At 41.6% G+C, this 111,373-nt stretch overlaps 2 protein-coding genes across 3 annotated transcripts; both read left to right on the top strand.

Annotated features, from left to right (window-relative positions):
• Window positions 1-30,218: 30,218 nt before the first annotated feature.
• Window positions 30,219-67,483, top strand: slc4a1b (solute carrier family 4 member 1b (Diego blood group)). Its single transcript, XM_029712893.1, has 18 exons — window positions 30,219-30,293; window positions 39,477-39,523; window positions 41,418-41,601; window positions 46,880-47,015; window positions 49,902-49,971; window positions 50,132-50,174; window positions 50,552-50,736; window positions 51,282-51,492; window positions 54,944-55,147; window positions 55,425-55,573; window positions 56,312-56,506; window positions 56,886-57,134; window positions 57,475-57,564; window positions 58,345-58,511; window positions 58,951-59,192; window positions 64,850-65,019; window positions 65,402-65,575; window positions 66,011-67,483. The coding sequence occupies exons 3-18, from the start codon at window positions 41,442-41,444 to the stop codon at window positions 66,089-66,091; spliced, it is 2,526 nt and encodes an 841-aa protein (XP_029568753.1). The 5' UTR covers window positions 30,219-30,293; window positions 39,477-39,523; window positions 41,418-41,441; the 3' UTR covers window positions 66,092-67,483.
• Window positions 67,484-73,837: 6,354 nt separating this feature from the next.
• Window positions 73,838-106,466, top strand: LOC115161994 (nucleolar transcription factor 1). 2 transcript variants are annotated; one of them, XM_029712877.1, is made up of 21 exons: window positions 73,854-74,365; window positions 74,820-74,992; window positions 75,442-75,525; window positions 78,670-78,825; window positions 78,976-79,040; window positions 79,132-79,255; window positions 79,604-79,723; window positions 83,670-83,794; window positions 84,043-84,238; window positions 84,481-84,528; window positions 85,393-85,452; window positions 93,718-93,842; window positions 94,092-94,287; window positions 94,530-94,577; window positions 95,373-95,432; window positions 102,325-102,449; window positions 102,717-102,912; window positions 103,155-103,202; window positions 104,019-104,078; window positions 105,612-105,662; window positions 105,759-106,466. In XM_029712877.1, the coding sequence occupies exons 1-21, from the start codon at window positions 74,317-74,319 to the stop codon at window positions 105,843-105,845; spliced, it is 2,196 nt and encodes a 731-aa protein (XP_029568737.1). In that variant the 5' UTR covers window positions 73,854-74,316; the 3' UTR covers window positions 105,846-106,466. The 2 variants fall into 2 exon arrangements, 1 of the variants encoding a protein (XP_029568737.1); XR_003869469.1 differs by lacking the exons at window positions 102,325-102,449; window positions 102,717-102,912; window positions 103,155-103,202; window positions 104,019-104,078; window positions 105,612-105,662 and adding exons at window positions 96,962-97,009; window positions 98,509-98,690 and having other exon boundaries at window positions 73,838-74,365; window positions 105,942-105,986.
• The last annotated feature ends 4,907 nt before the right edge of the window (window positions 106,467-111,373 follow it).

Raw genomic sequence — 111,373 nt, 5'->3', positions numbered from 1 at the left:
TGCAGCTTCACAGAAAACCCTTGAAGGACAAGATAGTGTTTTGATGCTGAAGAAAGAGGTTCAGGTTTCTTCCATGGGCCAATGGATGCCCAAACAGTCTCAGTATCGATCCTGAAGCCTTTCAGGCAGCGTATCATCAACATCCTATGTCCAGCAGTATGTTAGATATCCTCCATAACCCACTGATTAATAAGGTAAAGGAGAATGGGTGCGTCCGAAACAACACCCTATTCTCTATGTAGTGCACAACTTTTGACCAGTTCGCATGTGGCTTTGGTCAAAAGTAGTGCACAGCATTCGGAATAGGGTGCCATTTCAGACACATCCAATGATTGATTTGGAGTTTAGCCGGAAAGATAGTGTTTCACATTCATTTATCTTTTTTAGCAGGGTGCAAAGACCCTAGGAATAATAGGCTACATGCAGCCTTCACCAAATCTTTCAATTGAAATTTGAATACATCCAAAATGATTTTAGATGGTGGACCACAAAGCTTGGCAAGGGAGTCGGTGCAGCTATGAAGTCTATAGGCTAGTGATGGGTGCCTATTAGTGCCAAATTACGGATGCTTTATTGATGAAAATAATTACACACCTATTGACGATTGTCAGTACAGTACATCACTAATGCTCATGTGTTGATGATGCGTATAACTCAGGGGAGAATGACTGCCCTCTCTGATTGAAGCCAACAAGTTCAAGGCCGACCGTGGTTCTGCAGGCATTGTTTGCAGAAAACAAGATACATTTACATTTACATTTAAGTCATTTAGCAGACGCTCTTATCCAGAGCGACCCCATTATAGTGAAGGGGAAAATGTAAATCTTCATGGTCAATCTTTGTGTAAATAAAATAGAAATTCAAAGACAATCATGGTACCAATAATTGCTTTTATTACACAAGATGTATGTACTTGAACCGATTTTAAAATCGCACACAGATGCCCACACAGATGCCCAATCGCACACAGATCACTCATTATTTATGAAAATTGATTTGATTTTAAAAAGTGAGAAATCATTTTTTATATTTGGATTATTAACGGTCTTACTTGGATCAACGTTTTAATCCACTATGGATCAACGTTTTAATCCATTAAGTCAAATGTTCACTTAGTCTCCCATTGACATCAATGCATGACTAAATGAAAATGCAACTTTGTAAGAGCTTGCCCCTTTCTAAAAAGTAGCATGAATGCTTTAAAGACAACCTGAAACACGTACTATGCAACATGGGGACTGACTGACATATACAGGCCACAGGATGCAGCAGACTTCAGAGTTACAGACAAACTCCTTGGATAATTTATAAGGATAAGGATAATTTAGTAGCAAGTATTTTAGCTACTTTTCAGATGCATTTTATACCTCAATTTCACTATTTTGCCCTTGTCCTTGTCCCTGATTTTAAGCTTCTACTATGTTTTTCTATGAGAAAACATTAATAATTACACATTATATAATGTTATGTACTACAGAAAGAGTCAATTAAATAAAATCTATATCAACATTTATTGTGAGTATGCCCTGTATATTGTTTTTTACACAAAATATACCTGTCCTTTGGGAGTGGTGTCATTTCCACCACTGAGGACAAATTCCTCATTAATAAAGTTTTTTGAAGAGAATGTTCATTTAGTTACCATGGAAAACTATTGTGACACTGAAGCACATGGCTGCAGTGGACAGTTGTTCCAGATGTGTGTCACGGGTGTGCATACTGGCAGCGAAGTCAGGTGCAGGAGAGCTGAGAGTTGTGAACAGGCGCACACTTTATTTAGGCAGGAGCAAACAGCAGACGGACGCAACTATGTCAAAACCTCCAGCAAAATGGCAAAAGTGCAAAGTGCGAAAACAGTCACAAAAGCTATAGTTTACCAAATAAACATACTTCGTGAAATAAACACGGATCATGGCAAACCAGCCTGGCGCGTCACATAAAACAATTCCACACAAAGACATGGAGGGGGAACAGAGGAATATATAGCAGTGTAATTAGGGAATGTAAACCAGGTGTGCAGGAAACAAGACAAAACAAATGGAACAATGAAAAATGGAGCGGCGATGGCTAGAAGGCCGGTGACGCCGAACGCCGCCCGAACAAGGAGAGGAGCCGACTTCGGCGGAAGTCGTGACAATGTGATGTCGAGAAGTTGAAGAAAAATCGAGGTAAATATTGCTTGTGTGGAGAATATTTTAATTGTCAGTCATTTCCACACAGGCTATAATTTCTTTAATTTGTGGTAGAACTTTTGAAATGTTTTTATATTTTATGTATTTAGTGTAAACAATATGCTAGCTGTAATACTAACCAAAGCATGCTAAGCAGTCTGTCAATTTTCTCCAGAAACTGTAGAAGTGTCATTTCCATCACAGTCATTTCCATCACAAACTTAAGTGTGGTGGAAATGACAGAAAGTGGTGGAAATGACAAAAATACATTATCTTACTCGTCTTTACTTAACTTTTTTTTTTTAACTTTAGCTTATTTAATCATGTTTTAAAATAATTTAATCTAGAAAATGCTCCAAGGCGTGCACAAGTTGAAAAGTAGTATTTGTCTTTATTCTTAGAATATGCCACATAAAACAGCACAGAGGTCACAGACATATAGAAACCAAATGCAAAATGATCCTATACGATACCAGGAGCATCTGCAAAAAGACAGGGAGAGATACTGGAAGAAAAAAGAGAAAGGAGAAGTGAAATCTATCTGAGCTTACAAAGCGAGAACAAAGAAACAAGAGAAGGCAATGGAAATGTAACCAACGGAATAGAAGACAGACTTGAAAGAGAACAGTTGCAATGGAGACCTAGCTATCAGGCAACACACCACCTCAGTCACCAGATAACTTGCAGCCAGAACATGAGGCTAACATACCTGCCCCTAACTTACCTGCCCCTGATGCACACCCTTATACCTTTCCTCATCGTCTGCAACAGGAATGAGAAGTCGAATACTTGCTGTAAGTAAAAAGGTTGGAAGAGGTCGCTCAAAAGCATACAGAGATCTTAGTATGACAAATGTCAAACTTGATAATGCTTTACGGAAAGCTGAGAAATACAAAAAAGGTATGATCGATTAATGAACAAAATGGAGAGACAGGATTCCCCAAAGACAAAGACAAAACAGCAAATGAAGGGAACTCCGAAGAACTTGACAAGGATTTTATTGTTTCAGAATGCCATCATTGCAGAGTTAAAACAAAAGTATAAAAAAATGTGTAGTGCCAAGGACCAACAAGTGGCTTCAAAAAATGCTCAGAGGCAACATCCTGAGAAAGTATGGCCTGGTCAAAGCCACAAAAAAATAATTGGGATTTTCAGCAAAAGCAATGAGGGCAAATGAAAACAGGCCATCAAGTATTCAATACTCAAGGAAAAACCAGTGTAACAGAATTAGCACTGCCACAGAAGAGAAAATCACTAGATTCTATGAACATGATGTCAACAGTAGAGCAACAACAGGGAAAAAGGACACACTAATGAGGAACAAGAAAAAGCAGAAGCGCTTCTTGAATGGCACAATTCAGAACCTTTATCAGAAGTTTAAGAGGGAATATTCAGAAATTCAAATTTCCTACTGTGAATTCTGCAAAAGACGTCCTTTTTGGGTTGTCAAGCCAGCAGTCCAAGATAGGGACACATGTCTCGGCAAAACCCACGCCAACCTCCAGTTCATGGCGGACAAACTACAGCATCACAAAGTGATCAGCTGCAGCAACATTGAGAAACTCATTGAGTCTTTGTGCTGTGAGAACCTGAAGAAAGAGTGCATGTACACAGAGTGCTCCCTTTGTCAAGCAAAGTAGCTTAAAACATCTGACTTTGATGCTGGTGTGCAGACATGGTGGTTTGAGTGGAAAAACAAAGCTGAAGAGAGAGAGAAGAAAAACAAAGAGGGAAACATGGAGATGTTCACTGTACATTTGACAGTAAAAGAAAAGGTATGTGGCACACTGCAGTTTCTATTGGAGGACTTCTCCAAAAGGATTGAAAGATAAGTTGGGGAAACACTTGTACAACATTCGACACCAGTACTCCAAACGGAGAGAATTAAAAGAGAATCTGGGGAAAGAGGAGACCATTGTGCATATTGACTTTGCAGAGAACTACCTGTGTAAATGGCCAATGAGAGATGACATCATATGGTACCGACCACAGCATGTGCTTGGACTTGTCCCTGAGCCCCATCCAGTGACCAAAAGGCACATGGAGCTTAATGCCTTGGTCTGGGACGAACTTAGCTCTCTTTCTAAGCCTTAGATACACTTGGAAACTCACTATACAAAGCAGGGAATAAAATCATACATTAAATAAAACATGCGTAGCTCTCAATTAACTCTTCCCCTCTATATATGTGCTAGAATTTCTATTTGTAGCATCGAAGTGTAGTCAAGGACAAGGCATTGTTCTCATGTTGAAAATGTGCTAGTTCCTCCTTTGTCTTATATTAATGAAATGTTTAATGATTGTTGTTCAAAATGTTTGCAATAAAATATTGTTTCCATACATTTTGTTTTACATAGATGTCATTTCCACCACACATTGTCCTTTCCATCACGACCCATATTGTTTTAGTTAAATTAGTATATTATGTATACTTTACATACATTTATTTGTTTTAAATATGGAAATATTACGGTTGTTATCATTAACTCACAAAAAGGTTTGGTGGAAATATCTTATTGTTCATGATAAATAAATGTTTTCAGCTGTCACCAAGGCAAGTTTATACATTCAGGTGTCGTGTTGAATTATTCATATTAGGAAAACCTTCAAAATCACTTAAAATAATATTCAATACAAGTTCATGTACAAATGTATAAGAAATTCGTTATAAATCAATTGTATGATATTTCATTTCCAACTAAAATTGATTTTTAATGACGTGATGGAAATTACATTTGTCAATGGCTGTCTGGGAAAAATAACAAAAAGATATACATTCCTGAATAGTACGATCGCAGCCATTATCAGATATAGTTTCTAGACAAATCAAAGACAAGTACAATACTGGTAAAATGGTGTTTGAATCAGTTTTAATTTCTGAAAGTTTGCATGGCCAAAGTGCCCGAATTTGCAGAATCACCCAGCTAATCGTAGCCTGCAGTACCCCTGCCGGCCTTCAACTTGAAATACTCAATGAGAGGGGGCAGCACTGAGCTAGCCTGCAACATCACCTCCTGGAGTAGCGCAAACTGTTCATGTTACTTCTACATTAATTTCCTACATGAGACATCATCAAATCAAATCAAATGTATTTATATAGCCCTTCTTACATCAGCTGATATCTCAAAGTGCTGTACAGAAACCCAGCCTAAAACCCCAAACAGCAAGCAATGCAGGTGTAGAAGCACGGTGGCTAGGAAAAACTCCCTAGAAAGGCCAAAACCTAGGAAGAAACCTAGAGAGGAACCAGGCTATGAGGGGTGGCCAGTCCTCTTCTGGCTGTGCCGGGTGGAGATTATAACAGAACATGGCCAAGATGTTCAAATGTTCATAAATGACCAGCATGGTCAAATAATAATAATCATAGTAGTTGTCGAGGGTGCAACAAGTCAACAACTCAAGAGTAAATGTCAGTTGGCTTTTTCATAGCCGATCTTTGAGAGTATCTCTACCTCTCCTGCTGTCTCTAGAGAGTTGAAAACAGCAGGTCTGGGACAGGTAGCACGTCCGGTGAACAGGTCAGGGTTCCATAGCCGCAGGCAGAACAGTTGAAACTGGAGCAGCAGCACGGCCAGGTGGACTGGGGACAGCAAGGAGTCATCATGCCAGGTAGTCCTGAGGCATGGTCCTAGGGCTCAGGTCCTCCGAGAGAGACAAAGAAAGAAAGAGAGAAAGAGAGAATTAGAGAGAGCATATTTATATTCACACAGGACACCGGATAAGACAAGAGAAATACTCCAGATGTAACAGACTGACCCTAGCCCCCCGACACATAAACTACTGCAGCATAAATACTGGAGGCTGAGACAGGAGGGGTCAGGAGACACTGTGGCCCCATCCGATGATACCCCCGGACAGGGCCAAACAGGCAGGATATAACCCCACCCACTTTGCCAAAGCACAGCCCCCACACCACTAGAGGGATATCTCCAACCACCAACTTACCATCCTGAGACAAGGCCGAGTATAGCCCACAAAGATCTCCGCCATGGCACAACCCAAGGGGAGGGGGGGGGGGGGGGGGGCAACCCAGACAAGAAGACCACGTCAGTGACTCAACCCACTCAAGTGACGCACCCCTCCTAGGGACGGCATGGAAGAACACCAGTAAGCCAGTGACTCAGCCCCTGTAATAGGGTTAGAGGCAGAGAATCCCAGTGGAGAGAGGGGAACCGTCCAGGCAGAGACAGCAAGGGCGGTTCGTTGCTCCAGAGCCTTTCCGTTCACCTTCACACTCCTGGGCCAGACTACACTTAATCATAGGACCTACTGAAGAGATGAGTCTTCAGTAAAGACTTAAAGGTTGAGACTGAGTCTGCATCTCTCACATGGGTAGAGGCAGACCATTCCATAAAAATGGAGCTCTATAGGAGAAAGCCCTGCCTCCAGCTGTTTGCTTAGAAATTCTAGGGACAATTAGGAGGCCTGCGTCTTGTGACCGTAGCGTACGTGTAGGTCTAAACTCTCAGTTAGAAACACTTTTGTAACACTTTTGTAATCACTGGCTTGGATGGTACTCAAATCAAACAGGTCTCTGTTTATAAATACTTAGGGGTATGGTTAGATGATAGGCTTTCTTTTAAAAAACATGTTACTGAATTGGGAAAAAAGCTCAAATTCAAGATAGGGTTCCTTTACAGAAACAGGGCTTGTCTGTCCTCCGTAAATAGAAAACAAATTGTGCAGGCTACTTTTATGTCCGTTTTAGATTATGGTGATATTATCTATATGCATGCATCGGCAAACACATTAAAACCACTGGATGCTATTTACCATTGTGCACTCAGGTTTATCACGGGTGATAGTTACAAAACTCATCACTGTATCCTTTATCAACATGTGGGTTGGGCCTCTCTATCTGTGAGGCGAGAGCAACATGCTCTCTTGTTTATTTATAAAGCACTTCTTTTAAATCTACCTCCATATATATCATCATTAATTTCCACTAGATATATTAATTTTAAAACCAGATCACAGATGTGGATTACATTAGAGACTCCTGCGGTCTCCACAGAGTTGGGTAGGACTGCCTTTAGCTCTTTTGCACCTTATTTATGGAACAAACTGCAGATCCAACTTCAGTTAGACACTCTGGTGGCCCTTGCCCATTTCCAAAATGTTATGGAGGATCAATATGATGTTGTCTGTGATTGTTTCTGTTGAATTGTGTCTTTGTTTTGTATGTTTGAAATGTTCTTGTCTGTATGCCTAAAACTGTACATGTCAACATGTTTACACAGGGCACAGCCGTAAAAGAGATCCAGGTCTCAGTCTGTTTTCCCTGTTAAAATAAAGATTTTTTAAAAAATTAAAAAATGTACGGCAGGACCAAATCGGAGAGATAGGTAGGAGCAAGCCCATGTAATGCTTTGTAGGTTAGCAGTAAAACCTTGAAATCAGCCCTTGCCTTAACAGGAAGCCAGTGTAGGGAGGCTAGCACTGGAGTAATATGATCAAATTTTTTGGTTCTAGTCAGGATTCTAGCAGCCGTATTTAGCACGAACTGAAGTTTATTTAGTGCTTTATCCGGGTAGCCGGAAAGTAGAGAATTGCAGTAGTCCAGCCTAGAAGTAACAAAAGCATGGATTAATTTTTCGCATCATTTCTGGACAGAAAGTTTCTGATTTTTGCAATGTTACGTAGATGGAAAAAAGCTGTCCTTGAAACAGTCTTGATATGTTCTTCCGGCTTCCGGATATGTTTGAAACCGGCTTCCTCGGCTTCAAATGCACTGTTGAGTCTTCACAAGCACTTCGCTGCACCACAAGCATTTCGCTACACCCGCAATAATATCTGCTAAACGTGTATGTGACCAATAACATTTGATTTGATTTGACATATTCAATGAATGGTGTCACTTGATCGATGGCTTTGTCCATTCATATATAGTCGTCCATGACCTATCTTCCTTATATTTTAGACTCTGCTTCCAGCGTATGGAGAGAATACTCAGGAAGAAACGGCAGTTGGATGGATAGCATGATGAACAGACATGTTCAATACTGCACAGATGTGGGGGTCCCTGGGATGGGAAGGGATTTGTGCCATCTCAAATCAGATCAAAGTTTATTGGTGGCGTTGTCACGTCCTGACCAGTAAAAGGGTTATTTGTTATTATAGTTTGGTCAGGACGTGGCAGGGGGTATTTGTTTTATATGGTTTTGAGTGTGTGTTTATGTAGAGGGGCGTTTGATTTATGTATTCCGGGGTTTTTGGTTTAGTTCTATGTTGTATAGTTCTATGTCTGTTCTAGGGTATTTAGAGGCAGCTGGTTATCGTTGCCTCTGATTGTCACGTCCTGGCCAGTATAAGGGTTAATTAGTATTGTAGTTTGGTCAGGACGTGGCAGAGGGTATTTGTTTTATGTGGTTCAGGGTGGTGTGTTTGTTTAAAGGGTGTTTGATTTAGTATTTCCGGGGTTTTGGTTTATGGTCTAGGTTTATGTATGTCTATGTGGAATCTAGTGAGTGTATGTCTATGGGTGATTAATTGGGGTTGGGACTCTCAATTGAAGGCAGGTGTTTTCTCTTTGCCTTTGATTGAGAGCCCCATATATTGGGGTGTGTTTGTGATTCGTGGGTGATTGTTCTGTGTTGAGCCTTAGGCTTTGCCAGACTGTTTTTTGATCGTTCGTGTTTTGTTATTTTTTACGTTCAGTTTTGAAAGCAAATAAACATCAAGATGAGCCTGCACATAACTGCTGCGTTTTGGTCCTCCTTAACCGACGACAACCGTGACAGAATCACCCACCTACAAAGGACCAAGCAGCGGAAGAAGGCTGGCGAGGACTGGGAGACCGAGAGGCACCCCCAAGATTTTTTTAGGGGGGGGCACAAGGGCTGTGTGACGGGGCAGGAGCTGCCCGCTAGTCAACAGTCGCCAGAGCTGCCCGCCAGTCAACAGTCGCCGGAGCTGCCCGCCGGTCAACAGTCGTCGGAGCTGCCCGCCGGTCAACAGTCGTCGGAGCTGCCCGCCGGTCAACAGTCGTCGGAGCTGCCCGCCGGTCAACAGTCGTCGGAGCTGCCCGCCGGTCAACAGTCGTCGGAGCTGCCCGCCGGTCAACAGTCGTCGGAGCTGCCCGCCGGTCAACAGTCGCCGGAGCGGCCAGACTGTCCCGAGCGGCCAGACTGTCCCGAGCTGCCAGACTGTCCCGAGCTGCCAGACTGTCCCGAGCTGCCAGACTGTCCCGAGCTGCCAGACTGTCCCGAGCTGTCCCGAGCTGTCCCGAGCTGTCCCGAGCTGCCCCGAGCTGCCCCGAGCTGCCAGACTGGCCAGACTGCCCCGAGCTGCCAGACTGGCCAGACTGCCGCGAACTGCCAGACTGGCCAGACTGCCCCGAACTGCCAGAACCGGAGCCACCTCCTGATATAGGTGGGTTGGGGAGGGGGTTGTAGCACAGTGCCGTCGTTGACGGCAGCCACCCTCCCTTCCCTCCCATTAGTAGAGGGGAATTTTTGTTTTGTTGTTTGGGGTTGTTTTGGTTTTGTTTTTTGTTTTAAAGGTGCTTCCGGGGTTAGCACCTTTAAGAGGGGGGTACTGTCACGTCCTGGCCAGTATAAGGGTTAATTAGTATTGTAGTTTGGTCAGGACGTGGCAGAGGGTATTTGTTTTATGCAGTTCAGGGTGGTGTTTGTTTAAAGGGTGTTTGATTTAGTATTTCCGGGGTTTTGGTTTATGGTCTAGGTTTATGTATGTCTGTGGAATCTAGTGAGTGTATGTCTATGGGTGATTAATTGGGGTTGGGACTCTCAATTGAAGGCAGGTGTTTTCTCTTTGCCTTTGATTGAGAGTCCCATATATTGGGGTGTGTTTGTTTGTGATTCGTGGGTGATTGTTCTGTGTTGAGCCTTAGGCTTTGCCAGACTGTTTTTTGATCGTTCGTGTTTTGTTATTTTTTTACGTTCAGTTTTGAAAGCAAATAAACATCAAGATGAGCCTGCACATACCTGCTGCGTTTTGGTCCTCCTTAACCGACGACAACCGTGACACTGATTGAAGGTCCTATATTTAGGAGTATGTTTGTTATGGGTATTGTGGGAAGTTGTTCTTTGCACTGCTGTATTTAGCCTGCAAGACTGTTAGTTCGTTTCTTGTTTTGTTAAGTGTTCGCAAATAAAGTTAAGATGAGCACTCGACCCGCTGCGCCGTGGTCCATTTACTACGACGGACGTGACAGGCGTACACAGTTTAGCAGATGTTATAGCAGGTGCAGCAAAATGCCTATGTTACTAGCTCCTAACAATGCAGTAAAATGTGGAACACAAATAATAAAAAAAAAATCTTGAAATGTTAGATCTAATCCAACTAACCCAAATAGCACTGTAACAGTAATCCAAATGCAATCTATACATATATACACCAGATGAATTTACACAAAATATACTTACAATAATATGTATATAGGTAGATGTATTAGAGTGAGCTATCTCAAAAATCCAGTATATAAATGTGGTGTGTATAGACAGTGTAACTGTCTAACTGTAAATGCAATGTACAGCAGTAGAAATAATTGTGGTACAAAACCCCATGGCAAAATGTCTAGAATTGCAGAAATGTAGCTTCCGGACCAGAGTTATCTGGCCACTGACCTCCTGAATGCCTGTTCCCTCCCCAATAAACAGATGTGCGGTGATTCTTTTGTCACAAAATGGCTGCCCTGTTTCACCCAGGTGGGAGCTACACGTTGGTGAAAATTGTTAGGTACCTCGAATCATTCAAAAGTATTACAAGAACAACCGCTAGCCACAGAAAGCCATAGTCACCAAACCCACAGTGTCCGTACTACATTTTATCAACCAGACCTGTCTGAGATACATACAGTATAATCTTATTTAGAGTGTATATACTTGTTACGTTTTCTCCCGTATTGCAAAATAAGATAGGAATCTAAAGAGACTTTAGCTGAAATGTTGGCTGTATATACTGTGAGATATAAATTTTAAGCAAATAATCAAATCAAATTAAACTGTCACATGCGCCAAATACAACAAGTGTAGACCTTAACGTGAAATGCTTACTTACAAGCCCTTAACCAACAGTGCAGTTCAAGAAGAGTTAAGAAAATATTTACCAAATAAAAAATTTAAATAATTTTATTTTTTTATTATTAAAAATAACACAACATAACAATAACGAGGCTATATACAGAGGGTACCGGTACCAAGTCAGTGTGCGGGAGTACAGGTTAGTTGAGGTCATTTGTACATGTAGGTAGGGGTGAAGTGACTATGCATAGATAATTAACAGCGAGTAGCAGCAGTGTACAAAACAAATGGAGGGGGGTCAATGTAATAGTCTGGTGGCCGTTTTAAAAATTGTATTTAACCTTCATTTAACTAGGCAAGCCAGTTAAGAACAAATTCTTATTTACAATGACAACTTACCGGGGAACCGTGGGTTAACTGCCTTGTTCTTGGGCAGAACCGCAGAGTTTTACCTTGTCAGCTCAGGGATTTGATCAAGCAATCTTTCGGTTACTTGCCCAACACGCTAACCACTAGGCTACCTGCATTTGCCATTTTCCATTTGATTAATTGTTCAGCAGTCTTATGGCTTGGGAGTAGAATCTGTTAAGGAGCCTTTTGGTCCTAGACTTGGCTCTCCGGTACTGCTTGCCGTGCGGTAGCAGAGAAAACAGTCTATGACTTGGGTGACTGGAGACCCTGACAATTTTATGGGCTTTCCTCTGACACGTCTATTATATAGATCCTGGATGGCAGGAAGTTTGGCCCCAGTGAGGTATTGGGCCATACGCACTACCCTCTGTAGCGCCTTACGGTCAGATGCCGAGCAGTTGCCATACCAGGTGGTGATGCAAACAGTCAGGATGCTCTCAATGGTGCAGCTGTAGAAGTCATAAAACAAAGAGCACCATACGCCAGTGGATCCTACTCCTGTGCAATGATGTAACATAAAATACTTCCTGTTCAATTCAACAGCCAACTGAACAGTAGCCTGGGTACCAGTCTGTTTAGCTATCATTCCACTCCTTTTCACTCCTTGTCATGCAAAACATGTTTGCCATGACACGGACTACAAGGAATGGAATGTTATGTCCGGGCCACTACTGCTGTGCTAGTAAGCACTTACAAAGACATGGGGGATGAAAACAAATGCAACATTCTTGACCCATGTTCTACACTGTCAGTGCACTGAAGGTCATTAGCATGTGTTGGGTGTGTGCCTATATGAATTGTGTGTGTTTGTGTGTGAGTGAGTGAATGTGCGCGCATGTGTGGCTGTGTGCTTGTGTTTGTGTGTGTCATACATGTTTGAGCGTGCATGCACGTGTGTGTTGTACATGGTTACGAATGCGGTCATGAGCATATGTGTGTGTGTGTGTGTGTGTGTACTCTTGTGCACTCATATACTTGTGTGCCCAGTGTGTGTGACTCTGCATGTGTATAAAGGGCTGCATTGACTCTCCCAGTCCGAGCCAGCCTTCTTCAGTGCCTGAGGGGTCATTGTTGGGCAACGTGTTAAACTGCACTGTGTCTGATGATGATATCTGATCAATGCCTGTGGCTGTTCCCCCAAAATGCTACTCATTGACAAAGCTACAAGTCAGGAGCCCCACTAGCCTCTGATTATGCAGATTTCTCATCCCAAATGGCACCCTATCCCCTATATCGTGCACTACCTTCAAATGAATGCACTACGTAGGGAGTAGGGTGTCATTTGGGACATAACCAGAGACTGCAGAGATACCACAGGCCCAAAACAACACATTCCCTATTGTTTTCAACTGGGGAGACAGAAAGAGGTCTCCTCTTGTCTAGTAAGTATACTTGGTCTATCTTCCTGCCCTGTCATCTCGCCCCCTACGACTATGACATAGTCACTATGGAAATAAAGTGAAGTGGGACACTGAGACAGTTATGAGGTTCAGACGAGATCAGCGCCTAAGAGGGTGTTTCATGAGTGGTCAAATTGAAAGGGCAAATTCATTCACCTCTTCAACATTTGGGGACTTTTGTGGGAAGATACTGGCTGAAAATGCTTTACTGCACTCACTACCCTGCTGTACCCCACTGAACTTTACAAGATTAATATGTTCCATTTGCCATTCCAATGTGTTCACAACATCATTTCAATTTACACTCTTAGAAAATACATTTCAAAACAGCTTTGTGTTTGCAGAAGTACAAAAAATGTGTTTAAATTACATGAAGACAATATGTATTGTATTAGTACATTATTAATACGATATGCATTTTCAATACGTGTGATGTGTACTGTACATTTCCATTTCAGCTTGTAACGCCAGGGTAGTGGATTCGATTCCTTAAACCACCCATATGTAAAATGTCTCCACGCATGACTAAGTTGCTTTGGATAAAAACGGCTGCTATATGTCATATACAGTGCATTCGGATTGAATACATTTTCTTTCCTCATCAATATACACACAATACCCAATAATGACAAAGCAAAAACATATTTTTTGTACATTTTTGTAAATGTATTAATTAAAAACATAAATACATAAGTATTCAGACCCTTTGCTATGAGACTCGAAATTGAGCTCAGGTGCATCCTGTTTCCATTGATTATTTGTTTCTACAAATTGATTGGAGTCCACCTGTGGTAAATTCAATTTATTGGACATGATTTGGAAAGGCACACAACTGTCTATACAAAGTCCCACAGTTGGCTTTGCATGTCAGAGCAAAAACCAAGCAATGAGGTCGACAAGCAATGAGGTCGAAGGAATTGTCCGGAGAGCTCCGAGACAGGATTGTGTCGAGGCACCGGTCTGGGAAGAGTACAAAAAAATGTATGCAGCATTGAAGGTCCCCAAGAACACAGTGGCCTCCATCATTCTAAAATGAAAGAAGTTTGGAACCACCAAGACTCTTCCTAGAGCTGGCCGCCCGGCCAAACTGAGCAATCAGGGGAGAAGGACCTTGGTAAGGGAGGTGACCTAGATACCAATAGTCACTCTGACAGAGCTCTAGAGTTCCTCTGTGGAGATGGGAGAACCTTCCAGAAGGACAACCATCTCTGCAGTACTGCACCTGTAACGATTGGCGTCGGGTGATGAGGAAGCGGACCAAAACCCAGCTGGGAGCGAACACATGTTTATTCTTACACTGAATTAAACACGTACACAAAACCAAGAAAATGCCTGATCATTAACTGCTCAAACAAAAGAGACAACAACCCACAAACATCGTGGGGGGAAAGGAACTTAAATGTGATTCCCAATTAGACATAACTAGCGACAGCTGTCTGATTGGAAATCACCCCCGAGCCCAACATAGAAATAAACCACAAAGAAAGGCTATAACAAAACATAGAAAATAAACCATAGAAATACCACACCCTGACCAAAATAGCAGAGTTCCCCTGGTCAGGGCGTGACAGCACCAATCAGGCCTTTATGGTAGAGTGGCCAGACGGAAGCCACTCCTCAGTAAAAAGGCACATGACAGCCCACTTGGTGTTTGCCAAAAGGCACCTAAAGGACTATCAGACCATGATAAACAAGATTCTCTGGTCTGATGAAACCAAGATTGAACTCTTTCACCTGAATGCCAAGCGTCACATCTGGAGGAAACCTGGCACCATCCCTATGGTGAAGCATGCTGGTGGCAGCATCATGTATTTCAGATGCAGAGACTGGGAGATTAGTCAGAATCGAGGGAAAGATGAACAGAGCAAAGTACAGAGAGATCCTTGATGAAAACCTGCTCCTGTGCGCTCAGGACCTCAGCCTGGGGCGAAGGTTTGCCTTCCAACAGGACAACAACCCTATGCACACAGCCAAGACAACACAGGGGTGGCTTTGGGACAAGTCTCAGAATGTCCTTCAGTGGCCCAGCCAGAGCCCAGACTTGAACCCTATCAAACATCTCCAGGGAGACCTGAAAATAGCTGTGCAGCAACTCTCCCCATCCAACCTGACAGAGCAAGAGAGGTTCTGCAGAGAAGACTGGGAGAAACTACCCAAATACAGGTGTGCCAAGCTGGTCTCCTTCCTAGGCTACCAAATCAGACCGCAGGGAGTGAGGACGGACGTCTAGAAGGTAGATGTGGTCAGGTCATGGCCAGTCCCAACCACCATAACGGGGTTACAATGGTTTTTGGGGTTTGCCAACTTCTACCGCCGTTTCATCAGGAACTTCAGCTCCGTCGCCGCTCCTCTCACCTCTCTCCTCAAGGGTGGTCCCCATAGGTTGGTGTGGAGCCCAGCATCCGACGAGGCATTCCGTCTACTCAAGGGACGTTTCACCTCCGCCCCATTGCTCAAACACCTACATCCCACGATAGCCTTTGTGGTAGAGGTGGACGCTTCAGGTGTGGACATGGGTTCAGTTCTGTCTCAATGACAAGGTAATCCACAGAAATTGTATACGTGTGCATATTACTCTAAGAAACTGACCCTGCAGAGAGGAATTGCGACGTTGGTGATTGAGAGCTCCTGGCGGTGAAGTTGGCATTAGAGGAGTGGAGACACCGGCTGGTGGGCGCCAAGGATGGAAGGTGAACCTTCACCCCAGTCTGACGTCCTTAGCCCTCTGGAGCAGATTTTCATCAAGAATCTCTCTTTGCTCCATTCATCTTTCCCTCGATCCTGACTAGTCTCCCAGTCCCTGCCGCTGAAAAACATCCCCACAGCATGATGCTGCCACCAACATTCTTCACCGTAGGGAGGGTGCCAGGTTTCCTCCAGACGTGACGCTTGGCGTTCAGGCCAAAGAGTTTCATCTTGTTTCTCATGATCTGAGAGTCTTTAGTTGACTTTTGGCAAACTCCAAGCAGGCTGTCCATCTGGCCATTCTACCATAAATGCCTGATTGGTGGAGTGCTGCAGAGATGGTTGTCCTTCTGAAAGGTTCTCCCATCTCCTCAGAGGACCTCTAGAGCTCTGTCAGAGTGACCATCGTGTTCTTGGTGTAACGTGTGAGGCGGGAAGCAAGTTCAGGGAGTGTATAATTTAATGAACAAAACAGCGTAACAATGGTGACAGGTGTGCGCCATAACGAGCAGCCTGGTCACCACGAGGCCGGAGAGGGAGCACATGTGACACTTGGTAACCTCCCTGACCAAGGCCCTTCTCCCCCGATTGCTCAGTTTGGTTGAATTTACCACAGGTGGACTCCAATCAAGTTGTAGAAACATCTCAAGGATGATCAATGGAAACAGGATGCACCTGACCTCAATTTCATGTCTCATAACAAAGGGTCTGAATACTTATGTAAATAATGTATTTCTGTTATTTATTTTATTTTTTATAAATGTGCAAAAATTTTGAAAAACCTGTTTTCGCTTTGTCATTATGGGGTATTGTGTGTAGATTGCTGAGGATTTAAAAAAAAATCAATTTTAGAATGAGGCTGTAACGTAACGAAATGTGTAAAAAGTCAAGGGGTCTGAATACTTTCCGAATGCATGTATACAGGTAGTTGCAAAAATAAAGGAAACACGAGTAAATGAGGGATACGAAGTATATTGAAAGCAGGAGCTTCAACACAGGTGTGGAATTAACTTCCCATCATGCTTAGGGTCATGTAAAAAATGCTAGGCAGGCCCAGTTGCCCATTATTTTGGCTATCGTGGCTAGAAGAAGAGATCTGAGTGACTTTGAAAGAGGGGTGATTGTTGGGCGCGTTTGAAAGGAGCTTCAGTGACAAAGACTGCTCAACTTGCTTATGTTTCACAATATGCCATGGCCATCTCAGTCACTAAATCTCAACCCAATTGAACACATATGTGAGATTCTGGAGCGGTGCAAGAGACAGCGTTTTCCACCACCATCAACAAAACACCAAATGATGGAATTTCTTGTGAAAGAATGGTGTCGCATCCCTCCAACAGCATTGAAGCTGTTCTGGCGGTCAGCGCCCTATTATTAAAACACTATGTTGGTGTTTCCTTTATTTTGGCAGTTACCTGTATGTATACACACTGTTGTAGATTACATATAAAGAAAGTACAGTATATATTATACTCAGTAATATTTCACTGTCTTTTTAGCCTTACTCTTTGACCATGAGGTGATTGTTATACAGTAAACACATGCACCAAAGACTAACTTCCCCTCCCCTCCCTTTTATTCCTCACCATTTTGACACAATACTTACAAGAAGCACCTTTCCGCTTCAAGGCAGTGTTTCAACCCTCAGAATCAATACATGGAACAATAGATTGAAGCTTGGCTGCAGCTATAAAAAATGTATTAGCATTGATTACAGCTTCCTCTTCCTGTTCTGTTCCCTTGTTCATCTTGTACCTTGAGCTCCCCCAACACCCATTATTGTTCTCTCATTTTTCATCCCTTCTTCTCTTTTCATCCATCCTTCTTTCATTAGGCAAGATTCATTTGTTTTTTTTCCTTTTCCAAAGTCCTATTCCAGTGATTGAATTTGTGTACTCATCCCACTGGGCACACACTGGTTGAATCAACGTTGTTTCAACATCATTCCAACTAAATTACATTGAACCAACGTGGAATAGATGTTGAATTGACGTCTGTGCCCAGTGGGATGCATATGTTGTTGTATGTATGACATGGCTAGGGACAATTTCAAGAGACACTGTGTGCGTAAAGAAGAGTGTAGAAAGAGAGTTGGAGTGGGGAGATGGATAAAGTGATAGATAGAGGGACAAAACGATGAGACAAATGTCAAGTGATGATGTGATGCTCATGCCATCACCATGTTGACCCATCAGCCAGTGGCCTTTGGTATGGCCCACAATGCGTCATTGATTCCATCCTCTTACTGAGGTTGGGGTTCAAGGTTCAAAGTTCAAAGTTAATCAGGGTTGCATCAGCGCATTGTGATCCAGGAGGATATCAGAGTTCACTATGACCTAGTGACCGAACCGCAATCTTTCTGTGTTCCAGGAAATGGGGTGGTTGGAGAGAGAGAGAGAGAGAGAGAGAGAGAGAGAGAGAGAGAGAGAGAGGGAGAGAGAGAGAGATGTTGAACACCACATTCCCCTGTGTCAGATGAGTACATGCCGAAATCGTACAGACTCACGAATGTGTTATTATTCCAAAAATATTATAAAGTAGTGGCACTTCACTTCATATCATATCTGCAAAGCCTAATAATATTTAGGACAAAAGCTGCAACACTGAGCATTTATTTATAACAGTTTTCCATCCATTTTCACTGGCTTGAATGTCTTTTGTCATCATTGTCAAGTTAACTGTGTCTGTTTTGTTTCAACAATCCAAAAAACGACCCCGAACAGCTAAATTGGGGCCCAGATCAAATTATTTTAACATGAATCCTTCTTGCCTTCCTTCCTTCAAGTAACTCTGCTGTGTTTTCATTGCTGAAAGGTACACGATGGAAATATTGCTCTATATAATTATAAATCAGTTGGAATGTTTGGAAATCCATCTTCTAAACTCGTAGCAACAAACTGGGTGTATTCACTTGCTTGAATTCTAGCTACGTCGGAGTGGTTGACGTACCTACGCAAACTAGCGGAGTCAACCATAAACGAAGGTACAGCTAATATGCTCGTGAACAAATTATAGTGTTCAATAATCATATAAATAGATTGCTTTTTTATAAATAACCTTTTGTTGTTGTATTTAACTGCTGAAAATACTGTCGTCAAAGTAATTTCCTTACTAGATGAAGTCAGAGTTCAGCATGTAAAGAAGTAATTATGAGTTGGTGGGCCGTTCAGATGGATTTTTCCCACTTGGAAGCTCGTATTTCCAAGTTTCCAGCATGTCATGAACACACCACTCTTAACTGTTGTTTGTGTGTATCCATCCAGTTGCTAGTGACAATGTCATGTATTGGTATTTGCAATACGGTACTGCCCTCTGCTGTTTTGTCCCCTCTTTTTTTATGGATGAAATCCACCACCCGCTAGTAATCATGTATGTTTAAAGGGAAAGGGGGATACCTAGTCAGTTGTACAACTCACTTCCTTCAACTGAAATGAATCTTCCGCATTTAACCCAACCCCTCTGAATCAGAGAGGTGCGGGGGGGGGGCCTTAAACAACATCCACGTCTTCTGTGCCGGGGGGAAAAGTTTACCTCCTATAGTCATGAAATGAATCAGCAAATCAGAACTAGCATATCAAACTCAGTCAGTCAATATTTGACATTTCTATATAGATTATATAAAGATTGTTGTTCTGTAGTTCTAGAAATGATAAATTGCATACACGTCGCTGGGGTCTTTTTGATAGGGTCTTTTTGATTACAGTAGACCTATGTTGTAATTATATCTAAACAATACATTTCTTTGTTGCATTAATGATTGTGAAAGATGTCTTCAATGATCACACATGGGATAGAAATGATGGAAATGTTATGTTCAGTACATTTTAATGGGTAGTGCAAAGGTATTTCCTAATAAGATAACAGTGTAATGTACTGTAATGTACAGTACTGTAGCATATTACATTCAAACGGCAATTTTGGAACATATACTGTATCTTGCATTTTTTGCTATTGTAATTGTATAATGGAAACAAGCATGGTCTCCACATGGTCCTCTTGGAGTTGGGTGTGTAGACCCCTGGTGTTGTGACACACACACACACACACCCTATCCTTACACCGTCTTTCTGGGCCAGATAGTGTCCTTTGGAGTAAGCATGGTACTGAGAGCCAACTAACATTTTTCATCACCAGTGATAACAGTCTTTTTTCCCACTAGTGCGCTCATCAAACCCCACTTTCCTCTCTAAAGCAGAGCAACGTCTCCGTCATGTTTTTGAACCTAAAGTCTCATTGCATCACAAGTTGCAGGGGGCAAATGACGCTCCAGTGAACATTATCAGCAGCTTTCAATCGTCACTGTTTTCATGAATGTTTATTATCAAATTCTCTTTTCTGTGGCTGTATCATCAAATGTCCATTCATCTTTGCTGGAAATAAATGGAACGCAACAAATCAATGAAGACTTCTACAAGGGTTCCACAATATCAAAATCTAATTTCAAATAGTAGTATTTGGTTGGCCTGCCACCCACACTTGGACTATCACAGCAATTATTTCATTTTTGAATGATTTTATTCTAATTTTCTGTTATTTACATACCATGCACCTTGTAATAATGACTTTTCTATTATGTGATAAAAGCAGTAGTAAAATTAGTCTTGTACTGTTTATTGGAAATGGACAATAAATCGTCTCTGCCCTGGCACTTGGCCAATTAGCTCATGTTAGCATGTATAGGTGAGATGTCTCTGCGACTCTGCTCCCAAAATAACTTTACTAGGCCTTCATATCAGTATGATGCACACAGTTATACTGATATCATGCCAATAAGCTTTTTTCTGACTGAAATCTCAGGCAGGCCTGCTTTCATGTTGACTTTCAAAGCTGGACTAGTAACTATTGTAGCCATAGTTATAAAACAAGTAGTTATAAACACACATGTAAATTTGCCCCAATTTACAGTAACCAGTACTATTTACAAAAACTTCAGTTTTCAGGATTGAGTTGGGTCGGTCCAATGATGATGATATGTTATGAAATGAATATGTTATGAGATGGTAAAAGGAAGTTATTCAGTCGCTGTAAGAACAATTTCTCAATCATATTTTCATGTCAGCTTCTTCTCCACAAGCCATACCTTCTTTTCACTTTACTCCACATTTGACATGAGTTCACTTTTTCTTGTCATAAAGACACCCCTCACCAGGGGCATCATTTATCGAAGGTGTGTGCTCACAAAAAAAGTCTAAACAGTGTGTTTACCAGTTGTCCCACAAAGGTTGGTCAATTTCCATTTTGAATTTGACGGGAATGTGTGCTAATCTGCACGCAAATATCAGACCATGCATACGCACAACTTCTAGTGGGTGATCAACTGTATTGCAAGCAAATATTGTTATTTTGGGGGAAAAGGAAGTGTTTGATGCACAGGAATTATAATAATGGTATGCTATTAACAACATTAAAATGTAGGCCTAATGATAAAACAGACGCATTTGCCTTTGGTGAAGAGATCGCATATATGCATATACTGTATATAGCAGCATGTTGTCTAATTCATATAGGCCTATTTATTTTACTTTTATTATATAGGCCTAAATAATAATCATATTGGAGGGCATGGCTCTCCTTTTCTGACATGACTGCTTTATTCCCACTACACAATAAAAATGAGGCTACCATTTATCCATTGCTCATTAAATAGCAGCCTGGTCTCAGAGCATGTCGTATTATTCTGTAAGTAAATTCGAGACACTTCAGTATGATATGTTACATTTGGTATGGTTACAGAAGACAGATGGTTACTTATGGGGTGGCCGGGGTGGATCGGCGGGCACATAATGCAAATGTCTAGCAACCCAAATGTTGTGAGTTCAAATCTCATCACAGACAACTTTAGCCAATTAGTAACTTTTCAACTACTTACTACTTAGCATGTTAGCTAACCCTTCCATTAACCCGAACCCTTTTAGCCAACCCTAACCTTAAAACCCTTTAACCTAACTCCTAAACTTAACCACAACCTTAACCCTAACCCCTAGCCTAGCTAGCGTTAGCGAGCTAGCTACCATTAGCCACCTAGCTAGAATTCCTAACATATAGTACAATTTTAAAATTCCTAACATATTGTACGTTTTGCAAATTCGGAACATATAATCCGAATTGTAATTTGCAACATCATACGAAATGGGTGATGGACATCCACAAATGAATACATACCATACAAAACGTAACATATTATATGAAACATAACATTTCATACTAAATGGAGAGGCTTGGATTTATGTACATGATAATACGAAAGGCTCTGAGACAAGGTTACAAATAGCCAACCATGCTGAAAATTAAATAGACATAGCCTATTTCAAATATTTGACAGTATGGGTAGGCTACAATATTGCTGTGCGGTAGGAGCTCAACATCATAGCCTATTTAAATCTCAGAGCCTAAACCAAGGCAGGAGATAGAAACACAATCGTGTATTGATAAACAAAATATTGAACAGCAATTCATATTTTGAATAGAAGTGTGGGCTGTAGTCATTTAGCCTACGTTTAAGTTGTTCGGATATTCAGCGCTTCATTTGTAAATTGGAAGGTGCCGGAACAAAAACTGAGCCGAGATGGGGCTGACCTGGGGGGGTTCTGTGGTACCGGAACGCATGAAGTGGAAAAAAATCTCCTTTACAACAAAGCATTGCATGCATATCATCGCTTTTGCGTGCTGGCATTGAGCAGTAGAGTTTAAGCGCTTGCAGAAGATGCACACATGCAATTCTACATCATTCTACATCAAAACGACCTTGTCTTGAATCCATCAATAGCCTAGGCATAGGTGTGTGGAGACACACATGTTGTACAATATGAGAAAGAAATTATAGTCCTAAAAAAGCTTTCCAGTTTCACTGACTCACCCAAGGATGCGCAGCTCACTCACCCGCGAATGGTCGATGCGCTCGTACCAAAAGGCAAACTTTCTTGTGTAACTTTGTAACGCATTGTTTTACTTTGTAAAACCATGCTTTTCGCTCAGTAGGCCTATTTGAAAGTTGAACACATATTTTGATAATATATTACAGACAGATTAGTCTTCTCTTTTCAGCAGAATCCATTTGCTTTCAAACCTGTGTTTTCCAGCGATGTTTGGCTATTTGAAATATTGCAAAGGCCTGTTTTGGCTGCAAACTGTTCACTCAGATTTGCCGCGCGTTCCAGACTGTAGGCATGCCTTGTGATTGGGCTACACACAATCTGCAGCTAGGCTGTTTAAAAATAAAATAAACTATTGACCCTCTGTGTCTAAATTATAGGCATACTCATGGTGTAGTATTCTAAATTATTGAATTTCTTTCTCAACAGACAGCAGTAATTCTACAACTTTGGCAAATGTAAACATTTTTCAGGGGTGATGCGGCAACTCCAGCACCCTTTCCGCGGCTACAAAGGGTTCCAAAAGGGTTCTGCGGCTGTCCCCATAGGAGAACCCTTTTAGGTTCCAGGTAGAACCCTCTTTGGTTCCAGGTAGAACTCTTTTTGGTTCCATTTAGAACCCTCTGTGGAAAGGGTTCTACCTGGAACCAAAAGGGGATCTTTTATGGGGACAGCCGAAGAAGCCTGGTTGGTTCTCGATAGCACCCTTTTTTCAAAGAGTGTATGATTCTAAAATAAATAAATTATGAAGTGCAACGCTGGAGAGATACAAATCGCAGGAGCATGTCTATTAGAGCAGAGAGAGGGAGAGAAAGAGATCATAGAAAGTGAATCTCATTCTAGTTCTGTGAGAGATACAGGCGCGCTTCTCTCTCTAACCACAGAAATGGCCAAGCATTGGTATATACAGGCTACAATGTTGCGCAAACCAAAAACACTCGCCGGTGTTGTGCAGAAAATCTCACCGCTCATAGAATTATCGCCCCTTCGCGTTCTTCATTGCTGCGACTTGCTCGCTAGTTGAGATTTCTGCTCTTCAGTCCGTTGTCAGTTTAGCCTACATTTCACTGATCTTAGTAGCAGAAAGCATTTTTGTCTGCAGTTTTCGGTTTGCTATTTGTTTCAAGTGTTTGTGGCTGTTCTAGATGGTATTGCGCCCGCGCCTGCGTCCGCCCCCGCCTGCACCTGGGGGCGCCCGGTGTCGCCCCCGGCAAGATACCGCCCTGAGCCGCTGCCCATGTCGCCCGTACTTAAACCCGCTACTGATTTTGTATTAGCCAAAATTCGTCATGTCTCCCATGTCTTATTCAGCTAGTAGTTGTTCTGAAATGCTTGCCAACATTTTACTCCCTCTATGTTTAATATAACACACATACATGTATTATTAATTTCGGTTGCCTATCCTGATGTGAAGTTTGTTCTATAGAAAGTATTTGACTCTGATGTGTGCCACCGAAAGCATTTGACTCTAGCCACAAAATGAAGAAAATTAGGGGGGGGGGGGGGAATTCTGGCAGGGGAGAGATTTTTGGCCCAACACGAATCAATTCTCAGAATATCAGGCACGTTTTCACATTACGTTTTTTAGGGGGCAGGATAATTACAGAAAAGGCAACTTGAATGAACTCTTATTGATCGTATTACACTTTTTACATTGCAAACAGTGACAATTATTTTTCATGCCAAGAGAGGTACTGATCCTGGCAAATAGGTTCCGGGAATAAAACATTCCAAAATCGAGAGGTGGCTCCAACTAAGCACTGCGGATATATTCATATAGACAATCAATCTTACAGAATGCGCAGCCAGTGTTTGGCACTTGCTATAGGTGGCATGCATTTTCAGTTTGAAAAGTCACTGCAAAAGATTAATACATTCTGCCCACACCTCTACAGAAATTAGCTCAAATTTGCTTTTGCGATTTATTTTAGGAAACTGACATTGCCCAGTTCCAACATTTCCACACCATACAGCAAATTAGGGCATTTTTGTTAGCATAAAAATTGATTGGAGGGTGTTTTCCAGGCGGGGTTGTAGCGCTCGTTCACGACTCTTGGTTCCCTCATTTTTCGATATTTTTTACAAAATTCTGTGCTATGTGGAGATTCTAGGATGTGCGTGTGCAACAAATGATTGGGATTTATCAAACAGTTGCACACAACATATCGACGTTTTCTTTGATAAATCAGAGCCATTCTATATTTGTTTGCTCACGAACAAGAGTCATAACCCTGCCTGAAAAACACCCTCCATTCAACTCTAGTGGTAACGAAAACGCCCTCATTTTCTGTATGATTTGGAGATGTTGGAACTGAGGCATGACAGTTTCTAAAATAAACTACATCTGTAGACATGTGGGCAGAATGTGTTAATCTTTTGTAGTGACTTTATTTCACGCATTAAACGCATTCGCATATAGCGAATGCCAAACACCGGTAGCGCATTCAGAAAGACTGTCTATGGAACCATTTTAAAAGTAAAAGCTTAAGCCCACACTTCTATGCAACTTCTAATTTAAAGTGACCAGATTTCTGAAATGAAAACCGGGGAAATTTCCAGTTTGGCGGTCAATATACCATTAAAATATCCAATGTTATTATCTATGAAATAAAAAAAGGGGAACAATTCCGGTTTCATGTATTGAATCTAACAGGTACACTGTGATAGAAAGAGAAAACAACTATATTACAGAAACCCCACGGACAAGACAGAACTGTCTGATCTGAACAGCCATTCTGTGGTCCTGGTAGAATAAGAGCAGAAGAGAACATGAGCAAAATTGACAAAAAAGAGACAATAGTATATGTGAAATACTTAACAACATAATAAAGAAATTAGATGATGGGATTGGTAACTACTTAATACCATTATACCAACCAAATCTGTATATTTCTAAGAAGATATCTGAGTTACCGGTATTTTCTTCTGGTTTGCTCTGTCTTTGGCCAGCTTCTCCATGAACACCTGGCAGGGGAGGATGAAGTTTGTCTTCACAATAAGCATGGCCTTGATGGTCAGAACAGTGAACCTATTTCTTGCTGCTGTCCATAGATCATTCATTTGGGAGAACACTCTCTCGACTGGTGCATTACTTCCAGCTAAGCACATGACAACAGACGCTAATCTAGCCAGGTTAGTGTGTGGGATGTCGTTCTCTTTGAAGTGGTTAACCACCATGCTCCATATCTGACTAAGCGTTGTCTCAGATGTTTTCCATTCTTCAAGCGATCCCCCCTTTAGGAACTCTTGCAGGCCAGTAACCTCGTCAAACAATGCATCCTCATTGATGGTCACATTGGGGCATTTTTCCTGCAGTGTGGCTGCTGCCTTCTAGATCTCTTCACGCTGAGGTTGCCTTTTTAAAAGGAGACAATGTAAATCTTTTAGATTATTTGTGTGCTTTTGTAACAGTACAGCTTCCGTCCCTCTCCTCAACCTAGGCTTGAACCAGGGACCCTGTGCGCACATCAACAACTGACACCCACGAAGCATCGTTACCCATCGCGCCACAAAAGCAGCGGCCCTTGCAGAGCAAGGGGAACAACTACTTAAGGTCGCAGAGCGAGTGACGTCACCCGATTGAAACGCTATTAGCGCTCACCACCGCTAACTAACTAGCCATTTCACATCGGTTACACTTTCCCCATGCTTGCAGGTAGTTCACAGCCGTAGTGAAGAAGGATTGGGATGTTTTGAGAAATCTCTATTTAGACATTGCTCCATTTTCCTCTAGCTCTCTCAGAAGTCCTCTGACCAAAACTGGAATGAAGTTGTCATCACGTCTTGCAGTCAATGTTGCCTCAACGTTTCTTAGAATTGCAGCTGACTTCACAGCACAGCGATCCTGGTCTTCAAGCATCTTGATTGTGTCACTGAATACTGTCAGGTTTCCATGTACAAAGGCCAGCCAAAGTTCAGTCAGTGGATCTTCGAACATTGTTCGCAGAACAACAGGGCATCTGTCTTCAGAAAGAAAGAAGGATTTGAAATGGCACATACATTTTCAGCACTCTTTCTAGAGCAGGGAGCATGGACAGCCAGCGAACATTGCGGTGTCCTAAAATGTTATGGGACTCCTGGCCAACAAACTCACAAAAGCTCTTCAGTCTTTCTAATCTGACAGTGAAAATATGAAAATATCTTTGTGAGCAGGTACTCAACATCAAGGGGAATCATATCCAAAGCTGTTCTGGCCGTGTTATGAATGATGTGGGCAGGACAACCTAAGACAATCACCTCCCGCTGCAGAGCCTTTTTAACTTTGGTATGGACATTGACCCTCCCCAGCCTATTCACTTCTCCAAAGTTGGTATATGTGTTGTCAGCAGAGAATGCCACGACTTTGTTTTGCAGGTTACATTTTTTTGGATGTCCACCAGGACCTCAGCTGCAATTCCCTCTGCTCTTTCTCCTTTCAATTAATCAAAATCAAGCAGTTTTGTTTCCACAGATGTGCTGCCATCATATATATTACTCACTATGGCGTCACATTTTGTCAGAGCCATTCATAAACTAACTTTATGACAAAATAATATGCACAAATGTTTGTCTCTACATTATTAACTAAAATATTCCTCTCAATTATAAATGTTTTGCTTGACTCGTTATGACGTTATACCTACTTACATTTGCTTCCACCATAATGTTTTGTCAGCCATCTTTGCTGGAGAAAGTCACTAGGGACGGGAGGCTCGCGTCAAATTTGTCATTGGAACCACTCAATATGATTGGTCATATAAAAACATTGGGAGCCAAATGCATAATGAGTGCTCTAACTCCCCCTTGTGGTGGTCTGGAGCAATGAAGCCGTGACGCTGGGTACCTCTAAGTCCCGCGGTGTAAGCTCGTAACTATTAAATGAGGAACCACTGCATCTGTATCCATTCATCATCATCAATAGGGTCTCCCAGGTCTTCCTCACATTTTTGTTTTACATGTTTTGTGTCATCGAGAAAAGCCTCTCAACCCTCAATACAGTTTGGAAATCGACTTTAGAGGTTTGTCAGACTTCCTTAGAATACAGTAGTTTCAAACTTTGAAGCTTCTGCCTTGTCCACTTGTCCACTTGTCCACTTTATTCTGCACAGATAGAATAAAGTGTTGCATCTGTAAAAGTTCACCTCCTTGGTTGCCTGAACCTGCTGAGACCCCTGTCACCGTCTGATAAATGTATTACCTTGGTATACATTTATACATTATATTCCAAGAATAGAATCAATGTTTCAATATTTGAAATGACCATTATTCCCAGATCCCAGACTGTAGCCTACCAATCAACTCAAGATGAAATTTTGTATCCATTCACTGATTGTTATAATATACTGCAAAATTCACCTCATCTCCGAAAACTGGTCTTCCCTGGCTGTCTGACCCTGCTGGGACACCATATGATCCTGCTAAGACATGATGATCATAGTGTTGTGTACTGACTGTGCACCATGACAGTGAAGCCTGTATAGCTGTTTATACCATGTCAGTGTGAGAAGTAGGGAATTAGCCTGGGAAACTGGCAGATCAATAACGTTGTATTGTGGAATAGTGAAAATTCACTTCATCTGAGGATGACAGAGAATTAGTGTACAGGGTCTAATACCCTAAAATATGATGTATATCTGACTCCATTATTATTTGAAGGCTATAGGCCCCTAATTGTATCCAGTGGGTATAGCCAAAGTTGCGAGCCTTGCATCACCACTCAGAATGCTATATGATGCAGGTGTCTAGGTTTATCGTTATGCAATAATTAAGAGGCCAACGAACAAAGAGCTAATATCTTGCCATCAATGTCCTAGCATTAAATGAGTGAGTTAACCTTAGCACAGAGATGCACAGTTAGAGACCGAGAATATATGCTATGTAAATTGTGAATAACATTTACCATTAAACATTTCACCAAATAATAATTCAAGGAATATTACACAGAAATGCGAGGGATACAGTTCGTATCCATTTAAAAAATAATACAATTAACAAATGGTACATAGCAGAAATCTTCACGATGAAAAGAATATAAAATATCCTAAGTCCTTTAACCGCATAGAAAATTCACCACTATGACATACAGTATATCAGGAGATCGGTTTATCAATGGCTCCATGATCAACGTTGAAACCCAGTTTTTATTCATCCAAGAGCGCCAAATCCCAGTATCTCCCATCGTCTAATTAAAATCCCTTTACATGGCCCAAAACATTAAAACAAAGGCATGAAAATAACGCATACATTCTTGGATCTAATCATCACAATGTTCATCTAAATTATACGGGCGCACCCCCGTGTTGCTCCTCTTTGAACTATGCGCCATCCGACGAACAGAATAAAACAGTTTCTCTGTAACAATAAATCCATAGTACATTTTACAATTGTGTTACCTATGAACTCCAAACAATACAAACATGACCATTTAATTCACACAGTGACATTCATTTAGTTGATTCAAGTTTCATCAGTCTTCAGCTCCCCTGGCTTCAGTGACCCTAGGACTTCAATCACTTCTTCGAGATTGCCACAGATAAGGTGTGTTTGACCCCTGTGATAGCCCACAGATGGTCTGTCATGCAAACAATGCCATAAATCGGGATTGTGTCATCATGCTGGGCCTCGGCGCCAGCAAGTCGCTAGACACATCTTTATCACTGGCCTTCATCATCGCTCACATTTGTTCACTCTCTTTATTTTCCCAATACAACATTGCTGTACTGACTCTAATAAAAACTCACATTGAGCTGCCAAAAGACTTCAGAATATCGGTCTTCAATAATTTGGTCGCTGGTTTCATCGTTTGATTCATGTCTAGTGTGATTGAGGTATAAAAAATTGCTAACGTTAGCCAACTGGCGAAAATGAGCCAAGTTTACTTCTGTTGAAATGGGACAAAGCAAAGGCTGCAAAACATTTCCATACACACAACAGCTGTTAGATACTGCTACCTGAAACATTAGCTAACGTTACATGTCAGTTACACTAATAGCTCAGCACTGGGAATAAATGCTTTTTTTCTGATATGTCAAACAGCAGTTACCTTGCCAGCTACATCAGTCAAATAAAGAGTAGCCAATTTCTGCTCTGCTTGCTTTTACAACTCTGAGAAAAAGCACAACACACACAGACAACAGCTGCCTCTGTTCGCACGCTCTGTGGTGGCCACGTGGTCCTAAATGCAGCCGTCTGAAACTTCCAAACAGCCTATCCGACCGCTCTGAGGCGTGTGCATGGTCGTAAAGCACACCGATAACACTTTTTGTATCACAGTGCAATGATAAAACTGGGGGGGGGGCAAAAATGCAATTTAAGAGTGTGTGTGGGGGAGTCAGGTCCCCTCCTCCCCAGCGAAAGTTGCTCCCCTGGCCCAGTGTAATCCGGTGGTTATTCCAAACATAGCCAATAAATATGTGTAATCCTATCCTTTGTTTATTCCAAACATAGCCAATAAATATGATGATAAGATGACGGTCAGGATAGTGAGACAGTCAGACTGGTCCGAGGTTATCAAGTGACGGTATTTACTATCAATATTATGGGTGACATTGGGAACACACTGGCTCAGAGTCTGAGTGGTGTGTGTGTGTGTGTGTGTGTGTGTGTGTGTGTGTGTGTGTGTGTGTGTGTGTGTGTGTGTGTGTGTGTGTGTGTGTGTGTATGTGTGTGTCCCATTCTAAGGCCACAGTCACAGACATTATAAAGAGGTGGTGTATATAAAGTCACACTTTTTTTGCATTGAGGGGGCCAGTCGCTTGTCAAAGTGGTTGGGTTGGCTAGTTCGTGGTGCAGGTACGTTTAAGCTTTTCCATCAACGTTACTCTTAGAAATAGTATTTTAAGTTATTGTGATAATATTGTGCAAGATGAAAAATGATTATGCTATATGTTGGCCGGAAATGATCAACAATGCAAATGTTTTAACTCAATCGAAAATATTCGGTTCCTAATTATCTGTTCATTTTTGTATTATAACTCTAGTCGTTATCTTATTTATCATTGCCATCATGCAACATATTTACCGCCACATACAATTTCACAGAGTTACATGAATTAACCCATAGGAAAGCTCTCAGGTTGTAACAGAGGGATAGGAACAATGCATTTACTATTTAAAAGATATACATTTCATTGTCACTTTGTTAGTTATAAAAACTGTCCAAAATAGGTTTGATAGTTGTGCAAATATCAATTTCAATGGCAATCATTGTATTTGTACTGTGTTTGGAGGTTGAGATCTGAGATGCTAGTTGTTTTCCACCTCATTTGCACTGTGTATATTTCCATTGGTTATCCATACAAAACTCATGCTGGATCAATTTGTATACATCTACACAGACACCCACCCACACACACCCACCCACCCACCCACCCACCCACCCACACCCACCCACCCCCACACACACACACACACACACACACACACACACACACACACACACACACACACACACACACACACACACACACACACACACACCAAGGTTATTATAGTTTAGTGTTTTAATATTCGTTTTAATTTCTATTAGTTTTAAGAATGTTATTTGAAATTTGGTTTATTTTCAGTTAGTTTTCAGATCCACTTTAATAGTTTTTATTTATTTAAAGTTTTATAAAAACATTTATATTTAATTTTTATATTATTAATATTCAGTTGTAGTTTTAGCCATTTATGTATTTTTAGGAATGTCAGTTCTTGCCACTGTGGGGCAGTAATGCATAAGATGATGGGTCAGGTCATAGGTTAGGTTAGGTTAGGTTTAAAGGTAGACTCAGCGAGATGACGTAGATGCACAAAGTAAACAGTAGTGGTGCTGGTTCAATTTCCGCAAAAACCAGGAGCGTTTTGGTTCCATATCTACCACATTGTTGCAGTGTGAAGCACACCCATGTACATTCGCAGATACTCCGTATGACTGTATGAGAGCAAAGTTTTGCATCGTGCTCATGTCAATGCGCTCGTTGAGGCAGATCAAATTTGTCAAGTCTTTCAAAGTGTGTTGCATTCTAGGGCAAAAAATTGTCAAAAACCATGTGATCAATGGTCATGAAGTTTTGACTGCAGTTGACCGCAAGTTTCTGTAGTTGCTCTTCATCCTGCAGCTATCACTTGCATACTGGGAGGCTCTATTGTCAACCAATCATAAGGGGGGGTTTGGCTGCTCTCTTATCGGCTCTTAACCAACTATGCTATTTAAAAAAATAATTTGCGTAGTTCGTAACTTGTTTTGTACATAATGTTGTTGCTACCATCTCTTATGACCGAAAAGAGCTTCTGGACATCAGAACTGCGATTACTCACCTCAGATTAGACGAAGAGTTTTTCTTCAATGAGTCGGACAGGAGGGATATACTACAGACAACCGACCAGGTCCAGATCCCCATCATTCGGTGGAGAAGGAAACTGAGATTTGGCGGAAAAAGATCAGGGTGCCTTGTGCCTTGTTCGGATCAGGTGACGAGTGGCTAATCTGCCTTTGCCTTCAGTCCTGATAGCTAACGTTCAATTGCTGGAATATAAATGGGACAAACTGAAAGCATGTAAATCCTACCAACGGTACATTAAAAACTGTAATATCTTATGTTTCACAAGTTGTGGCTGAACGACGACTTTAAGAACATATAGTTGACGGGTTATACACTCTATCCGCAGGATAGAACAACAGCCTCTGGTAAGACACGGGGCGGAGGCCTATACATATATGTAAACAACAGCTGGTGCACGATATATAAGGTAGTCTTGAGGTTTTGCTCACCTGAGGTAGTGTATCTCATGATAAGCTGTAGACTACACTATCTACCTAGAGAGTTTTCATCTGTATTTTTCGTAGCTGTCTACATACCACCACAGACCGATGCTGGCACTAAAACCGCACTCAGTGAGCTGTATACCGCCATAAGCAAACAGGAAAACGTTCATCCAGAGGCGGTGCTCCTAGTGGCGGGAGACTTTAATGCAGGGAAACGTAACTTCTTTGGGATAGGTGGGACATTAGCGTCCCACCTGGTGAAATTGCAGAGCGCAAAATTCAAATTAAATTACTATAAATATTAAACTTATTAAACAAGTGCAATACACCAAAATAAAGCTTAACTTCTTGTTAATCCAGCCACCGTGTCAGATTTCAAAAAGGCTTTAGGGCGAAAGCAAACCATGCGATTATCTGAGGACAGCACCCCATCATACAAACACATGAAAATCATATTTCAACCAAGCAGGTGCGACACGAAAATCAGAAATAACGATATAATTCATGCCTTACCTTTGAAGATCTTCTTCTGTTGGCACTCCAATATGTCCCAGAAACATCACAAATAATCCTTTTGTTCGATAAACTCCTTCTTTATATCCCCAAAATGTCCATTTATTTGGCACGTTTGATTCAGAAAAACACCGGTTCCAACTCGCCCAAAATGACTACAAATTATCTAATAAGTTACTTGCTCCAAACATTTCAAACAACTTTCCTAATCCAACTTTAGGTACCCAAAAACATAAATAATAAATACAATTTAAGACGGAATATACTGTGTTCAATAGCGGATAAAATCAAAGTGGAGCGAGCTACAGGTCGCGCGCACCAAACAAAAGAGTCCACTTGGCTTGACACTCATTCTGAATAGCCATACTTCTTCATTTCTCAAAGGAAAAACATCAAACAATTTCTAAAGACTGTTGACATCTAGTGGAAGCCATAGGAACTGCAATCAGGTGCCTCATAAATCTAGTTTCCCATAGAAAACCAATAGAAAACACAGTGAACTAAATGTTCTTTTTTCCTGCATGGTTTGTCCTCGGAGTTTCGCCTGCCAAATAAGTTCTGTTATACTCACAGATATCCTAGCATATTTATGCTATTTATATTTATATTTATGCATATCCTAGCTTCTGGGCCTGAGTAGCAGGCAGTTTACTTTGGGCACGCTTTTCATCCGGACGTGAAAATACTGCCCCCTATCCCAAAGAGGTTTTAAATCAATTTTACCTAATTTCTATCAGCATGTTAAATGTACAACCAGAGGGAAAACAATTCTGGACCACCTTTACTCCACACACAGAGACGCGTACAAAGCTCTCCCTCACCCTCTACTTGGCAAATCTGACCATAATTCTATCCTCCTGATTCCTGTTTACATGCAGAAATAAAAGCAGGAAGTACCAGTCACTTGGTATATAAAAAAAGTGATCAAATGAAGCAGATGCTAAACTACAGGACTGTATTGCTAGCACAGACTGGAATATGTTCCGGGATTCTTCCGATGGCATTGAGGAGTACACCACATCAGTCACTGGCTTCATCAATAAGTGCATCGAGGACGTTGTCCCCACAGTGACTGTACGTACATACCCCAACCAGAAGCCATGGATTGCAGGCAACATCCGCACTGAACTAAAAGGTAGAGCTGCCGCTCTCTAACCCGGAAGCTTATAAGAAATCCCGCTATGCCCTCCGACGAACCATCAAACAGGCAAAGCATCAATACAGGACTAAGATCACATTGTACTACACCGGCTCCGACGCTCGTCGGATATGGCAGGGCTTGCAAACTATTACAGACTACAAAGGGAAGCACAGCTGAGAGCTGCCCAGTGACACGAGCCCACCAGACAAGCGAAATAACTTTTATGCTCGCTTCGAGTCAAGTAACATTGAAACATGCATGAGAACATCAGCTGTTCCGGACAACTGTGTGATCACTCTCTCCGCAGCCGATGTGAGTAAGACCTTTAAACAGCTCAACATTCACAAGGCCGCAGGGCCAGACGGATTACCAGGACGTGTACTCCGAGCATGCGCTGACCAACTGGTAAGTCTTCACTGACATTTTCAACTTCTCCCTGTCTGAGTCTGTAATACCAACATGTTTCAAGCAAACCACCATAGTCCCTGTGCCCAAGAACACTAAGGTAACATGGATAAAATGACTATTGACCCGTAGCACTCACATCTGTAGCCATGAAATGCTTTGAAAGGTGAGTCATGGCTCACATCAACACCATTATCCCAGAAACCCTAGACCCACTCCAATTTGCATACCGCACCAACAGATCCACAGATGATGCAATCTCTATTGCACTCCACACTACCCTTTCACACCTGGACAAAAGGAACACCTATGTGAGAATGCTATTCATTGACAACAGCTCAGTGTTCAACACCATAGTGCCCTCAAAGCTCATCACTAAGATAAAGCCCCCGGGACTAAACACCTCCCTCTGCAACTGGATCCTGGACTTCCTGACGGGCCGCCCCCAGGTGGTAAGGCTAGGTAACAACACACCCGCCACTCTGATCCTCAACACAGGGGCCCCTCAGGGGTACGTGCTCAGACCCCTCCTATACTCCCTGTTCACTCATGACTGCATGGCCAGACATGACACCATTGTTAAGTTTGCCGATGACACAACAGTGGTAGGCCTGATCACCGACAATGATGAGACAGCCTATAGGGAGGAGGTAAGAGACCTAGCCGTGTGGTGCAAGGACAACAACCTCTCTCTCAATGTGATCAAGACAAAGGGGATGATTGTGGACTACAGGAAAAGGAGGACCGAGCACACCCCCATTCTCAGCGACCGGGCTGCAGTGGAGCAGGTTGAGAGCTTCAAGTTCCTTGGTGTCCACATCACCAACAAACTAACATGGTCAAAGCATGCCAAGACAGTCATGAAGAGGGCACGACAAAACCTATTCCCCCTCAGGAGACTGAAAATATTTGGCATCGGTCCTCAGATCCTCAAAAGGTTTTACAGCTGCACCATCGAGATCATCCTGACTGGTTGCATCACTACCTGATATGGCAACTGCTCGGCCTCCGACCGCAAGGCACTACAGCGGTTAGTACGTATGGCCCAGTACATCACTTGGGCCAAAGATCCTACCATCCAGGACCTCTATACAAGGTGACAGAGGAAGGCCCTAAAAATTGTCAAAGACTCCAGCCACCCCAGTCATAGACTGTTCTCTCTGCTACCACATGGCAAGCGGTACCGGAGTGCCATGTCTTGGAAGCCAAGAGGCTTCTACCCCCAAGCCATAAGACTCCTGAACAGCTAATCAAATGGCTACCAAGACTATTTGCAGTGCCCCCCCCCCCTTCTACGCTGCTGCTACTCTCTGTTGTTATCTATGCGTAGTCACTTTAATAACTCTACCTACATGTACATATTACCTCAATTACCTCGACACCGGTGCCCCCGCACATTGACTCTGTACTGGTACCCCCTGTATATAGCCCCGCTTTTGTCATTTACTGCTGCTCTGTAATTATTCATTTTTTTATCTCTGACTTTTTTAAACGTATTTTCATAAAACTGCATTGTGGGTTAAGGGCTTGTAAGTAAGCATTTCACTGTAAGGTCTACATCTGTTGTATACGGAGCATGTGACAAAAAACATTTGATTTGATTTGATTTGACCCATGTGAACTGGACCAAAGATGTGACTGAAACAGGAACCAATTTGCCACGATTTATGGGTACAGTGGATATATACAAATTAATGGGATATTTGAGGCTCTATCTCACTAAGAGATTGTACAATGTACACACAAAATATTCTATTATGAGTTTTTGAGTGTGTGATATGGTGGTAAGATACATGTTTATTTCGACATTATAAAGAAAACCTTTTATAAACACTGCCATGTTGTTCTGAGCCTTGCTGTTGGAAATCCACATTAGTGTGCGACTTTCAGCTGTCTCAGACAGGACTTCACTCCTCCACTTTCGTCTACAGTCGTTTGCTTTAGTCTTACCACTCAAACGAGCCCAATATCTGCAGCGCTGCTCATGGCAACGTCATCTCACTGAGTCTACCTTTAAATTATAAAGTTCATTTCAATAATGGGCATAGATGTCAATTCAATGTCCATTCCACATTTGTTCAACATAATTTCATTGAAATTTCATTGAAATTATGTAGAAACTACATTGATTCAACCAGGGATTTTTGCCCCAACCACACCCCCCAAAAACATAATTCATATGGTTTTTATTTTATTTTAGTTCGTTTTGGAGTCAAAGACAATAGTTTCAGTATATTTTTGTTTTTTCAAACGGGTTTATTAATTATTTACTAAATCGTTTTTTCATGATTAGTTTTAATTTTAGTTTCAGTTTTAGTTTACTATAATAACCTTGACACACACACACCTGTCTAGTCTGTCTAATCTGACTCTCTACTACCCTTTACCTTGCTCTGTTTTGGAAATAATCCATGCTGTTATCACAGACAACTTCTATCCTCAGCTCCCGTCAGAGATTTGTGGATGCTGTGACAGGCCACAACAGACTTTATGTAACAAGGAAGACAGGACCACAGGAATACATGTAGACATGCACTCATATGTTCATGAGCAGAATAAAGAGGTCTTTGACCACGCACACCAGTGATATCATGAACTTTACCCAGTATCAGGACATTTCTGCCCAAAACCTGTTTACCTCTGCCAGGAGGCTGAAACTTGGCCACAAGTGGCTCTTCCAGCAAGACATCAAAATCCATAAAGAAATGTTTAATTGGCCACAAAATCAACATTTTTCAATAGCCATCTCAGTCTCCGGATTTGAAAACCTGTGGTTTGAATTGAAGAGGGCAGTCCATAAGCACAGACGAAGGATATCAAGGATCTGGAAGGATTCTGTATGGAGGAATGGTCTAAGATCCCTCCCAATGTGTTCTACAACTCATAAAACATTTTAGAGGAAGACTCAGGGCCATTTTCCTCACAAGGTGAGGTATTGAAAGGTATTGAAAAATGGGGTCAATCATTTTTACCCTTACCTTTTTGAGAACAAATTATATTACTTGGTAAACAAAATATTTTTATCTGAGAAATTGTACTAGTACTACAGAAAATAATTTCCAAAGTGTTTAGAGCATACAATATAGCTCAGTACCTGAATTTTTTTATTTTACACAGTTATTTTTGCTCATCTTTATCAACGGTGTAAATAATTTCGGACTCCACTGTATACCCACTCATTCAATCAATAAAGGCAGAATCCTAACATTAATTCACATTTTTGTGCAAATCTGTTAAATACTCTGAACAAAAACATAGAAGCAACGTGTAAAGTGTTGGTCCCATGTTTCATGAGCTGAAATAAAAGATCCCAGAAATGTTCCAAACATACAAAAAGCTTATTTCTCTCAAATGTTGAACAATTTTTTTTACATCCCTGTTAGTGAGCATTTCTCCTTTGCCAAGGTAATCCATCCACCTGACAGGTGTGGCATATCAAGAAGCTGATTAAACAGCATGATCATTACACAGGTGCACCTTGTGCTGGGGACAGTAAAAGGCCACTCTAAATGCACAGTTTTGTCACACATCACAATGCTACAGATGTCTCAAGTATTGAGGGAATGCACAATTGTAATACTGACTGCAGGAATGTCCACCAGAGCTGTGGCCAGAGAATTGAATGTTAATTTCTCTACCATAAGCCGCCTCCAATGTCGTTTTAGAGAATTTGGCAGTACCTCCAGCCGCCCACACAACCGCAGACCACGCCTCACAAGTCCTCAACTGGCAGCTTCATTAAATACTACCCGCAAAACACCAGTCTCAACATCAACAGTGAAGAGGCGACTCCAGGATAGTGGCTTTCTAGACAGAGTTCCTCTGTCCAGTGTCTGTGTTCTTTTGCCCATCTTAATCTTTTCTTTTTATTGGCCAGTCTGAGATATGGCTTTTTCTTTGCAACTGCCTAGAAGGCCAGCATCCCAGGGTCGCCTCTTCACTGTTGATGTTGAGACTGGTGTTTTGCGTGTACTATTTAATGAAGCTGCCAGTTGAGGACTTGTGAGGAGTCTGTTTCTCAAACTAGCCACTCGAATGTACTTGTCCTCTTGCTCAGTTGTGCACCGGGGCCTCCCACTCCTCTTTCTATTCTGGTTAGAGCCAGTTTGCGCTGTTCTGTGAAGGGAGTAGTACACAGCGCTCTACGAGATCTTCAGTTTCTTGGCAATTTCTTGAATGGAATAGCTTTAATTTCTCAATACAAGAATAGATTGACGAGTAACAGAAGAAAGATCTTTGCTTCTGGCCATTTTGAGTCTGTAATCGAACCCACACGTGCTGATGCTCCAGATACTCAACTAGTCTAAAGAAGGCCAGTTTTATTGCTTCTTTAATCAGACAACAGTTTTCAGCTGTGCTAACATAATTGTGAAAGGGTTTTCTAATGATCAATTAGCCTTTTAAAATTATAAACTTGGATTAGCTAACACAACGTGCCATTGGATCACAGGAGTGATGGTTGCTAATAATGGGCCTATGTAGATATTCCATAAAGAATCTGCCGTTTCCAGCTACAATAGTCATTTACAACATTAACAATATCTACACTGTATTTCTGATCAATTTGATGTTATTTTAATGGACAAAAAAGTGCTTTCTTTCAAAAACAAGGACATTTCTAAGTGACCCCAAACCTTTGAACGGTAGTGTATGTTAATAGATTATTTAATTTAATAGATGTGCAAAATTTTTTAAAAAAAACCTGTTTTCACTTTGTCTTTATGATGTATTGTGTGTATATTGATGAGGGAAAATGTTTTTATTTCAGAATAAGGCTGTAATGTAGCAAAATGTGGAAAAAGTATTTCTGAATGGTCTGTGGATTCACTGTATTTCATTCAGTTGCACAGTACAGAATAAACTGTATAGCAGGTGTGGCAAATGTACAGCCCACAAGCCTAATCCGGCCAGCAAGCCTGCAGTGGATTTGGGGACATTATAATTATGGTTGAAAAACAACTTCTCTCTATACTTGAATGTCTACAACAAAAATGCATTTAGGCATTCAGGCAGGGACCTGGTCATTAGAGGATACTGTTGAGAATGATCATATTCAGGTGTAAACTGTATGAATCAGACACCGATGATCGGACAACAATGTACTGTATAGACAGTAATAGGAAAGGTTATGTACGATGCTTATCAGAGCCTCCTTTCTATGTTCCAGCTGCGTTGAACGTTAACACCAACGCCAACCCCAGGGGAGACTGCCAGGTAAGTGGTCCTTCCACACGTTTCTACAGTATCTACTTTATACTGTATATAACTCCCTTGGTTAGCATACTGCAACGATTTCGAAGTGTATTAATACTGTGTTTTGTGCTGCCCGTGCTGTCCACCCCTGGGAAAATAGGGTTCTCCATTCAATCTAACTATGTTCCCCCTTTTGCAACAATACATTTCAGAAATGGTTTCCCGGAAACAGAAGCCTGGCCTTGGACTAAGAACCACTTTTAATGGAGAATCTCCATTAAACATTTATTTTAGACTTGGGCTAGGCTGAATCAGTGTCTGGAAACGGTCTCTCAGTGTTTTAAGGCTAGGACCTTGTACCACAGCATTAAGACACCTGCAACATGTTGAGCAATCTGATGGAGATATTTTGTTATTGATACAGTTTATGTGATAGATTCAGCCATCTGTGAGAAGAGTTAAAAGCCATTGAAGGGCAGCTTATCAGTAGTGTAGTTCATACATGCATTCAGACCCTCACTTAGAGGCAGAACAGCACACACACACACACAACAGGGGGGATTTACACATACATAACCTTTCCTATAGCCAATACTATGCCACATTCTTTATACTTTGGCATTGAGGTTAAAGAAAGTGTGATTTCTCTATTTACCTCATTTAGCTTACCGTTACATTAGACATATCAGGACGTCAGTATTATTGTAATGGTTTTTGTATAAAAAATCTTACATTACAGCTCACTTTGAGCAAATTTGGAATTTGCAATTAATTGTGATTAATCACAGCAAATTCTGCAATTAACTCAATGAAATGTTTTAATTGTTTGACAGACCTACATAGAACGTATGTTCACAATTAAACATCTCCGTTTGAGCTACACCATGGTATCCGCTCCTGTCCTCCCATGGCCTACCAGCCTTTACAACCATTAGTGGATCCCCTGAAACGCACTTAATTAAACTGAGGTACACCTGTGACTGGCAGGGACAGGAGGGTTCATTCAAGAACAAAAACAAACTTCAACACCGTTACACACAAGCCCTCCCCCCTCACACATACATTATATCATAGCTGCCACCACTATGTCATAGCTGCCACCGTTGTCACCAAACTGATTGTCACCATTGATAATGTATTCATACATAGGAAAGACATACACACAAACAAACACACACTCCTGTCCTTTGAAACTCTTGTACCCACACACACTCTGCCACACGCCATTTATTGACACTCCAAACACAGCCAGCAGCTAATCTGTCACCTCCACACCGACACCGAAAACAACCAGTGGACAAAAACGCTGCAGACAGGGGCTACCGCCACCATGTTTACGCTGTAGACACCAGCTACACCCGGCCTCCTTCGTTGTGGCAACCAGCCGAGCATGTCGGTGCCTTGGCGACCGACCTCACCCCACCCTCACTACATGCCTTGTAGATCTGTATGTGTGCAGTGTGCAGGAGTGACAACGCAAAAGTTGATAGAGAGGTCATTGCTTTCAATGTCAATAACGAACACACCTGAATCAGCCTTTTGGTGAAACTGCTAAATCATGTTCAAGTGCACCTGCTTGCTTGAATAAGGTGAAGCACAATGATGAATGCCTGTGGGTGTTTGAATCACCTGCATTAGTGTAACCACATTTTTTAAGTGCACCGGTATTGCCACAAGGGTAACACCGATATCGGGCATTATGGATTATTTCAAATTAGTTTGGCTGCATCAGTGTCCTGTGGCTCCCATAGGCCTACTGCTATATTACTTCATCTGTCCATATATATTTACATTGATACATGCTGGAGAATTAGCACAAAATGGGACAAAATGTGTGTTACTTTGGGAACTCACTTAGTCCTTATGCGATCCCTCTCAATTCCACACTGCCAGTATCTTGTGTCTCCCCATGCAGGCCTACGTGGAGCTGAACGAGCTGATGAATGACCAGCAGAACCAGCAGGGCTTCTGGCAGGAGAGGGGCCGATGGGTGGGCTATGAGGAGAGCTACGACCCCGAGGCCGGGGGTTGGGGACCCTCACACATCTCCTACCTCACCTTCAAGAGCCTCATCCAGCTGCGCCGCACCATGAACACAGGTCAGAACAGGGCCGTGTTTATTAGGGTACACAGCGGAAAATGTTTTGAAACGCTTTGCAATGGAAAACGAAAATTAACATTTCTTAGTCCAGGTAGAACCCCGTGTTTTGTCCCATGGTTGTGTTCATTAGGCACCAAACTGAAGAAAATGTACTGAAACAGGGAGGAACCACCTAGGCTTGTCCAATGAGAAATGCTCATTTTCATTTTAAGTTCTGAAATGTTTTAAGACGTTTTCCGTTGCATGCCCCAATGCAGCGTTTACAAACTAGGGGTTGCAACCCCATGTAGGTCGCTTGATTTGAAAATAGGGTCACGAGAGAAACTATGGAGAAAAATCGCTGCTTGGTTCATAGAAAGAACCATTGTGATGTGAGTAACCTTCGATATCCGCTGAACAGGTCGTGACAAACAAAGCGGTTTCTGTTTACTTCTTACAAATGTCGCTCTAACTTGTGAACGGTTGGAGCTATAAGCTATTACAATGCTCACAAGCCACACACAGGACCAGCCACGCACAGGACCAGGCACGCACAGGACCAGGCACGCACAGGACCAGCCACGCACAGGACCAGCCACGCACAGGACCAGGCACGCACAGGACCAGGCACGCACAGGACCAGGCACGCACAGGACCAGGCACCAAATCAGACTCGGGGGGGGGGGGGGGGGGGAGAACATCGTCATTGAAAGCGATGATGGTGTTCTTTTCTACACAGAATATCATAAACAATTATTGCCTGATAATCTTCTGAACTTCCTAATACCTTTCTGATGCATTTCAGTCACTTCAAACCATACTTCCTTCAGATTGAAGTACTGTCAGACTGATTTGTAATAGACTGTCATAGCGCCCAAATAAAACATGAAACATTAGCTATTGATTACATCACTTTCTTTACATGGTGAGGTCGTAAAAATATATATATATTTATATATATATCAAAATGGGGTCACTGGCCAAAAACATTTGGGAACACGACCCAGTATAGAGTTGAATGGAGGAAAAGGTCCCATTCCAATAGTTTTCAAATGCATTCTTCCTCCTTCTCTCGTAGAAGTATTACTTATCTGAATGGAATTTATTTGAATTTGAATGGAATAGAATAGAATGGACTGAAAAGCCTGCCAACTGGGCACGCCACGTCATTTCAAAGTGGACGTTTGGGTAATATTTGGTTGAGATGTTGATCACTGAGATTTCAACCATTATTCACCTACTCAAAAAGACAGCCAGAAGTTTTGTAAATTCCCAATATGTTATCAATATCCTTTCAAACATCTAAAAGCACAACTAAATTCCAATGGAAAAACAATATCTGCTTTTTAGTTTAGGTGTCATCTAAATGTCTTATCTGCGCTGTCAACCATTTAAAAGCACAACAAAGTTCAAATGGCAATACAATGTCAGATATGTTGTATTTATACAACAACTTAATGCGTTATCACTGTGTTTCATCAAATAGCACAGCCAAATAACCTGGATTGCAGTTGAGATTACATTAAAGTACACATTGCAGAGCCTCCCGAGTGGCGCAGTGGTCTAAAGCACTGCATAGCGTCACTACATAGGCGTCACTACAGACCCGGGTTTGATCCCAGGCTGTGTCGCAGCCGGTCGCGACCGGGAGACCCATAAGGCGGTTCAAAATTGGCCCAGCGTCGTCTGGGTTAGGGATGGGTTTGGCCGGCCGGGATGTCCTTGTCCTATTGCGCTCTAGTGACTCCTTGTGGTGGGCCAGGCGCATGCACGCTGACTTTGGTTGCCAGCTGTATGGTGTTTATTCCGACACATTGGTGAAGCTGGGTTCCGGGTTAAGCGAGCAGTGTGTCAAGAAGCAGTGCAACTTGGCGGGGTCGTGTTTTGGAATATGCATGACTCTCGACCTTCGCCTCTCCCGAGTCCATACGGGAGTTGCAGCAATGGGACAAAACTGTAACTACCAATTGGGGTGAAAAAAAAGTACATAGTGCAAGCGATCAACGCTGTTCAAGATTCTGCACAGATTATTACAGCAAGTGTGAATATCTCCACAACTTGCGACCTTTGCATGCTATCTTGAACATTAATGCTTTCTATGATTAAGTAGGAAGACATTTATACTAGTTACAGTAAACTAAACTCAAAATGTAGCCATAATTTGTAAGATAGCCTTAACTTTAAGCTGTTTACTGTAATACAAAAATACAGTGACAAGAAAAAGTATGTGAACCCTTTGGAATTACCTGGATTTCTGCATAACTGGGTCATAAAATTTTATCTGATCTTCATCTAAGTCACAACAATAGGCAAACACAGTGTGCTTAAACTAATAACACACAAATTATTGTATTTTTCTTGTCTATATTGAATACATCATTTAAACATTCACAGTGTAGGTTGGAAAAGTATGTGAACCCCTAGGCTAATGACTTCTCCAAAAGCTAATTGGAGTCAGGAGTCAGCTAACCCGGAGTCCAATCAATGAGACGAGATTGGAGATGTTGGTTACAGCTGCCCTACCCTATAAAAAACATTCACAAAATTTGAGTTTGCTATTCACGAGAAGCATTGCCTGATGTGAACCATGCCTCAAACAAAAGACATCTCAGAAGACCTAAGATTAGGAATTGTTGACTTGCATAAAGCTGGAAAGGGTTACAAAAGTATCTCTAAAAGCCTTGATGTTCATCAGTAAGACAAAATGTCTGTAAATGGAGAAAGTTCAGCACTGTTACTACTCTACCTAGGAGTGGCCGTCCTGCAAAGATGACTGCAAGAGCACCACACAGAATGCTCAGTGAGGTTAAGAAGAATCCTAGAGTGTCAGCTAAAGACTTACAGAAATCTCTGGAACATGCTAACATCTCTGTTGACGAGTCTACGATACGTAAAACACTAAACAAGATTGGTGTTCAGGGGAGGACCCCACGGAAGAAGCCACTGCTGTCCTAAAAAAAACATTGCTGCACGTTTGAAGTTCGCAAAAGAGCACCTGGTTGTTCCACAGCGCTACTGGCAAAATATTCTGTGGACAGATGAAACTAAAGTTGAGTTGTTTGGAAGGAACACACAACACTATGTGTGGAGAAAAAAAGGGACAGCTGTCACGTCCTGACCAGTATAAGGGGTTATTGGTTATTGTAGTTTGGTCAGGACGTGGCAGGGGGTATTTTTTTATGTGGTTCGGGGTTTAATGGGATATGTATTTATGTAAGAGGGGTGTTTGATTTATGTGTTCCGGGGTTTTTGGGTAATGTTCTTGTTTTGTATTTCTATGTTTTTCTATGTTGTGTATTTCTTTGTTGGCCTGGTATGGCTCTCAATCAGGAACATCTGTACATCGTTGTTGCTGATTGAGAGTCATACTTAGGTAGCCCTGTTTCACCTGTCCCTTTGTGGGAAGTTGTATTCGTGCACTGCTATGTTTAGCCTGCAGAACTGTTAGCTGTCGTTCGTGGTTTCGTGTTTTTGTGTGGTGTTCGTAATAAAGTAAATATGAGCAGTCACGTACCCGCTGCATTTTGGTCCACTTCCTACAACGGCTGTTACAACAGCATACCAACATCAAAACCTCATCCCAACTGTAAAGTATGGTGGAGGGAGCATCATGGTTTGGGGGTGCTTTACTGTCTCAGGGCCTGGACAGCTTGCTATCATCGACAGAAAAATGAATTCCCAAGTGTATCAAGACATTTTGCTGGAGAATGTAAGGCTATCTGTCTGAATTGAAGCTCAACAGAAGTTGGGTGATGCAACAGGACAACGACCCAAAACATAGAAGTAAATCAACAACAAAATGGCTTCAACAGAAGAAAATACGCCTTCTGGAGTGGCCCAGTTAGAGTACTGACCTCAACCCGATTTGAGATGCTGTGGCATGACCTCAAGAGAGCGGTTCACACCAGACATCCCAAGAATATTGCTGAACTGAAACAGTTATGTAAAGAGGAATGGTCCATAATTCCTCCTGACCGTTGTGCAGGTCTGATCCGCAACTACAGAAAATGTTTGGTTGAGGTTATTGCTGTCAAAGGATGGTCAACCAGTTATTAAATTGGGTTCACATACTTTTTGCAATGTGAATGTTTACACGGTGTGTTCAATATAAACATGAAAATGTGTAATTGTTTGTGTGTTAGTTTAATCAGAGTGTGTTTGTCTACTGTTGTGACCTAGATGAAGATAAGCAAAAATGTTATGTCCAATTTATGCAGAAATACAGGTAATTACAAAGGGTTCACATGTTTTTTCTTGTCACTGTATTGTTGAATTGTGCTTGGTTGACAACGCAGGAGAGTTTCATCTGAGCCACTGGCTTTATCCTACTCTTTAACTTTTATTTTTTATTGAGATGAAGACGTGAATCCAACATATTAATTATTAATTTGTAGACAAACTGGAATTAAATCCAGACTAAGTCAGTGGCACAGATGGATCTATGCAAACAGAAGATACATCTCCTTCAAATGTTGATATTTGGTTTCGTTGACAACCAACCACAATTCAATATCCAGTTTGTCTCAAAATTAATAATTTGATACTGTATGTTCGATTCACATCTCCATCTCAACCAGTTAAAGAATAGGACAAAATCTTATCAAACTTGAAATGCACTTTAAATAAAGTTTGATTTCATTTACTCCTATTCTTTGACTTAGATGTTTGGTTGAGATGGTGACATCCATCGTATTAATGATTACATTGAAGCAATGTTGATTCAATCAGTTTGTGCCCAGTGGGTAGTTTCTTCTTCTTTTAGTGAGGTAATCAGTGATCTGGCATGACTGGATTGGCAAAAGCTATGTTGTAACTCTGTCTTTGTTGCAGTAGCTACCTTGTAAAGGGAAAGGTAGCATTTATTGAAAAGTCTTTGAACAGGTTTGAAGATGAGTGAATATCATCAAGATGAGATCTTGAGAGAAATTATCAGATTTTGACCTTGAAGCTCGAGTGAGCTCCGTCAACTGCCCTCTAACTGTAGAACCCGTCCGAACCTGTATTTCTAGGTTGTGTTGCAATATAAGAGGAAATTACCTATAGGGGTACTGCACCTGCATATTCCTTCCCATACAACCAGTCAACATCAGTGACCTGATTCAGAGGGGTTGGGTTAAATGCAGAAGACACATTTCAGTTTAATGCATTCAGTTGTGCAACTGACTCGGTATCTCCTTTCCGTTTCCCTTCCTTCGTAGTTGCTCTCTCTCTTCCACCCCTCTTACATCCTTCCTTCTTATTTTAACCCTGGCCCTGTTCAACCTCTCACCCTGTGATGTTTCCTGTGGATTGTTCAGGTGTGGTGATGCTAGACCGGGTGGAGCGCAGTCTCTCCGGCATCGCTGAGAAGATAGTGGACGAGTTGATCAGCAAGAAAGAGATCAGGCCCAGCGATCGGGATGGGGTTCTCCGTTCCCTGCTCCAAAACCGCAGGTAAAGTTCACTAGGTGTTCACTAAGCTACGCTTGTATGATTAGTCATCTTGCCTAAGACCTGAAGACTTGTGTTTGCTGTCTAAGTAAACGTCTAGGCTTTAGCGCAATGGGTTCAGATGGTCTGTCACAGTAAAGTCCTACTCAGGTCTTTGTATCGGAGGTGGTTCAAAGCCAATCCATACCCCTGTCCATATAAATACTAACTAAGGGACCAGTGAGGAGGAAGGGCGGGAGCATCCCACTCAGTGATTTTTTTTAATATATTTTTTTAACTTTCAAAAAGTTATTATTTTTAGATAAAACTATACTAAATACATTCACAACACCAAATAACTGATTAAAACACACGGTTTTGCAGTGAAGATCTACAGTAGCCTCAAAAGCACCCTCTAGGGTAGCACCATCGTGTAGCCTGAGGACAGGTATTTTCTGTCCTCCTCTGGGTACATTGACTTCAATACAAAGCCTAGGAGGCTCATGGTTCTCACCCCCTTCGATAGACTTACACAGTAATCATGGCGACTTCTGAAGGACATCCTCCAACCTATCAGAGCTCTTGCAGCATGAACTGACATCTTGCCCATCCAATCAATGAATCAGAGAATATACTGAAAGCTACAGCTACCTAGTACTACAGTGCATAAAGTGTGGTGAGTAGTTGACTCAAAGAGAGAGAGAAACAATAGTTGAACAGTTTTGGGAAAATACATTTCTTCACAAATGAAGGAGAAGTAGCAGAGAGAGCGAGAAAGCTAGCTATATTTTGTTGTACTCATTTCTTCCTTGTTAACCTGTCACTTACTTAGCTAATGCAGCTAATTTAGCCTACTCAATAAGCTGACTCAGAGAGGAATGCTATGTATGTTAGCTAGCAGACTAAGGCTTTCCAACACTGCAGCTCTTCCAAGTCAAGGTAAACTTGAGGTTTTATTCATTTATTTCCACCGGGGCCCGTCGGTGTAAATGCTAAACTGCTTGCTGTACGCTGTACTGCATGATTGTACACATGGATTGGATTGTGAGTTTACTAACGTGTTCATTTTAGTTTGTTGACAATAACATTAATATGGTGAAAATTATGTAGGCTGTGTAGCAGCTAACGGTTATGATATGAAGGTTTGGATTGGAGAGGGTTTTGCGCCTGGTCACAGACAGCTGTTTTGTTGTGCACTGAAGTCCACAAGCGAAGGGAAAAGGTGAGAGGAGGAGAGCGTGTAGATTCGAAAAGGATTTATACAACGAGCAAAGTGATGATGCTATATATGGCTGCTATGAAAGTGAACTCTATACGCAGGTGATCAGGGTGTATGCATTCCGGCCGATTCTGTTGCAAAACGTTTCTTAAACGGAAGCAAACGGAACAAAATGGGGAGGGACATGCCTGAATTTGTTCAATAGAAACTCTCGTTTTAGTTTTTTGCAACAGTTTGGACTAATGATTACACCCCAGATCAGCTAGATGCAGGCAAGAATGTGCAAGGTGGTATTGAATGTGTCACTGTCTGTCACCTTGATTACTACAATTTGTCTCTCGACCGATGCACCCACATTATCAACTTTCATTTGTAGGCTAGGTTGTAGCAACCTCATGATGGTTATAGGGCAAATTAGAGTATCATGTAATAGCCTAAACCTATTGATGTTACATTGAGTTAAGTGAATGGAATATGAATGACAGTCATCCAATATGTAGTAGTAGAAATAAGGCCATACTATAAGGATCGACGCTGGAGACGAGAAGCAGGTACAGGGAGTGAACATTTAATAACCATGGACAAGAACAGAATACAGACAGCGTCTGGACAGGGGAAACGGAAATGGCAATAATGATGGCACGGGGATGAAACAGACAGATATAGAGAAGGCAATCAAAACGTGAAGGAGTCCAGGTGAGTCCAATGAGCGCTGATGTGCGTAATGATGGTGACAGGTGTGCATAATGAAAGGCCACCTGGCGCCCTCGAGCGCCAGAGAGGGAGAGTGGGAGCAGGCGTGACAGTACCCCACCCTCTAGGGACGCCACACTGCGTCCCACCTGGGCGAGCCTGAAGGGCCGGGCGAGGCATGGGCGCTGGACAAGCCGGCTGGGGGCGTAGAAGCCCGACGAGCCGGCAGAGACATGGGAGCCATGAGAGCCGGCTGAGGCGTGAAAACCTGACGATCCTGCTGAGGCATGGGAGCCCAACGAGACGGCTGAGGCGTGGGAGCCTGACGATTCGGCTGAAGTGTGAAAGCCTGACGATCCCACTGAGGCGTGAAAGCCTGACGATCCCGCTGAGGCGTGGGAGCCTGATGGGCCGGCTGAGGCATGATGTGGGATGGGAGCCTGCCAACCCAACCGGGGCAAGGAAACCTCTCGAGCCAGCTAAGGCGTGGAAGCCCGACAAGCCAGCTGTGTCACCCCCGGTTCCATTGGCGATGGCACCCAGACCCAACGTCACCAACAAAACAAAAACTTCCCTGAGGCTTCGTACAGGGGTGTCAGCATTCTGTAAGGATCGACGCTGGAGACGAGAAGCAGGTACAGGGAGTGAGCATTTTAAGGACCACGGACAGGAACAGAATACAGACTGCGTCTGGACAGGGGAGACGGAAATGACAATAATGCTGACACTGGGATGAAACAGAGGAAACAGACAGACATAGGGAAGGCAATCAAAACGCGAAGGAGTCCAGGTGGGTCCAATGAGCGCTGATGTGCGTAATGATGGTGACAGGTGTGTGTAATGAAAGGCTGCCTGGGGCCCTCATGCGCCAGAGAGGGATAGCCTGGTCGTAACTCTACAACTGACATAGAATGGGGACCTGTTACATTACCTAGGCATAAGCCTTTCTATGAGCTATACATACAGTACATGAATATAAGGTGTGATTCTCTCCCCAGCCAAACTGCAGTAGAGAGCCAACCCTTGGTCGGGGGGGTGGAGATGCAGAACTTTTCTGTCAAAGAGAGGGTACGTGTAATGTGTCGTTCAGTCGGCAGTCACCCTGAACAGTAATAGATCAACAATATCAACATTTAAAAACACACAAATTCAATGTCAATGTGTTCAAACAGCCATTTTAGATAATTGATTTGACCAAATACTATACACATTACTTTTCTTTCCTCAGAGAGATGCAACTGACACTGTAGAGGCCTCTATGGTGCTTGTTGGTAAGTGCACATCTGAATTGGTTATCAGTAGTGTGTGTGTGTGTGTGTGTGTGTGTGTGTGTGTGTGTGTGTGTGTGTGTGTGTGTGTGTGTGTGTGTGTGTGTGTGTGCGCACATCTTCATGCCTGTCTATGTGTATGTATACTCATACCTCACAGGAGGTTGGTGGCACCTTAATTGGGGAGGATGGCTCATAATAATGGCTTGAATGGTATAAAACACATGGAAACCATACTGTATGTTTGAGTTCTATACCATTCCATTGATTCCGTTCCAGCCATTACTATGAGCCAGTCCTCCCCAATTACGGTGCCACCAACATCCTGTGTCATACCTATGTATGCGTATGTATGTTTGTTTGTGTGTGTATGTGTACAGGAGCTCTGGACTTCCTGGAGAGGCCCACGGTGGCATTTGTGCGTCTGAAAGAGGCTCTGGTTCTGGATTCGGCCCTGGAGGCCCCAGTGCCAGTCCGCTTCGTCTTTATCCTGGTGGGCCCCACCAAGAGTGACATGGACTACCACGAAACCGGCCGGGCAATGGCAGCACTCATGGCCGACAAAGTGAGTTAGCAAATTAAAAGGTCCAATGAAAGAGCAGGAAGTGGAGATGAGCTAAACTGTACAGGAAATGAGAGCAGGTAAACAGGAAATGGTAATCATCAAAAACGGGATTCATGACACATTGTTTAACCAGCATCAGTACATGTCTGTAAGATATGGGTGTTTCTAGGACTACAACCATGATACACTCTCCATTTAGGAGAAATGCAAAACAATTTCTCCAAGGAGCATGTTAATTATTCCAGGACTAGGCTTAATCTGTGTCAGGGAAACCGGCCCAAAGTATATAACTTCACAACAATACAAAAAGACACTAGACATCATACTTTCTCACATTACAATTTAGTCATTTAGCAGACGCTCTTATCCAGAGCGACTTACAGTAGTGAATGCATACATTTCATACATTTTTTTTTCTCCGTACTGGTCCCCCGTGGGAATCGAACCCACAACCCTGGCGTTGCAAACACCATGCTCTACCAACTGAGCAACACGGGACCCACATCCCTATTTCTTTCCCCTCTCTTCTTCTCCCTCTATCCCAGGTGTTCAACCAGGCGGCGTTCCAAGCGCAGGGCGAACGGGAGCTGATGGATGCCATGGCTGACTTCATGGACTGCAGCATCGTGATCCCTCCCACAGAGATCCAGGACGGGGCGATGCTCCAGTCCATCATCGGCTTCCAGAAGAAACTGCTGCAGGAGAGGCTCCGTCCCTCCGACCCCGTGTTGCATCTGGACTTGAAGCCCCGCAAATGTGGGTGGAGGCTCATTAACATATTCTACAACAATACAATAGATTAGAATGAATTAAAATAGCATCAATACATGAGCATACACATACATAAGTGTTGCAAAAACCCACTTGCATCCATAGCACCTGTTTTGTAGTTGGTTAATGGAGGTCTCCTTCGGTTAAAAAAAAAAAACATACAGTTGAAGTCGGAAGTTTACATACACTTAGGTTGTAGTCATTAAAACTCGTCTTTCAAACACTCCACAAATTTCTTGTTAACAAACTATAGTTTTGGCAAGTCGGTTAGGATATCTACTTTGTGCATGATACAAGTAATTTTTACAACAATTGTTTACAGACAGATTATTTCACTTATAATTCATTGTATCACAATTCCAGTGGGTCAGAAGTTTACATATACTAAGTTGACTGTGCCTTTAAACAGCTTGGAAAATTCCAGAAAATTATGTCATGGCTTTAGAAGCTTCTGATAAGCTAATTGACATCATTTGAGTCAATTGGAGGTGTTCCTGTGGATGTATTTCAAGGCCTACCTTCAAACTCAGTGCCTCTTTGCTTGACATTATGGGAAAATCAAAAGAAATCAGCCAAGACCTCAGAAAACAATTGCAGACCTCCACAAGTCTGGTTCATCCTTGGGAGCAATTTTCAAATGCCTGAAGGTACCATGTTCATCTGTACAAACAATAGTACGCAAGTATAAACTCCATGAGACCATGCAGCCATCATACCGCTCAGGAAGGAGACATGTTCTGTCTCCTAGAGAAGAACGTATTTTGGTGTGAAAAATGCAAATCAATCCCAGAATAACAGCAAAGGACCTTGTGAAGATGCTGGAGAAAACAGGTACAACAGTATCTATATCCACAGTAAAACAAGTGCTATATCGACATAACCTGTAAGGCCGCTCAGCAAGGAAGAAGCCATTGCTGAAAAACCACATTAAAAAAGCAAGACTACGGTTTGTAACTGCACATGGGGACAAAGATCGTACTTTTTGGAGAAATGTCTTCTGGTCTGATGAAACAAAAATAGAACTGTTTGGCCATAAGGACCATCATTATGTTTGGAGGAAAAATGGGGAGGCTTGCAAGCCGAAGAACCACATCCCAACCGTGAAGCACGGGGGTGGCAGCATCATGTTGTGGGGGTGCTTTGCTGCAGGAGGGACTGGTGCACTTCACAAAATAAATGGCATCATGAGGGAGGAAAATGATGTGGATATATTGAGCAACATCTCAAGACATCAGTCAGGAAGTTAAAGCTTGGTCGCAAATGGGTCTTCCAAATGGACAATGACCCCAAGCATACTTCCAAAGTTGTGGCAAAATGGCTTAAGGACAACAAAGTCAAGGTATTGGAGTGGCCATCACAAAGCGCTGACCTCAATCCTATAGAAAATGTGTGGACAGAACTGAAAAAGCGTGTTTGAGCAAGGAGGCCTACAAACCTGACTCAGTTACACCAGCTCTGTCAGGAGGAATGGGACAAAATTCACCCAACTTATTGTGGGAAGCTTTTGGAAGGCTACCTGAAACATTTGACTGAAGTTAAACAATTTAAAGGCAATGCTACACACAATTACTATTTGGTATGTAAACTTCTGACCCACTGGGAATGTGATGAAAGAAATAAAAGCTGAAATAAATAATTCTCTTAACTATTATTCTGACATTTCACATTCTTAAAATAAAGTGGTGATCCTAACTGACCTAAGATAGGGAAAGGATTAAATGTCAGGAATTGTGAAAAACTGAGTTTAAATGTATTTGGCTAAGGTATATGTAAACTTCCAACTTCAACTGTAACCTTTTCCAGAAAAAAAAATCATATCAGCGTTCCAACCCTAATTTAAATATTTTTTATTAGAAGTACAGTACTAGTCAAAAGTTTGGACACACCATCTCATTCCAGAGGTTTTCTTTATTTTTACTATTTTCTACATTGTAGAATAATAGTGAAGACATCAAAACTATGAAATAACACTTATATGGAATCATGTAGTAACCAAAACTTGTTGAACAAATCAAAATATATTTTACATTTCAAAGTAGCCACCCTTTGCCTTGATGACAGCATTCCACACTCTTGGCATTCTCTCAACCAGCTTCATGAGGTAGTCACTTGGAACGCATTTCAATTAACAGGTGTGCCTTCTTAAAAGTTACTTTGTGGAATTTCTTTCCTTAATGCGTTTGAGCCAATCAGTTGTGTTGTGACAAGGTAGGGGTGGTATACAGAAGATTGCCCTATTTGATAAAAGTCCAAGTCCATATTATGGGAAAAACAGCTCAAATATGCAAAGAGAAACGACAGTCTATCATTTCTTTAATACACAAAGGTCAGTCAATGCGGAAAATTTCAAGAACTTTGAAAGTTTCCTTATGTGCAGTCGTAAAATCCATCAAGCGCTATGATGAAACTGGCTCTCACGACCACCACAGGAAGGGAACACCCAGAGTTACCTCTGCTGCAGAGGACAATTTCATTAGAGTTGACTGCACCTCAGATTGCAACCAAAATAAATGCTTCACAGAGTTCAAGTAACAGACACATCTCAACATCAACTTTTCATTAGAGACTGCATAAATCAGGCCTTCATGGTCGAATTGCTGAAAAGAAACCACTACTAAAGGACACCAATAAGACGAAGAGACTTGCTTGGGCCAAGAAACACGAGCAATGGACATTAGAGCGGTGGAAATGTGTCCTTTGGTCTGATGAGTCCAAATTTGAGATTTTTGGTTCCAACTGCCGTGTTTTTGTGAGATGCAGAGTAGGTGAACAGATGATCTCCGCATGTGTGGTTCCCACTGTGAAGCATGAAAGAGCAGGTGTGGGGGTGCTTTGCGGGTGTCACTGTCTGTGACTGTATGTAGTATTCAAGGCACACTTAACCAGCATGGTTACCATAGCATTGTGCAGCAATACGCCATCCCATCTGGTTTGCGCTTAGTGGGACTATCATTTGTTTTCAACAGGACAATGACCCAAAGCACACCTCCAGGCTGTGCAAGGTTTATTTGACCACGGAGAGTGATGGAGTGCTGCATCAGATGACCTGGCCTCCACAATCACCCGACCTCAACCAATTGAGATGGTTTGGGATGAGTTGGACCGCAAAGTGAAGGAAAAGCAGCCAACAAGTGCTCAGCATATGTGGGAACTCCTTCAATACTGTTGGAAAAGCATTCCCCGTGAAGCTGGTTGAGAGAATGCCAAGAGTCTGCAATGCTGTCATCAAGGCAAAGGGTGGCTACTTTGAAGAATCTAAAATCTAAAATATATTTGATTCCATATTTGTTATTTCATAGTTTTGATATCTTCACTATTATTCTACAGTGTAGAAAATAGTACAAATGTAGAGAAACCCTTGAATGAGTAGGTGTGTCCAAACTTTTGACTGGTACTCCAAACCTTCCCAGCTTAGCTATACCTAATCTTTTCCTAGCTTCCAAACCATCTGGGCCTGCTCCTGAGGATCCTCTGGTTCGTACGGGTCGGCCGTTCGGCGGGATGATACGAGATGCGAAGAGACGCTACCAGCACTATGTGAGTGACTTCACCGATGCCCTCAATGCTCAAGTTCTCGCCGCTGTCATCTTCATCTACTTCGCTGCCCTGTCCCCTGCCGTCACCTTCGGAGGATTGCTAGGTAAATACTGTCTGTGTGTGTGTGTTGTACGTGCTTGCTTATGTGTTCGCGCGTGTGTGTGTGTGTGTGTGTATATATATATGTGTGTTCGTGTTATCTATGTGTCAGAGTGAGCCTGTCAGGTGTGCCAGATGGGTGTGATTTGTACTTTGGGGACTACTCCATTGGGTTAGGCAAGCTCAATCAAATGCAACTAAAATATTTGAAAGAAAACAAATACTATTCAAACCCATGTCTGTAACGCCATAACCTCTCCTTTCCCACTTCCCTACTTCAGCTGATAAGGTGGACAACATGATGGGTGTGTCTGAGCTCCTGGTCTCCACCTGTGTCCAGGGAGTCATTTTCTGCTGCATCGCAGCCCAGCCCGTCCTGGTCATCGGCTTCTCAGGCCCACTTCTGGTGTTTGAGGAGGCCTTCTTTGCCGTGAGTGACTCCTCTTGTAACGCAACACCTGAAAAATGACTAATGAGCTATGGCTCTCTATGTCTGATCGACATAAAACTGATATTCCATCGTGCATGCAACGATGCATCTTATTCAAGTGTTTTGTTAGTGTTTTTTTCTTTCTGTTATGTTTGTGGTGTCATATGTGTTTCATCATATTTCATTAAGTGTATGATGAATAGTAAATGGTCATTTGAGAATGCTAAAGATGTGTACACAGCATATCCTATTAGTCCAGGCAATATGTGCCAAATTTTAGGTGATATATTCACTTTTTAATAAAAGTATGGAACTTGGTGCAGTTTGGGGCCCTGATTATTTTCAAATATGGAGCCAGGTGGTTGTGGCGGAATAGCAAAATGGCCACCATGGCTGCCTGGAGTGATTTTTTAAGTTGTGCATGGCATCATTGTAAACCGAACATTTTATGTCTACTCCTATGTTATTATGTTAGGTTTTGGAGATATGAGGTAAAATACATTATTTGGTTATGTAGGAATGGAAAATGTCCACCACGGCCATCATGAGTTGTTTTTGCGATGGATCCATATCTGAAAATGTTCAGGGCTCCAAACTGTACAAGTGTACCAAGTTTCATGTTTTTATGAAAAAGTTCACATTTTCACATATCGCTTTGACTACAGAATATGTAGAATACCACTAAATATCACTGACCACTGGCAATAACCTGGAGTCATTCCATTCCATTCCATTCAGTTCTGTAAGTCTCAGGACATTGAGTACATTGTGGGGCGTGTGTGGGTGGGAGTGTGGCTGGTGTTCATCGTGGTGCTCATCGTGGCGTTCGAGGGCAGTTTCTTGGTCCGCTTCATCTCCCGCTTCACCCAGGAGATCTTCTCCATCCTTATCTCCCTCATCTTCATCTACGAGACCTTCGCCAAGCTGGGCAGGGTATACATCACCATCCCACCTCTGTCCATCCTGTTACATGACACTACTCAACTGTCATTAATGTTACATTAATTCAGTCTAATGTCATTATTTTTCCATTACATTACTCCACTGTCATTACCGTTACATTATGTTAATCCACTGTCATTACATTACATTTCTCCACTGTCAATACTGTTACATTACATTATTACACTGTCATTACTGTTACGTTACTCCTCCAATCCTATTGCTCTCTCTTAACTTTATTTCAATATCAATTACTGGTGTCTGACTCAAAGGACCGGAGAAATAAATCATTGTTTTTGCTAAAAAACAGGAATGGAAATACAGCTTTTTCAAAAAGCACAACCAACATTCATCCAATCGCTGTCTGTAGATTTTCAAGGCCCACCCATTGATCCTGAACTACGACCACCTCAACAACACGGTGGAGGACCCATGGCACCCAGTGGTGATCCACAACCACCTGTATGACAACAGCACTGGAAACACCACCACCACAGTCAACATCCTGTACCGGGCCTACCCCAACACGGCCCTGCTCTCCATGTGCCTCATGTTTGGATGCTTCTTCATCGCCTTCTTCCTGCGCCAGTTCAAGAACGGGACCTTCCTACCTGGAAAGGTAATGATATTAATGAATACATTTTTATTCGACAATTTAATGTACATTTAAAGTGGCCTCAGCTATGTGAATACAACAATGCACACATTGAGGATAACGTCAACAGACTCATTTCAATTGTAGCATGATTTCCTTTCAATAGGGCTTGTATCTTTAGTTTAACAACGTTTCTTTACATGCCCATCCAATCCCTGATTGGGGATCAATAAAGTTCAACTCAATTAAATTATTCAAGTGCTATAAGCACTTTAAATTATAAGACAGGGGACTCGGCACTAGCCTTGGAACCAGTCAGATACACTTGTCAAGCTTTGTTGTTATGTGTTTGTCTGCCTTTCAGATCCGGCGCTTGATGGGGGACTTTGGGGTGCCCATTGCTATTTTCTTAATGTGTGTTGTGGACATCAACATAGAGGATGCGTACACCCAGGTTAGTCCTTGCTAGCCTGGTCTCAGATATGTTTGTGCTCTTTCCAACTCCATTGCTCTGTCATTGTCGGACCAAACATGTTGGTATGGTGGCACAAACAGACTGGCACTCAGGCTAAGTTGTTATTTCTATGACTGCAGGTTTTCTGGAAATTTTCAGACTACACAAAATTCTAAAGCATTTTTTATAAAGCATTTTCAACTCTACTTTCAACTAAAGTATCAATTCACTTTGCTATAGAATAAACTTGTAGTGTGAGTTGAGCATAATAAGCTGTCACGTTCTGACCAGTAAAGGGGTCATTTTTTATTGTAGTTTGGTCAGGACGTGGCAGGGGGGTTTTTGTTTTATGTGGTTCGGGGTGTGTGTTTATGTAGAGGGGTGTTTGTTTAGAGTATTCCGGGGTTTTTGGGTTATGTTCTATGTGCCATATTCTGGGTTCTATCTATGTTGTGTATTTCTTTGTGTTGGCCTGGTATGGCTCTCAATCAGGAACAGCTGTACATCGTTGTTGCTGATTGAGAGTCATACTTAGGTAGCCTGTTTTCACCTGTCCCTTTGTGGGAAGTTGTACTGCTGTGTGTTTAGCCTGCAACACTGTTCGTTCGTTTTCTTGTTTTGTTTGATACGTGTTCTAATAAAGTAAAGATGAGCACTCAACCCGCTGCGCCTTGGTCCATTACGTACGACGGCCGTTACATAAGCCTAACTTACCTGACGTAGGAATAGATCAAATTAATTAAAAGTTTGCCACCCTAACTGGTGTCTTTCCCTGGTTAGAAACTGGTAGTACCCAAGGGTCTAACGGTGTCAAACCCTGCTGCCAGAGGTTGGCTCATCAACCCGTTTGGCGAACACAAGACTTTCCCCGTGTGGGTGATGTTCGCTTGCTGTGTGCCCGCTTGTCTCGTCTTCATCCTCATCTTCCTCGAGTCCCAGATCACCACGTGAGTGACAGCTGTCAATCAGTAATCAGGCCATTTACAATGTTTACAGTTTAAAATCAGGCCATTTACCAAAACCTGGTTATTTCACTTGTAAATCAGGCCATTTACAAGTGAAATTGTGTGATTGTGAAATAAGTCATTGGATAGAAATTTCAGTTACAAAAGTAACTGAGATATGGAAAAATAATTTATTGTGGAAAACATACTCAGAGAGCAATATGCTTGTATCTCCACCATGCCCTCAGAAAGGCTACAGTAGGTTGTAAGGGCTAGGGTTTTTTTGTGAACAGGGTTACATTATGATGGCCCTGTCCAAAACCCCTATTCCCCATCTCCTACACATTTGTTTCTAAGGATTATTTCTGGACAAGGCCATAGATACACAATCCTTACCCCTAACCTTTACCCATAACCTAACCTTTATTTTATTCCTTGTCAGTCTGATTGTGAGTAAGCCGGAGAGGAAGATGGTCAAGGGATCCGGCTTCCATCTGGACCTTCTCATCCTGGTGGGCATGGGTGGGTTTGGTGCAATTTTTGGCGTGCCGTGGCTGAGTGCCGCCACCGTGCGTTCGGTTACCCATGCCAACGCCCTCACCGTCATGAGCAAGGGGCCCAAGCCGGAGATCGAGAAGGTTCTGGAGCAGAGGGTCAGTGGGATTCTGGTGGCTCTGCTCGTCGGTGAGTGACCTCACTACTAGATCACAGAGGTGGAAAAAGTACCCAATTGTCATACTTGAGTAAAAGTAAAGATACAGTTGAAGTCGGAAGTTTACGTATACCTTAGCCAAATACATTTAAACTCTGTTTTTCACAATTCCTGACTTTTAATCCTAGTAAAAATTCCCTGTCTTAGGTCAGTTAGGATCCCCACTTTATTTTAAGAATGTCAAATGTCAGAATAACAGTTCTATTTTTGTTTCATCAGACCAGAGGACATTTCTCCAAAATTTCCCCATGTGCAGTTGCAAACTGTAGTCTGGCTTTTTTATGGCGATTTTTGAGCAGTGGCTTTTTCCTTGCTTAGTGGCCTTTCAGGTTATGTCGATATAGGATTTCTGGAATTTTCCAAGCTGTTTAAAGGCACAGTCAACTTAGTGTATGTAAACTTCTGACCCACTGGAATTGTGATTCATTGAATTATAAGTGTTATAATCTGTCTGTAAACAATTGTTGGAAAAATTACTTGTGTCGTGCACACAGTAGATATCCTAAGTGACTTGCCAGAACTATAGTTTGTTAACAAGACATTTGTGGAGTGGTTGAAAAACAAGTTTTAATGACTCCAACCTAAGTGTATGTAAAATTCCGACTTCAACTGTACCTTAATAGAAAATGACTAAAGTAAAAGTGTAAGTCACCCAGTAAAATACTACTTGAGTAAAAGTATATGGTTTTAAATACACTTAAGTATCAAAAGTTAATGTAATAGCAAAAATATACTAATACTTATATAATATACTATCGAAAGTAAAAGTATAAAACATTTCTAATTCCTTATATTAAGCAAACCAGGCGGCACCATTTTCTTTTTTTTTTACTTATAGCCGGGGGCACACTCCAACAATCAGACATCACTTACAAACGAAGCATGTGTGTTTAGTGACTCCGTCAGATCAGAGGCAGTACAGATGACCAGGGATGTTCCCTTGATAAGTGCATGAATTGGACCATTTACCTGTTCTGCTAAGCATTCAAAATGTAATGAGCACTTTTGGGTGTCAGGGAAAATGTATGGAGTAAAAAGTACATTATTTTCTTTAGAAATGTCATGGGAAAAAAAGTCAAAGTTGTCAATAATATAAATAGTCAGGTAAAGTACAGAGACCCCCAAAAAATACTTAAGTAGTGCTTTCAAGTATTTTGACTTAAGTACTTTACACCACTGCTTGATCGGTCAATTCTTATTCGTACCATATGGGGAAAAAATACATTTAAAATATATTTTTGTGATTAATCTTTTCGGATACATGTGAAATATTTAAAATTGGCCAAATAATGTTTTTCTTTTTAAATTTTACGTAAACACCTTTTTCTCCCCAATTTCGTGATATCCAATTGTGGTCCAATTATGATCTTGTCTCATCGCTGCAACTCCCTAACTGGCTCGGGAGAGGAGAAGGTTGAGTCATGCGTCCCCGAAACATGAGCCGCCAAGCCACGCTTCTTAACACATGCTCGCTTAACATGGAAGCAAGCTGCACCAATGTGTCGGAGGAAACACTGTTCAACTGACGACCAGGGTCTTGTGCGCTTCCCTATGGGACTCCCGGTCACGGCCGGTTGTGACACAGCCTGGGAACAAACCCCAGGCTGTAGTGACGCCGCAACATTGCGATGTAGTGCCTTAGACCGCTGCGCCACTAGAGAAGCCTTATTTAATACATTTTAAAAACATTCCTACAAATACTGCAGAGCTTATTTGAAAATGTATACATAAATGTATGTAAAATGTATATTAGAATATACAGTGCCTTTGGAAAGTACTCAGACCCCTTTACTTTTTCGCATTTTGGGACGTTACAGCCGTATTCTAAAATTGATTAAATTGTTTTTATTCCCCTCATCAATCTACACACAATATCCAATAATGACAAAAGAAAAACAGTTTTTTGACATTTTTGCTAATTTATAAAAAGAAAAAACAGAAATATGACATTTACAGAAGTATTCAGACCCTTTACTCAGTACTTTGTTGAAGCACCTTTCGCAGCGATTATAGCCTCGAGATTTCTTGGGTATGACACTACAAGCTTGGCACACCTATATTTGGGGAGTTTCTCAGATTCTTCTCTGCAGATCATTTCAAGCTCTGTCAGGTTGGATGGGGAGTACAGCTGCACAGCTATTTTCAGGTCTCTCCAGAGATATTCGATCGGGTTCAAGTCCGGGCTCTGGCTGGACCACTCAAGGACATTCAGAGACTTCTGCTCTGTCTTGGCTGTGTGCTTAGGGTCGTTGTCCTGTTAGAAGGTGAACCTTCGCCCCAGTCTGAGGTCCTGAGCTCTCTGGAGCAGGTACTTTTCTCTGTTCATCTTTCCCTCGATCCTGACTAGTATCCCTGTCCCTGCTGCAGAAAAATATCTCTCTGTACTTTGCTCCGATCTTGTTTCTCATGGTCTGAGAGTCTTTAGGTGCCTTTTAGCAAACTCCAAGCGGGCTGTCATGTTCCTTTTACTGAGGAGGGGCTTCCGTCTGGTCACTCTACCATAAAGACCTGATTGGTGGAGTGCTGCAGAGATGGTTGTTCTTCTGGAAGGTTCTCCCATCTCCATAGAGGAACACTGGAGCTCTGTCAGAGTGACCATCAGGTTCTTGGTCACCTCCCTGACCAAGGCCCTTCTCCCCCGATTCGCATTGCTTCTTTTTTGCTCTGACATGCACTGTCAACTGTGGAACCTTATATAGACATGTGTTCCTTTCCAAACCATGTCCAATCAGTTGAATTTACACTAGGTGGACTCAAATCAAGTTGTAGAAACATCTCAAGGATGATCAATGGAAACAGGATGAACCTGAGCTAAATTTTGAGTCTCATAGCAAAGGGGCTGAGTATTTATATAAATAAGGTATTTCTGTTATTAATGTTTTAATACATTTGCAAAAATTTCTATAACTTGTTTTTGCTTTGTCATTATGGGGTATTGTGTGTAGATTGCTGAGGATTTAAAAAAAAATCTGAATAAGGCTATAACGTAACAAAATGTGGAAAAAGTCAAGGCACTGTACGTGAAATGATTCTGAAAACAAATTTAATGTAGTTCAAAATACATTCTGAAATACATTAAATAATGTATTTTAGAATATATCTTTCAATGTATTTATCAATATATTTGGTAAATACAAAAAAATGCATTTAAATGTATTTCTAAGGAATATATTTTTTGATTAAAATGTATGGAAAATATTTTTAAAAATGTGCCAAATCATATTGTAACGAAATGGTGACTGTCCTAACAATGAAACTGTAAAGATACACTATGCAGTAATCGCTCCGCCATTTCCTGGTTACTAAAATTCTAATAGTTTGCCTAATTTCAGTTTATGTGACAAAACAAGCAAGTATAGTGTAGAGCAGTGGTTCCCAAACTTTTATAGTCCCGTACCCCTTCAAATATTCAACCTCCAGCTGCGTACCCCCTCTAGCACCAGGGTCAGCTCACTCTCAAATGTTGTTTTTTGCCATCATTGTAAGCCTGCCACACACACTATACATTACATTTAATAAGCATAGGAATGAGTGTGAGTTTTTGTCACAACCCGGCTGGTGGGAAGTGACAAAGAGCTCTTATCGGACCAGGGCACAAATAATAATATAATAATAATCAATAATTGTGCTTTTATTTAGCAATCTTGCATATAAAAACGTATTTGTTCATCAAAAATGGTGAATAACTAAACACAGGTTAATGAGAAGGGTGTGTTTGAAAGGATGCACATAACTCTGCAATGTTGGGTTGTATTGGAGAGTCTCAGTTTTAAATCCTTTTCCACACACAGTTTGTGCCTGTATTTAGTTTTCATGCTAGTGAGGGCCGAGAACCCACTCTCACATAGGTACGTGGTTGCAAAGGGCATCAGTGTCTTAACAGCGCGATTTGCCAAGACAAGAAACTCTGAGCGCAGCCCTACCAACATGTTTTAAGCAGACCACCATAGTCCCTGTGCCCAAGAACACTAAGGTAACCTGCCTAAATGACTACCGACCCGTAGCACTCACATCTGTAGCCATGAAGTGCTCTGAAATGCTGGTCATGGCTAATTTCAACACCATTATCCCAGAAACCCTAGACCCACTCCAATTTGCATACCACCCCAACAGATCCACAGATGATGCAATCTCTATTGCACTCCACACTGCCCTTTCACACCTGGACAAATGGAACACCTATGTGAGAATGCTATTCATTGACTACAGCTCAGCGTTCAACACCATAGTGCCCTCAAAGCTCATCAAAAAGCTAAAGACATTGGGACTAAACACTTCCCTCTGCAACTGGATCCTGGACTTGCTGACGGGCCACCCCCAGGTGGTAAGGGTAGGTAACAACGCATCCGCCATGCTGATCCTCAACACAGGGGCCCGTCAGGGTTGCGTGCTTAGACCCCTCCTGTACTCCCTGTTCACTCATGACTGCACGGCCAGGCACAACTCCAACACCCTCATTAAGTTTGCCGATGACACAACAGTGGTAGGCCTGATCAACGACGAGAGCCTGTAGGGAGGAGGTCAGAGACCTGGCCGTGTGGTGCCAGGACAATAACCTCTCCCTCAATGTGATGAAGACAAAGGAGATGATTGTGGACTACAGGAAAAAGTGGACCGAGCACGCCCCCATTCTCAGCGACCGGGCTGCAGTGGAGCAGGTTGAGAGCTTCAAGTTCCTTGGTGTCCACATCACCAACAAGCTAACATGGTCCAAGCACACCAAGACAGTCATTAAGAGGGCACGACAAAACCTATTCCCCCTCAGGAGACTGAAGATATTTTACATGGGTCCTCAGATCCTCAAAAGGTTCTACAGCTGCACCATCGAGAGCATCCTGACTGGTTGCATCACTGCCTGGTATGGCAACTGCTCGGCCTCCGATCGCAAGGCACGAACAGCCCAGTACATCACCGGGGTTTTGCTTCCTGCCATCCAGGACCTCTATACCAGGCGGTGTCAGAGGAAGACCCTAAGGTTCCAGCCACCCTAGTCATAGACTGTTCTCTCTGCTACCGCACGGCAAGCGGTATCGGAGCACCAAGTCTAGGTCCAAGAGGCTTCTAAACAGCTTCTACCCTCAAGCCATAAGACTCATGAACACCTAATCAAATGGCTACCGAGACAATTTGTATTTTGCACACAAAAAAAAATCATACAATGATGGAAAGACCTGTGTGTTGTCCTTGTTAATGCAGACAGAAAAGAGCTCCAACTTCTTAATCATAGCCTCAATTTTGTCCCGCACGTTGAATATAGTTGCGGAGAGTTCCTGTAATCCTAGGTTCAGATCATTCAGGCAAGAAAAACATCACCCAGATAGGCCAGTCGTGTGAGTAACTCGTCATCATGCAAGCAGTCAGACAAGTGAAAATTATGGTCAGTAAAGATAACTTTAAGCTCGTCTCTCAATTCAAAAAATGTGTCAATACTTTGCCCCTTGATAACCAGCACACCAGTATGTTGTAAAAGCGTTACATGGTCACTGCCCATATCATTGCATAATGCATAAAATACACCCCCCCAGTCCTTAACCATTAGTGGGGGAAATGCAAAACTGACCCCATCAGTGTCTAGGGGCATCTTCATCCTTCACCTGTATTGACGAAGCTAATACCTGTTTGTATCCAGGTCTGTCCATTCTCATGGAGCCCATCCTGAAGATGATTCCGATGACGGCTCTGTTCGGGATCTTCCTCTACATGGGAATCACTTCGCTCAACGGGATCCAGTTGTGGGATCGCATTCTGCTCCTGCTCGTCCCCAAGAAATACCACCCCAACGAGCCCTACGCCACCAGGGTATATTAACAGACAGCAGATCCCTGACACAATATGCCCACTGTGTCAGGGATCTGGGCAAAATGTGGCATATGATGTGACGTCTTTATGACAACATTTTGTAGTTATAAACTGTTTTTTTGGTTGAGAAGACGTAATATAACCAGATTACAACCAACTGGACTCTTACAACCAGTTAAAGACTAGATCAAGACGCCATGGGAAAGATGCCATATTTTGGTTATTATGTGTTTGTTTTTGTAGGTCAGATTATCAGATCACGACATCACGCTGTATGCCTCTGTATTCTTGTGTATTGGCTAGGACTCCCTCAAAAAGGAGATGGTATTAGTAAATAAATAAGAATCAGAATTCCCTTTCTCCCTATTCATACTTGCACTAGGTGTCAACGGGCAGGATGCACCTATACACAGCCATCCAGGTGGTGTGTCTGGCAGTGCTGTGGATCGTCAAGTCCAGCCCGGCCTCCCTGGCCCTGCCCTTCATTCTCATCCTCACTATCCCCCTCCGCATGGCCATGACCGGACGCTTCTTCACCGAACTGGAGATGAAATGTGTAAGTAGACATCAGGGTGTTGTGTGTGTGTGTGTGTGGTCCTATTATTAAAGCTTGGTGCTGGTAATGGTAAAGTTGTGGGTTCAATTCCCGCAGGGGATCAGATACACATACGAAAAAAGGAATGTGCCCACTGTACTGCAAGTTGCTTTGAATAAAATGATCTACTAAGTGGCATATTATTATTATTATTTGTACAATACAGAACAATACAGTACAATGCAGCATACCTACAGGCAACCTCACTCTCACCCTCATCTATATCATGCTGGTCATCATTGTGGCTGAATCTTCATTTGAAATCAGTCAATCGAAGGCCTTTGTTTGGTTTGGTCTCATACATAAAGCAACCAATAAGCACAACGTTTGTTGAGGTTGACATGGAATGAGATTCTTCCTTACTGTTATGTATTTCCTTGTTCTGTTGTGTTTCAGTTGGACGCCGACGATGCTAAGGTGACATTTGAGGAGGAACCTGGACAGGATGTCTACAATGAAACTCAGATGCCATTGTAGACATCTGGACCTGCCATTTTTTATCTAAAAGCCCTTTATTTTATTTATCTGACATGACAAAGTATTTTAATAGGATTCTTGTTTTTGTCTACTACCGTATGAACTGACATGTATATCCTTTGGAGTGTTTTTAAACCATCATGAAGCCCAAATAGTAGGTTATGACCCTTAGATTTCAAATATAAGAAATTGTCAGTAAAAGAAAATGATTTTTTAAAGAGTTGAATATATCTTCTGTATATTTCCCTATTTCTTTCCAGTCAAACATTCCTGCAGCCATATATGTGTGTATTTAAACAGCAAACAGCTCTTCCTGCCATAATAATACTTTGGCCTATGATAGTGTGTTAATTTCACCTTGCTCTATTGACTTTCCACCTTTGTAAGGCCTTTAAAAAGGTTTTTACTTAGAACTATTATCTTGCAAAAAATTGTACAAGGCTTTATTCCATATAAGAATGACGTTTTGCACGTCTGCCCAATATTATGGTATTTTTTAACAGTTGAGCTGAAAAGCAGACAGCTGTAGACTGAGGCCATATCAGTGTCAATATCTTTCACCTTTTTAAGGAGTTTTAACCATGAATGACAAAGCTACCATATGACTGAAGAAGCCAAATCACTGAAACTTGCCTTTCGAATAACTTTTAGGTATTGTTTTACGTATTGATATGAAGTACTATGGAGATGGGATAAATTCAAAAAAATGCTTTTATTTTAATTTAAGCCCCTGGGGATTGTGGAATATTATTGATTTAAATATTGTATAAGAGAGATTTGAACAATAGAGCTAGCAAGCTTGTAGTCCTAAAAATGGAAATGAGTAACCTCTGGTTTGTTTAGCCATTCCTATGGGGAAAATTAATGGGGAAAGAATAGGGTTTTGGGATAAATGTTGAAAAGAAGTCTGAGGAGATCTTATAAGTTTTGTTCTATGAGATAATATCCGTCAGTTAGCGCGACCTTTATGAATTATGAAGCCTTTATGTGCTGTATGTGCATGTTTTGATTATATAAATGCTTCAACATTCACAAAAAAATTACGTTAGCGGATGAAGATTATCTCATAGAACAAAACGTTAAGATCTCCTAAACCTGTGTTTACCACAGACCTTATTTTCAGCGTTTATCCAAAAACCCTCTAAAATAACCATTCGTTTTCGCATAGGCTTTGGCAAACGAAATGTGGTGGTTAGTGCCTACAAAAAGACACCATTACTATTATCTATATGTACATACATCAAAGCTAAAATCATAAATTAAAAGTATATTTGAAGAGAGGATGGAGGGATGCATAGGGGTGTGTTTAATTTATCAATAAAAAGTTAGGTCTGACAGTGTTTCTTTGTTGTTGTGATCTTTTCTCAACATCAAATAAATGCTTCAAAAAATATATATATAGTGATTTCACTTTTTTGTATTCGTCACTGATCGGTTGCCGTCGGTAATCGCACCCTTTCGTCCACCTGATTGGTTACTTTGCATTGACCCGCTCATATTTTATTTCTTTTTTAAAACATATGAGACATGAGAGAAGACAACATGCATTGACGGGGGTACGTTAAAGATGGCGTCCCTAAATGGAGCGAGAAAGAGATTTCACTGCGGAAAAGTGGAATATTTTCACAAGGAGTCGTTTAATTGGATTTCGGAGAAGGAATGGAGGGGAAAAGAGAGGTTGAAGAGAATGAGGGAGGCAAGAGGTAGAATCTGTTGAAGAGGGAGGAGGTGTGTCGTAGAAGACGGGTGTCAAGTGGAAACGGTGAGCCCTACACCGGACCGAGTTCTGGGGGTGAAATGGAAGTGAATGAGGGCGAGTTAGGTGAGGTGGAAAGTGTGGTGAAGACGGAGCCTAATCCATTTGTGGTTTCAGGGTGGGTGGGGAAGGAGTTGGTTTGAGTTGAATCAGCGTGGAATTATGATAAACTGGAATTTTTCTTCAAACAGGTTGTAAAAGCATGCTAGACATTTATAGAATAAACCATACCTAGTTTGATTCTGTGACAAACGGTGAATTAGTTATTGATTTATACAGCTTTAAATTGCATTTTAAAGATTGTGTGCAACGTTATTTCCATCAACTGGATTTAAAATATTTTTTTTTAAAGAAGAAACCTTTAAAAGAGGCTCTAGCATACTTTTACAACACTTATAGAATAAACCATATCAAATTTTATGTTTCTGTGACAATTAATTAAATAGTGATTGATTTTCTAAATTTTAAATGGCTTTTGAATGTGTGAATATAAAACAAACTTTACCTTGGTGAGCTAACGTTAGTAACCTAACCAATTCGCTATAGTATTAACTGGTAACGTTATACGACTCCTTGCCGTTCCTCAAGTTATAAGGCGTTTGTTGATTACTGGACCCTGACAATCTGTGTAAAATGTTAGCTAACGAACTAACTATAACTAGTTATCTGTGAACGAATGTTTTCCCTTTACAGTATGTGGTTAATTTACAGAATGAGAGAATTAGGTGACAATGACTTGTTAAACAAGTGGAGCTGGGCCTGGTTTAAGCTGGATGCCACTATGGAGGTGAAAGGCACACCACAGACTTTCCCTCTTTCTCACTTTTACAATACAGTGGATAAAAAGGGGTATGCCAGGTGTACTCTCTGCCTGAAAGAGATCAATTATGCCAACAAAGGGTATCATGCTCTGCTGGCACATTGTAGAACAGATGTCCACAGGCAGGAAGTGTGCAATGTAATAATGTTCAGTGTAGCCCAAAGATATTGCTTTTCTTGTGTTGAACTTGACAGTAACACTTGTGAATGAGGGGGATTCTTACATATTTTATTTTTTTTACTCAGTGAATGTTATTTTTGCACATGTAGCCTTGTGCACTTGATCGATGTCTATAGTGGCCACTATAATAGAGCACAAATAGAATGCATGTTTGTTTCATTCTATTTCTACGATGTTTTTTTCCCCCCAAGTGCAATATTTAGGTGTGTGTGGTCACAAGCTTTCTATTATAAAGGCTGTCATGGCTAACTGCAATGTTAGTGTATTGTTCTTTCTCATTTGCAGTAAAGTCTAGGCAACAAATAACATTGGATTGCTTTCTTAAATTTTTTTTAGCTATGAGTTAGGTTCACATTAACCACTTCTTTTACACACAGAGACTCATCATGTAAATCACATTATTTGTTTAATTAGTTAAAACCTGCATTTCCCCCTAGCAGGATTTTTTTGCATGTTTCAGTGCAACAAAAAAAAGTGTCACCCATCCCTGCTTTAGTCAGAACTGACTTTTTGTAGCACGTTAGAAAATAGATTTTTTTTTGCAGCAGATTAGGAGAATTAACTTTTTTTTTATTTATTTCACCTTTTTTTAACCAGGTAGGCAAGTTGAGAACAAGTTCTCATTTACAATTGCGACCTGGCCAAGATAAAGCAAAGCAGTTTGACACATACAACAACACAGTTACACATGGAGTAAAACAAATCTACAGTCAATAATATAGTAGAGAAATAAGTCTATATACAAAGTGAGCAAATGAGGTGAGATAAGGGAGGTAAAGGCAAAAAAGGCCATGGTGGCAAAGTAAATACAATATAGCAAGTAAAACACTAGAATGGTAGATTTGCAGTGGAAGAAAGTGCAAAGTAGAAATAATGTGGTGCAAAGGAGCAAAATAAATAAATACAGTAGGGGAAGAGGTAGTTGTTTGGGCTAAATTATAGATGGGCTATGTACAGGTGCAGTAATCTGTGAGCTGCTCTGACAGCTGGTGCTTAAAGCTAGTGAGGGAGATAAGTGTTTCCAGTTTTAGAGATTTTTGTAGTTCATTCCAGTCATTGGCAGCAGAGAACTGGAAGGAGAGGCGGCCGAAGGAGGAATTGGCTTTGGGGGTGACCAGAGAGATATACCAGCTGGAGTGCATGCTACAGGGGGGTGCTGCTATGGTGACCAGCGAGCTGAGATAAGGGGGAACTTTACCTAGCAGGTTCTTGTGGATGACCTGTAGCCAGTGGGTTTGGCGACGAGTATGAAGCGAGGGCCAGCCAACGAGAGCGTACAGGTCGCAGTGGTGGGTAGTATATGGGGCTTTGGTGACAAAATGGATGGCACTGTGATAGACTGCATCCAATTTATTGAGTAGGGTATTGGAGGCTATTTTGTAAATGACGTCGCCGAAGTCGAGGATCGGTAGGATGGTCAGTTTTACGAGGGTATGTTTGGTAGCATGAGTGAAAGATGCTTTGTTGCGAAATAGGAAGCCAATTCTAGATTTAACTTTGGATTGGAGATGTTTGATGTGAGTCTGGAAGGAGAGTTTACAGTCTAACCAGACACCTAGGTATTTGTAGTTGTCCACATATTCTAAGTCAGAACCGTCCAGAGTAGTGATGCTGGACGGGCGGGCAGGTGCAAGCAGTGATCGGTTGAAGAGCATGCATTTAGTTTTACTTGTATTTAAGAGCAGTTGGAGGCCACGGAAGGAGAGTTGTATGCCATTGAAGCTTGTCTGGAGGGTAGTTAACACAGTGTCCAAAGAAGGGCCAGAAGTATACAGAATGGTGTCGTCTGCGTAGAGGTGGATCAGAGACTCACCAGCAGCAAGAGTGACATCATTGATGTATACAGAGAAAAGAGTCGGCCCAAGAATTGAACCCTGCGGCACCCCCAGAGACTGCCAGAGGCCCGGACAACAGGCCCTCAGATTTGACACACTGAACTCTATCAGAGAAGTAGTTGGTGTACCAGGCAAGGCAATCATTTGAGAAACCAAGGCTATTGAGTCTGCCGATGAGGATGTGGTGATTGACAGAGTCGAAAGCCTTGGCCAGGTCAATGAATACGGCTGCACAGTATTGTTTCTTATCGATGGTGGTTAAGATATCGTTTAGGACCTTGAGCGTGGCTGAGGTGCACCCGTGACCAGCTCTGAAACCAGATTGCATAGCGGGAAAGGTGTGGTGGGATTTGAAATGGTTGGTAATCTGTTTGTTGACTTGGCTTTTGAAGACTTTAGAAAGGCAGGGTAGGATAGATATAGGTCTGTAGCAGTTTGGGTCAAGAGTGTCCCCCCCTTTGAAGAGGGGGATGACTGCAGCTGCTTTCCAATCTTTGGGAATCTCAGACGACACGAGAGGTTGAACAGGCTAGTAATAGGGGTTGCAACAATTTCGGCAGATAATTTTAGAAAGAAAGGGTCCAGTTTATCTAGCCCGGCGGATTTGTAGGGGTCCAGATTTTGCAGCTCTTTCAGAACATCAGCTGACTGGATTTGGGAGGAGGAGAAATGGGGAAGGCTTGGGCGAGTTGCTGTGGGTGGTGCAGTGCTGACCGGGCTAGGGGTAGCCAGGTGGAAAGCATGGCTAGCCGTAGAAAAATGCTTATTGAAATTCTCAATTATAGTGGATTTGTCAGTGGTGACAGAGTTTCCTATCCTCAGTGCAGTGGGCAGCTGGGAGGAGGTGCTCTTATTCTCCATGGACTTTACAGTGTCCCAGAACTTTTTTGAGTTTGTGTGGCAGGAAGTAAATTTCTGCTTGAAAAAGCTAGCCTTGTCTTTTCTAACTGCCTGTGTATATTGGTTTCTAACTTCCCTGAAAAGGTGCATATCATGGGGGCTGTTCGATGCTAATGCAGAACGCCACAGGATGTTTTTGTGTTGGTTAAGGGCAGTCAGGTCTGAAGAGAACCAAGGGCTATATCTGTTCCTGGTTCTAAATTTCTTGAATGGGGCATGCTTATTTAAGATGGTGAGGAAGGCATTTTTAAAGAATAACCAGGCATCCTCTACTGAAGGGATGAGGTCAATATCCTTCCAGGATACCCGGGCCAGGTCGATTAGAAAGGCCTGCTTGCTGAAGTGTTTCAGGTAGCGTTTGACAGTGATGAGTGGAGGTCGTTTGACCGCTGACCCATTACGGATGCAGGCAATTAGGCAGTGATCGCTGAGATCTTGGTTGAAAACAGCAGAGGTGTATTTAGAGGGCAAGTTAGTTAGGATGATATCTATGAGGGTGCCCGTGTTTACGGCTTTGGGGTGGTACCTGGTAGGTTTATTGATAATTTGTGTGAGATTGAGGGCATCAAGCTTAGATTGTAGGATGGCTGGGGTGTTAAGCATGTCCCAGTTTAGGTCACCTAGCAGCATGAGCTCTGAAGATAGATGGGGGGCAATCAGTTCACATATAGCAGGTTAGGATAATTAGGTTAGGGAAAGGGTTAACTAAAATGCTAAAAAAAAATCTACCTTTGACAAAAGCTGTATTCCAGGTTTTATGGACACGCCTGGTACCTGGAATTGATGACAGGTGTCACGCACCGAGAGTTGAGTGTGGATTCTGGGGACGAACCGTTTTTATTATGGTGTTTAAGACAACTGGAAACACGAAAAAATGAACTAATTAAAATCATGACATCAGTGATCATGTCGGAAAGCCGGAGCTGTAGAAAGATGCTGGAGTTCCTGAGTTGGATGACCATTCAAAACGATTTACTCAGTCGGAGCTCGTTTTTTCTGAGTTCACGGTTGTCTTGAACGCACTGAAGTTGGAAGTCAGAGACTTTTCTTGGGAAACGACCAATCAGAGGAGAGTGTGACTATGCGCCTGACCAGCTTGCAGGGGCAGACTATTTATTTATATATACACTAGAAGACTAATAGAGGGCGCTGTGTTGAAGCCTCCGTGCCTCCATTTTGACAATCCCCCTTTCCCCCTTGTTAAAATACAGTATATTTTGGAAGCTATAGAATTGCATTTATCAATGTCTACATTTGTTTTTGACACATTTATTCTATTACAGACACCTAAATGCATACTTTTACAACAAAATACTTAAACATGTCATTTTGTCCTTGAAACATTTAATTGACATACTGTAGAATTCAATTAATTCCTATGAAGAACTGCTTCTACTGGGGAGTGACAATATGGCCAACCTGTGGCTTCAAATGGTCGTCCCTAGTTACGAAAGCCACAAAGTCATAAATCCCACCTATTTCTATAATTGATCTTTTTTATTTTAACTAGGCAATTCAGTTAAGAACAATTTCTTATTTTACAATGACGGCCTACCCCGGCTAAACCCTCCCCCAACCCAGAACACGCTGGGCCAATTGTGTGCTGCCCTATGGGACCCCTGATCACGGCCGGTTGTGATACAGCCCGGGATCGAACCAGGGTCTGTAGTGACGCCTCAAGCCTTAGACCGCTCCTCCACTCGGGAGCTCTATCTTATTAAAATCTTATTTCAAACCTAACTTTAACCACTCTGCTAACCTTATGCATAACCCTAACCTTTAAATTAAGAAAACATCACATGTTTGTATTGATACATTTTTACAATATAGCCTATTTTTATATATACATCTAGTGCTTCTACACCTGCATTGCTTGCTGTTTGGGGTTTTAGGCTGCGTTTCTGTACAGCACTTTGTGACATCAGCTGATGTAAGAGGGGCTTTATAAATAATTTAGATTTTATTGATATAAATCATTGGGACGAACGGATTCGGTTCTCGGTTGAAAGTTGTCATAATGAGCCCCCTCCAGCTAGCTTGTGGCTAGAAACTTCAGCAATGATTTTAAACTAGTCTGCCGAAGTTGGGACTTGGGAGTGTTCAGAGTCATTCCGTTTTTATCGGACTACAAAAGCAATACATGCGATTTTTTTTTTAGCTGTCATTTTGGCCAGATTAGCTACACTATCTAGCTACTTCTCTTTTACGTATTACTATGCCACACGTGTTTTGTTAAATAACTAACCTATCTGAGAAGACAACAACTCCGTATGCATCCGGTTTTCAGAGATACACCATTGCACTGGATTCACATCGGTTCGTCGTTACTTTAGCCAGCCTACATTGGCATGTCAAGGTGACATCCATATTCCAGATGGTTATTTCTCAATTGTTCAGACTCGACTGTCTGAACCGAATACATTCGTCTCCACTCGACTCCCAGTTTCACCTGCGCAATCTACGTCATTTTCGGCACCAGGCGTTTCCGTATAGCCTCTCCCAACGAAAATGCACAACTTTAGCTACCTATGTATATCATTTGTTTCTGAATTTGAGTATTTCATTTAGCTAAACATTATTGCTTGCACCAGGACCATGAAATGGGAAAGTCTCGCGTGCTTACAATGACCACACGAATGAGTTTGAACTAGCCATGTGGTTCTTCAGCAGCTAAGCTAGCTAGCGTTACTCACATAGCCGCTATTACTCGTGCAAACATCGCCACTAGTTTGTGATGGACTTTACAGAGGAAGAAGAAATGGAGACAAGTTGTGAAAAACAAGGTAACTAATGTATGAATGTTTTTAACTAATCCCCGGGGTGTGAAGTGACTTGACCAGCTGGCTGGGATCATTGAGCTCTGAATTTTGGAATAGAGTTAAAGCAACCATTTTGTATGTAGCTCAATTAGGCAGGTTTATCTTTTTTCACTGTAAGTTAGCTTGAAATGCAGTAAGGTTTTGCCTGTCACTCTGTCATTGCCCCCCCCCCCCCCCGTCTGTCTCTTCTGTGGACTGTCTGTTTGTCTGACTAGTTGGTTCTGTCTGACTGGTCGTCTGTCTGTTTCTGTCAATATGGCTGTCTATCTGTGTTGTCGATACATATGTCTGTCTGTTTGATTTCTTAGACATCTGTCTGACCGGTTTGCTGTCTGTCTGACCGTCTGTTCTGTGGACGTCTGTTTGTGTCTGACTGACTGGTTGGTCATCGTTCTGTATGTCTGTCCTTTGGTTACAGCCTGGGGTAGGGAGGACCTGATAAAGCTCCTGCATGGTATCAAAGAAAACATTCCCAAAGGTGACACGAGTATTTACACTAAAGGGGAGAGGACACTGAAGTGGGACAAGGTGGCTTTCGGTTCCTACTCTCCACAGATGTGTCATCAGAAGTGGAAGGAGCTATCAAAAAAGGTGGGTGACTTCTGGCCTAGAAACCCTAGCCTGGCCTCAGATCTGTTTGCACTGTTTAGCTGAGTTGGCTATACAGCACTAGCATATCTGGGACCAGGATAGGCAAATTCTCCTGAGACAGACAGCGTTTCATCTGAGTTGGCTACCTTGCTATCCGTTAAGTAAATGAGTTAGGCTACTCTTGTATGTTTGTTCTTGGTTCTCATGGAATATGAAATGCTAGTCAAAATATTCATACATTGGTTCACATGAACTTGGTACAGAGATAGACATTGCTTTGTATATCATTTTAGTCATTTAGCAGACACTCTTATACATAGTGGGGACATTTTCATACTGGTCCCTCGTGGGAATCGAACCCACAACCCTGATGTTGCAAGCACCATGCTCTACCAACTGAGCCACACGGGACACTATCAAAACATACTATGTCTGTGTTTCTCTCTAAGGTGCGCAAGATACGTTCTCTAGCAGAGCTGGTCACTGAAGCTGAGGTTGCCTTTGAAAACCCTTTCCAGGGCCAGAACTGGAGGGTAAGTGAGAACTCAGTCTGTCTCCTGTAAATGTCCCTCTTGAACCTATAGAAAGCTGCTTAAAGTAATAGAGTAGAACAGGGATCTCCAACCTTTCCTAGCACTTTTAAAAATGAAACATGTCGCAAGCTACTAATTATTCTCTAGCTTTGAAATGGGGACATTCTTCTCCTCTCCCCTGCAACTCTTCCCCGTCCTTAGTGTTCCAAGAGAAAGTAGTGCACTAAGTTTTCTGTCAATATACAGTACGATTCAAAAGTTTGGACACCTACTCATTTAAGGATTTGGGGATTTTCTTTATTTTTACTATTTTCTGCATTGTACTATAAGTGAAGAAATCAACTCGTATGGAATCATGTAGTAACCAAAGCACTTGTTGGCTGCTTTTCCTTTCGCTCTGCGGTCCAACTCAACCCAAACCATCTCAATTGGGTTGAGGTTGGGTTATTGTGGAGACCAGGTCATCTGATGCAGTACTCCATTCCTCTCCTTCTTGGTCAAATAGCCCTTACACAGCCAGGGTCATTGTCCTGTTGAAAACAAATAATAGTCCCACTAAGCCCAAACCAGATGGGATGGTGTATCGCTGCAGAATGCTGTTGTAGCCATGCTGGATAAGTGTGCCTTGAATTGTAAATAAATCACCAACAGTATCACCAGGAAAGCACCATCACACCACCTCCATGCTTCTCAGTGGGAACCACACACGCGGAGATCATCCGTTCACCCACACCGCGTCTCACAAAGAGATGGCGGTTGGAACCAAAAATCTCAAATTTGGGCTCATCAGACCAGAGGACAGATTTCCACCGGTCTAATGTCCATTGCTCGTGTTTCTTGGCCTAAGCAAGTCTCTTCTTCTTATTGGTGGCCTTTAGTAGTGGTTTCTTTGCAGCAATTCGACCATGAAGGCCTGACTCACACAGTCTCCTCTGAACAGTTGATGTTGAGATGTCTGTTGAACTCTGAAGCTTTTATTTGGGATGCAATTTCTAAGGCCGGTAACTAATGAACTTATCCTCTGCAGCAGAGGTAACTCTTGGTCTTGTTTTCCTGTGGCGGTCCTCATGAGAGCCAGTTTCATCATAGAATTTGATGTTTTTTTTCCGTCTGCACTTGAAGAAATTTGAAAAGTTCTTGGAATGCTCCTCATTGCTTTGAAGTAATGGACTGTCGTTTTTCTTTGCTTATTTAAGCTGTTCTTGCCATAATATGGACTTGGTCTTTTACCAAATAGGACTAGCTTCTGTATACCACCCCTACCTTGTCACAACACAACTGATTGGCTCAAATGCATTAAGAAGGAAAGAAATTCCACAAAATAACATTTAACAAGGCACACCTGTTAATTGAAATGCATTCCAGGTGACTACCTCATGATTCTGGTTGAGAGAAGAGAGTGTGCAAAGCTGTCACCAAGGCAAAGGGTGGCTTGATTTGTTTAACACTTTTTTTTGGTTACTACATGATTCCATATGTGTTATTTCATAGTTTTGATGTTTTCACTATTATTCTACAATGTAGAAAATAGTAAAAATAAAGAAAAACCCTTGAATGAGTAGGTGTGTCCAAATATTTGACTGGTACTGTTCCTGGTAAAATAATGGTTAGTAAACAATTAAGGGGAGGTCGAGAAGAAAACAAACACATTTTGATTTTCTTTAATTGTGCATCTAGTGAGGAATGTGCATCTAATGTGCTGGACTTGCAATGGTTCTGTACTGCTGCTGCTCATTTCAATGCAAAGTTTGCAAATAACAGATACAAATGATATACTTACTCATGATCTACTTCTGCCAGGTAAGCCTACTTTGCAGTTAACATTTAATTTAGACGTTTTTGGGGAAAGTATTTCTGTCAACCGACGACGGTTATTACATTTACATTTAAGTCATTTAGCAGACGCTCTTATCCAGAGCGACTTACAAATCACATCAACTGGCTACACTGAGAGTGATAGACAAACGCGCGCACTACACAGGCGGGCAATATTGCTAGAAATTAATTGGCAGATATTGTGTTTGGCTTTTTAAGCCTTTAGTGGCTAACCATGGGTGGGATTTTTATTTTGTATTTTTTTTAAACCTTTATTTAACTAGGCAAGTCGGTTAAGAACAAATTCTTATTTTCAATGACGGCCTAGGAACAGTGCCTTGTTCAGGGGCAGAAGGACAGATTTTTACCTTGTCAATGTTGTGTTGATTAAATAGTAGCTGGGAGCTTGCACTGTCTGATACTTGTGAGATTTTGTTAATGACAGTTTGCAGTGGAACGTGAAAAGTTGCATGTGCTTTCAGAACTGTTTGGCGAGCTACTCATAGGTGGGCTGTGAGCTACTGGTAGCTCGTGATCGACCTTTTGGCCACCCTGGAGTAGACCTAGAAGCTTCCACCTGCTCTAGGCATTGAACATATTACCCTCCCTAGGAGAGGGGGTGACCTCGACAATTTATTGTTATAACGAGAGGCTGCCTGGATCTTTAATTTCGGTCTCAACGTAGACTTTGATCTGAAGCCATTATTGTGATTTTGCTATTCATTGTAAATGTTTGTAGGCCTATGTATCCAAATTGTATGTTCTTTATATCTGAGAATTAACCAATGCTATCAGGCCACACCCGGCCATGATTACAGACACTTTATAAACTAGTGACCCGCAGTGTTTGTCATTATACCCTGATGAAGACAGCTTGTCTGTCCAAACGTTGGTTATTAGGTTATTCAATAAATGCGTCTGAGCTAGAGTGTACAGCTCTCCTTTTCTTTTTTTGTTCTTGTCCATTACTTGTTACAGTGCTGTTCCTGTTGGAAAAACAATATCCTATGTATAAATACAGTAATGTACAAGGGTAAAAAAAAACATTTTTTTGGAGCAAATGGTGTTTTTTTAGACACAAGCGCAAACTTCATGGAGTTGGTCTGGTGGTGCCATCTGATTTTCATCGGCCTCCCCCATGCTCGAAGAACAATAGAGGAGCAATCGAGAAGAAAAGAGGAAAGGCCCACCCCCCCACACTTGTGCCATGTCAGAGATGTGCCTTTTTTGTAAAGTGAATTGGGTGGTAAATCAGCTGAAAAGGAGACTGGAGTAGGACTTTAAGAGGATGTTTTACATATTGGAGAAATCTTCTCTGTTCTGTTGCAGATACACCCTGACTTCCCAAGGAGACCTACCCCGCCAAACAGCATCTTCTTCAGAGAAAACCATAAAACGTTTGAGAAGCAGCAGCCTGAAATGACAACTTCAGAGCTCTTTAAGTTAATCAGTGGGAAGTATAGTGAGCTCCCAGAGCACGAGAAGGTGTGTCATAATGGCAATGATCTCCTATTTTCAAGTTGCTATAGCACAATTTATTTATCCTCAAATTCTTTGGTTTGAGTTAGACTAAGATACCTTTGTAACCTGTACACTTGACTGACTGGTTGATTACTTCCTATTTCTGGTTTATAGGCAAAATATATTGCGACATTCCAGAAAGAGAAGGAAATGTATGAGAAAAGCATGAGGAAGTTGAGGTAAAAATGTATTGAGCTGTCTGTTGCTCTCTTGATGTCATAGATACATGTTTGACTTTCTAAAGTCTCAACTGAACCAATGCTCCTCCAGGAAAGAGTACTCTGGGGGGAAGAAGGTACGGAGAGACTATTTAAAGAATATGAGTGGGCCCCTCACACCCCACGGGCTGTGGTACCGCCACGAGAGGAGGATATTCCTTCAAGCCAACCCAGATGTGAGTGTCATAGCTGTCAACCAATCTAATGTAATCTGTTCAAGGCTTATTTTTTTTGTTGAAATATTCTACAAGGCTAGCTAGTGGAGGGGTGGGAGATGTTAATTAGCAAGGGCCGGTGTGTCTTCAGAGTTCAGCAATCTGCTTCTACTAAACAACTTATAATATGTTATGGCATATTCTTTATATAGAGTAATGACTGATTATCCTGACCTCCCACTGACTGTTCCAATACACAATTAATTGAAATGTAACTGTTATTTATACAGGTTAGTCTTGCTGATGAATCTACATTGCATAAGAAACACATGAACTGCAGGTGATATAGCATCATGTTTCTCTCCACAGAAAAAAGTAGACTGTATCAGGCAGAGTATTGAGCAGAAGACGCGTTGGTCCAAGCTACCTGACAAGGAGAAACTCAAGTGGATCAATCGCTCTCTGGAGCAGCAGACACAGTATGAGGAGGTGGGTGTTTTGCTGATGTCTTTATGGCCTAGAATGCAAGATTTTACTGAGTTACAGTTCATATAAGGAATCAGTCAATTGAAATCAATTCATTAGGCCCTAATCTATAGATTTCACGACTGAGCAGGGGCGCAGCCATAGATGGGCTTGGGAGGGCATAGGCCCACCAATTTGGGAGCCAGGCCTACCCAATCACAATGAGTTTCTCCCCACAAAAGGACTTTATTACAGACAGAAATACTCCTCAGTTTCATTAGCTGTCCAGGTGGCTGGTCATAGACGATCCCGCAGGTGAAGAAGCTGGAAGAGGAGGTCCTGGGCTGGCGTGGTTACATGTGGTCTGCGGTTCTGAGGCCGGTTGGACGCATTGCCAAAATCTCTAAAACAAAGTTGGAGGTGGCTTCTAGTAAAGAAATGAACATTCAATTCCTTGGCAATAGCTCTAGTGGACATTCCTGCAGTCGGCATGCCAATTGCACGCTCCCTCAAAACTTGAGACATCTGTGGCGTTGTTTTGTGTGACAACTGCACAAGTGGCCTTTCATTGTTCCCAACACAAGGTGCACCTGTGTAATGATCATGCTGTTTAATCCGCTTCTTGATGTGGATTTACTTGGCAAAGGAGAAATGCTCACTAACTGGGATGTAAACAAATTTGTGCACAATTTCAGAAAAAAAATACGCTTTTTGTACATACTGAACATTTCTGGGGTCTTTTAAATTCTGCTCATGATACATGGGACCAACACTACATGTTGCATTTATATTTTTGTTCAGTATATTGTTAGATTCTGTGTCAAACTTGGAACATTGATTTACCAGAGACATGATACATCAGGAGTAATACTATAGTATGTGAGGAGTGATAGAGACTGGTTTTTACAGCAGAAGTTAATGGTTATCTGTAGGAGCCCAGATGGCTTTGGAATGTGCTGGGTAGAGGGGAAGCAGTCACGGAGTGCTATAGGTGATACGGGTGGAGAGCTTTGGATTAGGCATCAACAGGGTTGAGATCAGGTCACTTTAAGGGAAGAGGAGCGGTTTATTACCCCGTCACTTCGTCTTCCTGTCGAACCATAAAATATGTAAGGGTTGGAGAGAAGGAGTGCATCTAAGTTGGAGTATATATATATATATATATATATATATACTTGTGTTGGTGGAAACATGTTTTGTCTAATGCAGCTCTATTGGTCCTCTGGGAAGAGTAAACTTGGTTAAACTTTCATAGTGTCTGTTGAGGTTTTTACTCTGAGAATTAGAAGCTAACAATATGTTCACTATCACAATGTTCCACAATGCAAAGTACCAGGACCCATTTATGGTAAAGGTAGGCCCAGTGACTTACGATGGGGGTTTGTCAGGCTTGCCGTCTGCCAAGTCCTTCAACAGTCTCGCACTCTTGCGCAGAAGCGGCTTATGCTTGGCCTTCCGACTCCCGTTATTCTCTGGGTGCTCCTCCATCTCCTCCTGCAACATGAGAGTTGTTCATGGTTGATTGATTCATGTGATGCAAAAATCAACAACCTAAACCATAAAAGGCTACCTTTGCCAAAATAGTAACTGTTGCATGAGTAAACAGAAAGATAGTCGCACACTCTCTAAATATGCTCCCAATAATTTAGTGGGTAAACAACGTTTCGGCGCACGGTGCCTTTTTCAGGCTTGAACGTTGGTGTTAACCCATACGGTTAGTATGAGCATATTTACAGTATTTTTATTTATTTTTACACAAGTATACTGTTCCGTAAATCAGCAGCTCTCCAACATTATTGGGTCCACTCATGCCTTTTACAGAACTATTGCATGAGTGCCAATTCATTTTCCAAATATAGATACGTTTTCAATATACAGTGCATTCAGAATGTATTCAGACCCCTTGACTTTTTCCACATTTTGTTACGTTACTGCCTTCTTATAAAATGTATACATTTTTCCCCCTCATCAATCTACAGAATACCCCATAATGACAAAGCGAAAATAGGGTTTTAGAAATTTTGCAAATTTAAGAAATAAACAAATACCTTTATTTACATAAGTATTTAGACCCTTTTGATATTAGACTCTAAATTGAGCTCAGGTGCATCCTGTTTCCTTTGATCCTCCTTGAGCTGTTTCTAAAACTTGATTGGAGTCCACCTGTGGTAAATTCAATTGATTGGACATGATTTGGGAAGGCACATGCCTGTCTATATAAGGTCCCACAATTGACGGTGTATGTCAGAGCAAAAACCAAGCTATGAGGTCGAAGGAATTGTCCGTAGAGCTCCGAGACAGGATTGTGTTGAGGCACAGATCTCGGTAAGGTAACAATAACATTTTTGCAGCATTGAAGGTCCCCAAGAACACAGTGGCCTCCATCATTCTTAAATGGAAGAAGTTTGGAACCACCAAGACTATTCCTAGAGCTGGCCGCCCGGCCAAACTGAGCAATCGGGGGAGAAGGGCCTTGGTCAGGGAGGTGACCAAGAACCAGATGGTCACTCTGACCGAGCTCCAGAGTTCCTCTGTGGAGATGGGAGAACCTTCCGGAAGAACAACCATCTCTGCAGCACTCCGCCACAGGCCTTTTATGGTAGAGTGGCCAGACGGAAGCCACTCCTCAGAAAAAGCCACATGACAGCCTGTTTGGAGTTTACTCTCAGACCATGAGAAACAAGATTCTCTGGTCTGATGAAGCCAAGATTGAACTCTTTGGCCTGAATACCAAGCGTCACATCTGGAGGAAACATGGCACCATCTATATGATGAAGCATGGTGGTGGCAGCATCATGCTGTGGGGATATTTTTCTGCAGCAGGGACAGGGATACTAGTCAGGATCGAGGGAAAGATGAACAGAGAAAAGTACCTGCTCCAGAGCGCTCAGGACCTCAGACTGGGGTGAAGGTTCACCTTCCAACAGGACAACGACCCTAAGCACACAGCCAAGACAGAGCAGAAGTACAGAGACATAATACATGTACAAATTACCTCAACCTGTACCCCCGCACATTGACTTGGTACTGGTACCCCTGTATATAGCCTCGTTATTTTATACTTTAGATTTAGTTAATCTTTTCTTAACTATTTCTTGAACTGCGTTTTTGGTTATGGGCTTCACGGTCAGATACCTGTTGTATTTGGCGCATGTGACAAAGAAAATTTGATTTGATCCTTAATGAAACCTCCAGAGCGCTCAGGACCTCAGTCTGGGGGGAAGGTTCACCTTCCAACAGGACAACGACCCTAAGCACACAGCCAAGACAACACAGGAGTGACTTCGGGACAAAATAGCTGTGCACCGACTCTTCGCATCCAACCTGACAGAGCTTGAGGGGATCTGCAGAGAAGAATGGGTGAAACTCCCCAAATAGAGGCGTGCCAAGCTTGTAGCGTCATACCCAAGGAGACTTGCGGCTGTAATTGCTGCCAAAGGTGCTTCAACAAAGTACTGAGTAAAGGGTCTGAATACTTATGTAAATGTGATTATTTCAGTTTTATTTATTTTGTATTATACATTAGCAAAAAAAAGGTGAATGTTTTGTCATTATGGGGTATCGTGTTTAGATTTGAGGGGGAATTATTATTTTCATACGTTTTAGAATAATGCTGTAACGTAACAAAACTTAGAAAAAGTCAAGGGTTCTAAATACTTTCCGAATGCACTGTGTGTATTAACGTATCATGAATATTGTTGTGCGAAAACATTTGAGATGTGAATGGCCAACATTTCACTCCAAAACAGGAGTTGATTTTCTCTCACTTGAGCTCAAACGTCTGCTATGTTGTCCAAAATATTTTAATGGGAGATTGAGCACATTGCCAATTTTCTACGCTCTGGTTTGAGGATTCCTTAACATTGCTCAGCAATATTGGCCCCAAAAATGACCATTTGTATCGTGGCCTTTAGTCATAATGTGGTCATAATGCTGTCAGAAACATGACGTGTGTGTTTTGTCCATTCAGACTGTGACAGATAAGGAGCAGCAGCACATACTATTGGAGAAGAGGAAAAGCATGCAGACCTCAAAGTTGGTTGCACAGAAAGGGAACAAAAATACGTTTCAAGGCGAGCCCAAGAAACCACCTCGGTGAGTATCCCTGGCTGTGGCACAACTGTTCTCTTTATAAGTTATCTGAGTTTGAAAGACTTACTTCTGAAAGACTTACTTCCTATAGTGTTGTGCAGATGTATCAGAATAAGAGGAAACGATATGCCTTTCGAAAGATATCCAGTAATTTTCCCCACTATTCCCCAGTGACAGCATTGAGTGTGACCCCAACTTCTAGCTTTGAAAACCTTTCTCCACTTCACTGACCCCCCCCCCTTCCTGAACAGGTGGGGTCACACAGTATTTTACAGCGAGAAGATGGCGGAGCTGAGAGCCAAGTCGAACCACCTCAGCTCCAGGAAGTGCATGGCCATGGTCAGCCCACTGTGGAAGAAGCTGGCCCAGAAGAAACAGGAGCACTACCAGAGAATAGCCCAGGAGAGGGCTAGGGAGTATCTAGTAGAGCTACGCAGCTGGTTTAATGTAAAGTCCATTCATACTCTGGTTGTTTCCCACTTGGCACCCTATTCCCTAATCCCTATACAGTGTACTACTTTTGACCAGGGCCCATAGAGCTCTGGTCAGAAGTAGTGCACTTAGGGATAGGATGCCATTTGGGACAAACCCTCTTTCTTTTAGATTAAATATGACCGCTGTTGTGAGTTGAGGTCTATCTGTAAAGTTTTTACTGTTAACTGGTGGTCTTACTATTTAACATTTTTCAGACCATGTCCACAAAGGAACAGGCAAAGTACTTGGATCAAAACCCAAATGTAAGTAGAGATAAAACCGAGAGGAAATTGAGGTGTGTGTGTATGTATGTATGTATGTATGTATGTATATATATATATATATATATATATATATATATATATATATATATATATATATATATATATATATATATATATATATATATATATATATATATATAGCTTTTTTTTCCTCCCGATTCTGTTTAGTTTTTCAGGTTTCCATTTACCCCAGTTTTTTTTAGGTTTTCCCTCTCAAAAGCACACTTTAATAAAAAATAAATAAAATGAAATTGGATGTAAGTCCACAACAATTCTTAAACCACATCAGGTGACCACTTTTTAGGTCTAGAAGGAATTTAGATTTTTGGGTGTAGTTAGTCTTTAATTCCAGTGCGGACCTAGAGAGAGGCTGTTGTTTAGCTGTGTTTTTGTAGCACACGTGATGGTAGAGTTTGACACACATACCCTCTTGATTGATGCAAAAAATCATGATATCATTCTGCCAGGTAAGCATAGGTTACTTTGTAGTTAACATTTGAATAGAGTTTTTTTTTCATTAGCATCATCACTAACGGCTACACAAAGTGGTAGACGCGCGCACCGGTCATACAGACATGGAATTCTCTTTGCCTCTTCAGAAAGTTTCAGGAAATACGAATCACTGAAACATTCTGTTCATGTCTTATAATAAACTTTAATTTTCAATACATTTAGTTGATTCCCTAGTTCAATACGTTTTAGAATATTCTTGATTTCTGTTTTACTGTCTGGATTCTGTGATTCCTTGCGATTTCCCGGTACCACAGATTTTATAGGTGTGTGTGTGTGTGCGTGCGATTGGCGTGAGTTATCTTTAGCGTTGATGTTGTATCTGTTCTTCAGAAATTGAAAATCCTCGACAACCCAGAGCAGGGATACATGGCAAAGAAGGGCAGAACATCAGTAAGTTAACACACCACACGTTATCACCTCTACATCACCACAACGTGACGGCAAAAGACGTGCTGATAGTGCTTTGAGAAAGTATTCACTCCGCTTGACTTTTTCCACATTTTGTTGTTACAGCCCAAATTTAAAACATATTACATTTACTTTTTGTCACTGGCCTACACACTATTTCCCATAATGTCAAAGTGGAATCACGTTTTTCAAAATTCATAAAAAATGATAAGCTGAAATGTCTTGCATGGTATTCAACTCCTTTTGTTATGGCAAGCCTAAATAAGTTTAGGAGTAAAAAGGTGGCGGGTATCTAGTCAGTTGTACAACTGAATTCATTGAACTGAAATGTGTCTTCCGCATTTAACCCAACCCCTCGGAATCAGAGAGGGGGTGGGCTGCCTTAATCGACATCCACGTCATCCACGCCCGGGGAACATTGGATTAACTGCCTTGCTCAGTGGCAGAATGCTAGATTTTTACCTTGTCAGCTTGGGGATTCGATCCAGCAACCTTTCGGTTACTGGCACATGCATACAGTGCCTTCGGAAAGTATTCAGACCCCTTGACTTTATTCATATTTTGTTACGTTACAGCTTATTCTAAAATGGATGAAATAGTTTTTTTTCTCATCAATCTACACACAATACCCCATAACGTCAAAGCGAAAACAGGTTTTTAGAAATGTTTGCAAAAAAATACCTTATTTACATACACTACTGTTCAAAAGTTTGGGATCACTTAGAAAGAAAAGCACTTTTTTTTTTGTCCATTTAAAATAACATCAAATTGATCAGAAGTACAGTGTAGACATTGTTAATGTTGTAAATGACTATTTTAGCTGGAAACGGCGTCATACCCAAGAAGACTCGAGGCTGTAATCACCGAAGGTGCTTTAACAAAGTACTGAAGGTCTGAATACTTATGTAAATGTGATATTTCAGTTTATTTATTTTTATCATACATTTGCAAAAAAAAGTACCTGTTTTTGCTGTCATTATGGGTCATCATGTGTAGATTTATGAGGGGGTAAAAAACGATTTAATACATTTAACAGTAAGGCTGTAAGTAACACAATTTGGAAAAAGTCAAAGGGTCTGAATACTTTCCAAATGCACTGTGTATATAGTTTCAAACCGTGCATGCACATCAAATGACTTGCAGGTGCTGGGTATGTTGTAAAGATTAGATACCTGCACGCTGACAAATGCTCTAGTTGTTTCTTTGTACAACATCAGCCTGACGAAGACCTTCGGGTCCAAGCATTGCACAATAAAACTCCTGGAGCGTTCATTGGGTATTGTTTATTTAATATTTATAATACTTAGAACTGCAACAAGTGCTCCTATGGGGTGGAATCCTAACTTGACATGGGCTGTGTCCCAAATGGCATCCTGTTCCCTTTAAAGTGCACTACTTTTGACCAGGGCCTATAGGGTTAGGCATCATTTCAATGTAAGGGTTAAATCCCTCACTGATGTCCAATGAGGATTTCAGCCAGTATCCGCATGTTTCTCTCTAGGACTCAGAGGATCACATCGACACATCCAGTGATGAAGATGTCTCTGAGGTTGGAATAGACACTTTTTTTATTTGACCTGTTAAGGACAGACGTTCCGCCTGCGGAACCCCTAGCTAACAGCCAATGGCATCGCACGGCGCGAAATACAAATCCAACTAAAATACCACAATTCAATTTTCTCAAACAATCAACTATTTTACACCATTTTAAAGACAAGACTCTCGTTAATCTAGCCACATTGTCCGATTTCAAAAAGGCTTTACAGCGAAAGCAAACCATTAGATTATGTCAGGAGAGTACCCTGCCAAAAATAATCACACAGCCATTTTCAAAGCAAGCATATATGTCACAAAAACCAAAACCACAGCTAAATGCAGCACTAACCTTTGATCTTCATCAGATGACACTCCTAGGACATTATGTTATACAATACATGCATGTTTTGTTCAATCAAGTTCATATTTATATCAAAAACCAGCTTTTTACATTAGCATGTGATGTTCAGAACTAGCATACCCACTGCAAACTTCCGGTGAATTTACTAAATTACTCATGATTAACGTTCACAAAGAACATAATTATTTTAAGAATTATAGATACAGAACTCCTTTATGCAATCGCGGTGTCAGATTTTAAAATAGCTTTTTGGCGAAAGCACATTTTGCAATATTCTGAGTACATAGCCCGGCCATCATGGCTAGCTAATTTGACACCCACCAAGTTTGGCCCTCACCAAACTCAGATTTACTATAAGAAAAATTGGATTACCTTTGCTGTTCTTCGTCAGAATGCACTCCCAGGACTTGTACTTTAACAACAAATGTTGTTTTGGTTCCAAATAATCCATAGTTATGTTGAAATAGCTCCCTTTTGTTCGTGTGTTGAGGTCACTATCCGAAGGGTGACGCGTGAGCGCATTTCGTGACAAAAAATGTCAATATTCCATTACCGTAATTCGAAGCATGTCAAACGCTGTTTAAAATCAATTTTAATGCTATTTTTCTCGTAAAATAGCGATAATATTCCAACCGGGCGACGTTGTATTCATTCAAAGGCTGAAAGAAAAAAATGGAGTAGTCTCGTGGACGCGCATCTCCAGTGTAACTGTTCTCAGCCTGACCACTAACAAATACTCCTGCTGTTCTTAGCCCAGAGACAGGAGACACGTCATTCCACTTTCTGGCGCCTTCTGAGAGCCAATGGAAGCCTTAGAAAATGTCATGTTACAGCACAGATGCTGTATTTTCGATAGAGATGCTACAGAAGGACAATAAATTGTCAGACAGGGCACTTCCTGTATGGAATCTTCTCAGGTTTTGGCCTGCCATATGAGTTCTGTTATACTCACAGACACCATTCAAACAGTTTTAGAAACTTTAGAGTGATTTCTATTCAAATCTACTAATTATATGCATATTCTAGTTTCTGGGCAGGAGTAGTAACCAGATTAAATCGTGTACGTTTTTTTTATCCGGCCGTGAAAATACTGCCCCCTATCCCAAACAGATTAGGGGGCAGATAAGTGTTACCACTGATCTTATGTATCTTTTAGGATGATGAACATATGATGGAAAAGGAGAATTGGTCAGGGTGCTCCAGTATTAGCTCCACTTCCGAAGAGTACTACGATACGGAATGATACACACTGTCCATAACCTAATGACTGAATTAATGTCATTGACACTTGTCCCAATACACTCGTGTGTTTATTTTGATCCTTGGCCTTTTTTTTTTTTTGCCTATATTTAACTGGGCTAGTCAGTTAACAACAAATTCTTATTTTAAATGATGGCCTAGGAACAGTGGGTTAACTGCCTTGTTCAGGGGCAGAATGACAGATTATTTTTACCTTGTCAGCTCGGGGATTCGATCTTGCAACCTTTCGGTTACTTGTCCAACGCTCTAACCACTAGGCTACCTGCCGCCCTGTTCAGATGGTGTGAGGAAATGCATCCTTCATTCCTCCCTTCTTTGAAGAAATCACAGATCTGAAATGAGATCCATTTTCTTTAAGAGGACTCTGATTCAGAACGATGCACACTGCCCATAACCCAATGTCACTGTTCTTGCTTGTTGGAGATACAATTGGAATTCAGTGATCGAAGACTAACGGGACTACCTCATTCTCCCTTTCTTCGGGAGGAGAGACTCTAAGGTCAATATTCTAGTTCTTGATATTCAGTATATATCACAAGATACTTAACACATTTCAATTATGATTTTATTGGCTTGTGTTGCCATTTGTTGACTGTTCAGAATAAAATGTGGCATGAGTTGAAATGTTTCCACTGCTTTATGATTTTGGTTAGGGGACTGCCTAGACAGTTTTATTGCTTGGACATTGAGTAACAGTGACACAACATTCAGTATCTTGTATCAACAGGCCCCAACAATGTTCATCGTTAATAAAATCTGAATTTTCCTGTGTGGTAGTTATGTGAAAGGACCATTTATTCATCAGTTTCCATCAAAACAGAACTCTCTTACCCATGATGTAATTTAGTGCTGCAGATTATGACGTTGCATGTAAAGTTTGAGAATCATATTGCTGTTTGATCAGTTTCCTCTATGAACTTGAAGTGGACAAGAGGTAAGATGCATTAATTTGCCAGTCGATGTTATTTGATGTAGTCTGACATCCGTTCACAAATTCAATGGTTTTACCTGCGCCAGGGGAGCCATAATTGTAATTTATTTTAGAGTATCTTTGAAGTATCTTTTGTTTATTCACTATTACACAGAGCTGGGTTATTGTAAGGGCTTACCGGTGCTGAAGCCCCTGGACCCAGGCCTGTGGGGGGCCCAAGAGGCAGGTTAAAACATTTTACAAATAAAGGAAATCCGTACAGTATATGTAATACAGTGGGGGGGAAGTATTTGATCCCCTGCTGATTTTGTACGTTTGCCCACTTACAAAAAAATTATCAGTCTATAATTTTACTAGTAGGTTTATTTGAACAGTGAGAGACAGAATAACAACAAAAAAAATCCAGAAAACGCATGTTATAAAATTATTTGCATTTTAATGAGGGAAATATGTATTTGACCCCTTTGCGAAACATGACTTAGTACTTAATGGCAAAACCCTTACATTTACGTCATTTAGCACACGCTCTTATCCAGAGCAACTTACAAATTGGCCTTGTTGGCAATCAGAGGTCAGACGTTTCTTGTAGTTGGTCACCAGGTTTGCACTCATCTCAAGAGGATTTTGTCCCACTCCTCTTTGCAGAGCTTCTCCAAGTCATTAAGGTTTCGATGCTGACGTTTGGCAACTTGAACCTTCAGCTCCCTCCACAGATTTTCTATGGGATTAAGGTCTGGAGACTGGTTAGGCCACTCCAGGACCTTAATGTGCATCTTCTTGAGCCACTCCTTTGTTGCCTTGGCTGTGTGTTTTGGGTCATTGTCATGCTGGAATACCCATCCACGACCCATTTTCAATGCCCTGGCTGAGGGAAGGAGGTTCTCACCCAAGATTTGACGGTACATGGTCCCTTTGATGCGGTGAAGTTTTCCTGTCCCCTTAGCAGAAAAACACCCCCAAAGCATAATGTTTCCACCTCCATGTTTAACGGTGGAGATGGGGTTCTTGGGGTCATAGGCAGCATTCCTCCTCCTCCAAACACGGCGAGTTGAGTTGATGTCAAAGAGCTCCATTTTGGTCTCATCTGACCACAACACTTTTACCAGTTGTCCTCTGAGTCATTCAGATGTTCATTGGCAAACTTCAGACGGGCATGTATATGTATTCTTGAGCAGGGGGACCTTGCGGGCGCTGCAGGATTTCAGTCCTTCATGGCGTAGTGTGTTACCAATTGTTTTCTTGGTGACTATGGTCCCAGCTGCCTTGACATCATTGACAAGATCCTTCCGTGTAGTTCTGGGCTGATTCCTCACCGTTCTCATGATCATTGCAACTCCACGAGGTGAGATCTTGCATGGAGCCCCAGGCCGAGGGATATTGACAGTTCTTTTGTGTTTCTTCCATTTGCTAATAATCGCATCAAATGTTGTCACCTTCTCACCAAGCTGCTTGGCGATGGTCTTGTAGCACATTCCAGCCTTGTGTAGGTCTACAATCTTGTCCCTGACATACTTGGAGAGCTATTTGGTCTTGGCCATGGTGGAGAGTTTGGAATCTGATTGATTGATTGCTTCTGTGGACAGATGTCTTGTTTACAGGTAACAAGCTGCAGTTAGGAGCACTCCCTTTAAGAGAAAAGTACCTGCTCCAGAGCGCTTAGGACCTCAGACTGGGGTGAAGGTTCACCTTCCAACAGGACAACGACCCTAAGCACACAGCCAAGACAGAGCAGAAGTACAGAGAGATAATACATGTACAAATTACCTCAACCTGTACCCCCGCACATTGACTTGGTACTGGTACCCCTGTATATAGCCTCGTTATTTTATACTTTAGATTTAGTTCATCTTTTCTTAACTATTTCTTGAACTGTGTTTTTGGTTATGGGGTTCACGGTCAGATACCTGTTGTATTCGGCGCATGTGACAAAGAAAATTTGATTTTATCCTTAATAAAACCTCGAGCGCTCAGGACCTCAGTCTGGGGGGGAAGGTTCAACTTTCAACAGGACAACGACCCTAAGCACACAGCCAAGACAACACAGGAGTGACTTTGGGACAAAATAGCTGTGCACCGACTCTTCGCATCCAACCTGACAGAGCTTGAGGGGATCTGCAGAGAAGAATGGGAGAAACTCCCCAAATAGAGGCGTGCCAAGCTTGTAGCGTCATACCCAAGAAGACTTGCGGCTGTAATCGCTGCCAAAGGTGCTTCAACAAAGTACTGAGTAAAGGGTCTGAATACTTATGTAAATGTGATTATTTCAGTTTTATTTATTTTTTATTATACATTAGCAAAAAAAAGGTGAATGTTTTGTCATTATGGGGTATCGTGTTTAGATTTGAGGGGGGGGGCATTTCATACGTTTTAGAATAATGCTGTAACGTAACAAAACTTAGAAAAAGTCAAGGGTTCTAAATACTTTCCGAATGCACTGTGTGTATTAACGTATCATGAATATTGTTGTGCGAAAACATTTGAGATGTGAATGGCCAACATTTCACTCCAAAACAGGAGTTGATTTTCTCTCACTTGAGCTGAAACGTCTATGTTGTCCAAAATATTTTAATGGGAGATTGAGCACATTGCCAATTTTCTACGCACTGGTTTGAGGATTCCTTAACTTCCCTGGGCAAGCGTCCCACCCTAGTCAACAGCCAGTGGAATCGCGTAGCGAAATACAAATACCTCAAATGCTCTAACTTCAATTTCTCAAACATATGACTATTTTACAACATTTTAAAGACAAGACTCTCGTTAATCTAACCACATTGTCCGATTTCAAAAAGGCTTTACAGCGAAAGCAAAACATTAGATTGTCAGGAGAGTACCCTGCCAAAAATAATCACACAGCCATTTTCAAAGCAAGCATATATGTCACAAAAACCAAAACCACAGCTAAATGCAGCACTAACCTTTGATCTTCATCAGATGACACTCCTAGGACATTATGTTATATAATACATGCATATTTTGTTCAATCAAGTTCATATTTATATCAAAAACCAGCTTTTTACATTAGCATGTGATGTTCAGAACTAGCATACCCACCCCAAACTTCCAGTGAATTTACTAAATTACTCATGATAAACGTTCACAAAATACATAACAATTATTTTAAGAATTATAGATACAGAACTCCTTTATGCAATCGCGGTGTCAGATTTTAAAATAGCTTTTCGGCGAAAGCACATTTTGCAATATTCTGAGTACATAGCTAGCCGTGATGGCCGGGCTATTTTGACACCCACCAAGTTTGGGACAACCTAAACTCAGAATTACTATTAGAAAAATTGGATTACCTTTGCTGTTCTTCGTCAGAATGCACTCCCAGGACTTCTACTTCAACAACAAATGCTGTTTTGGTTCCAAATAATCCATAGTTATATTCAAATAGCTCCGTTTTGTTCGTGCGTTCAGGTCACTATCTGAAGGGTGACGCGCGAGCACATTTCGTGACAAAAAAAATCTAAATATTCCATTACCGTACTTAGAAGCATGTCAAACGCCTTTTAAAAACAATTTTTATGCTATTTTCCTCGTAAAATAGCCATAATATTCCAACCGGGCAACGTTGTATTCATTCAAAGGCTGAAAGAAAAAATGGAGAATTCTCATGAACGTGCATCTCCAGTGTCGCTGTCACCAGGCTGACCACTCACAAATTGTCCTGCTGTTCTTCGCCCAGACAGCAGACACCCCATTCTACTTTCTGGCGCCTTCTGAGAGCCAATGGGAGCCTTAGAAAGTGTCACGTTACAGCACAGAAGCTGTATTTTTGATAGAGATGCAACAGAAGGACAACAAATTGTCAGACAGGGAACTTCCTGTATGGAATCTTCTCAGGTTTTGGCCTGCCATATGAGTTCTGTTATACTCACAGACACCATTCAAACAGTTTTAGAAACTTTCGAGTGATTTCTATTCAAATCTACTAATTATATGCATATTCTCGTTTCTGGGCAAGAGTAGTAACCAGTTTAAATCAGGTACGTTTTTTTATCCGGCCGTGCAAATACTGCCCCCTAGCCCCAACAGGTTAACATTGCTCAGCAATATTGGCCCCAAAAATGACCATTTGTATCGTGGCCTTTAGTCATAATGTGGTCATAATGCTGTCAGACCCATGACGTGTGTGTGTGTGTGTTTGTCCATTCAGACTGTGACAGATAAGGCGCAGCAGCACATACTATTGGAGAAGAGGAAAAGCATGCAGACCTCAAAGTTGGTTGCACAGAAAGGGAACAAAAATACGTTGCAAGGCGAGCCCAAGAAACCACCTCGGTGAGTATCCCTGGCTGTGGCACAACTGTTCTCTTTATAAGTTATCAGAGTTTGTGAAAGTACTTCTGAAAGACTTACTTCCTATAGTGTTGTGCAGATGTATCAGAATAAGAGGAAACGATATGCCTTTCGAAAGATATCCAGTAATTTTCCCCACTATTCCCCAGTGACAGCATTGAGTGTGACCCCAACTTCTAGCTTTGAAAACCTTTCTCCACTTCACTGACCCCCCCCCCCCTTCCTGAACAGGTGGGGTCACACAGTATTTTACAGCGAGAAGATGGCGGAGCTGAGAGCCAAGTCGAACCACCTCAGCTCCAGGAAGTGCATGGCCATGGTCAGCCCACTGTGGAAGAAGCTGGCCCAGAAGAAACAGGAGCACTACCAGAGAATAGCCCAGGAGAGGGCTAGGGAGTACCAAGTAGAGCTACGCAGCTGGTTTAATGTAAAGTCCATTCATACTCTGGTTGTTTCCCACTTGGCACCCTATTCCCTAATCCCTATACAGTGTACTACTTTTGACCAGGGCCCATAGAGCTCTGGTCAGAAGTAGTGCACTTAGGGATAGGATGCCATTTGGGACAAACCCTCTTTCTTTTAGATTAAATATGACCGCTGTTGTGAGTTGAGGTCTATCTGTAAAGTTTTTACTGTTAACTGGTGGTCTTACTATTTAACATTTTTCAGACCATGTCCACAAAGGAACAGGCAAAGTACTTGGATCAAAACCCAAATGTAAGTAGAGATAAAACCGAGAGGAAATTGAGGTGTGTGTGTATGTATGTGTATGTATGTATGTATGTATATATATATATATATAGCTTTTTTTCCCTCCCGATTCTGTTTAGTTATTCAGGTTTCCATTTACCCCAGTTTTTTTTAGGTTTTCCCTCTCAAAAGCACACTTTAATAAAAAATAAATAAAATGAAATTGGATGTAAGTCCACAACAATTCTTAAACCACATCAGGTGACCACTTTTTAGGTCTAGAAGGAATTTAGATTTTTGGGTGTAGTTAGTCTTTAATTCCAGTGCGGACCTAGCAAGAGGCTGTTTAGCTGTGTTTTTGTAGCACACGTGATGGTAGAGTTTGTGAAATAAATACCCTCTTGATTGATGCAAATAATCATGATATCATTCTGCCAGGTAAGCATAGGTTACTTTGTAGTTAACATTTGAATAGAGTTTTTTTTTCATTAGCATCATCACTAACGGCTACACAAAGTGGTAGACGCGCGCACCGGTCATACAGACATGGAATTCTCTTTGCCTCTTCAGAAAGTTTCAGGAAATACGAATCACTGAAACATTCTGTTCATGTCTTATATTAAACTTTAATTTTCAATACATTTAGTTGATTCCCTAGTTCAATACGTTTTAGAATATTCTTGATTTCTGTTTTACTGTCTGGATTCTGTGATTCCTTGCGATTTCCCGGTACCACAGATTTTATAGGTGTGTGTGTGTGTGTGTGTGTGCGTGCGATTGGCGTGAGTTATCTTTAGCGTTGATGTTGTATCTGTTCTTCAGAAATTGAAAATCCTCGACAACCCAGAGCAGGGATACATGGCAAAGAAGGGCAGAACATCAGTAAGTTAACACACCACACGTTATCACCTCTACATCACCACAACGTGACGGCAAAAGACGTGCTGATACAGTGCTTTGAGAAAGTATTCACTCCGCTTGACTTTTTCCACATTTTGTTGTTACAGCCCAAATTTAAAACATATTACATTTACTTTTTGTCACTGGCCTACACACTATTTCCCATAATGTCAAAGTGGAATCACGTTTTTCAAAATTCATAAAAAATGAAAAGCTGAAATGTCTTGCATGGTATTCAACTCCTTTTGTTATGGCAAGCCTAAATAAGTTTAGGAGTAAAAAGGTGGCGGGTATCTAGTCAGTTGTACAACTGAATTCATTGAACTGAAATGTGTCTTCCGCATTTAACCCAACCCCTCTGAATCAGAGAGGTGGGGGGGGGGGGGGCTGCCTTAATCGACATCCACATCATCCACGCCCGGGGAACATTGGATTAACTGCCTTGCTCAGTGGCAGAATGCTAGGTTTTTACCTTGTCAGCTTGGGGATTCGATCCAGCAACCTTTCGGTTACTGGCACATGCATACAGTGCCTTCGGAAAGTATTCAGACCCCTTGACTTTATCCATATTTTGTTACGTTACAGCTTATTCTAAAATGGATGAAATAGTTTTTTTTTCTCATCAATCTACACACAATACCCCATAACGTCAAAGCGAAAACAGGTTTTTAGAAATGTTTGCAAAAAAATACCTTATTTACATACACTACTGTTCAAAAGTTTGGGATCACTTAGAAAGAAAAGCAGTTTTTTTTTTGTCTATTAAAATAACATCAAATTGATCAGAAGTACAGTGTAGACATTGTTAATGTTGTAAATGACTATTTTAGCTGAAAACGGCGTCATGCCCAAGAAGACTCGAGGCTGTAATCACCGAAGGTGCTTTAACAAAGTACTGAAGGTCTGAATACTTATGTAAATGTGATATTTCAGTTTATTTATTTTTATCATACATTTGCAAAAAAAAGTACCTGTTTTTGCTGTCATTATGGGTCATCATGTGTAGATTTATGAGGGGGTAAAAAACGATTTAATACATTTAACAGTAAGGCTGTAAGTAACACAATTTGGAAAAAGTCAAAGGGTCTGAATACTTTCCAAATGCACTGTGTATATAGTTTCAAACCGTGTATGCACATCAAATGACTTGCAGGTGCTGGGTATGTTGTAAAGATTAGATACCTGCACGCTGACAAATGCTCTAGTTGTTTCTTTGTACAACATCAGCCTGACGAAGACCTTCGGGTCCAAGCATTGCACAATAAAACTCCTGGAGCGTTCATTGGGTATTGTTTATTTAATATTTATAATACTTAGAACTGCAACAAGTGCTCCTATGGGGTGGAATCCTAACTTGACATGGGCTGTGTCCCAAATGGCATCCTGTTCCCTTTAAAGTGCACTACTTTTGACCAGGGCCTATAGGGTTAGGCATCATTTCAATGTAAGGGTTAAATCCCTCACTGATGTCCAATGAGGATTTCAGCCAGTATCCGCATGTTTCTCTCTAGGACTCAGAGGATCACATCGACACATCCAGTGATGAAGATGTCTCTGAGGTTGGAATAGACACTTTTTTTATTTGACCTGTTAAGGACAGACGTTCCGCCTGCGGAACCCCTAGCCAACAGCCAATGGCATCGCACGGCGCGAAATACAAATCCAACTAAAATACCACAATTCAATTTTCTCAAACAATCAACTATTTTACACCATTTTAAAGACAAGACTCTCGTTAATCTAGCCACATTGTCCGATTTCAAAAAGGCTTTACAGCGAAAGCAAACCATTAGATTATGTCAGGAGAGTACCCTGCCAAAAATAATCACACAGCCATTTTCAAAGCAAGCATATGTCACAAAAACCAAAACCACAGCTAAATGCAGCACTAACCTTTGATCTTCATCAGATGACACTCCTAGGACATTATGTTATACAATACATGCATGTTTTGTTCAATCAAGTTCATATTTATATCAAAAACCAGCTTTTTACATTAGCATGTGATGTTCAGAACTAGCATACCCACTGCAAACTTCCGGTGAATTTACTAAATTACTCATGATTAACGTTCACAAAGAACATAATTATTTTAAGAATTATAGATACAGAACTCCTTTATGCAATCGCGGTGTCAGATTTTAAAATAGCTTTTTGGCGAAAGCACATTTTGCAATATTCTGAGTACATAGCCCGGCCATCATGGCTAGCTAATTTGACACCCACCAAGTTTGGCCCTCACCAAACTCAGATTTACTATAAGAAAAATTGGATTACCTTTGCTGTTCTTCGTCAGAATGCACTCCCAGGACTTGTACTTTAACAACAAATGTTGTTTTGGTTCCAAATAATCCATAGTTATGTTGAAATAGCTCCCTTTTGTTCGTGTGTTGAGGTCACTATCCGAAGGGTGACGCGTGAGCGCATTTCGTGACAAAAAATGTCAATATTCCATTACCGTAATTCGAAGCATGTCAAACGCTGTTTAAAATCAATTTTAATGCTATTTTTCTCGTAAAATAGCGATAATATTCCAACCGGGCGACGTTGTATTCATTCAAAGGCTGAAAGAAAAAAATGGAGTAGTCTCGTGGACGTGCATCTCCAGTGTAACTGTTCTCAGCCTGACCACTAACAAATACTCCTGCTGTTCTTAGCCCAGAGACAGGAGACACGTCATTCCACTTTCTGGCGCCTTCTGAGAGCCAATGGAAGCCTTAGAAAATGTCATATTACAGCACAGATGCTGTATTTTCGATAGAGATGCTACAGAAGGACAATAAATTGTCAGACAGGGCACTTCCTGTATGGAATCTTCTCAGGTTTTGGCCTGCCATATGAGTTCTGTTATACTCACAGACACCATTCAAACAGTTTTAGAAACTTTAGTGATTTCTATTCAAATCTACTAATTATATGCATATTCTAGTTTCTGGGCAGGAGTAGTAACCAGATTAAATCGGGTACGTTTTTTTATCCGGTCGTGAAAATACTGCCCCCTATCCCAAACAGATTAGGGGGCAGATAAGTGTTACCACTGATCTTATGTATCTTTTAGGATGATGAACATATGATGGAAAAGGAGAATTGGTCAGGGTGCTCCAGTATTAGCTCCACTTCCGAAGAGTACTACGATACGGAATGATACACACTGTCCATAACCTAATGACTGAATTAATGTCATTGACACTTGTCCCAATACACTCGTGTGTTTATTTTGATCCTTGGCCTTTTTTTTTTGTTGCCTTTATTTAACTGGGCTAGTCAGTTAACAACAAATTCTTATTTTAAATGATGGCCTAGGAACAGTGGGTTAACTGCCTTGTTCAGGGGCAGAATGACCGATTATTTATACCTTGTCAGCTCGGGGATTCGATCTTGCAACCTTTCGGTTACTTGTCCAACGCTCTAACCACTAGGCTACCTGCCGCCCTGTTCAGATGGTGTGAGGAAATGCATCCTTCATTCCTCCCTTCTTTGAAGAAATCACAGATCTGAAATGAGATCCATTTTCTTTAAGAGGACTCTGATTCAGAACGATGCACACTGCCCATAACCCAATGTCACTGTTCTTGCTTGTTGGAGATACAATTGGAATTCAGTGATTGAAGACTAACGGGACTACCTCATTCTCCCTTTCTTCGGGAGGAGAGACTCTAAGGTCAATATTCTAGTTCTTGATATTCAGTATATATCACAAGATACTTAACACAATTCAATTATGATTTTATTGGCTTGTGTTGCCATTTGTTGACTGTTCAGAATAAAATGTTGCATGAGTTGAAATGTTTCCACTGCTTTATGATTTTGGTTAGGGGACTGCCTAGACAGTTTTATTGCTTGGACATTGAGTAACAGTGACACAACATTCAGTATCTTGTATCAACAGGCCCCAACAATGTTCATCGTTAATAAAATCTGAATTTTCCTGTGTGGTAGTTATGTGAAAGGACCATTTATTCATCAGTTTCCATCAAAACAGAACTCTCTTACCCATGATGTAATTTAGTGCTGCAGATTATGACGTTGCATGTAAAGTTTGAGAATCATATTGCTGTTTGATCAGTATCCTCTATGAACTTGAAGTGGACAAGAGGTAAGATGCATTAATTTGCCAGTCGATGTTATTTGATGTAGTCTGACATCCGTTCACAAATTCAATGGTTTTACCTGCGCCAGGGGAGCCATAATTGTAATTTATTTTAGAGTATCTTTTGTTTATTCACTATTACACAGAGCTGGGTTATTGTAAGGGCTTACCGGTGCTGAAGCCCCTGGACCCAGGCCTGTGGGGGGCCCAAGACGCAGGTTAAAAAATTGTACAAATAAAGGAAATCCGTTCAGTATATGTAATACAGTGGGGGGGAAGTATTTGATCCCCTGCTGATTTTGTACGTTTGCCCACTTACAAAAAAATTATCAGTCTATAATTTTACTAGTAGGTTTATTTGAACAGTGAGAGACAGAATAACAACAAAAAAAATCCAGAAAACGCATGTTATAAAATTATTCGTTTCTTGTAGTTGGTCACCAGGTTTGCACGCATCTCGAGGATTTTGTCCCACTCCTCTTTGCAGAGCTTCTCCAAGTCATTAAGGTTTCGATGCTGACGTTTGGCAACTTGAACCTTCAGCTCCCTCCACAGATTTTCTATGGGATTAAGGTCTGGAGACTGGTTAGGCCAGTCCAGGACCTTAATCTGCATCTTCTTGAGCCACTCCTTTGTTGCCTTGGCTGTGTGTTTTGGGTCATTGTCATGCTGGAATACCCATCCACGACCCATTTTCAATGCCCTGGCTGAGGGAAGGAGGTTCTCACCCAAGATTTGACGGTACATGGTCCCTTTGATGCGGTGAAGTTTTCCTGTCCCCTTAGCAGAAAAACACCCACAAAGCATAATGTTTCCACCTCCATGTTTAACGGTGGAGATGGGGTTCTTGGGGTCATAGGCAGCATTCCTCCTCCTCCAAACACGGCGAGTTGAGTTGATGTCAAAGAGCTCCATTTTGGTCTCATCTGACCACAACACTTTTACCAGTTGTCCTCTGAGTCATTCAGATGTTCATTGGCAAACTTCAGACGGGCATGTATATGTATTCTTGAGCAGGGGGACCTTGCGGGCGCTGCAGGATTTCAGTCCTTCATGGCGTAGTGTGTTACCAATTGTTTTCTTGGTGACTATGGTCCCAGCTGCCTTGACATCATTGACAAGATCCTTCCGTGTAGTTCTGGGCTGATTCCTCACCGTTCTCATGATCATTGCAACTCCACGAGGTGAGATCTTGCATGGAGCCCCAGGCCGAGGGATATTGACAGTTCTTTTGTGTTTCTTCCATTTGCTAATAATCGCATCAAATGTTGTCACCTTCTCACCAAGCTGCTTGGCGATGGTCTTGTAGCACATTCCAGCCTTGTGTAGGTCTACAATCTTGTCCCTGACATACTTGGAGAGCTATTTGGTCTTGGCCATGGTGGAGAGTTTGGAATCTGATTGATTGATTGCTTCTGTGGACAGATGTCTTGTTTACAGGTAACAAGCTGCAGTTAGGAGCACTCCCTTTAAGAGAAAAGTACCTGCTCCAGAGCGCTTAGGACCTCAGACTGGGGTGAAGGTTCACCTTCCAACAGGACAACGACCCTAAGCACACAGCCAAGACAGAGCAGAAGTACAGAGAGATAATACATGTACAAATTACCTCAACCTGTACCCCCGCACATTGACTTGGTACTTGTACCCCTCTATATAGCCTCGTTATTTTATACTTTAGATTTAGTTCATCTTTTCTTAACTATTTCTTGAACTGCGTTTTTGGTTATGGGGTTCACGGTCAGATACCTGTTGTATTCGGCGCATGTGACAAAGAAAATGAGATTTTATCTTTAATGAAACTAACTAAAATAGCTAGCCATCGTGGCTAGCCATTTTGACACCCACCAAGTTTGGGACAACCTAAACTCAGAATTACTATTAGAAAAATTGGATTACCTTTGCTGTTCTTCGTCAGAATGCACTCCCAGGACTTCTACTTCAACAACAAATGCTGTTTTGGTTCCAAATAATCCATAGTTATATTCAAATAGCTCCGTTTTGTTCGTGCGTTCAGGTCACTATCTGAAGGGTGACGCGCGAGCACATTTCGTGACAAAAAAAATTGAAATATTCCATTACCGTACTTAGAAGCATGTCAAACGCCTTTTAAAAACAATTTTTATGCTATTTTCCTCGTAAAATAGCGATAATATTCCAACCGGGCAACGTTGTATTCATTCAAAGGCTGAAAGAAAAAATGGAGAATTCTCATGAACGTGCATCTCCAGTGTCGCTGTCACCAGGCTGACCACTCACAAATTGTCCTGCTGTTCTTCGCCCAGACAGCAGACACCCCATTCCACTTTCTGGCGCCTTCTGAGAGCCAATGGGAGCCTTAGAAAGTGTCACGTTACAGCACAGAAGCTGTATTTTTGATAGAGATGCAACAGAAGGACAACAAATTGTCAGACAGGGAACTTCCTGTATGGAATCTTCTCAGGTTTTGGCCTGCCATATGAGTTCTGTTATACTCACAGACACCATTCAAACAGTTTTAGAAACTTTAGAGTGATTTCTATTCAAATCTACTAATTATATGCATATTCTCGTTTCTGGGCAAGAGTAGTAACCAGTTTAAATCAGGTACGATTTTTTATCCGGCCGTGCAAATACTGCCCCCTAGCCCCAACAGGTTAACATTGCTCAGCAATATTGGCCCCAAAAATGACCATTTTGTATCGTGGCCATTAGTCATAATGTGGTCATAATGCTGTCAGAACCATGACGTGTGTGTGTGTGTGTGTGTGTGTGTGTGTGTGTGTGTGTGTGTGTTTGTCCATTCAGACTGTGACAGATAAGGCGCAGCAGCACATACTATTGGAGAAGAGGAAAAGCATGCAGACCTCAAAGTTGGTTGCACAGAAAGGGAACAAAAATACGTTGCAAGGCGAGCCCAAGAAACCACCTCGGTGAGTATCCCTGGCTGTGGCACAACTGTTGTCTTTATAAGTTATCAGAGTTTGTGAAAGTACTTCTGAAAGACTTACTTCCTATAGTGTTGTGCAGATGTATCAGAATAAGAGGAAACGATATGCCTTTCGAAAGATATCCAGTAATTTTCCCCACTATTCCCCAGTGACAGCATTGAGTGTGACCCCAACTTCTAGCTTTGAAAACCTTTCTCCACTTCACTGACCCCCCCCCCCCCCCCCCCCCCCCCCCCCCTTCCTGAACAGGTGGGGTCACACAGTATTTTACAGCGAGAAGATGGCGGAGCTGAGAGCCAAGTCGAACCACCTCAGCTCCAGGAAGTGCATGGCCATGGTCAGCCCACTGTGGAAGAAGCTGGCCCAGAAGAAACAGGAGCACTACCAGAGAATAGCCCAGGAGAGGGCTAGGGAGTACCAAGTAGAGCTACGCAGCTGGTTTAATGTAAAGTCCATTCATACTCTGGTTGTTTCCCACTTGGCACCCTATTCCCTAATCCCTATACAGTGTACTACTTTTGACCAGGGCCCATAGAGCTCTGGTCAGAAGTAGTGCACTTAGGGATAGGATGCCATTTGGGACAAACCCTCTTTCTTTTAGATTAAATATGACCGCTGTTGTGAGTTGAGGTCTATCTGTAAAGTTTTTACTGTTAACTGGTGGTCTTACTATTTAACATTTTTCAGACCATGTCCACAAAGGAACAGGCAAAGTACTTGGATCAAAACCCAAATGTAAGTAGAGATAAAACCGAGAGGAAATTGAGGTGTGTGTGTATGTATGTATATATATATATATATATATATATATATATATATATATATATATATATATATATATATATATATAGCTTTTTTTCCCTCCCGATTCTGTTTAGTTATTCAGGTTTCCATTTACCCCAGTTTTTTTTAGGTTTTCCCTCTCAAAAGCACACTTTAATAAAAAATAAATAAAATGAAATTGGATGTAAGTCCACAACAATTCTTAAACCACATCAGGTGACCACTTTTTAGGTCTAGAAGGAATTTAGATTTTTGGGTGTAGTTAGTCTTTAATTCCAGTGCGGACCTAGTAAGAGGCTGTTGTTTAGCTGTGTTTTTGTAGCACACGTGATGGTAGAGTTTGTGAAATAAATACCCTCTTGATTGATGCAAATAATCATGATATCATTCTGCCAGGTAAGCATAGGTTACTTTGTAGTTAACATTTGAATAGAGTTTTTTTTTCATTAGCATCATCACTAACGGCTACACAAAGTGGTAGACGCGCGCACCGGTCATACAGACATGGAATTCTCTTTGCCTCTTCAGAAAGTTTCAGGAAATACGAATCACTGAAACATTCTGTTCATGTCTTATAATAAACTTTAATTTTCAATACATTTAGTTGATTCCCTAGTTCAATACGTTTTAGAATATTCTTGATTTCTGTTTTACTGTCTGGATTCTGTGATTCCTTGCGATTTCCCGGTACCACAGATTTTATAGGTGTGTGTGTGTGTGCGATTGGCGTGAGTTATCTTTAGCGTTGATGTTGTATCTGTTCTTCAGAAATTGAAAATCCTCGACAACCCAGAGCAGGGATACATGGCAAAGAAGGGCAGAACATCAGTAAGTTAACACACCACACGTTATCACCTCTACATCACCACAACGTGACGGCAAAAGACGTGCTGATACAGTGCTTTGAGAAAGTATTCACTCCGCTTGACTTTTTCCACATTTTGTTGTTAAAGCCCAAATTTAAAACATATTACATTTACTTTTTGTCACTGGCCTACACACTATTTCCCATAATGTCAAAGTGGAATCACGTTTTTCAAAATTCATAAAAAATGAAAAGCTGAAATGTCTTGCATGGTATTCAACTCCTTTTGTTATGGCAAGCCTAAATAAGTTTAGGAGTATAAAGGTGGCGGGTATCTAGTCAGTTGTACAACTGAATTCATTGAACTGAAATGTGTCTTCCGCATTTAACCCAACCCCTCGGAATCAGAGAGGTGCGGGGGGGGGGGGGGGGCTGCCTTAATCGACATCCACGTCATCCACGCCCGGGGAACATTGGATTAACTGCCTTGCTCAGTGGCAGAATGCTAGGTTTTTACCTTGTCAGCTTGGGGATTCGATCCAGCAACCTTTCGGTTACTGGCACATGCATACAGTGCCTTCGGAAAGTATTCAGACCCCTTGACTTTATCCATATTTTGTTACGTTACAGCTTATTCTAAAATGGATGAAATAGTTTTTTTTCTCATCAATCTACACACAATACCCCATAACGTCAAAGCGAAAACAGGTTTTTAGAAATGTTTGCAAAAAAATACCTTATTTGCATACACTACTGTTCAAAAGTTTGGGATCACTTAGAAAGAAAAGCACTTTTTTTTTTTTCCATTAAAATAACATCAAATTGATCAGAAGCACAGTGTAGACATTGTTAATGTTGTAAATGACTATTTTAGCTGGAAACGGCGTCATACCCAAGAAGACTCGAGGCTGTAATCACCGAAGGTGGTTTAACAAAGTACTGAAGGTCTGAATACTTATGTAAATGTGATATTTCGGTTTATTTATTTTTATTATACATTTGCAAAAAAATAACCTGTTTTTGCTTTGTCATTATGGGTTATCATGTGTATATTTATGAGGGGGTAAAAAACGATTTAATACATTTTACAGTAAGGCTGTAAGTAACACAATTTGGAAAAAGTCAAAGGGTCTGAATACTTTCCAAATGCATTGTGTATATAGTTTCAAACCGTGTATGCACATCAAATGACTTGCAGGTGCTGGGTATGTTGTAAAGATTAGATACCTGCACGCTGACAAAGGCTCTAGTTGTTTCTTTGTACAACATCAGCCTAACGAAGACATTCGGGTCCAAGCATTGCACAATAAAACTCCTGGAGCGTTCATTGGGTATTGTTTATTTAATATTTATAATACTTAGAACTGCAACAAGTGCTCCTATGGGGTGGAATCCTAACTTGACATGGGCTGTGTCCCAAATGGCATCCTGTTCCCTTTAAAGTGCACTACTTTTGACCAGGGCCTATAGGGTTAGGCATCATTTCAATGTAAGGGTTAAATCCCTCACTGATGTCCAATGAGGATTTCAGCCAGTATCCGCATGTTTCTCTCTAGGACTCAGAGGATCACATCGACACATCCAGTGATGAAGATGACTCTGATGAGGTTGGAATAAACACACTTTTTTTATTTAATCAAGCCTTTTATTTTTGGGACAATTCGCCATGATAAGTGTTAACACTGATCTTATGCATCTTTTAGGATGATGAACATATGATGGAAAAGGAGAATTGGTCAGGGTGCTCCAGTATTAGCTCCACTTCCGAAGAGGACTCCGATACGGAATGATACACACTGTCCATAACCTAATGACTGAATTAATGTCATTGACACTTGTCCCAATACACTCGTGTGTTTATTTTGATCCTTGGCCTTTTTTTTTTGTTGCCTTTGCCAACAAATTCTTATTTTAAATGATGGCCCTAGGAACAGTGTGTTAACTGCCTTGTTCAGGGGCAGAATGACAGATTATTTTTACCTTGTCAGCTCGGGGATTCAATCTTGCAACCTTTCGGTAACTTGTCCAACACTCTAACCACTAGGCTACCTGCCGCCCTGTTCAGATGGTGTGAGGAAATGCATCCTTCATTCCTCCCTCCTTTGAAGAAATCACAGATCTGAAATGAGCTCCATTTTCTTTAAGAGGACTCTGATTCAGAACGATGCACACTGCCCATAACCCAATGTCACTGTTCTTGCTTGTTGGAGATACAATTGGAATTCAGTGATCGAAGACTAATGGGACTACCTCATTCTCCCTTTCTTCGGGAGGAGAGACTCTAAGGTCAATATTGTAGTTCTTGATATTCAGTATATATCACAAGATACTTAACACAATTCAATTATGATTGTATTGGCTTGTGTTGCCATTTGTTGACTGTTCAGAATAAAATGTTACTTGAGTTGAAATGTTTCCACTGCTTTATGATTTTGGTTAGGGGACTGCCTAGACAGTTTTATTGCTTGGACATTGAGTAACAGTGACACAACATTCAGTATCTTGTATCAACAGGCCCCAACAATGTTCATCGTTAATAAAATCAGAATTTTCTTGAGTGGTAGTTATGTGAAAGGGCCATTTATTCATCAGTTTCCATCAAAACAGAACTCTCTTACCCATGATGTAATTTAGTGCTGCAGATTATGACGTTGCATGTAAAGTTTGAGAATCATATTGCTGTTTGATCAGTATCCTCTATGAACTTGAAGTGGACAAGAGGTAAGATGCATTAATTTGCCAGTCAATGTTATTTGATGTAGTCTGACATCCGTTCACAAATTCAATGATTTTATCTGCGCCAGGGGAGCCATAAGTTTAATTTATTTGAGAGTATCTTTTGTTTATTCACTATTACACAGAGCTGGGTTATTGTAAGGGCTTACCGGTGCTGAAGCCCCTGGGCCCAGGCCTGTGGGGGGCCCAAGAGGCAGGTTAAAAAAATTGTACAAATAAAGGAAATCCGTACAGTATATGTAATACAGGAGGGGGGAGAGAATTTGATCCCCTGCTGATTTTGTAAGTTTGCCCACTTACAAAGAAATGATCAGTCTATAATTTTACTAGTAGGTTTATTTGAACAGTGAGAGACAGAATAACAACAAAAAAGTCCTGAAAAACACATGTCAAATGTTATAAAATTATTTGCATTTTAATGAGGGAAATAAGTATTTGACCCCTCTGCAAAACATGACTTAGTACTTGGTGGCAAAACCCTTACATTTACGTTATTTAGCAGATGCTCTTATCCAGAGTGACTTACAAATTGGCCTTGCTGGCAATCAGAGGTCAGATGTTTCTTGTAGTTGGCCACCAGGTTTGTACGCATCTCAGGAGGATTTTGTCCCACTCCTCTTTGCAGAGCTTCTCCAAGTCATTAAGGTTTCGAGGCTGACGTTTGGCAACTCAAACCTTCAGCTGCCTCCACAGATTTTCTATGGGATTAAGGTCTGGAGACTGGTTAGGCCACTCCAGGACCTTAATGTGCTTCTTGAGCCACTCCTTTGTTGCCTTGGCCGTGTGTTTTGGGTCATTGTCATGCTGGAATACCCATCCACGACCCATTTTCAATGCCCTGGCTGAGGGAAGGAGGTTCTCACCCAAGATTTGACAGTACATGGTCCCTTTGATGCGGTGAAGTTGTCCTGTCCCCTTAGCAGAAAAACACCCCCAAAGCATAATGTTTCCACCTCCATGTTTGACGATGGAGATGGTGTTCTTGGGGTCATAGGCAACATTCCTCCTCCAAACATGGCAAGTTGAGTTGATGTCAAAGAGCTCCGTTTTGGTCTCATCTGACCACAACACTTTCACCAGTTGTCCTCTGAATCATTCAGATGTTCATTGGCAAACTTCAGACGGGCATGTATATGTATTCTTGAGCAGGGGGACCTTGCGGGCGCTGCAGGATTTCAGTCCTTCACGGCATAGTGTTACCAATTGTTTTCTTGGTGACTATGGTCCCAGCTGCCTTGAGATCATTGACAAGATCCTTCCGTGTAGTTCTGTGCTGATTCCTCACCGTTCTCATGATCATTGCAACTCCACGAGGTGAGATCTTGCATGGAGCCCCAGGCCGAGGGATATTGACAGTTCTTTTGTGTTTCTTCAATTTGCGAATAATCGCACCAAATGTTGTTACCTTCTCACCAAGCTGCTTGGCGATGGTCTTGTAGCACATTCCAGCCTTGTGTAGGTCTACCATCTTGTCCCTGACATCCTTGGAGAGCTATTTGGTCTTGGCCATGGTGGAGAGTTTGGAATCTGATTGATTGATTGCTTCTGTGGACAGGTGTCTTTTTTACAGGTAACAAACTGTGGTTAGGAGCACTCCCTTTAAGAGTGTGCTCCTAATCTCAGCTCATTACCTGTATAAAAGACACCTGGGAGCCAGAAATCTTTCTGATTTGAGAGGGGGTCAAATACTTATTTCCCTCATTTAAAATGCAAATCAATTTGTAACATTTTTGACTTGTTTTTCTGGATTTTTTGTTGTTGTTCTGTCTCTCACTGTTCAAATAAACCTACCATTAAAATTATAGACTGATCCTTTCGTACAAAATCAGCAGGGGATCAAATCCTTTTTCCCCCCACTGTATACACAGTACCAGTCAAGTTTAGACATCTACAAATTCAAGGGTTTTTCTTTAATTTTACTATTTTCATCATTGTAGAATAATAGTGAAGACATCAAAACTATGAAATGACACATGGAATCATGCAGTAACCAAAAAAGTGTTAGATTTTGTTTATTTTATATTTGAGATAGTAAGTAGCCACCCTTTGCCTTGATGACAGCATTGAACGCTCTTGGCATTCTGTCACGCAGTCACCTTGGCATAGATTGTACTAGTGGACCTAAACCATGGAAAATGCACCCCACCATAACATGTTATTTGTATCCCTTATTTATTCAAGTGTTTCCTTTATTTTGACAGTTATCGGTTGCCTACAGTCGACTAGACTGCAATTTGGCCAGCATGATTGCCATATATAGTGCGTTTGGAAAGTATTCAGACCCATTGACTTTTTCCACATATAGTTACATTACAGCCTTATTCTAAAATGAATTAAATAAATAAATAATCCTCATCAATCTACACACAATACCACGTAATGACAAAGTGAAAACAGGTTTTTATAAAAAAATTGCACATTAAATAAAAAAACTGAAATACCTTATTTACATAAGTATTCAGACCCATTGCTATGAGACTTGAAATGGAGCTCAGGTGCATCCTGTTTCCATTGATCATCCTTGAGATGTTTCTACAACTTGATTGGAGTCCACATGTGGTAAATTCTATATACGGTCCCACAGTTGACAGCACATGTCAGAGCAGAAACCAAGCCATGAGGTCGAAGGAATTATCTGTAGCGCTCTGAGACATCTGAGGATGGGTAACAAAACATTTCTGCAGCATTGAAGGTCCCCAAGAACGCAGTGGCATCCATTCTTAAATGAAAGAAGTTTGGAACCACCTAGACTCTTCTTAGAGCTGGCTGCCTGGCCAATCTGACACATCGGGGGGAAGGGCCTTTGGTGAGGGAGGTGACCAAGAACCCGATGGTCACTGACAGAGCTCCAGAGTTCCTCTGTGGAGTTGGGAGAACCTTCCAGAAGGACACCCATCTCTGCAGCACTCCACCAATCAGGCCTTTATGGTAGAGTGAACAGTAAAAGGCACACGACAGGACCGCTTGTAGTTTGCCAAAAGGCACCTAAAGCACTCTCAGACCATGAGAAACAAGATTCTCTGGTCTGATAAAACCAAGATTGAACTCCTTGGCCTGAAAAACAAGCGTCACGTCTGGAAGAAACCTGGCACCATCCCTTCAGTGAAGCATGGTGGTGGCAGCATCATGCTGTGGGGATGTTTTTCATTGGGCAGGGACTGGGAGACTAGTCAGGATTGAGGGAAAGATGAACCGAGAAAGGTACCTGCTCCAGAGCGCTCAGGACCTCAGACTGGGGTGAAGGTTCACCTTCCAACAGGACAACAACCCTAAGCACACAGCCTAGACACAGCAGAAGCGGCTTCGGGACCATTCTCTGAATGTCCTTTAGTGGCCCAGCCAGATCCCAGACTTGAACCCGATCAAACATCTCTGGGGAGACCTGAAAATAGCTGTGCAGCGACACTCCCGTCCAACCTGACAGAGCTTGAGTGAATCTGGGGTATTGTGTGTAGATTGAACAGGGAAAAAAAGCTATTATTTAATCCATTTAAAAAAATGTGTCTGTAAAGTAACAATGTAGAAAAAGTCAAGGGGTCTGAATACTTTCTGAATGCACTGTAGATACACTACATAACCAAAAGTGTGTGGACACCGGCTCGCCGAACATCTCATTCCAAAATCGTGGGTCCACCTTTGCTATTAATATAATCTTTTTTTTGTTTAACCTTTATTTAACTAGGCATGTCAGTTAAGAACAAATTCTTATTTACAATGACAGCCTATCGGGGAACACTGGGTTAACTGCCTTTTTCAGGGGCAGAATGACAGATTTTTTACCTTGTCAGCGTGGGGATTCGATCCAGCAACCTTTCGGTTAAATCAAATCAAATTGTATTAGTCACATGTGCCGAATACAACAGGTGTAGACCTTACAGTGAAATGCTGACTTACGAGCCCCTAACCAACAATGCAGTTAAAAAATAAAATACAGATAAGAATAAGAGAAAGTAACAAGTAATTAAAGAGTAGCAGTAAAATAATAGCGAGGTTATATACAGGGGGATACCGATACAGGGTCAATTTGCGGGGGCTCCAGTTAGTTGAGGTAGTATGTACATGTAGGTAGAGTTATTAAAGTGACAATGCATAGATGACAACAGAGAGTAGCAGTGGAGTAAAAGAGGGGGGGGGGCAATGCAAATAGTCTGGGTAGCCATTTGACTAGATGTTCAGGAGTCTTATGGCTTGGGGGTAGAAGCTGTTTAGAAACCTCTTGGAACTAGACTTGGCGCTCCGGTACCGCTTGCCGTGCGGTAGCTGAGAGAACAGTCTATGACTAGTGTGGCTGGAGTCTTTGACCATTTTTAGGGTCTTCCTCTGACATCGCCTGGTATAGAGGTCCTGGATGGCAGGAAGCTTGGCCCCAGTGATGTACCGGGCCGTACGCACTACCCTCTTTAGTGCCTTGCGGTCGGAGGCCGAGCAGTTGCCATTACCAGGTAGTGATGCAAGGATCTCAGGACCCATGCCAAATCTTTTCAGTCTCCTGAGGGGGAATAGGTTTTGTCGTGCCCTCTTCGCGACTGTCTTGGTGTGCTTGGACCATGTTAGTTTGTTGGTGATGTGGAAACCAAGGAAC

Source organism: Salmo trutta, chromosome 2 (genome assembly GCF_901001165.1).
Source record: "Salmo trutta chromosome 2, fSalTru1.1, whole genome shotgun sequence".
Taxonomy (NCBI): Eukaryota; Metazoa; Chordata; class Actinopteri; order Salmoniformes; family Salmonidae; genus Salmo; species Salmo trutta.
The sequence above is the reverse complement of the archived record's forward strand: the minus strand, read 5'-3'. Positions and strand labels throughout refer to the sequence as shown.

Coding starts and splice junctions, on each gene's coding strand:
- slc4a1b (XM_029712893.1), top strand. CDS start 41,442: ATGAATGACCAGCAGAACCAGCAGGGCTTCTGGCAGGAGAGGGGCCGA. Junction 49,972..50,131: donor ACTTTTCTGTCAAAGAGAGG/GTACGTGTAATG, acceptor TTCTTTCCTCAG/AGAGATGCAACTGACACTGT. Junction 55,574..56,311: donor TTGAGGAGGCCTTCTTTGCC/GTGAGTGACTCC, acceptor CATTCCATTCAG/TTCTGTAAGTCTCAGGACAT.
- LOC115161994 (XM_029712877.1), top strand. CDS start 74,317: ATGGACTTTACAGAGGAAGAAGAAATGGAGACAAGTTGTGAAAAACAA. Junction 83,795..84,042: donor GAGCCCAAGAAACCACCTCG/GTGAGTATCCCT, acceptor CTTCCTGAACAG/GTGGGGTCACACAGTATTTT. Junction 102,450..102,716: donor GAGCCCAAGAAACCACCTCG/GTGAGTATCCCT, acceptor CTTCCTGAACAG/GTGGGGTCACACAGTATTTT.